The 124552-nt window shown below is 43.5% G+C and overlaps 2 protein-coding genes and 1 long non-coding RNA gene across 11 annotated transcripts; 1 reads left to right on the top strand and 2 right to left on the bottom strand.

Annotated features, from left to right (window-relative positions):
* Positions 1 to 20273: 20273 nt before the first annotated feature.
* LOC132523017 (alpha/beta hydrolase domain-containing protein 17B-like) lies at positions 20274 to 21231 on the bottom strand. The gene is given in 1 exon segment (XM_060153584.1): positions 20274 to 21231. A coding segment is annotated over 1 exon segment (915 nt). The 3' UTR covers positions 20274 to 20316.
* A 13486-nt stretch (positions 21232 to 34717) lies between these two features.
* LOC132523868 (uncharacterized) lies at positions 34718 to 65421 on the bottom strand. The gene is made up of 3 exons (XR_009541677.1): positions 64906 to 65421; positions 50588 to 50684; positions 34718 to 35496 (listed from the first exon to the last, which is right to left on the bottom strand). It is a non-coding gene; the product is annotated as an uncharacterized LOC132523868 (long non-coding RNA).
* On the top strand, positions 65113 to 121269 carry ENTPD4 (ectonucleoside triphosphate diphosphohydrolase 4). Of its 9 annotated transcripts, XM_060155672.1 has the most exons (16): positions 65113 to 65299; positions 66315 to 66388; positions 70001 to 70131; positions 70907 to 71002; positions 73684 to 73961; positions 75133 to 75330; positions 75843 to 76048; positions 81350 to 81500; positions 82247 to 82350; positions 90661 to 90720; positions 91003 to 91157; positions 92750 to 92916; positions 96196 to 96520; positions 98204 to 98289; positions 99205 to 99366; positions 100554 to 101059. In XM_060155672.1, the coding sequence occupies exons 5-16, from the start codon at positions 73954 to 73956 to the stop codon at positions 100780 to 100782; spliced, it is 1851 nt and encodes a 616-aa protein (XP_060011655.1). In that variant the 5' UTR covers positions 65113 to 65299; positions 66315 to 66388; positions 70001 to 70131; positions 70907 to 71002; positions 73684 to 73953; the 3' UTR covers positions 100783 to 101059. The 9 variants fall into 9 exon arrangements, with proteins under 9 accessions (XP_060011655.1, XP_060011660.1, XP_060011654.1 ...); XM_060155677.1 differs by lacking the exon at positions 70001 to 70131 and having other exon boundaries at positions 73871 to 73961; XM_060155671.1 differs by lacking the exon at positions 70001 to 70131.
* The last annotated feature ends 3283 nt before the right edge of the window (positions 121270 to 124552 follow it).

Raw genomic sequence — 124552 nt, 5'->3', positions numbered from 1 at the left:
AACCCAGTGCTTTGACCACACTGCCAACAAGGAGGCAGCACTGGAAGGACCCAGGAGCAGAACGGAGATCCTGCCCTGTGGGGTAAACCAGGAGACTCAGAATGACTTGCTGGTTCCAGCCAAGTCTTACATAAAGTTCCCAAATGTTGAAGTTCTGAAGACGTCATCATGCTGCTTTAGCCCAACTGGGAGTCAAGCTCCGCTTAGAAACGGGAAGTTACAGAGGGTGTAGGGGGAAGAGCACTTGAGTTGGAGTCATGGACCTGTTCAAGCCCAGATTCCACCATTTAGCAGCTATGTGGCTCTGGCCCTTTTGGTTGGCATGCTTCCTCACCTGCTTACCATGGGCACTGCCACTTAACACATGGTGAATGAAATACAGAAAAAAATAGAATAGAAGCTCGTGGTGAAGTATATATAATTTGGGGGTGTTGGGAGGAAAGAGGACAGAAAGGAGTTAAGAGTATAGAGTTAAGAGGTCCAGGCTTCCTCCAAAATCCTACCTTTTTCACAATAATTACTTAAACCCTGGCATCCACCTGCCCACCCATGCAACACACAGATATATTAACACCCTACCCAGAATTTAGCCAATGCTGTGTCTCCCCCTGGAGCCCCAGAATTCCTCTAACAGAAGAGAGGCCCGGACCATGGAGGGACTGCAGCTGGTGTGATGTCTCCTAGATCATCATGTGCTGGGTACCAGGTGGGGTGTGCATTTTGCCTTTGTTTATCACAATGTGAACTCTTCCACATCTCTGTTATCTTTTTTTTTTTGCAGTACGCGGGCCTCTCACTGTTGTGGTCTCTCCCATTGCAGAGCACAGGCTCAGCAGCCATGGCTCACGGGCCCAGCCGCTCCGCGGCATGTGGGATCTTCCCGGACCGGGGCACGAACCCATGTCCCCTGCATCGGCAGGCGGACTCTCAACTACTGCGCCACCAGGGAAGCAGCTCTGTTATCTTTAAGTCAAGTGTATACGTTGGAAGGGCTGCGCGGGTCTCTAGACATGCAGGGTGTCTCCCTCATTTACACATCTGACCCTATAATCCCAGAACCTCTTGCTTTCCTAAAGACAGCACTGTGTTCCCTAAAGGCTCTATCTGTGATTCATCCTTAGGGATGAGTCCCTCCTTGAGACAGAAGAAATGGAGGCCAAAAGCTAGCCTCCCTCCAGAGCCCCCCATCAAGTAAGGAAGGGATGGGGGGGTGGGCCACCAGGCACAGAGAAGGCAGAGCTGCCTCAGTTTACGGGGCTTCCTTTTATGAAAGGTGGTGGCAAGAGAGGGTCCGAGCTGGTAGTTTAATCAGCGGGTTGAGAGAGGAGTGTTGCCCAGCTCTGCCTCCCAGAAGCCTGCCGGGCTCGCACTGCTGCAGACTCTGCTGCTGAGTCCCTTGTGATAGGGCTGGGCCCCCCTGCTATGCGACAGCCACCCCCCACCCTGACTCCTGTCCTGTGGATACGTGTGCTATCCTCCATGGCAGCTGCCCCCTGCACTTTCACAGATGAGACCCAACGATGCCAGCCATACCCTCCTCACATCAGGGTCTCTGCACTGCGGTCATTCCCACTCTCACTCAAGAACCCATCACCTAGCAGATGTCTCAAAGCCCCAGAGGTGGACGGAATGGGTAGCAGAGGAGCCCTGAGGCCCCAGTGGAGGCCAAGCAGTGGCTGAATTGTGGGTAGGGTGTGCCACATCTGTGTGTTTGCACGGGTGGCCTTGGGCCATCCGTAGCCACCCACCAAAAGAGCTTGCATCTGTCATCTTTCCCTTTCCTCACCTTTTTCCACAAATATACTCAATCCTCCATAGCCTAATAAAATCCCTCTTCCCTGTTCCCCGCCTTAAGCTATTGCCCTATTTCTCTTCTCCATTCTGAAGCCCCAGAAAGAATGATCGCCCCTGGCCATCCCTCCTTACAAGGCATTCACTCCTGAAGCCTTCCGTGGTTTCTAACTCCTGCACTTTTTTTTTAGTAACATCTTTATTGGAGTATAATTGCTTTACAATGGTGTGTTAGTTTCTGCTTTATAACAAAGTGACTCAGCTATACATATACAAGTACCCCCATATCTCTTCCCTCTTGCGTCTCCCTCCCTCCCACCCTCCCTATCCCAGCCCTCTATGTGGTCACAAAGCACCGAGCTGATCTCCCTGTGCTATGCGGCTGCTTCCCACCAGCTATTTATTTTACATTTGGCAGTGTATATATGTCCATGCCACTCTCTCGCTTTGTCCCAGCTTACCCTTCCCCCTCCCCATGTCCTCAAGTCCATTCTCTAGTAGGTCTGTGTCTTTATTCCCGTCTTACCCCTAGGTTCTTCACTCCCGCACTTTTCGAAAGGAGCTCTTGAAAAGGTCACCAATGATCTCACTGCCGGATCAGCCCGCCTCTCCTGGCGGGAACCTCTGAAGCCCGCCTCCTCAGGAATTCCTCCCTCACTTCCACTCTCTTCCTGCCCTTCAGGCAGCACCCTCGGCCTCTCCTTCCTCCTGACAGTCTGTCCTCAGAGCTCCTTTCTTCTCTTCCCTTTGGTTCTCGCTTCCATTCCCACGTTCCCGTTCCCAGCCCAGGCTCTGTTTTCAATCCTGACCACTCCTCTGCACTCCAGCCCCATATGTTCTCATGCCTCTCAGCTCCATGTGAAGCTCAGATGGTAGATCAGTGTCCCAGGGCTGCTGTCACAAAACACCACAAACGGGCAGCTTGAAACAACAGCAGTATATTCTCTCACGGCTCTGGAGGCTAGAAGTTCAAGATCAAGGTGTTGGCAGGGCCATGCCCCCTCCAAAGGCTCTAAGGGAGGATCCTTCCTTGCCCCTTCCTAGCTTCTGGCGGCTCCCCTGCAATCCTCGACGTTCCTTGGCACCTGTCATTGGATTACGCCAGGATGACTTCATCTTAGCTTGATTATATTTGCAAAGATATTTCTAAGTAAGGGCACAGGTTCCGAGCAGACATGAATATTGGAGGAAAACTGTTGAGCTCAAGACGGGGGTGGGTGGTGGTGGTGAGAGGCTAGAGCTGCAGGCTGTCGCGGGAGAAGCCCGGGTTCCAGTCCTGACTCATATCCTTTGCCCGCGTCCCTTTATCTTCAAAAGGAAGAGTTGGACCCAGTGTTGTGCCAATCCCCTTCCAGCTCTATCTGTCCAATCTAAAACTGAATTCATAATCTTTCCTCCTAGTTGACAACTCCTTCTCAGGCTACTTTTTCCTGTATCTTACGTCTGTTTTACCAGGCAACCGACTGGCAAGTTTACAGTCATTCCTGGCTTCTCTCTTCTTCTCTCAGATCCTGTCAGCCATGGGGAGATTCAGGCCTCTGAGAGAGTGTCACTTATAGCTACGGCGACTGTGTAATTTATCTTCCAAACTGGGATGCTTTTTGAGAGTGACAAGGGACACTGGTGAGAATTACACCAGGACAGAGGTAGAAACTGAGACCGTCCTGGGGAAACTAGGATATGGTCGTCCTACTTATAGCCTACCCTTGCCTTCCATGCCCCACCTGTCACAGGTACTCATTTCTCAGCTCAGATGGTTCCCCTTCCAGGAAGTCTTCTCTGACCCTCAGGAAGTGAGCTGAACCCTGTCACTCTTTCACGCCTCCTTCCTGGCTCTCCCAACCTTCTATTTATTATTATAGTTATGTTGCCTCAAATTCTTTGAGGATGTAAATTGAGTAAATGATCAATATTTATTACAGTAGTAAGAGTTTCCTTCAAAGGAGCTCCATATTCCTATATAATAACATTAAAATGCTACAGACATTCATGAGCTCCAGGAAATTAAACCACGTTGCACCATAGCTCCTGAGGCTCTGAGCACAGACGGTGGAGAAGAGAGAAAAAAGGGACATTTTCTTTTCTTCCAAAGTATTGATACATGTCACAAACGCTAAAACAGGGTGCTACTTTTCTTGGGAGCATGGAGTTGCAAAGCCTGAGAAGTGGAAGAGACCTAGAATATGATATAGTCTATAATCCCATCTCACAGGTGACCAAAGAGGTCCAAGAGGTAAAGTAACTTGTCCACAGACACAGAAGTGGATAGTGGAAGAACTGGGATAAAAACCCAGGTGTTCCATTCAGTCCTTTTTCAATTCACCCACCTTTGAAATAACCCTAGAGGCTGATAAGACTCCTTTATTGCGGTCATTAGTCTTATCTCAGATGCCTTCTCGGTAAAAACCAATAGTCATCGATGCTCGCTCTGGTTCCCCTGACATAGCACATTAGCACACGCCCGCATTTGACAGATTCCGCAGGTGAGTTTCACCCTGAGCCTTACCATCATTAAGAACATGTTGATCACAATCCTCTAGGCAGCATAGCTGCCATATTTCCAACCATTCAATAGATTGCTGAGCATAGAAGATGCGCTCTTTAGGAGAATGGAGATGATATTCCCCCTGCCTGGAATGTCCAGTGCCCGCTCTTCCCATGGATAGATTCTTTTTTTTTTTTTTTAACATCTTTATTGGAGTATAATTGCTTTAAAATGGTGTGTTCGTTTCTGCTTTATAACAAAGTGAATCGCTATACATATACATATATCGCCGTATCTCCTCCCTCTTGTGTCTCCCTCCCACCCTCCCTATCCCACCCCTCTAGGAGGTCACACAGCACCGAGCTGATCTCCCTGTGCTATGCAGCTGCTTCCCACTAACTATCTACCTTACCTTTGGTAGTGTATATATGTCCATGGATAGATTCTTGTCTTTCAAGTACCAGCTTTAATGTCACTTCCTCAGAGAGAACAAATTAAACCAGTACCACAATCACTTTTTAAAAAAATGTATAGCACCCATTACTTTCTTAATTTATCTTTGTTTGTTTTTTTGTTTGTTTGTTCTTCCTCTTGCACTCTCTCTCTCTCTCTCTCTCTCTCTCTCTCTCTCTCTCTCTCTGTGTGTGTGTTTCTGACTATCACACAGAGTAAGTTTCAAGGAAACAGACATTGGGTGTCACATCTTCACAGCTCTGTCCCTGTGCCTAGAACCGTGCCTGGCACAGAGTAGGCTACGAATGAATAAATGCAAATGAATAAATAAAATGTGCCCTCCTCCAGGAAGCCTTCCCTGAACCAGACAGCCCACACACATCTTTCTCCACTGAACTTCTCTAGGATGTGTGTACTACCTCACCCACATGACATTTACCATTTACTTCCTTGTACTGTAGTTTGTTTCAGAACATACCTTGGTCCCCCATCTAGACCCTAAGCCCTGGAGAGCCAAATCTCTGGTTTATGCTCCTTTGTAGGCCCAGAACCTAGCACAGATTCCTGCACATAACAGGAGAGCAACAGGCATGTGTTTAATCGATTGAGGAGGAAGCAGAGCATAGCAGAAAAGATGAACTTTGAACTCAGACGTCCTGACTTACCACTCACTATCTAGCTGTGTGTCCTTTGAAAAATTACTTAGCATCTCTGAGTCTAGTTTCTCAATTATAAAACGGGCACATTAATTCCTACATTACAGGATTAAAAAAGAAAATATATATAGCACTCTATATATGTATATGTATTTATGTATTCAGAAATGTCATTTCCCCGTTAGTGTTTGACAAATGTTTTTAGCTCTTACAGTAGCCATGGACATTTTTCATAGCACACTGATGTTCACCAAAGATTTTCTGTCTCTTAATCAGCAGTTGATTCTGCTTTTTAAGTGTTCTTTTTATTTTTCAAAAATGCAAGTCTGTAACATTTTTATCAAAATGTTTTGATAAATGCAAGTATATAAAATCAGGACATGAACACTACTTGCTACAGTTAACAGATTTCCTTTCCATATTATCATAAAAAGGACCAATTCACATTCTCACCATTTGCTTCACATTCACAAAAGTCACTTCAAGAGCTATAGCCATCTCTCAAAACTGATCAGTTTGGTGCAAGTAAAGCATGTTTCTTTTAAAAGGCTGTGCACTTGCCCAGGTGTGAGGTTATTACAATGTAGCACATTTATACAGGTGGAAATACAGAGAGGCTGCTCTGTCCTTTAATCACCTGTCCTATGACAGCAGAGTCCTAACTTAATCTCCATATCTCTTCATTCCCAGAAGTTTGGTGGCCAAGTCATACTAAATAGTGGCAACTTGTAGAACTCTGGAAAGTTTTCGAGCACTTTCTCATATCTTATCTCATTTGATTCTTAGGGCTGTTATTACAGAGTTAGATGGAGAAATGCAGGCCATGTTATATTATTTTATGGTTGGATTGATTTGTAAGCTGTACTACCCAAGGAGGTTGATTAATGGGGCCAATACCAGCAAGGGAGGTGTCACACAGTACCCTGTCCTTGACCAAGTTCAATTCAACTATTTTTTTTAATCAACTACTGGAAAAAGTCATGGAATGCAAACTTATCAACCTCTTGGAAGACGCAATACTAGGAGTAGCTTTACAGAAGGCTAAAAGTCAAAGTTGTTTTTTTAAATCTCTAAAAACATATTGATAAAATTGTGCCCTTAAATCCTGAACCTTACGGACAAGCAAGGCAGGACAGGCCCTCTTGAACTGGTAAGACTTCGCATGATGCTGTAGTTGCCCATCAGCTTGGGACAAGCTCCAGCTCCCAGGACGTTTTTCCTGGCTCTCTTCACTTGGACGGCCACTGTTTGTCCTTCCAGTCCCCAGTTAGATGCCACTTCCTCTGGGAAGCATCCTGACTTCACGGGTTTGCTTCTAGTTTTTCAAGTCAAAACCCCTGGATTCATCCCAAAATGCTAATTGTCACTCACATAGAACATATGATCTATCAAGAATCATGCCAGCTCTGCCTCTAATAGACAGTAGAGTTGTAGTTATTAATGTACAATCTAATTTTTATTATTTATTTGTATTTATTATGTTTTTGTCCATCTCCCACCAGTAGAATGTAAGCTCCCCAGGAGAGAGATCTTTGTCTTGTTCACAGATACTTCCCAGAATCAACAATAGTACCTAACACTGGTAGGAACCCAGTAAGTATTTATTTTTGCTTTTTAAAAACAATTTTTATTTATTTATTTTTTGCGGTACACGAGCCTCTCACTGCTGTGGCCTCTCCCGTTGTGGAGCACAGGCTCCGGACGCGCAGGCTCAGCGGCCATGGCTCACGGGCCCAGCCACTCCGCGACATGTGGGATCTTTCCGGACCGGGGCACGAACCCGTGTCCCCTGCATCGGCAGGCGGACTCTCAACCACTGCACCACCAGGGAAGCCCGTCAATTTATTTTATTGATGTATAGTTGATTTACAATGCTGTAAATCAACAATGCTGTGTTAGTTCCTGGTGTACGGCAAAGTGGTTGTCATGCATATATACAATAGTTTGCGTCTGCTAATCCCAAACTCCCAATCCATCCCTCCCCCACTCTCCCTCCCCCTTGGCAACCACCAGTCTGTTCTCTATGTCTGTGAGTCTGTTTCTGTTTCATAAATAAGTTCATTTGTGTCATGTTTTAGATTCCACATATAAGTGGTATCATACCGTATTTGTCTTTCTCTTTCTGACTTACCTCACTTAGTATGATAATCTCTAGGTGCATCCACGTTGCTGCAAATGGCGTTATCTCATTCTTTTTCTATGGCTGAGTAGTATTCCGTTGTACGTATGTACTACGTCTTCTTTATCCATTCCTCTGTCAATGGACATTTAGGTTGCTTCCATGTCTGGGCTATTGTAAATAGTGCTGCTATGAACAGAGGGGTGCACGTATCTTTCCAAATTAGAGTTTTGTCCAGATAAATGCCCAGGAATGGGATTGCTGGATCATATGGCAACTCTATTTTTAGTTTTTTGAGGAGGCTCCACACTGTTCTCCATAGTGGCTGCACCAATACGAATTTATTTTTAATGAATGACTGAGTGAATAAGTGAGGGTAAGTTAGGTGTCTCCCTGCTGTGCCCCCATCTCACTCTGCAATCCTCTCCTCATAAGACTTTATACACTGTAGTGTAATTGGGGTTTCTTTCTACTTAAAAACATATCTTTTAATTACACGTTTGCCCATGAATAAATTCTGGTTGTCATGTAATGGTTTGCTTGTCCAACCATTTCGCTAGACTGGGAACCACAAAGAGCCCATAGCTGGTCTTCCTGGCTGCCTGCCTGCCCCCAGCACCTGGCACAGTGCCCTGCGCAGAGAAATAGCGCATTTGTTGATTGCCACGCCTTCTTCTCATGTTTGACGGGCACTAATTCATGTAACCTCCACAGCCATCCAATGAGGCAGGTTCTACCATTATTATTATTTTATAGATAAGGAAACAAGGCCCTGAGAATGGCACACAGTAAGGGATGGATCTCAGATTCTGACCTAGGAGGTCTGGCCCCCGAGCTCAAGCCCTAAACTGCTAACTGAATTGCCTCACCTTACAAGGCACCCAATAAAACGTGTTCAATAGAGGCATCAGTGAAATATGGCTGCCCCCCAAAAAAGGTAATGCATTCTTAGGCTGTGTGAGAAGGGTCAAGGTAAGGGAGGTTAGTTTCAGGGTCCAGTACAAATCAGCTCAGTTTAGGATGATTCCTTCTGAACAGGAGATCAGCAAGTTGAAGTGGGTCTAAAGATTTAAATCACGATGGCAAAGGGTCTGGAAATTATGAAATACTGCTTAGCCTTTGAGGAGTTGGTGGTTCACATCCAGGGATTCTTGTGGGAAGGAGGTCAGTCTGATGCTCTGGCCCAAGGGCAGAGCTGGGCAGATGGGTTTAAGTCACAGGAAGGCACAATTCAGCTCACTTGGTGGAGGAACTGATGGTTAGAGACATTCAAAACCATCCATCAGCGGATAAATGGATAAACAAAAGGTTGTGTGCATGTACAATAGAATATTATACAGCCTTTAAAAGGAAAGGAGCTCTGACACATGCTACCATGTGGATGACTCCTGAAGACATCATGCTAAATGAAATAAACCAGACACAAAAGGACAAATCCTGTAGGATTCCACTTACTTGAGATACCTAGAGTAGTCAAGTTCATAGAGACAGAAAGAACAGTGGTTACCAGGGTCTGGGGAGACAGGGAAATGGGGGGTTATTGTTTAATAGGTACAGTTTTTGTTTGGGATAATGAAAAAGTTCTGGAGCTGGGAAGTTTATGCAACAACAAGCGAATGTACTTAATGCCACAGAACTGTACACTTAAAAATGGTTAAAATGGTAACATTTATGCTATGTATATTTTATCACAATAAAATAAAATTTAAAAACAAACAAGCAAGTTCTGCCCTGTGAGACAGTGAGGTTCCCTCCATTGGCAGTGAACAAGGGGAGGCCAGATATCAGGGGAAATATAAGGGCATCCTTGAGTTTGGGTGGGAGTTGAACTGGGTGACCTTTAAGATCCCTTTCAGTTTTTAAGCTTTTATTTGTTCTTAACGTTTATTGGGCATCCACTAGGCATGGATTATCTCGTTGACTCTCCATCACCCTGTAAGACAGCACTGTCCTAGTCTCCATCTTACAAACAGTAAATGGAGGCTTAAAGATCTCCAGTCATTTCCTCAAGGCCTCCCCAGTTCTAAGTGTAAAACAGAAAGATGGGAACTCCAGAGAAAGCACTATGCTACAGCACAAAGATTGCACCAAGGAGGAAACCTAGAGTGTTGGTGACTTCTATGAGGTCATGCTGAGCTAGCATCTGGGCCCAGGTCTTCCACTAACTCCATGCTGACTCCGCACTCTTCCTCCTCCACCATGGGGCATCAAATGCCCCCCATGGGCATTCCTGTTAGGTCCCAGAAGGTGCTAAGCTGTCCTCAGGAAGGCACATCCTCAAACAGCTTCTGAGGATGTTAAGAAGGCCAGGATGTCCTATGAGAGGCATAAAGCCTGAACCAACATTAGCTGTATCATTACTATCCTTTCAGGGTCAAGTTCCCTGATTAACAAGCAGGTCACCACGTTAATTCCATCATGATTTCCCATGTCACACACAACCTCTGCATGTCCTCACTTAAAAGGTTATTGAAAATGATGGTTTGAGAACACAACCTCTTCCATAGACTCAACACCCGTTTTAATTTTATGAACATTGCACTTTGTGTTCGAGGTGGTCTTTAAATGCTTTGAAGCAGAGTCTAGACCAGCACTGCCCAATAGAAATACAACGCATGCCACAAATGTAATTTTAAATTTTCTGGTTGCCACATTAAAAATGTTGAAAGAAACGGGGAAAATTAATGTTAATAATATATTTTGTTTATTCCAACTTATTCAAAATAATTATGATGAGATATTTTACATTCTTCTTTCATACTGTCTTTGAAATCAGTGTATGCTTCATACTCACGGCGCATCTCAGTTTAGACCAGCCACGCTTCAAATGCTTCATGAAGCTAGTGACTACCACACTGGACGATGCACGTCTAGTTTCTTTTGTTTAAGGAGCTGGATGGTAAAAAGTAAAGAGAAACAAGGCCATGTTTTGAAGGGAGCTGGATCTAGTGAGGGTTTTATTTAGTATGGGATGCATACATGTCGACTCCAGGGGATATAGAGGGGAGAGCCTAAAGGTGGAAGCAGGAGGAAGTTAAAAGCGTCCAGGAAGACACTGGATGGAAGGGAGGAAGGAGGAAAGAGTGTGAAGGCAGGACAGGGGCAAGCTTTGAGGTTGATGCTGGTTGGGTTCTTCTTCCATAATTACAGGAATACTTTGGACATACTGCAGATTTGGTTCCAGATTACCGCAATAAAGCAAGTATTGCAATAAAGCGAGTCACATGAATTTTTTTGGTTTCCTAGTGCATATAAAAGTTACGTTCACAGGGGGAGGGATAAATTGGGAGATTGGGATTAACATATACACACTACTATATATAAGATAGATAACCAAGAAGGACCTACTGTATAGCACAGGGAACTCTACTCAATACTCTGTAATGGCCTATTTGGGAAAAGAATCTAAAAAAGAGTGGATATATGTATATGTATAACTGATTCACTTTGCTGTACACCTGAAACTAACGCATGTAAATCAACTATACTCCAATAAAAATTTAACAAAAATTAAAAAATAAAAGTTATGTTTACACTATGCTGTAGTCTATTAAGTACACAATAGCATTAGGCCAAAAAAAAGTACACATTTTCATCTAAAAATACTTTATTAGTGAAACATGCTAACCATCATCTGACAATGCAGGGTTGCCACAAACGTCCGATTCGTAAAAAACGCAGTTATCTGCGAAACCTAATAAAGCAAAGTTCAGCAAAGCGAGGTATGCCTGTATTTTAAATCATTTTACTCTTTTATGATTCCCTATTTCCTCCTCTCCACCCCAGCTCTCCTTGATTTACCCAGTTGCCATCATTGTGATAACACGAGCACAGAGCTGAGACTCAGATCCCCTATAAGCCCAGGTGCCATTGCTCAGCTGTATGACTCAGCAAATTAACCTCCCCTGTGGATTCAATTCTTCCTCTGTGTAATGAGGCGGTGGGATTATTTAGATATTCATTCAGTCTGTCAGGCCGTCAGTCAACGAACATCAAGTGCCCGCGAGCACTGACCATGGTCCTATATGCTCTCTGATCGTCACTTCCTTCTTTTTTTTTTTTTTTCTGTATGCGGGCTTCTCACTGTTGTGGCCTCTCCCGTTGTGGAGCACAGCCTCCGGAAGCACAGGCTCAGCGGCCGTGGCTCACGGGCCCAGCCGCTCCGCGGCATGTGGGATCTTCCCGGACCGGGGCACGAACCCGTGTCCCCTGCATCGGCAGGCGGACTCTCAACCAGAAAGTTGCTAAGAGATAGATCCTAAAAGTTCCCATCACGAGGAAAAGAAGTTTTGTAACCGTATGAGGTGATGGATGTTAACTAAACTTATCGTGGTAACCTTCTCACAACATATGTACCTCATTATGCGTACACCTTACACTCATACAGTGTTTATGTCAATTATATCTCCATAAAACTGGGGGATGGGGAAAAGAATGGGCTGGTCAGAAATGGTCTTGAAATCTGGAAGTAAAAGGAGAGTCACAGATGGAAACCTCAGCGACACCTGTCTGTGTAGAGATGAAGAAAGATGCAGCCTCTGCAAAGCCTCAGTGGCCCCTCCTATGACAGCCTGCCTGATGCCGGGACACACAGGGGCCGTGAGTGCTGATGGCAGGGCTGTATTTCTGTGCCTTTGGCTGAATGGCTGTATAAAGCCCTGTTACTTATCATGAAACGTCTGATTCTCCTAGTTCCCCTGGTTCTGGCTCTCTGCCCACCAGGTCACCATCTGGTCACCTGTGGTTTGCAGGAGGGTTGCCGCACAGAGAGGGGACATGTGAGGCCCCAGCACATTTATTTCTCTCTGTGATTCCTGGGTAACTTGGCATTCCAGTTCCACATATTAATCTTGGGAGTCTGATAAATACGAATCAGCCCCTGAGAAATCAAAATACTCTCAAGGCGCCAACAAAAGCGGGTTTCTGAGTCTAGAAGTCTACCCTGGACCATGCTTCAGTCACCATGGTGTCAATGGATGACACTCAGCAAGAAGTGGCCATACCGCCAGTGGTCACACCCAGATAGTGGCTTATTCATTTGACACATCATTTTTGAGCACCGTCTTAGCTGCTAGACGCTGAGCTGAGTTTGGGAGACACCTGGCTCCTGCTTCCTTGGAGCCTCTGGTTTTGTTTTCTAAAGCAAATTTCAGAGAAATTCAAATAACAGTCCTTTCCTACCTCTCCTTTTAAGCCTAAAAACTACCTTTTAAATATTTATTTATTTATTTTTGGCTGTGTCAGGTCTTTGTTGCTGCGCGCGGGCTTTCTCTAGTTGCGTCGAGCAGGGGCTACTCTTCGTTGCGGTGCGTGGGCTTCTCATTGTGGTGGCTTCTCTTGTTGCGGAGCACGGGTTCTAGGTGTGCAGGCTTCAGTAGTTGTGGAACGCAGGCTCAGTAGTTGTGGCGCATGGACTTAGTTGCTCTGAGGCATGTGGGATCTTCCTGGACCAGAGCTTGAACCCGTGTCCCCTGCATTGGCAAGTGGATTCTTAACCACTGCGCCACCAGGGAAGTCCCCAAAATACCTTTTTTAAAAAATAAATGCAGACCGAAGGAAAGCTCTGCAGTCCTCTTTTGCTCCACCTTGGGTTTTTGCTGACGTGAAGGTTGTCTTTTAATGAGTGGTTCTCCCTGATGGGGCCCCTCTTGAAATCTAGCTCCATCTTTGCTGGTGCTGCCTCGGCAGAGGAGGACGCTGCAAAGGCTCTAACCCCAGCAGAGCCGTCTGGAGCCAGGTGAGGACCTGTTGGGAGGCACACGGGGAGCAATCAGGTGCACGGGCACCCAAGAGACAAATCCTCCCTAAGCTTCAAGCCATTATGGAGTAACCAGGGATCCACCCGGGTTCAGAGGTTTTCCCTTTCAGATTAACTCTGCTTGGAAGTGCCCGGCACAGCTGATGTCTTTGTGCAAAGGGCCCTTTATGGGCATTAAGTGGAAGCTGCTAGCAATTCCATCACTTGTTCACACACCATATTTAACCTCCCAAGAGGTTCTTACAGGGAATACAGCTATATTTATCTCCCATGGACTTGCCAGAGCACTTCTGGTTGATTAAGGGAGGGGTGGGTTCAGCCCTGTATCAAAAACCATCTGCTTTCAGGCCAGAGACACGTGTATGAAGGGAGATGTCTCAGAGAGGTGGCGGGGACAGTAAGATAAAGTGGGAGTGACCTGCCGAGGAGAGCACACCCATTCCAGAACCCAGGGGAAGAGAGGCTCTTAAAGGGACTGGACCACATGAGTTGTGTTCGTTTCCCAAATGTTTTGATTGTTCAGAACATTCAAGGGTATGACCGTGGCCTACAGGACATGAGGCAGACTGTCACACATTGTCACTAATTGAGGGCATGGCATTGTCTGGTGGCAACTAATAGCATGTGTTCTTTCCATATTCTCTAGGAGACTGTCTATAAAGTGTCGCCACTCTACATAGGTCATTTAGAAGCAACACTTCAAGGTTTTGTTGAAATAGAGCAGGGCTGTGTAAGAGTAGCTTCATGCTAAAATACAGATTCTCAGGTACTGATCCCAAAGATTCTGATTCAGTAGGTCTGGGGTAGGACCCAGGAATCTGCATTTGAACAACTCTCCTCACCGCTACCGCCACCTCCCTGGCGCCCCTGTATACACATCAGGTGATTCTGCAGTCCTCTTTTGCTACATGCAATCTCAGAGGACCCCACTTTGAGAAGGTCTGTGAAAAGGGCTCTGGGCTTGTCAACTGAAGCCCTGGATTTGGGAGTAGCTATGTGACCTCGGAGAAGCCCCTTCACCTCTCTGGGCCTCTGGGCTTGTCAACTGAAGCCCTGGATTTGGGAGTAGCTGTGTGACCTCGGAGAAGCCCCTTCACCTCTCTGGGCCTTCATTTCTGTGTCTATAGAATGAGGGAAGTGATCTTCGGACCCTTTCCAGGACCAGTATTCTAGGAGCTCAGGCACATTCACAATGCCCTCCCAAGGCTGTGGGTGTTCCAAATCTCCTAGAATGGGAACCGACCCTCAGACTTAGCTTTACCCTAAGGAGGATCAGGTGACAAACCACAGAGCTTTGTCCTGTTCCCTTATGAGGATTAGGCCTCTCAGGAGAGACAATACCATACTTAATCTAACACAACCCGCTTCCTCCCCAAACAACTCTAAGCATTTCCATGGGCATCATTTCTTTTTGCCTTTTCTAAGGCTAGACTTTTCTAAGGCTGGACTTTTGTAAGGCAGGGGAAAGGGTGAGCCTCCCCATTTATTGAAGACAGACTGAGGCACACAGAGGTGGGGAAGCGAAGAGACAGCCCGTCTATCTCTGACTCCTATGCTTTGGGCGCCATCCTCTTCGCATCTTCATTGCAACAACATCGACTCACTGGGAGCCCTCATCTGCTCTGCATCTGCTAGAGATGAACATCGTAGCCCTGGCTGAGACTTATGAACAGGCCATCTCTCTCCTACAGTATTTCTGTGAGCTAATCTCACATAGACACATTGCAGGAGCAATTTACACAGGTCCTGCGATGCTTAGAGTGAGAGCACTCCTTCTGAAAGGAATTTAGAACTTTCGTCCTATGTGTTTTTATTAGATCTGGTCACCCCCCACCCCAGCTAACTGATAACATCAAATGAGCCATAACTTCCTGCACTCAGAGCCTTGGAATGTAGTTGTGAATCATCACCGCTCTGTGTTGCTGCCTGGTTATTGCAATAGGAAGAAAAATGAAGAACGCGACAGATGCATAAGAAAAGTCCTTATCTGTGATACTTGAGCTTCGTGGCTACGTTTGTTTTGTTTGTTTTGTTGTTTTTTTTTTTACATCTTTATTGGAGTATAATTGGTTTACAATGGTGTGTTAGTTTCTGCTTTATAACAAAGTGAATCAGTTATACATATACACATGTTCCCATATCTCTTCCCTCTTGCGTCTCCCTCCCTCCCACCCTCTCTATTCCATCCCTCTAGGTGGTCACAAAGCACCGAGCTGATCTCCCTGTGCTATGCGGCTGCTTCCCCCTAGCTATCTACCTTACGTTTGGTAGTGTATATATGTCATGCCTCTCTCGCTTTGTCACAGCTTACCCTTCCCCCTCCCCATATCCTCAAGTTCATTCTCTAGTAGGTCTGTGGATTTATTCCTGTCTTACCCCTAGGTTCTTCATGACATTTTTTTTTAATTCCATATATATGTGTTAGCATACGGTATTTGTCTTTCTCTTTCTGACTTACTTCACTCTGTATGACAGACTCTAGGTCCATCCACCTCATTACAAATAGCTCAATTTCGTTTCTTTTTATGGCCGAGTAATATTCCATTGTATATATGTGCCACATCTTCTTTATCCATTCATCCGATGATGGACACTTAGGTTGTTTCCATCTCCAGGCTACTGTAAATAGAGCTGCAATGAACATTTTGGTACATGTCTCTTTTTGAATTATGGTTTTCTCAGGGTATATGCCCAGTAGTGGGATTGCTGGGTCATATGGTAGTTCTATTTGTAGTTTTTTAAGGAATCTCCATACTGTTCTCCATAGTGGTTGTAACAATTCACATTCCCACCAGCAGTGCAAGAGGGTTCCATTTTCTCCACACCCTCTCCAGCATTTATTGTTTCTAGATTTTTTGATGATGGCCATTCTGACTGGCATGAGATGATATCTCATTGTAGTTTTGATTTGCATTTCTCTAATGATTAATGATGTTGAGCATTCTTTCATGTGTGTGTTGGCACTCTGTATATCTTCTTTGAAGAAATGTCTATTTAGGTCTTCTGCCCATTTTTGGATCGGGTTGTTTGTTTTTTTGTTATTGAGCTGCATGAGCTGCTTGTAAATTTTGGAGATTAATCCTTTGTCAGTTGCTTCATTTGCAAATATTTTCTCCCATTCTGAGGGTTGTCTTTTGGTCTTGTTTACAGTTTCCTTTGCTGTGCAAAAGCTTTGAAGTTTCATCAGGTCCCATTTGTTTACTTTTGTTTTTATTTCCATTTCTCTAGGAGGTGGGTCAAAAAGGATCTTGCTGTGATTTATGTCATAGAGTGTTCTGCCTATGTTTTCCTCTAAGAGTTTGATCGTTTCTGGCCTTACATTTAGGTCTTTAATCCATTTTGAGCCTACTTTTTTGTATGGTGTTAGGGAGTGATCTAATCTCATACTTTTACATGTACCTGTCCAGTTTTCCCAGCACCACTTATTGAAGAGGCTGTCCTTTCTCCACTGTACATTCCTGCCTCCTTTATCAAAGATAAGATGACCATATGTGTGTGGGTTTATCTCTGGGCTTTCTATCCTGTTCCATTGATCTATCTTTCTGTTTTTGTGCCAGTACCATACTGTCTTGATAACTGTAGCTTTGTAGTATAGTCTGAAGTCAGGGAGTCTGATTCCTCCAGCTCCGTTTTTTGTTCTCAAGATTGCTTTGGCTATTCGGGGTCTTTTGTGTTTCCATACAAATTGTGAAATTTTTTGTTCTAGTTCTGTGAAAAATGCCAGTGGTAGATTGATAGGGATTGCATTGAATCTGTAGATTGCTTTGGGTAGTAGAGTCATTTTCACAATGTTGATTCTTCCAATCCAAGAATATGGTATATCTGTCCATCTATTTGTATCATCTTTAATTTCTTTCATCAGTGTCTTATAATTTTCTGCATACAGGTCTTTTGTCTCCTTAGGTAGGTTTATTCCTAGATATTTTATTCTTTTTGTTGCAGTGGTAAACGGGAGTGTTTTCTTGATTTCACTTTCAGATATTTCATCATTAGTGTATAGGAATGCCAGAGTTTCCTGTGCATTAATTTTGTATCCTGCTACTTTATCAAATTCATTGATTAGCTCTCATAGTTTTCTGGTAGCATCTTTAGGATTCTCTATGTATAGTATAATGTCATCTGCAAACAGTGACAGCTTTACTTCTTTTCCGATTTGGATTCCTTTTATTTCCTTTTCTTCTCTGATTGCTGTGGCTAAAACTTCCAAAACTATCTTGAATAAGAGTGGTGAGAGTGGGCAACTTTGTCTTGTTCCTGATCTTAGTGGAAATGCTTTCAGTTTTTCACCATTGAGGATGATGTTGGCTGCGGGTTTGTCATATATGGCCTTTATCATGTTGAGGAAAGTTCCCTCTATGTGGCTACGTTGTATTCCCTCCCTTCCCTTCCCCCTTCTGGTTTTGCAAAGAGTAGGCCTGAGATTATAGACCCAGCTCTATACAAACCCTATTTTTCTCAGATGTATAAGGCTGTTACTTACAAGGCTTCATTAATAGTCACCTTCTGTATCTTGGGAAATTCTTGTGTAAAACCACAAAATCTTCTAGTAGATACTGTACAACTGCTATAAGGTTACGGTTTCTGTCTTAATTTAGGGTTATTCACACATTTCATCTATTGGCAACTCAGTTCTGTGGCAAGAGCTCTGTGCCAATAGCAAAAGCTTTGACATTGATAGAGATCACAGTTTTGCAATAAATAATGCTGCTCTTTCTTTTCTACCTGTACCACCTTCCAGAGGCCAGCACTTTAGAACATCACTGAAAACCAGAAAGTGGGGGGGGGAGTAAAAGGGGGTGTGTGAAACAGCCAAAATAGATGCCATAAAGTTTGTGTGTTCTTTTCTCTTAGGGAATCCTCTTAGTGTGAGCACCGCACACTGATTATTTTACAAACAATTCCAAGAAGTTAACTTCTACAGCCATTAGCAGGAAAGAGGGTGTTGCTATAGACAGATCCTGATAAGTGTGCCATGTGGCAACCTTTAGAAAGAGCAAAGTTGGGAAAACTGAAACTAGATACTCTGTGTTCTGTTTAAGAAGGCAGAAAAGTACGTAAAACATTCTAGAAATTTTTCTACTCCAAATCATTACAATGGAAAAATGGAAAAGAGATGAAAACTCTCAGCCAGCTGAGAAAACTCACTCCCAGAAAGTAGCTAAGTTTAACTGTAGTTAAATATTTATTGTCAGTAAATCTTAAGTCAAGTCCCTGGAGTGTCCTGGTTAATGGAACATCGGTGAGTAAAAAACAAGAGCCCTTTGCCTAGAACCCCCTGAACCAAGCTAAACGATTCCCAGAACCTTTTTCTATACTTCCAGACTTTGGGGAATTACCTAATTTTGCAATAAAACCTGCCACTCTTCCCAAACACAGTGCTATGTATTTAAATTGGGGGGTGGGACAGGGAGGGTATATTTAAAAGTGTATATTTAAAGAATATAAGGGTATATTCTTAACTTTTTAAGAATTTTTGAACTTCCAGCAATCCTTGATGAATAACTGGTTTCTTTTTTTTTTTTTTTGAGTGGCATATTATTGTTTTACTGTTAATTTGACACATCTGAACTAAAGCATTCACAATACTTGATATACTTTGAAGAGAATCATACACTATAGTCTTAGACATAACCACAGAACAAGCAGAACAATTAAAACTACATAAGGTCTTAAAATATATCCACAGTGTGCATTATTTCAATAATCATTCATTTACGAATTAGATTACATACCATTCATTTTATTTTTCTTTCATTGTTTTATTCAAGCAGGATTCATTCAAGGAAAGGCAACTTAGTTTTTGTGTGAGCTTTATTTTTTGCACTACATTCGTTAATATAAAAGTTATGAATTAAACGTTTTCTTATCTCCTGCATCCAGGAGTAAATCCAGGAAATTCTCAGGTGGTAATCCAAAACAACAGGTCCTATTCTTAAAAAGAGTCAAAGTGAAAAGGGATCAAATAGCCAGTCTGTGTGTGGTCTTAAAGAACATCTAATAGAATTTCAGGATTTCTAATAGTGACAGTATTGCATTTCTACGAGATTAGTCAGAATTTAAAACAACATTGCGTACAAAATTATTCTTGAAGCTCTAAATGCCTTTTAAATGACTAAAATGAAAAATTTAAGTTGTTGCCTCACAGTACCAAACTTTTAAATCAAAACTAGTTAAAGTTCAGTGCTATTGTGACTTCTCATTTACAAGGTAACTAGTGGGTAAATTAACAAATGGCATAAAAATTAAGACTTACATCATTTTTTTTAAAGGAGAAAATGTATGATAACCAGGGAATACAGAAAATTCAATGTATTTTACAATAAAATAACCTTTAAATCTCTATCCCTGTACAACAGGGTTTAGGTCATCTTTAGTGAACTTGCATATTTTCATACAGTTTATTCTGAGTGCTTGAATTGTTTTAGATATACAGCTTTTTATTAAAAGAATATTACATTTGTATACCAGGATAAGATTTAGTACATTGAGATGTTTTAAAAATATTTATAGGGCTTTCCTGGTGGCGCAGTGGTTGAGAGTATGCCTGCCGATGCAGGGGACACAGGTTCGTGCCCCGGTCCGGGAAGATCCCACATGCCGCGGAGCGGCTGGGCCTGTGAGCCATGGCTGCTGAGCCTGCGCATCCGGAGCCTGTGCTCCGCAACGGGAGAGGCCACAACAGTGAGAGGCCCACGTACCACCAAAAAAAAAAAAAAAAAAATTTATAAATTTGTTTCTGATATGCAAAAGCATTTGGCAATACTTTCATAGCATTTGATCTTATAGAATTAAAATTTCATACAGTACTCATCTTGATGTTTAAAAAAAAAGTCACAGAAAAAATATAAATTACACAGCCTGACTACGTGATACTGTTACTTGCAGTTTCTAGTTTGGTAATTAAAACCTTCATTAAGTCTGTTAACAAATCATTACCTGTAGTAATGAAGGCAACTGACATGATTTGCAAACAAAACCTTCAGGTTTTATGTTATTTACCAAAGAGTGCAGTTCAGCAAGAAAGAAACCCCAGTATGCAAATCTTCAGAATATTTTACAAATTTACCAGTTCCTGTGACACAAACTGTTTCAATCTTTCAAGATACTGTCCATAAAGTTCCACATCATTGTGACCTGCCCCTTCAACCCACAGAGGCTCCACAGGTCTTTGGCGACGCTCAAACAATGCGAGGTCATGTGAAAAGTCAATGACTTCATCTCCAGTCCCATGAATTATTAATACTGGAGAGGTAATCTTAGAGATTTTGTCGATGTTTGGGAATGCATCAAAACAGTAGGTCTTCTTGGTTTCAGGAAAAGCGACTGACATTCCTGAGGTCAAAGGAGAATGAAGAATAACAGCAGAGCTCTCATACCAAGCAGCGAGATCCACAGATGGTACTGTCCCTATACTTTGGCCATATATATATATATGGCCATATATAATCACATATATATATATATGGCCATATATAATCACATTTTCAGGGCGAATGCCATATCTTGTCCTAAGAGCAAGTCAAGAAGCTTCTATGTCTGCATAGAGGTTCTTCTCTGTTGGTTTCCCAGAACTTGCACCATATCCAGAATAATCATATGAGAATATATTACAATTAATCCGTGATCCCAGTCCTACGTAAAAGCCACTCATCTGACCAAGATCAACAGCATTTCCGTGTGAAAAGAGTGAAGTGTATTTGGCATTGGGTGAGCAACGCACAAACATGCAGGCAATTCTGTTGCCTTTACTGGTTCTAGTCGTGAAACACTCAATAGCATCTTTTTCTCTGGAAGAATATTGCCAGTCTGCTCGTTCTGATAGGCGTAACGTCCAGCGGCTTCCACTTTCATCACACATCAGTGTGTAAGTTGGGTCAGGTGGCAAAAATGCTAATTTTGAAGCAATTTTCCCTGGACAAGGTGGACAGCAGCAGAGGCAACATAGCTCACTAAATGAAAGATTATTCATCTTCTCTCCCCTTCACCGAACCAACAGAGAATCTTCTCAAAAACCCAGACGCTATCGGGAGTGGCTTCTCCCAATAATTGGTTTCTTATTACAAATGTGATGGGCAAACATTGTGGACATTTTAGGAAACACAGATAAGAAAAAAGAACAAGGTAAAATTTATAATTTCATTCCAAGAGTTATCACTGTGAACATACATCCTTCTTATCTTTTAAATTATTTTAATTGAACAAGAACTACATAAATGCATGCACCTTTTAAACAAAATTAGAGCATCATATATAAAACTAAATTTCTCATTGACCACCTCTCAAAAATCCCTGACCTTTCCTTCTGTCCAAGTGACCAACCACTCTTGGGACTTTGGTGTGCTTCCTTCCAGAATCTTATAATCGTAAAATATGTTGATGTATTTGTGTGTTGCATTTACATAAAAGGCATCATACTATAAGTATGAGTTTGCGATTTACCAGTGTTTTGGAAATCTAATCGTGTTAATATATTGATCAAGTGAATTTGTTTTAACTGCTGAATAGTATTCCATTGTATGGTTATACCGTATTTTACTTATTATCCTCTCCTTTCAGTGGATACTTAGGATTGTTAACAATTTTTCTCTAACTCCAACAACGTTGCAGTAAATGTCTTATGTGTCTTTTCCATATTTCAAGATTCTAAATTCCTACAAGAAGGAATTGTGGATCCAAGGTTATGGCCACGTTGCCTCTCAAGGGGCTGCATCATCTTGGAGTATGAAAATGGAATCAAGAAGTTCCCACTTCCCAGCAATCTCAGTGACCCTTCACCTACCAGACATTTCCAAGTGGTCAGTACATTAGGTGTAAAACAGCATCTCTTCAACTTTTTCATTAGTAGTTGCCTGATAAAAACTGTGTTTGAGCATCTTGTTACATGTTTTTCCTCTTTTATGAATTGCCTAGTCATATCCTTTGCTCATTTTTCTAAAGGGTGCTTGTTTTTTTTCCCCACATATATCTGTTATATTCATTCTTTGTTACATAAGTTGCAAATTTTTCTCCCAGTCTTAAGCTTGTCTTTCATGTTGTTTGGGGTATCTTTTTAAAAAATTTTTCGTATTTTTTTAAAAACTTTTATTGAAATATAGTTGATTTACAATGTTGTGTTAGTTTCAGGTGTACAGCAAAATGATTCAATTATACATATATATTTTTTTCCAGATTCTTTTCCGTTATAGGTTATTACAAGATATTGAATATAGTTCCCTGCACTGTACAGTAGGCCCTTGTTGGTTATCTATTTTATATACAGTAGCATGTACATTTTAATCCCAAACTCCTAATTTATCCCTTCCCCTGCCTTTCCTCTTTGGTAACCATAAGTTTATTTTCTATGTTAGGGTATTTTTTATTATATAGTTCCTTTTTTTACAACTTAGATGATATTTATTCAGGAATTTAATTTAAATTGTTCGGTCTTTTACTATATGAGTTTTGCTTTCCATGACTTATTTAGGGTTCCCCTTTCCATGGGATCATAATGATATTTCCTATACTTTTTTCCCTAATACTTTAAAATTTGTATTCTGAGGGTTCAGGTTTTTAATTCATCTAAATTATAATTTTGTGTATCATGTAAGTTAGAGATTTGCTTTTATTTATTTTGTCTACATATAGCCAATTCTCTCAATACAATTTATTAAGTAGTCCATTTTTGCCTGCTGCATTGAAATGCTGTCTATATCATATAGACCTAGTTCTATTCTAGTCTTACAACAAATGACACTTATTTACTTGCTCTGCAATGTGTGTGTGTGTGTGTGTGTGTGTGTGCGCACGTGCGCATTTACAACCTGCTTTTGTTTTATAATCTGCTGTTTTTACTGAAAAACTGCAGCAGGAGAGTAGATACATTCTGAGTCACGTGATGGAATATAGCAATTAAAAGAAACTAAAGTTATGCGTATCAATATGGATAAATTTCCCAAATGTAATGTTGAGTAAGAAAAACAATCTGTATAAAAATTTCATGGAGAATACCATTTACATAAATGGTATTTACATAAAGCTTAAAAATATGTAAAACAGGGTTTCCCTGGTGGCTCAGTGGTTGAGAGTCCGCCTGCCGATGCAGGGGACGCGGGTTCGTGCCCCAGTCCGGGAAGATTCCACATGCCGCAGAGCGGCTGGGCCCGTGAGCCACGGCCGCTGAGCCTGCGCGTCCGGAGCCTGTGCTCCGCAACGGGAGAGGCCACGACAGTGAGGGGCCCGCGTACCGCTAAAAAAAAAAAAAAAAATGTAAAACAATATTTAACGTAGTTTAGGAAAACATACATAATACAAGCTAAAAGGAAGTCCATGCAAACAATAAAAACCAGATTCAGGATTAAAGGTGGATTTACCATGAAGCCTATGAAGCTTAAGGTCAGGCCTCTCACTTAGACAGAACCCTTTCAAGGTCCTGTACTTGAATTTGATTTCATAATTGTGTACTTGTTTTCTTAAAGAGGTTCTCCTCTCCCAAATTGTATTAGCCTCAGGCCTATCCCTAAAGGAGGATATAGAAGGGGATGGGAAGGAAGGGGGAAGCGAGGGAGAAGAGGAAAGGGCTGAAGAGGGGAGGGGTGAGGAGGGAAGGGGAAGAGAGGGGAAAACAAAGAGACTCTCCTAAAAGATGCTGGCTCCCCAGTGCCTGCTCCGGCATCACTGTCCAGCTCTTGGGCACTTGTGCCTGAAGGCATGTTTACTATAAGCCAGAGGGTGAGACAGCTCTTGGATTTGACTTGATTAACCGTCCAGGGCCTTGCACAGCTCCAGGCTTGGAGGACATGGAACAGAAGCCACCTGACAGGGAGGAGTTCCCAAAAGGGCTGCCAGCTGCTCCACTTCACCCTTAGTCCATTCTTCCACCCCTGGTGCACAATGTAACACCAACACAGAGCTTGCAAAACACAGTGCGTGGCCAGAAGTTCTCCAGGCCAGAGGCTGAGTGCTTTGCGGTTGTATCCAGGAGGATGGTTTGAGACCCAAGGCACCCTGCAGCCACAATTCTGCTCCCGTCCTTTAAGCTTCCAGACTAAATTTCGCTTCTTTTACTCAAAGTGTACACCATTTTTTAAAAAACAAACCAACTTGAACAAAATAAATAAATGACAGTTATTTCAACAACAGCAACAGAAATATACAGAAACATACACTATGAACATCTTTCCATGTTCTTTTACAGCACTTTTTAAAAATTTTATTGAAGTATAGTTAATTTACAACGTTGTATTAATTTCTGCTCTACAGCAAAGTGATTCAGTTATACATATATATATATACATTCTTTTTCATATTATTTCCCATTATGACTTATCATAGTATATTGAATATAGTTCCCCGTGCTATACAATAGGACCTTGTTGTTTATCCATCCTATATATAATAGTTTGCATCTGCTAATCCCAAACTCCCACTCCATCCCTCCCCCAGCCGCCTCCCCCTTGACCACCACAAGTTTGTTGTCTACGTCTGTGTGTTTCTGTTTCATAGATAAATTCATTTGTGTTGTATTTTAGATTCTGCAGATAACTGATATCATATGATATTTGTCTTTCTCTTTCTGACTTACTTCACTTACTATGATAATCTCTAGGTCCATCCATGTTGCTGCGAATGGCATTATTTCATTCTTTTTTATGGCTGAGTAGTATTCCTTTGTGTATATATATACCACATCTTCTTTATCCATTCATCTGTCGTTGGACATTTAGGCTGTTTCCATATCTTGGCTATTGTGAATAGTGCCGCTATGAACATAAGGGTGCATGTAGTTTTTTGAATTATAGTTTTGTCAGGATATATGCCCAGGACTGGGATTGCTGGATCATAGGGCAACTCTAGTTTCAGTTTTTTGAGGAACCTCCATACCATTCTCCATAGTGGCTGCACCAATTTACACTCCCACCAACAGTGTAGGAGGGTTCCCTTTTCTCCACACCCTCTCCAGCACTTATTGTCTTCTACAACATTTTTAATGGCTACATAGGACATATCAACATTGATTAAATGGTCACTATTGGACCATTGGGCATTTAGATTGGTTCTAGTTTCTGCTCAATACAAACATTCCTACAGCTGACCCTTAGCATACAGCCCTAGTGATTTCTTTAGAAAAAAATTCTTCTAAGTGGACTTCCTTTGTCAAAGAGGACTGAATATTTTCAAGGTTTCTGAGATATATTGCCAAGTATGCTGCCCAAAAGGTTGCATCAATTCACACACATCAGTATATGAGAATGTCTTGTTTCCCAAACTGAAGTCAATATTAAATGTTTACATTAAACAAAAGTATGTTGTCCAATGGATAGATAAAAAAAAAAATAGCATCTCATAGCTTTAATTTGCCATCAGTTCAAGATTCAATTGCCACATGTTCATTGGACACTTGTGTTTCTTCTGAGTTGATTTATATTCTCATGCTTTGCTCTGTCCTCCATTGAGACAATGCTCCTAATCTTATTGATTAGTAAGAGCTTTTTATATATTATGACATTAACTTTTATTCATGTATGTTGTTAATACTTTCCTTTTTGTTTTGCTATTTGCCTATATGGCTTATTGTGGTTTTGAGGCACAGACATTTTAAAATTAAATGTATCAATATTTTTTATTTCAGGTACTTTCTTAGGTGTTTTTTTATTTTTAAGAGTCTTTTCCCCAAAGAATATATAAATGTTCACCTATACTTTTCCCCAGTACTTCCATGGTTTTATTATTTTTTATTATTTTTTAATTGAAGTATAGTTGATTTACAATGTTTCAGGTGTCTTCCATGGTTTTATTTATGAAATTTGGGGTGACCCTCTTCTTTTCCAAAGAGTTAATCATTTCATGAAAGTCACCTTTTTTCTTACAGATTTTAAATGGGACTTTCATTATATATTGATTTGAGTCTCTTTCTGAACTTTTCAGTTTTAATCGATGAGTGTCATTTTCCCAGCATTATGTCAACTATTGTAATTATGGTGTATGCAATTCTAGTTTTATGAAAAGTCCTTATTATTTCTTTCTTTTCTTTTTATTTTTTTTTTTTCAAGATTAGTTTGGTTGTACTTGCATGTGTATTCCTCCGGAATCATTCTGGCAATTCTACTTTCTTTTCCTTTACTTGTAATATTATGAGCACTAATGATTTTTCGTAAACACAAACGTGGTCTTGACCAAAAGATGTGGTTGGAGAAGAGAGAAAAAGTACAAAGAAACACTCACCAGGCTAGGTAAGATATTATAGATTTTTTACTCTAATCATTTCCAAATAACCAGACCTTAAATTCCTCCAATATGATCCAAAGACCTACCATCCATGGAATAAATGAAAATCTTCCGTGTAAAAGGAGAGATAGAGAGAATATAAGGACATATAGGTAGAAGTCAAAGAAAGAAAACAGGATCTGAAATTAAGAGGAACACAAACACACATGAAATCAAAATGCTGAAAGGAGCCTACAAAAATGACCCATGGTTTTCATTTTTTTTTTTTTTTTTTTGGTACGTGGGCCTCTCACTGTTGTGGCCTCTCCCGTTGCGGAGCACAGGCTCCAGACGCGCAGGCTCAGCGGCCATGGCTCACGGGCCCAGCCGCTCCGCGGCATGTGGGATCTTCCCGGACCGGGGCACGAACCCGCGTCCCCTGCATCGGCAGGCGGACTCTCAACCACTGTGCCACCAGGGAAGCCCCATGGTTTTCATTTTTTTACTTTCATTCATTCTTCATTTCTATAAACAAAACTCTAAATGTTTTTAAGAAGCCACTGAAATTTTGTAGTCTATCCCCTAATCTAATTTATGATGTATAGGACCTACATTTCAGAGAGTTATAAAATAACAGAATCTTAGAGCTCCTTTCCTGCCCAATGCAGGAGTCCCCCTGTAGCACTTCTCCTAGGAGTGGCTGTCCAGCCACTGCTTGGCTACTGTCTGACTAGGCCTTGACTCACTACCTCCCTGAGCCCTTCGCATGTTTAAATAGCCTAATTATTAGAAGGCTCTGGCTGCTATAAAGTCAAAATCTGTCTCCCAGCATATCCCTCCCCCACCCTTTGCCCTGCTTCTGCTTTTTTTTCACTGCTTTGGAGCTGGTTCTCCTGTCCCCTTCAGTTTTATCTTCCACAGACTTGTCATTCCTGAACAGTCCTTTTGGGACATAGTTCTTGATCTCTCCTCTGGAAGTATTATAAAATAGCCAACATTTCTCTTAAAGGTGAAATGCAGAAGTTAACATAATTCTCCAGGTTGCATCTGACCAGTGCAGTAAGTTGGGAGAACCTCATTCCTTACTTGGCATTTTTTTAAAATGAATGCACCTCAGGTTACATTCAGGTTTGAGATAACAGACTCAAGCTACAGCTATTTGGCCTTGTCATCAGGAAATAGTTTTGGTCCTTTTCACGTAAGCAAGAGAACAGATCTCACCGGTAAAAATGAACTCCTAGGGCTTCCCTGGTGGCGCAGTGGTTGAGAGTCCGCCTGCCGATGCAGGGGACATGGGTTCGTGCCCCGGTCCGGGAAGATCCCACATGCCGCGGAGCAGCCGGGCCCGTGAGCCATGGCCACTGAGCCTGCACATCCGGAGCCGGTGCTCCTCAACGGGAGAGGCCACAACAGTGAGAGGCCCGCGTACTGCAAAAAAAAAAAAAAAAAAACTCCTAGCAGACTGCTGAAATTTGGGAGGAGTCTTTAAAGCTAAGAATAAGAGGGGGAAAAGGCCTTTCCATGTAAAAACTGGAAGAATCCAGGTAGTGGAATTATGGGTGCCACGAAAACTTCTGTGCCCAGGAAAACTGAGTGCCTGCCCATCAGTGAAGAAACCCCAGGCTGCATCACTTTGGGGGGTGCCTTGTTCCAGGCATAGGTCTCTGCCCCGGTAGACAGCTTTTGAGAAATTGAGCTTTTGCCCCCTTTCAGTCTTGCTTCTTAGGATTGGTTGGGAGCAGTGACAGCTTAAATTTCTGTCTTGTCTATTCCAACGTGTGTGCCCGTCTGTGAAAGATGGAAATTAACTCAGGACCGCAGGACCCCAATTACTCTGCGCCTAGTACCCTTGGGCTCTGCCTCCAACGGGCCCTCCGGGCAGCTCCTCTAATCCACAGAGAGCCTGACTCCTGGCATGCCCTCCTCCCGGCTCACCTTTCCCTTTCCCTCCCCTACGGAGCAGTGCTGTCAGCACCCCAGGCCAACTGCGCAGGCGTGGGCAGGAGGCTGCGGTGACCCAGCTCTTGAGCTGTGGTCATATGCCACCACAGCGGGGGCAGATCAGGAAAACTGGGGGCCTCACTAGCCGCGTCTGATCAGCCCTCTCCTGCTGCCTCCAGACCGGAAAATTCAGGCATATTCACAGATCGGCCCTGCTTGAAATCCACGAGGAGGCCTAATTACAGAGCTCCGGATCTCAGTTTTCTGTTTTGCCCTAAATCCTGGCGTAGTCCATAGTGAGTTAATTCGGAAACTAAACATTCTCTTTCAAGGGAGGGAGAAGGCAGGACGAGGGAGTGGGGGAGGGTGGAACCTCATTGAGCTTTCATTGGTAGAAGATGAGCATGTGATCCTAAGAGACCTAGGATCTTCCGGAGCACACAGATGTTTCTTCCACCAGTTCATTGTCCGTAGGCCCGGCCCACCTCACCTTCTGGGGGGCTTTGTTCTCTATTAATCTATCTCTTATAATGTAAAATCCATTTTGGAGTAGATTACGTACATACCATACACTGCTAGCCCTCCTGGCAAATTAAGTCACTGAAAAAATACACAGCAGCCAGATTTGTCAGAAAGTTTGCCACCATATAAGGATAAGAGATGGTGTTGAAAGAGAGGTGCTTTCTTGCTTTGGTTGAGCCGGCTGAAAAGTTAAATCTCCCTTTGCAAAATGTAGAGTCCTGACCCCTTGTACAGTCCTGAGTCCTAGGGCACTCAGCTGGGAAGGATGGGAGTGAGGAAAAAGAGAGCTCTCCAGGCTCCGGGCTCAGCTGTCCCTCCCTCAGAAACTCTAAGCCCTGGGCAGGGGGACACAACCCACACCCTCCTCCCTTACCCCCTTAGCTTCTGCTAAGGTTTGAGACATTTGCTGAATGCTTACCTTGTGTGGTTAACATTTCCTTTGTGTATCTTTTCTCCCAAACTCAGCCATATCCCTCACAGCTCATCCCTGTGCTCAAGATGAAGATATAGTTCTTGAATGAATGAACAAACCTCTAACTCTCATTCCATACATTCTCAGTGAAGAGCTGGACCCTTTGGGGATGTTTCTGCAAACTGATCAATACTGGGGGAAAGAAAGAAAGAAAGAGAGAAAGAAAGACTTTACGCTGTGGGTTGGAATATCCCCTCAAATATCATTCATGAACTATCTAATGACTTGAGATGTTTTTAAAATGTTTTAGCATGGCAAATTTCCGGCAAATACAAGAGAAGAGAGAGCCCCCATAGACCCACCAGTCAGTCAGACCACTCAGCTTCAACAAATTCAACTCACAGCTGATTTTGCATTACTTACACTCCATCTGTTCATTATGCACCCCCCCACCCTGCCCCCAACCAGCGTTATTTCGAAGCAAACAAAACACATCACATCATTTTATTCCTACATATAGAGTGTCCCTTAAAAGATAACATCTCGTTTTGAATAATCACTTCTGTGCGGTTATCCAAGTGCTCTGATCTTTGAGGCAGAGCCTGAAGGCTGATGAGCTCCCTTAAGGTATGCTGGGTCAGGTGCCTATTACCATCACGTGGGACTCCATGGGTACACTAAAATCATGGTTCATACCTACCCTACCACTACCCCCCATTTCCCAGTTGCCCACGCTCAGGGGGACTGGCTTCTTAAGAGAGGGTTACATGCAGAGACTTGGAAGCCAGACTGGCTTAGAATCCCAGCTCCACCACTTCCTAGTTCTGTGACCTTGGGCAAGACACTCAACCTCTCTGTGCCTCAATTTCCTCATCTAAAAGCCAAGTTAATTAAGCTCATACAACTCAACAACAAAGAAACAAACAACCCAATTGAAAAATGGGCAGAAGGCCTAAATAGACATTTCTCCAAAGACATACAGAGGGCCAACAGGCACATGAAAAGATACTCAACATCTCCAATTATTAGAGATTTTGATTTTGAAAATTAAAACTATAATGAGGGACCACCCCACAGTGGTCAGAATGGCCATCATGAAAAAATACGAATAACAAATGCTAGGGAGAGTGTGGAGAAAAAGGAATCTTCCTACATTGTTGGTGGGAATGTAAATTTATGTAGCCACCGTGGAGAACAGTATGGAGTTTCCACAAAAACCTAAAAATAGAGTTGCCATGTGATCCAACAACCCCACTCCTGGGCATATATCCAGACAAAACTATAATTCAAAAAGATACATGAACCTCTATGTTCATAGCAGCACTGTTCACAATAGCCAAGATGTGGAAACAGCCTAAATGTCCATCAGCAGATGAATGGATAAAGAAGATGTGGTACATATATACAATGGAATATTACTCAGCCATAAAAAGAATGAAATAATGCCATTTGCAGCAACCTGGACGGACCTAGAGATTATCGTACTAAGTAAAGTAAGTCAGAAAGAGAAAGACAAATATCATATGATATCACTTATATGTGGAATCTAAAATATGACACGAATGAACTTATCTGTGAAACAGAAACAGACTCACGGACATAGAGAACAGACTTGTGGTTGCCAAGTGGGGGGTGGGGTGGGGGAGGGATGGAGTGGGAGTTTGGGATTAGCAGATGCAAACTATTATATATAGGATGGATAAACAACAAGGTCCTATTGTATAGCACAGGGAACTATATTCAATAGTTGTTTATCCTGTGATAAACCAGAATGGAAAAGAATATATCTATATATATCTGAATCGCTTTGCTGTACAGCAGAAATTAACACAGCCTTGTAAATCAACTATACTTCAGTAAAATAAATTAAAAAATTAAACGTAGGTCAATTAATAGTACTCACCTCACAGGGTTGTTTTAAGAATTAAGCACGTTAGGGCTTCCCTGGTGGCGCAGTGGTTGAGAATCCGCCTGCCAATGCAGGGGACACGGGTTCAAGCCCTGGTCTGGGAAGATCCCACATGCTGCGGAGCAGCTAAGCCCATACGCCACAACTACTGAGCCTGTGCTCTAGAGCCCGTGTGCCACAGCTACTGAAGCGCATGTGCCTAGAGCCCGTGCTCCGCAACAAGAGAGGCCATCGCAATGAGAAGACCGTGCACTGCAACGAAGAGTAGCCCCTGCTCACCGCAACTGGAGAAGGCCCGTGCACAGCAACAAAAGACCCAACACAGCCTAAATAAATAAATAAATAATAAAATAAATAAATTTATAAAAAAAAAAAATCAAGCACGTTAAAAATAATGTGAAGCTCTTGGAACAGTACCTGGCACACGGGAAGTACCATGTTAAGTGTCTGATTTTATGATTATTCTTTGCTTAATACATGCACCATTTCCACCAACACCACCTACTCCCTGAATTAACTGACAAACAATAACCCTTCACAGATGTGCAGCAATGTACATATTTCTCAAAGTAATTTCAGACTTGTTATCAGGCACGATCTCCCCATAATCTATGAGGGTGCCAGGCCTGGGGTATTCAGAGGTGTTAATACAGAACTGGGGGAAACATTTAGCTACAATTAGCCCAGTTATTGATGGGGAAAAATTGGAACCAAACCAAAGGACTAACAATAGAGATTGGTTAAATAAAATATAGCACGTCTGTATGTTCTGTCATCATAAATGAGGCAAAAGAACATATAATAATATAAAAATTATTCACGCTGAGTTAAGGGAAAAAGGAAAAGTTGCCCAAAAACATGGAAAGTGTGAATACTGTGCGTTATTTTTCCTTTTGGTATACCATGCTTATTAAAAAGACCAGAAAGACAACATCAAAACATTACTGTTTGTTATTTCTCGAGGGAGCAACAAAAAGTCATTTTCCTTCTTTGTGTTTGAATTTTCTGAATGTTCCGTAATGAACATGTATGACTTGTTCATTATGGAAAGGTTATTGTTTCAAAACAGGCTCCATCATTGCATAGGCAGGGTGATTCAGTTATATGAAAAAGATAGATGAAAACAGCAAGATATTAATGGCAGAATTGTGGGTGATTTTTTTCTTTAAATATTTCAGGTTCTTCCAATTTTTCTGCTCTGAGAGCAGTAAGTTGTTTTGGAGAAGATGGTTCAGATGGGGAAACTGAGGCACGGGAGGCGGACGGGAAGGGTCTTGGGCTCCACGACCACCTCCGCCTGCCCTGCCCAAACCACAGCAGGTGTGCTCAGTTCTCCCCAGCGATGCCTACTTTGGGGTTCATTCCTGACCCCTGACTTAGAGCTCGAGGATGTAAATGACTGTCGCATAATAACAGGGTGCAGCCTCGGGGTCTTTCCTCTCTTCTTGACCAAACAGCAGCAAGGAGAAACCACAGGAGGAGAGAAGAAATGGGCTGTGGGGCCCTGCGTGTGTTGGGGTGATGTGGGGGAGGCTTGGCACTCCAGAGGCGTCATCTCCACCCCCTGCAGGGGCGGGGAGCCAGCCCTCAGCTGGGCCGCTGCAGATTCCAAGCCGCAGCCATCTCCCGGTGGGCAGCTGCCAGCTGTGCGGGAGGAGCGAGCCCTGCAGGCAGATGTGTCGACCACAGATAGCAGTCCACCCAGCCCAGGTATCTGGGGCCTCCCTGGTCTACTTCCCCAACAAGGGTGCCTGGAACAAAATAAACAAGAAACAAACAAAAACAAATAGACCCAGGGAACAAAAAAAGAAAAGCGAGAATGAGAGAGAAGCACTTTCTAGATAGAGCAGTTGGAGCTGATGATAGCACAGGTGACAGGCAGTAGCGGGGTGGTGTGGCCCAATGGGCAAAGCTGTGGGTTAGAGCCACAGACCAAGAGTCCCCCACTGCCTGCGACTATATGATCTAAGGCATGTGCCCTTCCCAGGGCAGTGCCCCTTCTACGAGAGGCAAATGTCACCAAAGGGGTAAGAAGGTGTCCTTGCTTCTGGAAGGGGCGTCACTGCTGCACGTCTGCCCCAGTACTCACGGGAAGGGGCAGGTGTTTCGGTCTTCCCACCTGTGTTCATACCTGATTGTCAGGGCAGATTGCTGTCACTGTCAGACTCACTGCTTCCAGGTCTGCAAGGGAGGAAATAGCCCCCAGCTTGGCGATGCCACACAGGGAGGCTCAGGCTGGGTGGGCAGACCTGTCCTGGTCCTATGTGTGATGAGAGAGCCAGGCCTGGGCTGTCTTCCGTGCAGTCAGCTCTGAGACACTCAGTAGCCACGTCCTCCCTCCAACAGCCCACACTGACAGGTGGACCTTCGCATATCTGTCCATTGGCCTCAGAGTAAAGTGGGCTTGGGGGATTTTTCCCCAGGTGGAATGGAAGAAAAATGTATCAGTGGCCTGTTGCCATTCAAACTCTACATATGGTCCTGGCAGCTTTAGAGAGACCCCCTGGCTATTTGAAGGTGGTTACTTACCTGTTTTAGACAAGAAAGGTTTCTAGCAGTGATTTCAACACAAGAATATGGAAGGAAAGCAACTCTGACAATTTGAATAATAGGAAAGACTCATTCTCCCTTACTCTCTAGCTTCCCAAGTTCATAGATTGCTATTAAATCGCACCAAATCCTTCCACTGGCATCTGTTTGGCTTTGCAATTTGATTCAGGTTTAGGGTGCATCCCTCTGGGCCTGGCACCAGGCAAGGTGTGGAAGAGGATGTAGCAGAAGAGTGAGATGTGGTCCTGGGGTCCACAATCTAGAGGGGGAGACAAAAGTCACATCCTGGGCTGAAACTGACCAGGATAGGTCAGACAACAGGTTCTGAACCATATCATGTAAAACAGTCCATGAGGATACTCATCCCAAATTACCACAAACCCCAAACAAAACACAGAGACCAAATCCTAAAATGTATCCCCTGTAGGTTAGTACCAGTCTGGGCTGTAACAGAACACACTGTAGTGGTGCTTCTCTGCCTTGGAAAGCAGGAGTTGTGGGATGACAACTCAGCACCACACCCGGGCATTCTGTGTGCACATCAATGCCCACCTACAAGCAATAGAAGCTGGGCCTTTAAAAAAAAGTATCTGGCAGTGTTTATATATATTTTACCCTGAGGATAACATAAAGAAGATATTTAGGGCTTTCCTGGTGGCGCAGTGGTTAAGAATCCGCCTGCCAATGCAGTGGACAGGGATTCGAGCCCTGGTCCGGGAAGATCCCACATGCCGCGGAGCAACTGAGCCTGTGCACCACAACTACTGAGCCCATGCGCCACAACTACTGAAGCCTGCACACCTAGAGCCCGTGCTCCGCAACAAGAGAAGCCACCACCATGAGAAGCCCGCACACCGCAACGAAGAGTAGCCCCCGCTCACCGCAACTAGAGAAAGCCTGCGTGCAGCAACAAAGACCCAACGCAGCCAAAAATAAATAAAAATAAAAATAAATTTATAAAAAAAAGAAGATATTTAATGGGACCCCAAATTTACTTCAACAGCATGCAAGCTGTTTATGGCAGGATCCAACTGCAGGCCTCAGGTACATCCCACATGTCTACCTCTCATTTGATCATTTCTTTCTCTCTTTTAAGGTCTGGTTCAAGCCTCACATCTACTCTTCAGTGACGTCTCCAACTGCTCTTCCAATTCCATGTCAGAATTATTAGAACAGAAGTAGTTGATTTATATTCTATGTTTTATGTTTAGGTTGCTACGGTTGTTCTGGAAGGTAGAGCAGATGATACTTCTTTGAGCCCCACCATGGTGCCTCCACAAAGCTGGCAATCCTGTCACCAGGAAATAATGGTAAAGACCATTCTAAGTATCTAATGATTGTCCCTGTCCTTAACTCACTATTCAGTGAGCACCGGTAAATACTTACTAGCTGCTTTGGAAAGCAAGCGGGTTAATACCTCATGATAGCATCGTTACTGAGTCCAAGCTCGTGCTGTGCACCCCAGGATGGGATGATAAACTGAGAGACAAGTTGTTGAGGCAAGGAATAGCGACTTTACTAGGAAAGCCAGTAGACGGAGAAGATGGGGGACTAGTATCCCAAAGAACTACCTTCTCCGAATTAGAATTCAGGCTTCTTCTATACTAAAAGGGGAGGGGGTAAAGTCCTGGTTCCAGGCAGACTTTGGTGGGAATGTGCTAGTTTCTTCTTTCTTGTAGTCATTCACTGGTGGGTCTGGTCAGGATGTTTCCTGTGAGCTAAACAAAGGTATTTTAGCTTAATGCTCATTACCTGGGAGACAGAGTTCCCAGAGATGGACCATTATGCATAATGTAAGCTTATAGGCAACATTCCTTTACTGATTAACTTGTAATAGGATACAAAATTTCTTCCCTGTTACGGCATGACTTGCACCTTAGCCTGTGCTGATTAGGTTTTTGTATTTTTTGTTCAAGCCCATGTTCATCAGCAAAAGGATTACAATCAACACAGCCATTATTCCAGATAGTAATTTGTATAGTCGGTGATAATTCCAATCGGATAATATGTGTGCTAAACATCATCTTTGTGAATAACAATTACACAAAAGCACAAACACATCCAAGACATACTGAAAAGCTGAAATCCACATGCTACCTCCTTCTCGGAGGATAATATTAGCAAACCATGAATTTTCTTTTTAGTTACACGTCTGGTCCCAAAGCTAATGGTTTGTGCGTTTGCCTTGTTATAAGATCTAGAATTATCAGCTAGTTATATCATGCATATGATACACTACTGCCAAAAAGATACATATTTCTAAGTAGACACCTCCATTCCAGACAGAACTGAACAAATAATTCTTCACCAGGATGGAAGTGAACACATAAGTAAGGGCAATTAACTTGCTACTTCTTTCCTCCTTGCTTAGTATATTAGTCTTTGTGTCCTATACACTAAAGTATACTTCCTTCCTAGATGCACTGAGGGGAGGGCAGTCTGCATTAGTAGAAGTCTGATAGAGAGATTTTAAAACTTACTTTCAAATACGTAAACAAAAGTTGCATATCACCAATATAAAATTAGGCCTTGCCAGGTCTGGTAGGGTATAGTTTGGGCTTTAACCACTAACTTAAAATGATTTTTAATCCAAATATCCAAGAACCGGCCAAGAGAAACAATCATGGTTTCTGCTTACAATGAATTACCATAAATTATTTACATCTGAAGAGATACATTTGAAATGCTTTAGTTTATTCTCATCAGTGGGTAAATAGCATTTGTATAAGCTTCCTGTAGCTGCTCTAACAAATGACCACATATTGGTGACTGAAAACAACCCAGATTGATTCTCTTACTGGAGTTCTGGAGACCAGGAGTCTGAAGTCAGTTTCACTGGACCAAAATCAAAATGTTCACCTGGAGGAGTCCTGGAGGCTTTGGAATGTTTCCTCCAGGTGAGCTCCTGGAGGCTACCCATGTTCGTCTCCTGACCCCTTCCCCCCGCCACGCACACACCCTCTTGCTTCCATCCTCATATCTCCTGCTTCCCCTTTTACCTTCTTGCCTCTGTCCTTAAGGACCCTTGGGATTATATTTAGGGCCACCTGGATAATCCAGGCTAATCTCCCCATCTCAAGGTCCTTCACTGATCACACCTGCCAGTCCCTAGTCCCCTATGAAGTAGCATGCATAGGTTCCAGGGATCTCTTTGGGGAGCCATTGTTCAGCCTACCACAGTCCTTACCTCACTTTGTCTATACTGTGATTTATAGGGACCTTCTTTCAGAGGTGGAACAAAGATGGACTTCTGACTGTGGAGCCATAATTGCAGTCTGAGCGTCATGCCCTGGTATTGAAGATGGGGCTGGATTGGCAGTGAAAAGACGAGCTTGAATCTCGCTCTGCCACCGCTGCTGTAGGATGGCGGGGGATGCAACCACGCTGCGAGCTGCGTGTGTTCCTACCCAGATGCCCTGAAGGAAAGGCAGCCTCCAGTTCGGGTCAGTCCCCTCATCTCCAAACCTGGAGGTGCCTCATCCCGGTCAGTCCTCCACACTCAAACACCATTTCTTGCTCCTAAGAAAAAGGCTTAGAAATGCCTCATTTGGAGCCTTTCTGCTTTCCGGGCACCCTGCGGTACCCTGGAAATGAAAGGATCAGAAGCAACCGGCTTACTTTTCCTTGAGCGCCCAAGAACTAAGGGGAAATCCACACCAGGCTGACGCTCTCTCGGGCTTTGTCAGATACAAAAGGATGGAGCAGTAGACGCGCCCCCCCATCTACCCGCTCCGGGCCCTCGCTGGGATCATTCTTGAGTGTTAGTCCTATCCTTAATAACAAAGCCATTTTCTTCTAAGGGTCAAATCTTGTGATTTTCTTTTCTGACTTTGCTCCAGCTTTTTTCTGGGATGGCCCTAATCCCTGGGCCTCAGCGTCCCCACCTTCTAATTAAGTGGGGTGCACTCAGGTGATCAGAGATGAGTAGGATTGCGTACTTGCAGCCTTCCGGTGCAACCCGCTCATTTTGCAGGTAAGGAGACCGAGGCTCAGAGAAGGGAAGTGGCTTGGCAGGGGTCAGTCAGGGGTTGTGTGTGAATTTCTCTGTTTTTGTCCTGTCTCCTCAGTAACTCCAGGGCAGGGGCTATGGCTTTCCTGCCTTTTGAGCCCCTCCAGGGGCCCAGGCCTGGACTGGGGTTTGTAGACACTTGCTGATTGGGAGGACTGATGGATGGAACACAGGGCTGGCTGGGGCCACCCTAGGACACCGAATGCTTCCAACTCTTGGGGACCACTTCCTAGAGCCTCAGGCGTATAATTTGCACACAGACTCTGCAAAAGTGGCAGATAACACAATCCATTTCAGTCATTTAACAGCAAAATGTCCTTCTCTAAGAAATAGGCAGGGCACGTTTAGGCCTTGCTTCGGCCGTTCTCAGACCCCTGCTAGGAGTCTCGGGGAATTCACTTCCGACAACTCACCTTTATTGCGTATATCCTGTCTGCCAGGCAGTGTGATTGTTGGGTGCTAGAATACAGTCTATTCCCCATGCTTCAGAGCTCTCATTCTCATAGACGAGAATAAAATCATAATTGTTTTACAGATGAAGAAACTGAAGCCATATGTGCTGTCATTAAAACATCCATTTGTTGGGAATTCCTTGGAGGTCCAGTGGTTAGGATTCATCACTTCCACTGTAGGGGGCACAGGTTTTATCCCTGGTTGGGAAACTACGATCCCTCAAGCTGTGAAAAAAAATGGGAAACATTCATTTGTTCTCTCCTTCATTCATTTATTCAGAGAGCTTTTATTGCATCACATGAGGTGCCAGGCCCTGTACTGGGCACTGTAGGCTGATACAGAGAAAAGTCAGGCACATTCTTACCCACGATGTGACACCTACATAGGCAACCACAAATCTATGCAACTTCACGAGTTTATATTTTGGTTGTGCACTGAAGCCTTATGACTTTTATCTATACAGCTTCAATTTCATCATATAAATGCCACTGGGGGAGGGCACTAATGGGAACCTATGATACACACACACACAGGTTACTGAAATTGCTGCGTCACATCTCAGGAAGTTGGGGGAAGAAGGATGCTTGGAGAAGGACATAAAAAAAGAAAGCCAAAAGAAAAAAAAATCGGAGTAAAGGCAAATGTCATAAATGGTTGAAAAATTTCCTTTTAGAATCACTTATTTATGTGGTTTGGAAAACTTGTTTTTTAATAAGCACAATTTGGTTTTGCTTTGTAACTCCAAAAACTCAAAAAAGAATTGAGCGTCAGACAAAACAAACACACACAAAAAGGAAAGCCATCGCCAGCTGAAATAGTGGGGTGGCCCCTGCAGGAGGATGGGAGACAGTATGGCTTAGAGCACAGGCTGGGCGTTCAACCTACATCAAGACGGTGGGTAAGAGCACGAACTGGGAATAGTCAACACTAAGTGGATCTACCATTTAGTAGTTGTATGAGCTTGAGAAAACGGCTTAATCTCTCCAAATCTCCTGATCTGTAAAGTGAGGATAACTGTATGTATCTCTCAAGGTGGTACAGACCTCATTGCAAGGATTCACAGAAAGGCTCTACATAATAGGACTGGTGTGTCGGAGGGACTTGGTAAGATATTATCATCCACCAGCATCACCATCGTTACCAAAAGTGCCCCATGGAGTAGAAGTAGGAGAGGGTGACAGTGATGGAAGTGAGGATTTTTCTGGTTGGAGCAGGCCGGGTAATGAGTGATAGAAGGCCCCCTCCATATCTCTCTGAGCATTTCAAGCAGCCACAGGAGAGACCCACGTCCAGGGCTAGACCTTCAGGGCCCAGGCTGCGTCTGGCTGGGAGGGAGTGTGTTCCATCTGACAACCAGCGACTGGGGCCAGGGAGCCCCTGCTCTGGGGGTGGAGTCCTGGGGCCCTTGAATAAGGACAGCAGATTATCATTCTTGTCTCCACCCAACCCTGGGAGTCTCCCAGAAAGAGATAGGCTCAGCTCATCAGTCTCCCTGCCCTAGAGCAGCTACTTTTTACTTTAAAATAATTATACTTTTTTTCTTTTTTTTTTTTACTATTTACACAAATAATAAATGCTTCTATTTGGAAAGCGTATAAAAGTCAAAATAACATTTACAATTACCCTGAGTCTCACCACTGGCAACAATCACCTCCTGTAGTCTAGATAATTTGTGCATTATTTTTGGCCTTGTAAAAAATAATATAGTTGTAATAAGAATATAATTTTAGGGCTTCCCTGGTGGCGCAGTGGCTGAGAGTCCGCCTGCCGATGCAGAGGACACAGGTTTGTGCCCCGATCTGGGAAGATCCCACATGTCACGGAGCGGCTGGGCCCATGAGCCATGGCCGCTGAGCCTGCGCGTCCAGAGCCTGTGCTCCACAACAGGAGAGGCCACAACAGTGAGAGGCCTGCGTACAGCAAAAAAAAAAAAAAAAAAAGAACATAATTTTATTCTACCGTCTCGCTGAACATTACTTCATAATCTTTTGTTATTATAGACTTTATACACACAATTTAAAAAGTCTGCCTTTGATTTCAGTTAGATGATGTGTTCTTAACTAATCATTCCTATATTGTTAGACTGTTTCCAATTTTACACTATTATAAAAAACATCACGTTAACATCTTTGTATGCAGTATATTCTGTAATTTAAATTATTTCCTTAGACTGAATACCCAAAATGGAATTCATATCGTTAAAGGGCATAAACATTTATGACTTTTTATGCATATATTAGGTATCTCAAAACGCTTTCTAGTTTTATTCTTCCAGAATATGTAATGTATACTCATATAAAAATGTTAAAATGTAGAGCTAAGTAAAGTGAATGGAAAAAATAATTAATAATCCTAATGTCCAAAATAACCTCTTTTGACAATTTCATATGCTTCCTTCCACATTGTTCTGGGATCATTTTATACATATAAATAATATTTGTCACTTATTGTCACTTATTTCTTCACATCTTTAAGAATCCTTCTAAAACGTAATTTTTCATTACTACAAAATGGCTCATTTTTCAAAACAGCCTATTGTGTCTATATCATAGTCTATATTTTATTGGTGGCTATTGGGAATTTCCCCCCAATGCTTCACTGTTATAAATGACAATAAAGCAGATGCTAGAAGGCCGCTACATTCATGAGAAGGACCCCATCCCAGTGGGAGTCACAGAAGTATAGACTCGAGAGATCTATTGTACCTCAAGAGATTCACTCATCCGGCACCCTGTAACTAGATTCAAAATCACTTAATCCCCATTTTACAGATAAGGTACACTGCATTCAAGAGAATTTGACTGGGTAATACAAGTTCATAGATCTAGTAAGTACCAAAGATAAGAACTAAAACCTAAAAGCCTTGGGTCCAATGCTGCTTCCACATGTGAATCAACTGGACTGTTTTTTATTCTGAAACATTCTTGTTTTCTGCCTATTTGAGATCTAAGTGTACAAGAGATGATAATATGCTAAGGAATGCCTAAAGAGGATTGATCTTTTATTCATATCAGTCTGAGGGAAGGTCTCTACTGGTGTGTCACAGGTCTCTACCCTTGACTCTATGCTGCCCAATGTTTTGATGACGGTGGACAAAGCAGACTTATAAACATTTCAGGTAACATATAATTAATATGCTGAATGACAAAAGCAAGATTCCAAACTCAATGGATCTCAAGGATGGACTAAAACTCCTCCTACTAGGAAGAAGTATGAAGATGTCCTTTCTATCCAAGAAATTAAAAAAAAAAAAAGGACAGAAAAAACTATACCCAGAAAGGAGGAAAAATGACCTAATAGCATGTCTATGAAAAAAAAATTGAAAATGCAGTTAACTCCCCCCACTTAGTGCTGGTCAACAATGTAATAATACAGGGAACCACCATGTTGCACAATTCCAGGGGGCACTATTTACATGTCCTTCAATGGGACAGCCTTGGATATGGCTGCCCAAGACCTGCAGTGATTTTTGGCTGTATTAATAGAACTGTAGGGTTGTTATTTTTTTTTTTCATGATACGTGTTAAAGGTGATAAGGCAGACTTTATGTAATGGGGACTAATACAGTGGGGTTTTGTAGTGAGGGGGAGAGAGATTGGGCTCAACTCTGAACACAACAAGTGGAGATTTATAGCCAAGGAGCAGGGTCAGAGGATGGAAAATTACTAAGAAGGAACATCAGGGGTAAGGGGGATTCTGGCTAAACCAACTCCACAAAATTTTTGCTAAAGGCAGACCAGGGTGGTAAGATATTGAGTGTGGGGAGATAAGGAATTTGCTCAGAAACCAAGGATGGGGGACTGTCACTAAACTGACACGGCAGAATCCTTGCTAAAACTAGACTAAGCAGAGATGAACACGGAAGCCCACAGGTCAGGGCCTGGTTGAGAAGAGGGTTCAGAGGAGCCAGACTAGAATTAGATCAAGGAGTGAATCTTTGTCAGGGTCCAAAGTAATTATGCTCATATGGGCCTCCAAACGCGGCCATATTTTTAGAGGAATAGTGACCAACTTGAGGGCACTGGGAGAAAGGTGACCTGGATGATAAAAGGTCTGGGAAACATGTCATGATTATCTTTCAAAAGACATTTATTGAGTACATACTATGTGCCCATTGAACAGTACAGACAACAAAAACTAAATTCCTGTCTCAAAGAAATTTACATTGTTGTGAATGTTAAAAAAGACTGAAAATAAGCTAGTATATAAAAAAAATAAGCAAGATAATTATAGTATGATAAACATTGAAAGAAAGGGGGGAGGGTGAAGAGCTGGATATAATCTCAAGAGTAATTAGTGAGGTAGAGGAAAATCAAGAGTTTGGGGTGTCACAGAAACAGAGGGGAAAGGTTGACTTTGTGGAGGCCGCTGGGAGGAAAAGGAAGATGAGAACAGAGAAGTAACCACAAAATTCGGCAAGATGGATGTCATCTGTTACCAGAACACAAGAGCAGCTTTCACTGGAGTGCTGAAAATGGAAACCCACAAGTTTTGCCATGAACAGGGAGCAGAGAATGGAATGATATATACATAGAGTCAAGGAAGGATATGCAGTTGACCCTTGAACAACATGGGTTTGAACTGTGCGGGTCCAATTATACAGGTCACTTTTCAATAGTAAATATTTTCAACAATCCACAGTTGGTTGAATCCAACGTGCATGTGGAACCACAGATATGGAGGAACAGAGGATACCAAGCACGGATCTTAAGTTATACTCAGATTTTTTAATGCAAAGATGGTCCACACCCCTAACCCCCATGTTGTTCAAGGGTCAACTGTATTTTAAAAGATGGGAGGTATTAGGACACAATTATGTGCTGATGGGAAGGATCCAATAGAGGAAGGGAAAGTGATGGTCAGGAGAGAGGGAAGGTTGATAAACTCAGGCATATAATCTTTGAGATGGCCATGGAGATGGGTCCAGAGCACAGGTGGAGGACTTGACCTTTGATTGGAGCAGAGAGATTTAAAATGCTTATGAGGGCAGCATTGTGACTGGAAAGAAAACAGAAGATATGAGTTCAACTCCCGGTAGGTTTGTAGACTTGGTGATGGGAAGATGTCAAATGCTTCCACTTCCCTAACAAAGTATGAGACCAAAGTTGGGTGGAGCAGAACGCAGATTTGGGAAGAGGAAAGATATGGAATAACTGCCTTGGAAAGTGAGAATTCACGTTGTCTGGGGGAACGTAGCAGGATTGCTGGGCCGAGTAGAGTGCTCATCTGAGGTCTGTGCGAGCCTCAGCCATCAGCTCTGGCTACGTTAAGTAACAAATCTATTGGAAGAATGGAGAGAGTTCACATGTAGGAAAAGCTGAAGGACCAGAGTACCAGGGACTAGCTTAGCCCTGGGGATCTCTAGAGCAGGAATACATGGACGGCAGTTCTAGAATGCAGCTGTTGGAATGAATAAGTTCCATCCCCCCACGTTGAAATTCCAAGGAGAGAGCATCTGATTGGCCAGATGGAGGCAAAGAACGATGATTGAATTGAAAGTGTCACGAAGACCGTATTCCGTGAGGGATACTTCATCCAGCAAATCTGTGACGTTATTACCCAAAGAAGAGGGAAAGGATCCTGGACACACAAAAACCAGAGGACTACCATGTGGTCATGAATTCAAGTGAAACCAGTCAGTAGGACTGTGTGTTTTCTCTAGCAACATTCAGCCTCTTTGGGGCAAGCTCGAAGAAAGTGGGCCATTAGGACTGAGCTAAGTAAACATTGTGGGATAGGAGCTTATTATAGTAATTAGACCTTACACAATCATAGGAGGAGCTGGGAAAGAAAAGTCCAAATTTGGAGCTGAAAGATCAGAGAAAAGCCACTAACCAGCTCTGGCACTGGTGAACAAATAGGGATTTGCAGGAATGCTGTAAGCTAGTCACATCCAGCTGCTGCAACAGGATCACAAAGGGCGCTAGGACAGAAGTCCATGCACGGTTGGTGGTTCCCCATGGCTACTGCCTCTGTGAGTTCACACCAAAGTGTCCAGGGTGGGCTTGGGGTCACTGTTGGACAGCAGGGCCAGCAGTTGGGAAGAGAGACCCAGAGAGAACCTCCGGCACTTCTGTGTCTGACTCTAGACAACCACCTTCAGGGTGTTCTGACCGCTGTTCCCCTCTGCCTCCCAAATCTTACACGACTTTGCTTTTGGCCAACTCGAACCCTGGACTATTCAGAGAAAGGGATTCTGGGAAACACAGTTCCCAGTGTAAATGAATCATCAATATAAAAATACAGCATGATAAGGATAATAGAAAACAAGACCGATAAAGGGATTTAGGGGATTTTGAGGGGAGTGACTATCATGATGGTCCGTAAGACCCAGAATATGCAGATCACATGAACTGGCAGTGAGAAGGTCAAAGAATTTTTGACTGGAGGTACGAGAGGAAGCGAGCAGTAAGGATAAAAGATGATAGAAGGTGGGATATGAATCTGAGGTTTGGGATGTGTTCTGATTCCCGGTGATTAGGAGGTCTCAGGTGGCTGCGGTGCTGGAGACCCATGAGTTGGAAGAATCATTCACGTGGATGCTAAGGTTGCTGAGAGAATGATGGCCAGGAGGGGACCAAAGAGAAAGTCCACGAGCCTGTAGCTGAAGTCCCAGTGAGTGCGCGGCAGTGACCAGCAGGTTGTCAGGTACAGCAGTTAGGACAGGTGGAGACCGAGCTTCAAAGAACTGAAGAGTTTGAAGTAGAAGGAAGAGAAGCGGTTTTAAAACGGCAACAGAGAGCAAGGAGGGCTCCTAGTCACTTCATGCCCTGAGCTACCTGAAGGGGAGGGGGGGAAATCAACTGTCTTCTTTTTTTCTTTTTTAATTTATTTTTATTTTTGGCCATGTGTGTCTTCATTGCTGCGCGCAGGCCTTCTCTAGTTGTGGCGAGCGGGGGCTACTCTTAGTTGCGGTGAGTGGGTTTCTCATTGCGGTGGCTTCTCTTCTTGAGCAGCATGGGCTCTAGGCACGTGGGCCTCAGTAGTTGCAGCACACGGGCTTAGTTGCTCCGCAGCATGTGGGATCTTCCCGGACCAGGGCTCAAACCCGTGTCCCCTGCATTGGCAGGCAGATTCTTAACCACTTTGCCACGAAGGAAGCCCCTCACTGTCTTCTGAGAGCACTGTGGGTGTTTGGGGGGACCAGGGACCCGAGGGAGCACCAGATTTCACCCAATGAAAGGAGCTGGGAGGTGCATTCAGGGAAGAGGTGAGAATACAGGGGAATGTGCTGACCACTCAACATGTGTTCCTAAAGGGCGCAATGAAATGTCCCCCCAGAAAGGAGAGGTGGGAGGGTGAGTCAGGTTAGGGATTATATTACGACTTTTCAGCTGCAAATGTCAGAGATCCAACTCAAACCTGATTAAGCAGAAGTAAAGAGAATTTATTTGCTCATATACAGGCTTACCTCAGCGATATTACGGATTCCGTTCCAGACCACTTCAATAAAGTGAATATTGCAAGTCACATGAATTTTCTGGTTTCCAGGGTGTATAAAAGTTGTGTTGATACAGTATGTAAACTGTATAGTGTACAGTATTTATACACTACTGTAGTCTAAGTGTGCAACAATATTGTCTAAAAAAAAGGTACACACTTTAATTAAAAATACTTTATTACTGGGCTTCCCTGGTGGCACGGTGGTTGAGAGTCCGGCTGCCGATGCAGGGGACACGAGTTCATGCCCTGGTCTGGGAAGATCCCACATGCTGCAGAGCGGCTGCGCCCGTGAGCCGTGGCCGCTGAGCCTGCGCGTCTGGAGCCTGTGCTCCGCAACGGGAGAGGCCACAACAGTGAGAGGCCCACGTACCGCAAAAAAAAAAAAAAAGAAGAAGAAGAAGAAGAAGAAGAAGGAGAAGGAGAAGAAGGAGAAAAAGAAGAAGAAGAGGAAGAAGAAGAAGAAGGAGAAGAGGGAGAAGGAGAAGAAGAGGAAGAAGGAGAAGGAGAAGAAGGAGAAAAAGAAGAAGAAGAGGAAGAAGAAGAAGGAGAAGAGGGAGAAGAGAAGAAAGAGAGATGGGGGAACAGCCAGTCGGTGGAGCAGTCAAAACACACTCAGCATTTATTGACTAGGTTTGCTGTCTTAGGTGAGTGTGGGGCTCCCTTTCCATCTCTCTGCTCCTCTCTCCTCTCTCTTGGCTGTACTCTCAGGCAGCCTCTCCCCACCCAACATCAGATGGCTGCCCAACAGCTAGAGGTGGATATGGTCCTCAGTGCCTGCTTCTTCCCTTCCACCCCAGTGAAATCCCAACCTGACCCATCCACTGTGGTTAGTGTGGTGGTCTCTCTAAGTGGCCATGGTCCTGGGTGCACTGCCCACCCCTGGTGGACAGAACCTCACGTTGGCAAGTAATGGAATGGTTCTTCGGAGGAAAACTGTGATGCTGTCATCAAGAGCAGGAGGGCAGAGTACCGGCTGGGCAAACATACAATGTCCACGTTGGGTACATACAGAGCAGGATGGGGATGAGGGTCAAGGCGATGTTGAATAACTGCAGACGCTGGGATTTTGGATTCTGGTGGTCGCTGAGGAAAACAAGGATATGAGGCATGATGAGGTTGGCACTGATAACTCTTAGAGGAAGTGGGCAATCTTCATGTTCGTCCTGAATACCCAGAGCACCAGAGTGGGGCCTTGGCCATGGCGCCATCTAGTGCTGTGTCACGGCGTAGCGGGGGAAGCCAAGGCACAAGATGGTTTCCCCGTGACGGCTCACTCCTTCAGCACCATATAGTTTGTGGTCTAGGGGTCATTTGCAAACGTCTGAAGGATGTGGGCAAGTTGGGGGAGAAAAAGTTAAGGACCATGTGATTGACAGCGGCTCTTGGCAGTTTGAAGAACCGACCTCTGGAAGAGGGAGGAGACGTAATCTACGCGGCTCCAGAGCAGAATCAGCACCAACGTGTAAAAGCTGGAGGAAAGTTTTGAGCTAATAATTACAAGTAGAACTGTCTAATGAAGAAGTGGCTTTATAAAAGACACGTGCACCCCAATGTTTGCTGCAGCACTATTTACAATAGCCAGGTCACAGAAGCCACCTAAACGCCCATCGACAGACGAACGGATAAAGAAGATGTGGTACATATATACAGTGGAATATTACTCAGCCATAAAAAGGAACAAAACTGGGTCATTTGTAGAGATGTGGATGGACCTAGAGACTGTCATACAGAGTGAAGTAAGAAAGAGAAAAACAAATATCGTATATTAATACATATATGTGGAACCTAGAAAAATGGTACAGATGAACGGGTTTGCAAGGCAGAAATAGAGACACAGATGTAGAGAACAAACGTATGGACACCAAGGAGGGAAAGCGGGGCGGGGTGTGTGTGGAGGTGGGATAATTGGGAGATTGGGATTGACATATATACACTAATATGTATAAAATAGATAACTAACAAGAACCTGCTGTATAAAAAATAATTAAATTTTTTAAAAAAAGTTGTTTTCTTCCAAGGCAGTGAGTTCCCTGTCCCTAAAAGTGTTTAAGCGGTGATTTGAATGCTCCTAGTCAGAGAGATTTTATAAGGCCTCCTATTTTGGAGATCTAGCCAGAACATTTTTAAGGTAGCTTCCAGATTTAAACTTTATGACTTGATTCATACTCGGAAGGAAATCATCAAATAGTACAGTGGCTAAATGTTGCCTCTGATACCCTGCCACTTCCCTTTTCTTACTCCTTTTTTCTGTCTCCAGGCACCTCCATCCCATCCCCAGGAACCTGCCGCTCTCATGACACCTCCTGGATTCCCAGGCAGGTCTGCCTTCTAGACATAATGTCTCTGCTGCAGAATGAGGCCTCTTCTTTCCCAGCAAAATATCCGGGATCTGACAAACAACAATGCAGATGTAAACTGGCATGAACGCCAGAATTTGAGAAACGGAGCCCTGTTGGAGGAACTACAAATTTAATTATAGCCAGTCTGTATCATACATTTGGAATCATTTTTCATTTATTAGCTTCTGTGTCCTCTCTTAAATGTGTTTTGGTTAACCTTGTCTCCTTTAATCAGATTGCTAGAATCTGCAGGCGGGAGTTTTGCGATATAATCTTCTGAACCCTGGACAAAACTTCATATTTCAGTGATAGGAGGTTCGTGGAGTAAAATCAAGGTGAGTAAACCCTAATCGTGAGCTAGTTTTTTCACTTGCTCACAACGCCTACTGTCTACACCCCAGGCACTGAGATAGCTGAGGGGGTCTTAAGGTGAGTGGGGTTGGCCCCCTGCAAAGTGCCTACTAAGCATTGGGCGCTGTGCTAGACACACTGCATCCTCGTCGCATGTGACTCGTAGACACCCCCATCAGGCAGGGATGGCTATTTTCCTTTTACATGTAAGAAAACAGGCCCAGAAAGGACTGTCCAGAAAATGAGAGCCAAAACTTAAACCCAAGTCACTCTGGCTCAGTGTTGTCCATAAACAAATAAAATATGATTACTAAACAAACAGGTTTTCAATTTTCATTTTTCTCTCTGGAGCCCCAGGAACAAAAAGACCATTTTTCAATCTATGATGGGATCCACAGAATAGAGCAAAAACTGCCTAGGTTAGTCCTGGGGGATACTAAAGTGAAATTCAGCGATGCAGGGACAGGAGTGGCTGTGTCTTACCAGGTGGATCTCCGTGAGCGACCCTTTGCAGCCCAGTGATCACCCAGCTCCTCAGAGGAGCCTCAGACCCACCCGGTTCCGGCCCCTCTTCCCGCGCGGCGGCGGTGAGCCACAGCACGGGCGCCATCTAGTGGTGAGTCGGAAGCCTCACTCTAGGGCTCCGAAAAGGCTCTGGGACCAACCTAGCATTAGGATCCCTGTACAGCTCAGATTCCGAGTTCGCTCTAACAGGTGGGTCCAGGACCACCGTAGCATCCCCAAAGAAATTCATTTGCTGCCCGCTTGCCATCAGATGCATATCCCTGAACTCAGAGCCCTCTCTCAGCTCACACCTTCACCTTCCAGGCTTTCTGGAAATAAATTGGAATGCTCTTCTACACCCTCCCTTGTATTTCCATTCATGTTAGTTACAAACGGAGAAAAAAAAAAATCTCAGCTAATCCAGTCTTTCAGCTACACACACACACACCCCACCTGTTGGCAGGGTCATTCATCAGAGAGCCTCTCCAGGGGAACTCTTCCTAAACACAAGATCCAGGTGGGGAGAATGCAGCAGCTTGGGAAGGCAAAAGGATGACGACCACCAAGGAAGAAAATGCTGTTTTTGCGAAAGGAATCCCCATAAACAGAGCTTTGAAAACAGGGACATCCTCAGCAGGCTCTCAAGGCACTGGGCCACCTTCAGGGTCTCCCTCATGCTCCCCTGCCCCTTCACTTTGACTGGTATCCCACCCCTCAGCCCCAGCCCCCCGCCCCGCAACAGGACAGGCAGTTGTGCAGAGCCTGGATCTGGACAGGAAGGGAGACTGGCGGTTTCAGTGGTCCAGAGATGCGGGCTTAACCTTGGTGTCGGAGGTGAGGGAGAGGCATCCCAGAGGATTTTCTCTGAGTACCACTGGGTGATGAAGAGTTCTCCGAGCTCATACTTTTGTACTTGATTCACCCAATTTAATCATTCGTTATACAAGTGAATGAATAATGTATATGAGCATATGTAATGTGTATGTATTCTGAATTCATATTCAGAATAACGAATATGTTCTGTGAATGCATATATTTTTAATTTAAAAATATATGTCCATTTTAGATCTCGCGGTCAGCAGAATCATCCCTCCCTCCCCAAATGTCCACCTCTTAATCCCCAAAACCTGTGAATACGTTACCTTTCATCCTTGCATGGCCAAAGAGACTTCACAGATGTGATTAAGGTTAAGGACCTTGGGATTGGGGAGATTCTCCTGCATTATCCAGGCAGGCCCAGTCTAATCACATTAGCTCTTTAAAAGCAGATGGATAACCTGGAAATAATTTTGCCAGTGACATAAGTGTCACAATGGGGATAAGAGTCAAATTTACAGAGAGTGGCTTGTAGCAGAATAAAATCACTATCAACTCTTAAAAGAAAAATAAAAAGCAGAGAACCTTTCCAGCCTACGGTCAGAGAGAGAGAGAGATGACAAGGGGAGAAGGACCTGAGAGAGATGTGATGTTGCTGGCTTTAGAGATGGAGAAAGGAGGCCATGCCCGAACCAAGGAATGTGGGCAGCCTGTAGAAGGTGGCAAAGGCGAGGAAAAGGATTTTCCCGTAGAGTCTCCAGACAAGGAGGCAGCCCTGTGGATTTTAGCCCAGCAAGGACCATGTCAGACTTCTGCAGAGCTGTAAGATAATTTGCAGTGTTTTAAGCCACTAAATTTATGGGGACTTGTTAGAGGAGAAAGAAAAGCTCATACAGGCCTTTTTTGGGTTTTGAGATCTCAAAGTCTCACTCCGCGTCAAAGCAAGGGCCACCCGGAGCTGTGTTGCCTTTAGAGACTTTTGTTTCAGGACCTGTTGGAAAAGCACCATGTCTATTAATAATCTATTTTATTACTCAGAAACCGAAAGATCTACTCTGTCCCACCAAGTGAGCCTCCGATGAATGTCTTCAGACTCCTCAGCAGAGCTCTGAATTAAGGGGCTCTTGGGGATGGCTTCCGTGCCTCTCATCATTGACTAGGACACACTCTGGAAATAGATACATGAGTACGCACTGTTGAGAGGGCACCAATGGATTGTCTCTACCAGGAAGCATGGTCCCCTTAAGAAATTACTCATTGAATCATGAAGTTATCCAAACCTCCGTAATGCAATCATACTCTTCCTGGGAATTTTTTATTTGAAACTAATTCCAAAGAAGTTAAATAAAATATGCATGAAATTTTTTACAACACAATTGTAACAGTAAAAACAACAACGACAAAGCAAAGAGTCAAAATTCTAATGGAAGGAAACCTTGAATACATTACTATTCCATGCTATTAGGCAACCATTAAAAATTACAATGATTCATACTATGGAAAATAGGGAAATATCCTTCTTATGCTAAATGGAAGCAGCATATTATAGAATGGTGTTCATTCAATGATACTTTATTGACCACAGGCTACGTGTACCAAGCACCAAGTAATTAATGGGAGCCACAGTAGATGTACACTCACTGCTCTTATGGACCGAGGTGTGCCACGACTGCAAAAATGCAAAATGATCTATACACACGGAAGGAGATGTACCCAAAAATGAAGCAATGGTAGGGTGTGGTAAATATTCTCCTTAACCTTCTTAAATTATGTCTTCAATTATAATCATTATATTAAAGGATAGGCCAGGAAGAAACATAAACCTCTAGACCTAAGTCCCGAAGCAGAGGAAGAATTGCAGCAGGCTCCTGGTTGAGGAAGCAGGGTTGGAATATACTGTTTAGAAACATAACAAGCAACAGCCTGGCAGGTCAGGAGGCCAGGCTCTTCCCCAGCAGGGGAGCAGGAATCCAGCTGTACACACACGTCCTTTACAGTGAGGTTGGTTCCCGGGGGGCCACATTTGAGCCTGACCTGACACCCTCTGTGTATCTGGGAAATTTTCACTGCACTAGGCTGGGCCCTGAGGGTTGGCGACACCTGTCTCTACCTGTCTCCCCGGCCTCTGAGAGGTTAACTGGGGAAGCAGATGCCGCATTACTCATCATCTTTATGCCACCATCTGTGTCGGGCAAGCCACATCCCCTGGTTTCCCTGTGTGAACGAGGAAAGTCAGGGCTTGTTAATTTCTAAAGCGCCTCCTAAAGGCTGCAGCCGTGGGAGCTGTGCTGCACTCTAGGCCGAGCAATCTAAGTCCTAAGAAGGCACAGCCCCGACCACTAGTTTCCTATCCAAAGTCACTTTTATGATGGTACCGATATGAAGAAAATGATGATGACTGAACAACTACTGAGCACGTGACAAAAGTGAAGGTGAGACTAATTATCAATGAACATCAATTGTCCAACATGTATGTGTAGGGTAGGGTGTGGTTAGGAAAGGCATTTATAGAGATCTCATTTCTCTCTCGATTTACCTTCTCCTACCAAACAAGGAGTTCCTTTATAAAGCATGACTTTTATCAACTTATTACATGCCAGGCCCATGCTTAGCCCTTCCTCTGGATTATTTCATTTAATCCTCACAACGACCCAAATTAAGTGGGAATATGATCTCCATTTTGCCTTTGAGAAAAGAGGAACTTAAGCAAGTGAATGACTTGTCCAAGGTCTCATAACCCGTAAGTGGTCCAGGACTTGGGAATCCTGGTTGAGCCTTCTCACCTGTGGATTTTCACTGCCATTGGAATCTTGGGTCTGACTAATTCTACTCATTCTTCCAAATCCAGCCAATAAAACAGCCTTCTCTGGCCTCCCCGCTGTGCCACCTCCAACCAATCTCCCAGCCTCCTGGGCCTTGTGGCTCTACGGGCTGTGGTTGCTGCCCACCTGATGTCCCTGCCTTCTGTTTCCTCCTCTCAAGCTCTCAGTTTGAATGCACTTCTGTTCTACTCCTTCTCTTCTTCACTTTACCCTGTCTGACCCTCTACTAGGATATTATACTATATCTTGGGATATAGGATGCAAACTTGAGCATGTATCGAAATCACATGGAGGGCTTATTAAAACAGATTACTGGGCCTCAGCCCCAGAGTTTCTGATGCAGTGGGCCTGGGTGGGACAGAGAATTTGCATTTCTCCCAAGATTCCAGATGCAGCTGATGTTGTTGGTCCTGGCAGCATCACACTTTGATCATCCTTGCTCTGGGGAGCCTGCTTTCCACTATATTTTCCTGTGTTGCTGAACTTCTTTATTTTTTTTTTATAAATTTATTTATTTATTTATTTTTGTCTACGTTGGGTCTTGGTTGTTGCGCACGGGCTTTCTCTAGTTGCAGCGAGCGGGGGCTACTCTCCGTTGAGGTGCGTGGGCTTCTCACTGCGGTGGCTTCTCTCGCTTCGCAGCACGGGCTCTAAGCGCGTGGGCTTCAGGAGTTGTGGCATGTGGGCTCAGCAACTGTGGCTAGCGGGCTCTAGAGCGCAGGCTCAGTAGTGGTGGTGCACGGGCTTCGTTGGGCATGTGGGAACTTCCTGGACCAGGGCTCGAACCCGCATCCCCTGCACTGGCAGGCGGATTCTTAACCACTGCGCCACCAGGGAAGTCCCTGAACGTCTCCTTAAACAAACTCTTCCCAATGTCTTACATAAGGAAACCTGGCTTTCTGTGGAAGGCCCTCTACCCAGGTTTTGTTTTTTTTTCCCTAGATCCCTGATCACAAGACAAGGAAGCGTGGTTCTCACTGGCACTTCTAACACCCTCATCTCACAGTTTCTTTATTCTTCCAACTCCAATAGCCATTTCCACACCAAACACCCAAGGCAAGCATGGCTGCGTCTCCAGCTCCACCTCTCTGCCAGCCCACGCCCGCCCATCACAAACAAGAAGGGGATTTTCAGCCACCGGCCCAGGCAGCCCCACCAAGTCTGTTTGCACCTTCCCTTCTTCTGGGCTGCTGGAGACAGTCACAGGACTGGGATTGGGCCCGTTATGTATTCAAGCCTCCTGACCTCAGATGGAACCCCACAACTGCTCACTTTATCTTTATAATCATCGCCAGCTGACTCACCTGTCTCATCCCCACCACTGGCTCCTATTTTAACCCTGGCCAGTCCCCACCAGCCTTTACCTGGTCCACACCTTCCTCTCTCTCTCGCCACCAGGATGGTGGACCAAATGGAGATCAGCTATGGGCTACCTCAGCGTCCCTCTGATTTACTCCACCTTAGCTCTGCCTCTTCACTCATCCTGCCCTCCTTCCCTCCTATTTCAAAACAAGAGGAGTTTTCAAAACCACAGCGACATACCACCGCACACCCATCAAGATGGCTACTATCAAAACAAAACCAAAAACCCAGAAAATGACAAGTGTTGTTGAAGATTTGGAGAAAATGGAACCTTTGTGCATCGTTGACGGGAATGCGAAATGGTGCCGCCCTTATAAAAAACCAGTGTGGTGGTTCCTCAAAACGTTAAAAATAGAGCTACTGTATGATGCAACAATCCAACTTCTGAGCATATACCCCAAAGAATTGAAAGCAGAGCCTCAAAGAGATATCTGTACGCTTAGGCCCATTGCAGCCTTATTCCCGGAAGCTAAAACGTGGAAGCAACCCAAGTATCCATCAGCAGATGAATGCATAAACAAAATGTGGTATGTACAAACAAGGGAATATTGTTCAGCCTTAAAAAGGAAGGAAATTGTGACACAGGCTACAATATGGATGAACCTTGAAGACACTATGCTAAGTGAAAAAAAGCCAGTCACAAAAGATAAAATACTGTATGATTCCACTTATAGGTGGTACTTAGAGTGGTCACATTCACAGGAACAGAAAGTAGAAGGCTGGTTGAAGGAGGCTGAGGGGAGGGGAAATGGGAGATGGGTACCAAGCTTCAGTTTTGCAAAAAGAAAAAGTTCTGGAGATGGATGGCACAACAATGTGAAGACATTTAGCACTTTTGAACTACACACTTCAAAATGGTTAAGATGGTAAATTTCACATTTATGTCTACTTTTCCACAATAAAAAAAAAAAGTCTCGGCAAGGATATACAATGGAGAAAAGACAGTCTCTTCAATAAGTGGTGCTGGGAAAACTGGACAGCTGCATGTAAAAGAATGAAATGAGAACACTCCCTAACACCGTACACAAAAATAAACTCAAAATGGATTAGAGACATAAATGTAAGACCGGACACTATAAAACTCTTAGAGGAAAACATAGGAAGAACACTCTTTGACATAAATCACAGCAAGATCTTTTTTGATCCACCTCGTAGAGTAATGGAAATAAAAACAAAAATAAACAATTGGGACCTAATGAAACTTCAAAGCTTTTGCACAGCAAAGGAAACCATAAACAAGACGAAAAGATAGCCCTCAGAATGGGAAAAAATATTTGCTGATGAATCATTGGACAAAGGATTAATCTCCAAAATATATAAACAGCTCATGCAGCTCAATATTAAAAAAAACCAAACAACCCAATCCAAAAATGGGCAGAAGATCTAAACAGACATTTCTCCAAAGAAGACATACAGATGGTCAATAGGCACATGAAAAGCTGCTCAACGTCACTAATTATTAGAGAAATGCAAATCAAAACTACAATGAGGTATTACCTCACACCAGTTAGAATGGGCATCATCAGAAAATCTACAAACAACAAATGCTGGAGAGGGTGTGGAGAAAAGGCAACCCTCTTGCACGGTTGATGGGAATCTAAATTGATACAGCCACTATGGAGAACAGTATGAAGGTTCCTTAAAAAACTAAAAATAGAATTACCATATGACCCAGCAATCCCACTCCTGGGCATATACGCAAAGAAAACCATAATTCAAAAAGACACATGCACCCCATTGTTCATTGCAGCACTATTTACAACAGTCAGGTCATGGAAGCAACCTAAATGCTCATCAACAGACGAATGGATAAAGAAGACGTGGTACATATATACAATGGAACATTACTCAGCCATAAAAAGGAACGAAATTGGGTCATTTGTAGAGATGTGGATGGATCTAGAGACTGTCATACAGAATGAAGTAAGTCAGAAAGAGAAGAACAAATATCGTATATTAACGCATATATGTGGAACCTAGAAAAATGGTACAGATGAATCGGTTTGTAGGGCAGAAATAGAGACACAGATGTAGAGGACAAACGTATGGACACCAAGGGGGGAAAGTGGCGGAGGGGGGTGGTGGTGGGATGAATTGGGAGATTGGGATTGACATATATACACTGATATGTATAAAATAGATAATTAATAAGAACCTGCTGTATAAAAAACTAAATTAAATAAAGTTAAAAAAAAAAGTCTTTCCTCCGCCTCACACTAATTTGTCTCTTTGCATCTTCAGTCTTATCTCGTGTCGCCCTTTCCAGGGGGCTGGTCCTTCTCTTTTCTCCCCTCTGGAATCACCACAGACATTTGTAGGACTGGGGGTAAGAGTACATGTATTGTTTAGAGATGTTCAAGATTATAAATCCAGATAACACACGAGTAAATAGAATGTGGTATTGTTCTAACTTGAAAATATATCTTTGTGACAAGGGTATGAAGCTATGGGTTCTATAACAGTGAACATCGGTGAACTATCAAGACCTGGCTCTCTCCTTAAGCCACGCTCTCCCCACTCCACCAGCCCATTTCTGCACAGCAGCGGGGGCCCAGGCCAGTCCACACCCTCAGGCCACAGCAGCCGGCTTCCACAGATCCAGGCCAGCCCACACCTTCCGGCAAATTTCTTTGCCACCAGCAGGCTATGCATTCCTGCAAGTAGCCACAGAGCTGCACAATTCCGCAGTCAGCCGTGGGCCCTGGCACTCAGGAAAGCCCTGCGTTTGATTGATTTCATGTTCTGCTGCCACTGTGTTGAAATTCTTAATAACTTTGGAACAAAGAGCCTTGTATTTTCGTTTTGCCCTGAGTCTGCATATTATGTAGCAGTCCTAGGTAGCCACACCCTACTGGAAAAGTTCTGAACCACAGCCTTGGGATGGGGACAGAAAGGGGGCTGGGGGATGTCCCCCTGGGTCCTCAGTTCCTTCCTGTCCACTCCCTGCCCCAGCCCAGAGGTAGTGGCTGCTTTTCTGCACCTGTTTCTTCTGCATCCCTTCATGAAACCTCTTCTTTTACACCTTTTAGTCATTAACCACCTTCTACTAGATAACAGCTCTTTATGTTAAATTTTTCCTTTAAATAGCTTATATTCTTTCTACCTCCTGACTGATATAGGGAGACAAAGAGTAAACTAACAAAATCAGAAAATCTGTAGTACGTCAGATAGATATGAGCTACAGAGAAAAAGTAAAGCAGGGGATGTGTGTAGAGGGTGAGGAGTCCAAGGGGGACAGCTTGCCAGTGTAAATGGGGGTCAGAGGAGGCATCCCAGAGAAGGATGCCGGGCTGAAATTACACATCTGACTGCTCATCCCCAATTCCAACTAAAATGATGAGAAAATGTAAAAATAGGGCTCAACCTGCATCATACAAGTGGAAGAGTCACCATCCAAGTCCAGAAACCCTCCAGAATTTCCTGCTAGACACACAAGGCAAGTAGGATCAGAATATTGTAAGGAAAGATAAAGCTTATCTCTGGATCACCCACTGCTTTTTCTCCCTTTTCTGTCCCCTCTCTTCAGTGAATTTGAAAGGTGGTAAGCAGAGAAGAGACCTCTTTGGCCAAGCTCTATCTTCATCCACGTCTCCCTTTGATCAAGGAGGAAAGTAATATCATTCATTCATTCACTAATTACTGAGCAAACATGTTTTGAGCACCTCCTAAGTGCTCGCTCTGTACTAAGACAGTCCCTGTCTTCAAAGAGATCACAGTTTAATGGGAGAGGATATGGGAGGCGGGATGTGTCTAGGTAAATAAGTATTATTCAGTGCTAAGAAGGACAGGGACTTCCCTGGCAGTCCAGTGGTTAGGACTCCGCACTTCCACTGTAGGGGGCCTGGGTTTGATCCCTGGTTGGGGAAACTAAGAGCCCAAAAGTTGTGCAGCACGGCCAAATAAATAAGTAAATAAATTAATTAAAATAATATTTAAAAAGACATTCGTTAGGGAGGTGTCGGAAATGAAGGGAAAAAAAAAAGCTAAGAAGGACAATGAGTGAGTTGGATAACAAAATAGGAATTCCAACGTTTCTGGCAGATGAAGCTTAGCCTGACTTGACAAGATGAAATCTTCAATTCGGTTCCAGTAGACATTACTGAGCACCTCCCCTAAAAAATACAGCATGGATTTCAAACAGGGATGAATTTGGAGCTACTGCAAAAGTCCACTGCAGTAGGAGGGGGGTGAAATCTATCTCTTTCTACCGAAGGCAAGATAGCTAGAACCTTCTCAGTTCTGCAGGGAACGGGAGAGACACATGTGGGCACACAGCATGTGTTTTTGAATTGAATTCATGTTTGCTCCAGGCTAGGAATGCACAGAGGAATAACATGGCAGCAAAGACCAACAACAGTTACACCAAACAACAGTGCTGAGCGATAAAGGATAAAGACTTTCTTGCCTGGGGAGGTCACATGACAACACACAATTTCAAGGGGCCAATTGAAGGATGAGTAGGAGGGTTTTTTTCCAGGCAGTCAAGGAAGAAGAAAGTATTCCAGCCATAGGAAATGTGTATAAAGACCCAGAGGCATGAAAATAGGGAACAATTTAGGAGCAAGCAAGTAGTTAAGCATGTTAGAACACAGGGAATACATGACATGAGACTTAAAAAGCTGACAGCCTTGTGGTGTCATGCTAAGGAGATGGGTATTAGACCAACCTGTCAATAAAAATCTAATCACCCCACTGATTCCCAGAGTTGATTTGCTAGGAATTTCAACTGTAACCTAGAGGGGATGAGGAATTAACAAAGGATGCTGGGAAGGAGAAGGATATGTTAGCTGGGGTGAGGAAGGAACACAGAAATGTTGAGATTCAAGGGAGCCAATAAATAACCTGCTGCTTCCTGCCCAAGTCTGAACGATTTGAGAAATGAAACAAAAACTGTACAAAAATCAAAATATCATCTTTTTGCAGATGAAGCTGATATTGAAGAATGTAGCTTATATCTGATCAGAACAGCAGGACTCGTGTGCCAATCACAGGGTCAGGGAATGAAATGACTCTGCATAACCAGGCCAGGGTCATATGTCCTGACCCAAATGGACTGAGTGCGAGACAGGCATACTGCTTCAGAAATTCAAGGTACTGTTACCGAAAAGAGAAGGATGGTTGTAGGCAGCAAAAGCAACCATGTCCACTCCCTATTTTGTGTGTGTGTATGTTTAAGTATGTGTAATGATCCACATCCCACTAGACCCCTTTATGGTACAGTTGGTCACATGCTGTGATGGGAAAAGTTTGAAGGAAACCCTGTGAATTTTGATGCTGCTTTGACCAAGTCCCTTTCTCTTTCTGAATCTCAAGTGCTTTCACTCTGTAACAAAACTCCATAAAATAAGAATTCTCCTGGCCCATTCCCTGCCTTAGGAATGCTGGGCTCATAAATGAGGTCATGTCTGTAAAGTGCTATGGTCTTCTTGAAGACAAATGCTGTATAAATATATAGGATTATTAGCCAAGTCGCTCAAAAACCAGTCTGTGCACGCATGCACTGGAAGGCAAACAGGAACGGAGGAGGGCAATAGGACTCATTGTTTCCAAGGGTCACCTGATTCCTTTGTTTCCATGACATCCAGTGCCCCACAGTCACCTCCTCCCAACACTTACAGACTGCCAGGAGGGCCCGTTTGCCAATTTAGTCTCCCTGGAATGATGGGTTAAAACATTTGGAGAGCAAAGCCAACAGAATGCCAAGCTATGGCCATGTTGGAGGTTTTTCCAGAAAGATAACTAAAGGAAATGCTGTTTGGGTTCTAAATACTGATGGTTTTCACTGGCCCTAATCCATTCATTAAGATTCCTGCATGCACAGTTTTAAAAGAATCTGGAGTTCAATTTAAAAAGGAAAGAGCTCTTCTATCTTATCTTAGATTTCATAATGAGGAAGCAGAGGTGGAGAAGGAGGGAGAGAGGGGAAGGAGGAAGGGAGGACCTTGTTTCTGGTCTCTTTTGCCTCTTAGAAATCATGGATTTCAGACCTCAGAGGTCAACCTAGCCACCTCTCCACTCCCTTTTTAAAGTTACATATGGATGGTGAGAACCAGTGAGGTAAACTAAATTTTTCCAAGCTTATGCAGTCAATTAATAGCATAGCAGGGACTGGGATCCAGGTTTCCACCTTCCAGTTTAGTTAGCTTCACATTCAATCATCCTGCATCCCTTCCAGTTTTAGGAACTTGAACAAGTCATGTTGCCTCTGAGACCTAATGGCAAGTAATGGAATATCCAGCCAGAAGTAATTTAAATAAACAAAGACCTTGTTCTCCTCTCATAACAAGGAGTAAGATGTACATCAGTGGCTAGTATTATTTTAGTGATTTAGTGATGCCATGATGGACCTAGGCAACTCTCTCTTTCTATTTCAACATATTTAGTATTGGCTTCTTATCTGCATCACTGTTGCCTCATGGTTACAGGATGGCTTCTGCAGTCCAGACATCACATCCCTTTTTGAAACTCTGACTTAATACTTTTTTTTTTTTTTTTTTTTGTGGTACGCGGGCCTCTCACTGCTGTGGCCTCTCCCGTTGCAGAGCACAGGCACCAGACACGCAGGCTCAGCGGCCATGGCTCACGGGTCCAGCCGCTCCACGGCACGTGGGATCTTCCCAGGCCGGGGCACGAACCCGTGTCCCCTGCATCGGCAGGCGGACTCTCACCACTGCGCCTCCAGGGAAGCCCTATACTTTCTTTTTTTTAACAACTTTATTGGAGTATAATTGCTTTATAGTTTTAGTTTCTGTAGTGCTTTTAGTTTCTGTAGTTTCTGCTTTATAACAAAGTGAATCAGCTATACATATACATATATCCCCATATCTCTTCCCTCTTGCGTCTCCCTCCCACCCTCCCTATCCCACACCTCTAGGTGGTCACAAAGCCCCGAGCTGATCTCCCTGTGCTACCTGGCTGCTTCCCACCAGCTATCTATTTTACATTTGGTAGTGTATATATGCACATGCCACTCCCTTACTTCGTCCCAGCTTACCCTTCCCCCTCCCTGTGTCCTCAAGTCCATTCTCTACGTCTGCGTCTTTATTCCTGTCCTGCACCTAGGTTCTTCATAACCTTTTTTTTTTCTTTAGATTCCATATATATGTGTTAGCATACAGTATTTGTTTTTCCCTTTCTGACTTACTTCACTCTGTATAACAGACTCTAGGTCCATCCACCTCACTACAAATAACTCAGTTTTGTTTCATTTTCTGGCTAAGTAATATTCCATTGTATATATGTGCCACATCTTCTTTATCCATTCATCTGTCGATGGACATTTAGGTTGCTTCCATGTCCTGGCTATTGTGAATAGAGCTGCAATGAACATTGTGGTACATGACTCTTTTTGAATTATGGTTTTCTTAGGGTATATGCCCAGTAGTGGGATTGCTGGGTCGTATGGCAGTTCTATTTTTAGTTTTTTAAGGAACCTCCATACTGTTCTCCACAGTGGCTGTATCAATTTACCTTCCCACCAACAGTGCAAGAGGGTTCCCTTTTCTCCACACCCTCTCCAGCATTTGTTGTTTGTAGATTTTTTGATGATGGCCATTCTGAATGGTGTGAGGTGATACCTCATTGTAGTTTTGATCTGCATTTCTCTAATGATTTAATACTCTCAAAACACAGACTTGCAATAACGTACTTTGACCTTGCAACCATGTTAGCTGTAGCTCTTTTGTAAATATGCTAGCAAACTAAGGAAGGTCATTCCCTTTATAGTTGATGAAAGCTTTTTGGTTTAAATCATGAATGAGTGTTGAACTTTGTCAAATGTTTTTTCTACACTGATTGAGATCATATGAATTGTCTCCTTTATTCTGTTTATGTAGTGAATAATAGGGATTATTTTAAAATGTTGAACCAACCTTGCATTTCTTGAAAAAAATCTCATTTGGTGAAGCTATCTTACTCTCTTTAGATAGATATTGCTGGATTTTAATTGCCAATGTTTTGTTAGAATTTTTGTGTTTATGTTCATATAAAGGATATTGATGTGTATGTAATTTTCTTTCTTTTTTATCTCTTGGAATCAGGATTATTCTGACCTCGTGAGTCAGGAAATACTCCCTCCTTCTCTATTTCTTTGAAAGAGTTTATATAAGATTGGTATGATTTCTTTCTTAAACAGCTGATAAAATTTACTGGTGAAACCATCTGGGCCTGAAATTTTCTTCTGGGGACCATAAAAGATATAGGGCCATTCAGATGATTTTTCCTTCTGTCAATTTTGGGAAATTGTATTTTTCCAAGAATTTTTCCATTTCATCTAAATTGTTGAAACCAGCATACAGTTGTTCATTACGTTTTCTTATTATTTTTTTTAATTTTTGTAGGATCTGTAAGGATGTTCTTCCTTTAGTCTTGATTTTGATTATTTGTGTTTTCTTTCTTTTTTCCTGATCAATCTCACTACGAATTGATCAATTTTATTAATATTTTCAAAGAACCAACTTGTGGTTTTGTTAATTTTGTCCAACTTATTTTTAAAAATTACTTCCTTCCTTCTATTTGCTTTGGCTTTAACTTTCTTTTCTTATCCTAACTTCTTAAGGTGGAAACTTTGATTTCAAACTTTTATTTCTTTACAAAAATAAGCTTTTAAAGCTATAAATTTCTCAGTAAGTACCGCTTTGGCTGCATTCCATGAATTTTGACGTATTTTCATTACCATTCTATTTGAAATGTTTTTTAATGCTCTTAGAACTGTGTCTGGCATAAAGTATGCAGTAAGTGTTGTCTCCTATTAGCTTAGTTTTTTAATTTCTCCTGTTAATAAGGGAGAATAAGTTGATGGCTCACTCTGACAGTTGTGCTTCTACCCACTTCAGAGCCTCTTTGCTGTTTCCACTGCCTGAAGTGCTACTCCTTCATATAGTCCCAGACTTCATCCATCTTCTGGTTAATTCCTATTCATCTTGCGGGTGTGACCTCAAACATCACTTCCTCAGAGAAGCCTTCCCTGATGACCAAAACCGGGCTGGTCCTCTCATGTACTGGGTTGAATAGTGTCCCCCCCAAAATTCATGTCCACCCAGAACCTGTGAATGTGACCTTATTAGGAAACAGGGTCTTTACAGATATAATCATGTTAAGAAGAAATCATATTGTATTGGTTGGGAGGGGAGAGGGTGTGGCTAAATCCAATATGCTGCTGTCCTTTTAAGAAGAGGTGAATTTGGACACAGAGACACACAGAAGAACATCATGTGACAACAAGGCAGAGATTGGAGTGATGCAAGAAATGCCAAAGAAATGCCAAAGATTGCCGGCAACAACCAGAAACTGACAGGCAAGGAAGGATCATCTCCTAGACTCTTCGGAGAGAGCATGGCCCTGCCAACACCTTGATTTCAGACTTTGAGCCTCCCATACTATGAAAGAATAAATTTCTGTGGATTTAAGCCACCCAGTTTGGAGTAATTGGTTATGGCAGTTCTAGGAAACTAATGCAGCATATTCCAAGTTTTCATACTTTATACTTTTTTTTCCTAGCTCTTATCAGAAAATTGTTGTATATGAATTATCAGGAAATACTGATGGTGTGAAAATTCTAGTGTGGCATTTTGGTAGAGGCCTCCTTGAGAGAGAGACTACCATAATATGAACCAGTAACACAGATGGGAAGGACTTTGAAACACACGTAATTTTGAGGGGTCCTGGCCCTAAAATCACAGCATGTCGGTGGCCAACTACTTCAGCTTCTCAAAGCTAACCTTAGGTATAAGTCACAGAGCTTTCTAATGAGTAAGCTATCCAAACTGGTCATTTTTTAAAAATAGCAACAGATTGCCATAAAAGGGCACTCAAGTAGGAGTCAGAACCAGAGGTTCTGCTTCCCCTTCTGCCTCTAGGGCATGTGGGCAAGACATTCAGTCTCTCTGGGTTCCAGGTTCCTTAACAGTAAAAGGAGATGGTTTGGTCTAGATAGTAACTATGGTCTCTTTGTTCGAACTTTCTATGGCTTTATGATTCTAGTATGGAGCAATAGTTAAAAGACAGTATTTACTTCTAAAGCACAAGACTCCTTGGTCACTGCTAGCCTTCTTCCATGAACAGTATCTGAATCCAAGGATGAAATGCTACCACAAGGAGATTTAACCCGAGCTGGCGCTGGACCGAGGATTCTGCTTAAAATTTATAACTACTTGTTGTGTCCAAGCTTGTTTTACTTGACACAAGTCATGGAGTAGACGTTTCCAGGACTCTCATTTTTAAAAATATTTTAAACTGGCTAGGCTGGCTGGTCACTTTCTATCTCTGGGAAGCAGTGTATTCACCTGTTTAGAAAAAAAAGAAAAGAAAAAAGGATAAAAAGCTGTGTTTCTCAAGGTCTCTTCCAGCTCTGTGACTTCAAGGCACTTTTTTTTGTCTAGAGTGGGGCCTTGAGCTAAGTCCAGGTCTTGGGGTTACTCTCTGGAACTAGTGCTGTTCACCTCACTATTTCTTCTCATAACCATTGCCTGTGTTGGAGGTGCTCTAACCCAGAGTAGGCTCTGAAATATGCAACTTTTGGTAAGGATGAAATCCTGGCTTTTACTAATTATGTGGACCTTAAGAGAGTCACTGAATGAGTTTGAGCTTCGTTTCCCCGCTTATAAAATAGGGATAGCTACTGGCAAAGTTGCAGAACGAAATGTCGAGTCGAGCAAAAATGCCTAGTTCTTCTTAAGTTTTCAAGTGTTGTTTTCCATAATACTAATAGAACACAAATAAAACAACTGCGGGGCTTCCCTGGTGGCGCAGTGGTTGAGAATCTGCCTGCCAATGCAGGGAACACGGGTTCGAGCCCTGGTCTGGGAATACCCCCACATGCCGCGGAGCAACTAGGCCCGTGAGCCACAACTACTGAGCCTGCGCGTCTGGAGCCTGTGCTCCGCAACAAAAGAGGCCGCGATAGTGAGGGGCCCGCGCACCGCGATGAAGAGTGGCCCCCGCTCGCCGCAACTAGAGAAAGCCCTCGCACAGAAACGAAGACCCAACACAGCCAAAAATAAATAAATTAATTAATTTTAAAAAAAAGACCTTTGGTGTCATAAGCGCGCTGTAGGATCGGCGGTAACCAAGCCACAGTACTGGTTATTTCCGTGATGCCACTTTCACTTTCGGCAGTCCCTGAGCTCAGCTGCACCCGCGTGGTTCCGCGGAAGAGCGCTGCGCTCGGATGCCAGTCATGGCGGCGCAGGCCCCGCCCCGCGGCGTGCGCGCTCCCGCCGCTCCCGGTGACGCGACGCGGGTGGCTACGGGGTGGTGTTTTGGCGGTCCGGCTGCGGGAAAGGAGCGGAGCTGCTGGGAAGCTGCTGCCGGGAAGCCGCGACTGCATTGCCGGCGCCGCCTCGCCGCGGTGGCCGTGATGCGCTCCGCTCGCGGGTCCCCGCTCCCGGGAACCCCGACCGCCGAGTCGGACGCTGCCGAGCAGGTGAGGCGGCCTTTCCGGCGCGGACGAGGGGAGGGTGGGCGGCCGAAGCGGGGACGGTTGGAGCGGGGTCCGATGGGGCCCGACGGGGCAGCGAGGCCGCGGACGAGCCACTCTGCCCCGGGGGCCCTTCCCGCGCCGTTGCCTCCCCGCCGCCCGGGTCGCGCGACCACATCTGGGTGCCAGCCGTCAGCACCCGTGACCCCGGGCGGCAGGTGCTGTCCCCCAGCCCCTGGCGGGAGAAAGCTGGCAGTCGTGCTGTCGGCGCCCGCTCAGGTGACCGCGCTGGATTTCCCCTCTGACACGTAGTGGGCGCGGGTCTGGGCCGCATGGGGAGGGACCTGGCCGGGGAGAAGGATGCTGCACCGAGGACCCTGCGGGTCTTACCTGCCACCTTGTCATGACATTTACAAGTCAGCATCGTTTTTCCTTTACTCTGCTTTTACCAAGTTTCATGCTTTAGGTTTCTCTAAAATCTAAATCTGATTAGCTCCATTGGAAAAATAGAGCTAGTTGGGCAATAAAGTGATGGTAAGAGCAGTGTTTCACAAACTCGAGTAATGCGTGACACCTCTTAAAGGGACAGTTCGCTCATTCCTCTGGAATTTGACTCAGAACCGCAGGGGTTCTCAGACCCCAGTGAGACGAACGCAGGTGTAGACTGTTTAGGAAAGAAACGAGATGCTTCCATGCTGAAAGATAAACTAGGTTATTAAAGAATTCTAAATTAGAGACTCAGATCCCTAGTTTAATTTCACATTACAGCCTTTAATGTGTACTGCTTTGTGTAATGAAAATAATTTTCCAGCCTTGGAGAGGCCTAAAAGAATTATATTCTTTGTATTATGTTATATTTGATGTTATTGTGTCTTTGTATCAGGTCTGTTCATTCTGTTTGACACATTAGCAGAATTATAAAATGGAGTATTAATTTGTGTAAGTAGTTTGTTTATTCCATTGTTAACCTTAACATTGATTTATTTGTTGCATATTGAATCTGTGGTTTACATCCTTCCAGGCCTAATAGGAATGCATGATGTCAACCCTTACGTATACAGTCTAGAAAGAAGAAACAAAATGAAAGTTATCTAGGTATTTATATTCTCTACATATTTATTCAGCATGTTTATTTTAAATCAACTACACATGAATAAAGAGAAGATTCAGAGTGTGGAGAAACATTGGGAAATATAACTGGTTAAATCTTGGCAAAGAAGAATATTGACCTGTACCTTGAAAGAAGTGTAATATTGTGAACAGGACATATTACTTAGTAGGAAGTGACTTAAGTAATGGCCCAAGGCAAGAACGAGGACTGCTTGTGTGGGAGAGGAGAGACCCACCTCACTAGAGCAGAGAGATGTTATGTAGGGCTGAGCAGAGAACAGTTTAGTAAAATAAGATGGGACCGTTTGACGGATGGAAGCTCTCAGATGCCACACAGGGACGCTGTTGTTGACCTGTAGGCTCTGGAAGGTTCTTTTTTTTTTTTTTTCTAATTTTTTGGCTGTGTTGGGTCTTCGTTGCTGCACACGGGTTTTCTCTAGTTGTGGCAAGTGGAGGCTACTCTTCGTTGCGGTGCGCGGGCTTCTCATTGCGGTGGCTTCTCTTGTTGCGGAGCATGGGCTCTAGGCATGCAGGCTTCAGTAGTTGCGGCACACGGGCTCAGTAGTTGTGGCTCACGTGCTTTAGAGCGCAGGCTCAGTAGTTGTGGCGCATAGGCTTAGTTGCTCTGCGGCATGTGGGATCTTTCCGGACCAGGGCTTGAACCCGTGTCCCCTGCGTTGGCAGGCGGATTCCTAACCACTGTGCCACCAGGGAAGTCCCAATAGATCTTTATTGGAGTATAATTGATTCACAATACTGTGTTAGTTTTTGTTGAATCAGCCATATGCATACATATGTCCCCATATCCCCTCCCTGTAGAGCCTTCCTCCCATCCTCCCTATCCCCTCCTCTAGGTCAATGCAAAGCACTGAGCTGACCTCCCTGTGCTGTGCTGCTGCTTCCCACTAGCTGTCTATTTTACATTCCGTAGTGTATATCTGTCAGTGCTACTCTCACTTGGACCCAGCTTCCACCTCCCACCCTGTGTCCTCAAGTCCATCCTCTATGTCTACAACTTTATTCCTGCCCTGCAACTAGGTTCATCAGTACCATTTTTTTTTTTTTAGCTTCCATATATATGCATTAGCATACGGTATTTGTTTTTCTCTTTCTGACTTACTTCACTCTGTATGGCAGACTCTAGGTCCATCCACGTTACTACAAATAACTCAATTTCATTTCTTTTTATGGCTGAGTAATATTCCATTGTATATATGTGCCACATCTTCTTTGTCCATTCATCTGTCGATGGACACCTAGGTTGCTTCAATATCCGGGCTATTGTAGTTAGAGCTGCAATGAACATTGTGGTACATGACTCTTTTTGAATTATGGTTTCTCAGGGTATATGCCCAGTAGTGGGATTGCTGGGTCGTATGGTAGTTCTATTTTTAGTTTTTTAAGGAACCTCCATACTGTTCTCCATAGTGGCTGTATCAATTTACATTCCCACCAACAGTGCAGGAGGGTTTCCTTTTCTCCACACCCTGTCCAGCATTTATTGTTTCTAGATTTTTTTCTTGAGCTGGTTGTATTGTGAAGGTAACGTTTTACAAAGAAATGTTTCCAAAGAACAGTGTTCACGGTGAAGGCAGAAGGTTAGTGACCCGCCTAGAGACCTGTCCTGAGGTAGGGATGTCTGCTGTGGTCATTTTAGATGTGTGGACTGTTTGAAGAAGAATTGACAGGACCTGATAAATGACACAGAGTAGCAACACACAGATAATTGGGAATCAAGGTTAAGAATCAGGTGACCCCAGTCCACAGTGATACTCCTCTTAGACCTGGGGAATTTGGAAGGTGGTATTAGTTTGTGTCAAAAGATTTGGGAGCACAATCTTAGACTAAATGAGTTTGTGGTAACTGGGTAAGCTCAGGATGTGGGACTGAAACTTGAGGGAAGTCAGAGTTGCAGATCTGCCAAACTACAGAGGAGATGCAGGGAAAAGTATGACCAGAAAAAGATCATTTAAAATGGGGACCAGAAGTTTGCAAATGAACAGTGAGAGGTAGGGAAGAGGTTTGATTAGGACTTGCTATGGAAAAATAAAATTTAAAGACTTCCCTGGTGGCGCAGTGGTTAAAAATCCGCTGCCAATGCAGGAGACACGGGTTCGAGCCCTGGTCCGGGAAGATCCCATATGCTGCGGAGCATCTAAGCCCTCGTGCCACAACTGCTGAGCCCGCGAGCCACAGCTACTGAAGCCCACGTGCCTAGAGCCCGTGCTCCGCAACAAGAGAAGCCACCGCAACAAAGAGTAGCCCCCACTCGCCGCAACTAGAGAAAGCCCGCACAAAGCAATGAAGACCCAACGCAGCCAAAAAATTAATAAAAAATAAATTTATTAAAATAAATAAATAAAATTTAAATATTAAGAAAATGTCGATCATAAATGCAACTACGTGCATTCTTCTTTTTTCTCTTATTTTAAAAAATTGAAGCATAATTGACCTACAACACTATGTTAGTTCCAGGTGCACAGCATAGGGATTCGATAATCCTGTACATTACGAAAAAGATCACCACCGTAAGTCTAGTTACCATCTGTCAGCATACAAAGTTATTACCATATTGACTATATTCCCTATGTAAATTTCATCCCTGTGACTCATTTATTTTGTAACTGGAATTTTGTACCTCTTAATCTCTCTCACCTGTTTCTCTCCTCCCATCTCCTACCCCACTGGCAACCACCAGTTTGTTCTCTGTATGTTTGTGTCTGTTTCTGTTTTGTTATGTTTGCTCATTTGTTTTTTAGACTTCACATATAAGTGAAATCAGACAGTATTTGTCTTTCTCTGTCAGACTTATTCCACTTAGCATAATGCCCTCCAGGCCCATCCATGTTGTCACAAATGTCAAGACTGCATTCTTTTTTTGTGGCTGAGTAATATTTCATTGTATACATACACCACAATTTTTTTGTCCATCTGTTGTTGGGCACTTTACTTGCTTCCATATCTTGGCTGTTGCAAATAATCCTGCTATGAACACAGGGGTGCATATATCTCTTCAAATTAATGTTTTTGTTTTCTTCAGAAAAATACCCAGAAATGGAATTGCTGGATCGTATGGTAGATCCATTTTTAATTTTTTGAGGAACCTCCATAATGTCTTCCTTAGTGGCTGCACCAGTTTACATTCCCACCAACAATGCTCAAGGTTCCTCTTTTTCCACATCGTTGCCAACACGTGTTACTGTGCATTCTTCTTTAAACAACAGACGAATCAAGTTGCTTTGATGTATTTTTCCCACAGCTGAGTGCCACACAGCATCCTTCACTTCACTTTGGCCTCTCACTCCCACCAAGACGGTCATTTCTTACAGAATTCTGCCTGTTTGTGGGCTTCTTTTGATTTTTCCAGCTTCTCTTGTCATCTTTTGATATTCATGTTGTTCTTTTTTGAAGCACCCTTCGTGGCATCTTACCTGTTCTTACTCAGGTTTAGCTCTTCCAGAGTCTCATTTGTCTGTGATTTTGTTTGCCTGTAATTTCAGAATTTGCTAATGTCTGTGTCACTGCATCCTGCATTTTTCACCGTGGGAGCCATTTCACTTTGCAGTTGACTTGTATTGTTTTCACTGTTTTCCTTAGGACTGTCAATGAGAAACTAACTGACTGAAAAGACTTTAGCTCAGGACCCAGCGGACCTCACTCTGCTAAAGAATGTTCAGCTGAGGGGGGGCCCCACGAGCTGAAAGAATTCGAGTTAATGCATCTCTCTGGTGATGGGCCTGACACAACTTAGGCCTTTTAAAAACATGGCAGTTTTATGTAATACTGCTACGAGTTTGCCACCCTAAACCCTGGTGCCAAGACTCTTAGCTGCAAATACAGCTGGAGTTTACATTTTAAGATCAAATTACCGTATTGTTGTCTGCTGGGTGATATTCAGCCATACTTTTGTCCTAAATGAAAGTAATTACTTTAGCAATTTACAAGCTGTCCTATTTTCTGTCTGTCTTTAAACACAAATTTTGTAACTTACAAAAATATCTGTTCATCCTCATTGTCAAAGTCATCTCATATCTCAAAAAAAAAAAAAAAGGCCTAAGACAAACACCGCATTAAATAACATTTACTAAGTTTGCCATGGTGCATCCTAACAGGGCCTCTTCTTTGAAAGGTACTCTCTTTTCTCCTCCCCCATCCAAAGCCTACTTCCCACCTGCAGGAATCTTTCTGTTAACATGTAGCCTTCACTGTGCTCTTTGAACTGGTACAGCAGGAGTCCAGATAATTTAACATTGCCTTCTGTTACTCTCTTGATTATTTCTTGGGTATTGGTATTTTCTCCATTACCAATCTGCAGAAGCCTTGAGATTGGAGTCAGTCGTATTACTCCTCTCTGCCCTTCATGTCACTTCATAATACAAATCGTTGAATCATGAAAGGCCTTTGTTCCCCCAAGGACCTTGACTTTAAGCTGTTAATTAAACATTCTTTTCTTTTGTTCGTAGTTCAGCTATCACATAATTATCGATTTTTTAAAATGTTCAGACTGGAATTCCTGTGCCATGAAGAGTTTTGAAGACGGGCTTTCTTGATATATCCAGAAGAGGATTGGATGCCGGAAACTGGAGATATCAGTCAAAGGTAGCTTGTTAAAGACAGTTCTGTTGTTTCTTCTGATGATAAAATTAATATATGCCCTTTAAGCAACCTAGGCAAGCCTAGGGAAGAGAATAGAGATGATCCATTATCTCACTACTCAGAAATAACTAACCACTGTTAACATTTTGGTTTTTCTCCTTCCATTTTCTCCTCTCTATGCATGATGTTAGTTTTTTCACTTAACCTGTCATGAGTATCTTTCCATGTCAATAAATGTAGATCTGTGTCAGCACCTCTAACAGTCACATTGTAGTCCATTGCATACATGGACCATGTTTAATTTAACCCACCCCCCTGTAAGGCACATTAGTTTAGAACAGTGTTTTGCTATTATACATAATACTGTGATGAACATCTTTAACCCCCTACCCCTCACTTGCCCCTCCCTCCTTTCCTCTCCCCACTGGTAGCCACTTAGTTTGTTCTCTGTATCTGTGAGTCTGGAGAAACTGAATTTTTAATTTAAATTACTTTAGCCACATGTGGCAATGGCTACTGTATGGAATAGCGCAAGACTAGATCAAGAAGGACCTCCTTTACCATCCTAAGGAGTTAGGACTTTTTCCTGAGTGAGAGAGAAAAATTGGGAGGTGGGGAGGTGTCATGATTACTGTTTGTTTTGGAAAGATTACCCTAGTGTATAAGTTTGTAACCCTTTTCGGTCCCAGAACTCTGAAACTTGACTTCTTGCCAGGCCCTTTCCTAGGGGCTGCCACGCCGGGAATGCAGCCAAGCAGACCTAAATCTGGCCCCTTGTGGGGCTGGCGTTCTGGAGGAGGAGACACATGAGCAAGAGAAATGCAAACACACACACACACACACAAACACAGTGTGTAAGAGGACAGGATAGGAGTATGGATTCACATGCTTGAATCCCAGCTCTTTTATTTATATTCACCTTTTATTAGCTGTGTGACCTCAGGCACATTACTCAGCCTCCCTGCTTCATCTGTAAAATATTATGCAAATAGTACCTACCTTGGTGGTCGATAGGAGGAATAGATTAGTATTTGCAAAACATTTCAGCAGGGCCTGGCACATAATAAGCACTATATAAGAAGTTCATAAAGGGACTTCTCTGGTGGTCCAGCGGTTAAGACTCCGAGCTTGCACTGCAGAGGGATGGGTTCGATCCCTGGTTGGGGAACTGGGAACCTGCATGCATGTGGTGTGGCAAAAAAAAAAAAAAGTTAATAAATACGTAAATGCTAAGGAGGAGAAATAACCCAGGGAAGGGAGCTGGATGGAGGGGAGAGCTTGCAGTTATAGACTGGGTGGCCAGGGCGTGCCTCCCTGAGAAGGTGACATTGAGTAAAGAGCTGAAGGGAGTGAAAAAATAAGCCATATGGATTATTTCCAAGCAGAGGGAGCAGCACATTCAGAGGCTCTGAAACCAGACAGTGCCTGGCGTGTGTGAAGACAGTGTGGACACCAGTGTGGCTGGAGTGAAGTGAGAAAGGGAGAGGGACGGTGAGGTCAGAGCAGTAACAGATGTCCGGATCCCGTAGGACGGGGAGTCAGGGTACAGCCTTTGGCCTTTATTTACTTGCAAGGGGAGCCGTTGGAGGATTTCCAGCACAAGATTAACAGGATCCTGGACCCGAGCAGTTATGGGGTGGATGTCAGTTTCTGTTGAAGAATCTGCCTGAAGCTATGGGGTGAGGAACTGGAGAGCCGCTGGGTTGAGACTGCAGGTGGGAGACTGACAAGTTAGGCTGCTGTCCTGATAGGCCACGTAAGAGTAAGAGATTGCTAAGAAAAGGGACAGGCTTTAGAGGAACGGAGGTTAGAGAAATGGAAGGACTCCGTAAGAAGTCGGCTCGGGAGGATGAGGAGGAGGGAGGGGTCAGGCACGACTCCCTAGTTTCTGCTTGAGCAGTCGGTGGGGTTGAGACTGAGAGGAGGAGCGTGGGAGGAGAGGATGAGGGCTACAGTGGAAGGGTTCAGCTTTAGAAATGTTTCTCATGGGCCCGTGCGATGTTCAGATGGAGGTGTTGGTAGGTGCTTGAAGATACGTATCTGTAGCTCAGAGGAGAAGCCTGGGGTGGAGGAAGAAAGTTCTGAGCTGCCGGATCATTGAAGCAGTAAGTGAAGTTGACCAGGAACAGAGATTAGAGTTAGAAGAGATTGGAGCCAAGACAGAGAACCTGGGGAACAGCAGACAGGATGTGCAGAAACGCCGAGACGTGGAGGGTCCTGAGAAGGAATCATTCAAGAGCTAAGAAGCAGACTAGGGGAGACAGCTGTCCTGAGAGGCCTGGAAGAGGTACATCGGTGCCACAAGACCAAGAAGGAGACCCAGGATCACGCGTCCTTCGGATCCGGCAGGTTGGAAGGAGGCCCCGGCCTCCTGTTCTGTGATTTGAGATCTGGGAGCTGAAGGAGTGGCAGCCACGGTGAAGGTGTCAGAGCTCCCTCGGAACATGGTGCCTTGCATGGTACTTTGTACATAAAAGAGCGATCTAGTAGGTATTTATCAGCTGAATGGAGAGTTCAGACTCCCATTCGGTTATTCATTCTGCCTGCCTCCTACTCCCACCCCTAATCTTCCTTAACATTCAGCACCATAAGGTGGTTAAGACCTGTTCGGTGACCTGTATTTTGGCATCACTGATTCGCATTTAGGTAAAAATGCCAGACTGTTATTATCTCTTTTGATTTAGGCCTATGTCTCTGATAGCATGAAATTAACTTCGAAGTGTGTTGCTCAAAATAAACCGAGCTAAGAGCTCCGCTGCAAGGATCACAGACCAGATTACGTGTGCTCGGGCTTAGGCAGGCACTTGATAAAGAACACAGCGTCTCCTTGGCTTGTGCTGTCTTTGTGACTTTTGTCGCTTCCTGGAACAGGAGGGCTCTGGCACCAGGAGGCCTCCTGTAATGGTGTGTGAGGACTGACTCCCAGGGCCTCGCCTGACCTCTGACCTGCCAGCATGGGGAGGTGAGTGATGGTGCCGAATCGCCGGCACTGTAAAACCCAAGATTTGGTGCCACAGAAGCAGGTCTCGAGAGGGGGGAAGAATCTAAATCCCAAGTGGGAAGTGTTCAGAGCCGTGCTACACTTCTGTTTAACACCTTTGTTCTTCCAGGGCCCCAGGGGGGCGCCTGTCACGGAAGGAAAGTGGGGTTCATGTAGTTTACTGTACAGGGCACACATGTTGGAATCTGGGAGGAGTTGTATTAAGCACAGGATGACCGCCTGTAAGCCTCGGAGGTATGGGAGGGGTGATAAACTCCATGGCGTGGCCCAAGAACCCACATGGAGACCAGAAACTACAAATAGAAAATTCCATTGGGTTAGCGGGATCCCTCCCCCTTCTGTGAGAGATTTTAGTCCATGAAGCACTCTTTAAAGGGAAGAGTGTAGAAATTAACAGTAAACAGTAGAATTTATCCCAAAGGCAGCAAGGTTTGTTTTGTTTTGTTTTTTAAGCCTAATAATAGTCTCTCATTCCTGACAAACTGAGAAGAAAGTTTATTTGCAAAAATGTCTCAGGAATATTTCTAAAAACACAGGGTATACAAAACGTATTTATTGACTGTTGCAGGGATGTTGTTAAAGATACTGTTTTTTCCCTTTTTCTCATGCAATCAGCACGGGAGAGATTGGCCTCGGGATTCAGTGTTAGAAAATCTTATTCCTCCCGGGCTGTTTATATGTTTCTGCTGTAACAGACAGGGGTTTTGGTCGCTATCATGCTCAGCCACCTTTGCAGGCTTTCCTTATTACATGTGTTTCTGGGCTCTAAACTCAGCCTCCTTAAATCTGGTTTAATTATAGATTTACTTATTTATCTTATTGAACTTATCCTTATAAGCTGTCTATAATTCTATTTTTGGAACAAAGCCGGGCACAAATAAAACTCCTTAATACTCTCCAGAAAGGGGGAACACAGAAGTGTCATCAGGGCTGAATTCTCATTCATGTAATTTTATAATAACGAGTTAACATAGCAAAATAGCAACGTGGAAGATGCAGGTATACCGATAGCCTACCAGCAGGGAAGTAGGGGCAGCTCAAGCTGAATGTCTTAACTTTCAGATCAGTGGAAGTGAGGGGAGGCCTCTCTGGAGCAGACTGCTTTAGCTAAACCTGCCTTTTGAAATTTCAGGATCGGCATCTCCTGTCTTCTTCCGGCTTCCTGGCATTTCAGCATCTCTCCAGTGGGGTGTCCCCGAATTCTGAACACCAACTTACGCCAGATTCTCGTCATTAGCGTTCTGGCTGCTGCTGTCTCACTTTTATACTTTTCCGTTGTCATAATCCGAAATAAGTATGGGCGGCTCTCCAGAGATAAGAAGTTTCAAAGGTAGGAGGAGAAAACATTTGTTTTCTAGATGGGATGCCATACCTTCATGTGATGACTTCCAGACTTTGGGGGCTTGGATGGAATTTAAGGAGCAGGTGGCTGGAGGAAACAGATTTTGTACCGAATACAGCATAGCATGAAAAATTAAACTGTTTGAAATGGTTTAGTCATTTACCACCAAATCCACATCATAAGAGGATTTAAGCATAAGCTTCTCCTGTGATACCTTTTAAGCTGATTTTTCAGTTAATGTTGATAGTTTGGAAATAGAGTTTTGCTTTTCAGAGCTTATTTGAACTTAGTTAAGGGAATGATGAGTCTGTATCTGCTCTAGATGACTTTTATCACTATCACTTTTTTTGTTTTCTTTTGACTTTTTAATCATTCAGCAGTTGTGAAAGTGTTACGGTGGTGCTACCACACAGCTTAGAGATCACTGATTTGGTGTTTGTTTCTTGCATCATTGATAGTCTCTGTCTCATTAAAAGTATGTGTTTGTTTCTCTAAACAAGGTACTTGGCGCGAGTTACTGACATTGAAGCTACGGACACCAATAACCCCAATGTGAACTATGGCATCGTGGTGGACTGTGGGAGCAGCGGGTCTCGGATATTCGTTTATTGCTGGCCAAGGCATAACGGCAATCCTCATGATCTGTTGGATATCAGGCAAATGCGGGATAAAAACCGAAAGCCTGTGGTTATGAAAATAAAACCCGGTATGTGAATGATAAATACCTGACTGGTAACCAGGCTCTGCCTTTTCATTCTCTGTGCTGGCTTTCACGTCTTTCCCTTTCTCTCCTTGCAGTCATCACCCTCATTCAGAGCTCACACCAGGACCCAGTTGATCTCCTTGTTTCACTCTGTTTCCCCTTTTCTGTTCATCTTGCATAAGGTGACTGATACCTTCATAAAATAGCCTAAACCCTTGTCTGTCTTTTTTGTCTGCTGCAGCATTTACCATAGTGCCTTTACTTATGGTGTCTGCTCAAATGTTGGCTAGTTGACATTAATTATGGAGGGATTGTTTTCTAGTTGGTAGCCGTTGGTCTCTATCCTTAATGACAAGGTAATTTCAGATAACTCATGGATATCTGTACTTGAATACATTGGTATGTATTTGTTATTTTTAAAAATTGCTACCCCAGTGCATTTCTAATCATCTAGGTTATTTAAGAAGAGTGACAATAGAACTTAGAAGAGCTGATATCACTATGTCTAGTTTTAAAGATACTGTAATTTCTAAGTCAGTGTGTTATGTAAAAATTGGGATTTGCCTTCCTCGTTAGACAATTTAAATCAGTGGTTCTCAGCCTTTTTCTGTATCTGTATCATTTCCACGGGCAGCACCCTTCTGTCAGGAGTGTTAGGAATGGAGGATCTCAGGAGTACCTTGAAATAGGCACCTTACGTCTTGATGGTTGATAATCACTGATGTGATTGGACCATAGATCTTAATAGAGTTTCAGCACTTCTGTTTCATTTAGTTAATGTGTTGAATAGTAAAATATTAAATAAAAAATTCTGAAGAATTTATCTTTGAATATATTAGAGAATGTTGACAAAAAATAGCTGTCATAGCTTACTATCTCCCATTTCAAAAATGTAAGTGAAAAAGAGATTAGTTTTAACTGATAAGAAAACCTGTCCTCATAAAACAGTCTACCAGGACTGTAGACCTTTTGCATCCTACTCATTCTTCAGTGAATAAGTCAGTCCCACTTCTTTCTTCAGGCAACACTCGACAGGTTGACTGTTCTTTGAGGTTTGGGCAGCTTGGCACCAGCATATAGCTCAGAAAATTCAAAGTCCCTACCTCATTTTTCAGGTTAAAGAGAGGGAACTTACTCTGAGCATCTTGTATAAGCATTATTTTGATACCAGAGTACATTTCCATGAACATTTTTTTAAATTTATTTATTTATTTTTGGCTGAGTTGGGTCTTTGTTGATGCGCGCGGGCTTTCTCTAGTTGTGGCGAGCGGGGGCTTCTCTTCGTTGTGGTGCGCAGGCTTCTGATTGCGGTGGCTTCTCGTTGCGGAGCATGGGCTCTAGGGTGCGCAGACTTCAGTAGTTGTGGCGCGCAGGCTTACTAGTTGTGACGCACAGGCTTAGTTGCTCCATGGCATGTGGGATCTTCCGGGACCAGGGCTTGAACCTGTGTCCCCTGCATTGGCAGGCGGATTCTTAACCACTGCGCCACCAGGGAAGCCCCCGTGAACATTTTTTTAAAGTTATTCATAGAAGATCATTTTCTCTGTAAGTCTTAGTGAATGACTTTCAGTTTTCTGTTTTCCCATTTCTTACATTTTTATGTGTCTCTAAATCTAGAAACACTTTCAGGGTTAAAGTATTATTGACCAAATAAATTCACCAGAAAATTAAAAACTTAAACTCTGTAAAGCACTTTGCATTTCGTCTGGCTTCACATCCCAGGTTCCATCAGTGATTACCTGCTCTCATGGAATAAGATGAAAACTTTCATGCCTTGGAGCTGTCCCCTGAGAACAAGGGGCAGCTACCAGGGTACACACCAGAATCTCATTAAAATCAGTCTGAATATGATTCTCTTTGATGCTACAGGAAATGTTTGAAGTGGAAATTCAGGTACCTTTTTATAGTACTTCTCTGTCCTGAAGCATGGGCTCTTGTGTATAGCATTATAGGAAAACTCTAGAAATTTCCTTACTTAATAGATTCTAGATAGCTTTGGGCTTGGTGTCCATTGAAATGGCAAGGTATGTGGAGTCCAAAAAATCTGGCTTTTAGATTGCTTGGTGCTGATTGCTTTGACAGATCGCTTAATCTTTCTGAGTCCACAGTTTCCTAATCTGTGAAATAAATTTTGGACTTCTAAAATCCCCCTCAGGTTTAATGTTGTAGGCTACATGACAGCTGGAAATAGTCACTCACTTATGTACTCATTCAACAAATATTTGCTGAGCACCTGCTGTTTGCCAAGAGACTGTGTCAGGTGCTGAGAATAAATTTGAACAAGACAGTTTGTGCCCTCAAGAAACTTCCAGTTGAAATGAGACAGGCAAGTAAATAGGTAGTTTCGATGAGGTGGAATGAGTGCTCCACCGAGAGGTAGGGGTAAGCATGGAATGTAATGAGAGCTCGCCTTCAGGGTCCTGTTAGGGAGGACTTCCAGAGAGGGCATAGCTCGGTGAGTGAGCGGGAGTCAGCCAGGTGAAAGGGGTGGGGGGAGGGAGGCAGTCAAAGAGAAACCTCTTCCTGGTGGAGCTGCAGGGGCCCTAAGGCCAGAGTATGATGCATTACAGAAATTTTATGCAGTCTAGTTGAAGCCAAATGGAAAGAATGTGGCAAGAGATGGGATAGGTGAGTGCTCAGGGCACGTTATGCTGTTCTAGAGCTGAGCTTTATCTGGAGGGCATTGAGGAGCCACCAGAGGATCTCAGACCAGGAAGATCTCAGACCATGGAGAGTGGTTGGGGATTGCCAGGACTTGAGAGTAGGATGTGCTGCAGCAGGCTGGCAGAGGCTGGTGGTGTCCAGCAGAGATGAGAAGTGAAATAGTGTGAGCAGAGCCAAGGATAGGCGATCAGTGAAACCCAGAACACACGTTGAGGTGAGGGAGAGGCATTTTATCCAGGATACTGGCTGGGGTTGCTAAGGTAGGTCACGAGCAGTAAGAGCCAGGTTTACAGTGGAAGTTGAGTTTGGGTTTACATATGTTGCTGTGAGGACAAGCACATGGCTGTGTCCAGTGGACAGTTACTACATACTGATCTGGAGGTTGGGGAAGAGAGCTGGATGGCTGCGATTAAGATTCGGAGATCTGAGGCATAGATGGTGATGGCCGCCATGGGAGTGAGTGAACCTGCTGAGGACAGTGGGGGCGTGTTTCTCAAGGGCAGGGGCGAGCTCATGTGCAGCTGATCCCAAGTGTCTGACACACAATAGTGGCTCAATTAGGTCTGTGATGACTGAGAAGAGAGCATAGGACTGAACAGGTAGCACCACCGTCACTTAACAGCCGAGACGCTGTGGAGGGAGTTGCCAGAGGGATAGGGAAAAACTAAGAGTGTATGGTGTGTAGTGTGAATTGCTCTCAAATTAGCCTCGTTAAAGAAGCATAACTTTTTTTTCTTTTGTACCTCTTAATCCCCTACCCTTATCTTGCCCCTCCTCCTCCCCTCTCCCCACTGGTAACCACTAGTTTGTTCTCTATATCTGTGAGTCTGTTTCTTTTTTTTTATATTCACTAGTTTGTTGTATTTTTTAGATTCCACATATAAGTGATAATAAACAGTATTTGTCTTTCTCTGTCTGACTTATTTCACTAAGCATGATACCCTACAGGTGCACCCGTGTTGTTGCAAATGGCAAAATTTTATTCTTTTTTCTGGCTGAGTAGTATTCCATTGCATACACATACCACATCTTTATCTGTTGATGGACACTTAGGTTGCTTCCATATCTTGGCAATTGTAAATAATGCTGCTGTGAAAATTGGGGTGCATGTATCTTTTCTAATAGTGCTTTTGTTTCCTTCAGCTATATACCCAGGAGTGGAATTGCTGGATCACATGGTAGTTCTGTTTCTAGTTTTTTGAGGAACCTCCATACTGTTTTCCACAGTGGCGACACCAATTTACATTCCCACCAGCAGTGTACAAGTGTTCTCTTATCTCTAAATCCTTGCCGGTATTTTTTGTTTATGGTCTTTTTGATGATATCCATTCTGACAGGTGTGAGGTGATAATCTCATTGTGGTTTTGATTTGCATTTCCCTGATGATTAGGGATGTTGATCATCTTTTCATGTGCCATCTATCTGTATGTCTTCTTTGGAAAAATGTCTCTTCAGGTCTTCTGACCATTTGTTAATCGGGTTGTTTGCTTTTTTTGATATTGAGTTGTATGAGCTGTTTATATATGTTGGATATTAACTCTATTGGTCATATCACTTGCAAATATTTTCTCCCATTCAGTAGGTTGTCTTTTTTGTTTTGTCGATGGTTTCCTTTTCTGTGCAGGAGCTTTTACGTTTAATTAGGTTGCATTTGTTTATTTTTGCTTTCCTTTCCTCTGCCTTAGGAGACAGATCCAAAAAAAATATTGCTACTTTTTATGCCAAAGAGTGTTCTGCCTATGTTTTCTCTAGGAGTTTTATGGCTTCTGATCTGACATTTAGGTCTTTAATCAATTTTGAGTTTATTTTTGTATATGGTATGAGAAAATGTTCTAATTTCATTCTTTTACATGTAGCTGTCCAGTTTTCCCAGCACCATTCACTGACGAGACTGTCTTTTCTCCATTGTATATTCTTGCCTCCTTTGTTGTAGATTAGGTGACTCTAAGTGCGTGGGTTTATTTCTGAGCTCTCTATTCTGTTCCATTGATCTATATGTCTGTTTTTGTGCCGGTACCATGCTGTTTTGATTACTGTAGTTTTGTAATACAGTCTGAAGTCAGGGAGTGTGATACCACCAGTTCTTTTCTTTCTCAGGTTTGTTTTGGCTGTTCAGAGTCTTTTGTGTTTCCATACAAATTTTTAAATTACTTGTTCTAGTTCTGTGAAAAATGATAGGGATTGCATTGAATCTGTAGATTGCCTTAAGTAGTGTGGTCATTTTAACAGTATTAATTCTTCCAGTCCAAGAACACAGTATATCCTTCCACCTGTTTGTGTTGTCTTCAGTTTCTTTTATCAGTGTCTTATAGTTTTCAGAATACAGGTCTTTTACCTCCTTAAGTAGGTTTATTCCTAGGTATTTTGTTCTTTTTGATGTGATGGTAAACGGGATTATTTCCTTAATTTCTCTTCCTGATAGTTCGTTGTTAGTGTATAGATGCAACAGATTTCTGTATGTTTATTTTGTATCCGGCAGCTTTATCAAATTCATTGATGAGCTCTAGTAGTTTTTTGGTGGTGTCTTTAGGATTTTCTGTGTGTAGTATCATGTCATCTGCAAACAGTGACAGTTTATGAAGAAGCATACCTTATAAGCTAAAGGATCAACTTGTTAACATGAGTGTCCTTTTTCTGTAGGCATTTCAGAGTTCGCTACCTCTCCAGAGAAAGTCAGTGATTACATTTCTCCGCTCTTGAACTTCGCTGCAGAGCATGTACCACGGGCAAAACACAAAGAGACCCCTCTCTACATTCTCTGCACAGCTGGAATGAGAATCCTCCCTGAAAGGTGATCCTTCCCACGAGGGCAGGGCCAGCCAGCCTGGTGGTGGTATTGGCTGTGGTGGGTTTTCTCCCTCTTCATCCCCCTCATCTCCCTCCTCCTTGTCTTCCTCTTCCATCATCATCATCAAAAGGAAGACATTAAAAATTCTTTTTTCAAATCTGGAGTAGTCCCAGACCTATTCCCTTAGTCAGAACTCACCAAATATCTTTTAATGTACTTATTTATGACTATAAATAGTAAACAGTAAAGTTGTCATAAAAAAACTGATTTTCTATTTTATTAGTTTAAGGATTGTTTGCAGTTGTAGTTTTACATTTCGGAATCACATAATTTACACAACTTCTGAAAATTCCTTCTCTCTTTTTTTAACATCTTTATTGGAGTATAATTGCTTTACAATGTTGTGTTAGTTTCTGCTGTATAAGAAAATGAATCAGCTATATGTATACATATATCCCCATATCTCCTCCCTCTTGAGCCTCCCTTCCACCCTCCCTATCCCACCCCTCTAGGTGGTCACAAAGCACCGAGCTGATCTCCCTGTGCTATGCAGCTGCTTCCCACTAGCTGTCTATTTTACATGAAAATTCCTTCTTAAAATAAACAGTCTTTTCAATGAACTGCTTTGGTTTAAAAAAATTTTTTCACATAAGATATACCAGAGCCATAGGGTTTTTTTTTTTTCTTTCTAAAACAGAAAAATTCAGGATATAATATATTGATATGTAAATTTCTGGATTGTCTTACAGTCAACAGAAAGCCATTCTAGAAGACCTTCTGACCGACATCCCCGTGCACTTCGACTTTCTGTTTTCTGACTCTCATGCAGAAGTAATTTCAGGGAAACAAGAAGGTCGGTATGTTAGTCTTCAACTTGAAATTTGGGAAGCTATTCCTTTAAGTCCTCCCAGTCTTCCTCACGTACACTTTATTAAATTACCCTTAACATCTTAAAATTTGGGAAACCATGCCTTCAAATATTATAATTTTTAAATGGAAAAATCAGTTTCTTACATGACTGGTCTTTATAATCCAAACATTAAGTGATTAAAAAATAACTTGGTTTGTCCTCATCACATTTAGGAAGGATATTTTGGACTTGTTTTGATAGAAAAGCTTTGTGTTCCTTGCCTAAGTTGTACAACTTTCTGGAATTACGATAATTACTGGACTGTTGGAACCTTCTACTGATTTACTTGTTAGGAAGGGGAAATTATTCTTGACTTCGATACACTGAGGAAATGTTCTGTTTTCAAAGAAATAATTCTACTTGAGAACGAAAGGGCAAATCACTGAAATTATTTGGGGAATAGCTTGCTAGAAATGGAGGCCAAAAAGCATTTATTTCAAAATCACCTATCATTTCGCCAATAATTGGGCGAAATTCACATATTGCCGTCAAGCTGTTTATAGACAAGTAAGGTACACAGTTAGCTGCTTATATAAGGCAGAGTTTTAGATGCCATAAGGAAGATAAGGAAAAACTATCATGGAAATTTGAAAGAAGGAGACTTTTTTTTTTCCTAACTAGGAGCATCATGGAGAAAGTGACGTTTGAACTAGGCCTCAAGGGATAATTAATAAACACAGCATGCCAAATCATGGTAAGGCTAGGACTCTGAGAGAGGGATAGGAAGCTCATTCTAGGCAGAAGAAATGATTTGAGTCAACACAGGTCGGAAAAGCTGCACTACGGACAGAGGAATAAAAATATTTTAATTTGGTGGGATGATGGCCCTTTCAAAAGGTTGTGGTAATATTAAAAGTTGGATAGGTCTTGGTGATGTCAGTATCATGGTGGCGTGCATGGTTCCTTTTCTCTCTCCCCTTTGATTTACAACTAATTGGACATCCATAACGAAAAAAAAGTGCCTCTGCACAGCACACTAGGACACCCAAGAGATCAACTCATCAGTGCCCAAGAAAGTGAGTGGATTGGACCTCAGAGGAAGCTACAGAGCCAGGCCAGGAGCAGCAGGGGTGGCAGTGGGCCAGCACGACCTGTGGCAGAGGTGGAGGGTGAAGGTGGTAAGCTGGGGTGGGGAGCTTACCTGGCTGAGTACTGCAGCTGGAGGGACTCTGTGAGGAGAGACCACAGCAACTTGTGGCAGAGAAAGAAGAGAGAAGAAGGCAGAGGGAGCTGAAAGAATGAGTTTCTTGCTGTCTGCCCTGGTATTCTAGCAAGAGGACAGCCCACAGACCTCTGGGACTCCCCCACCTCCACTCAAGGACCCTCTTCTGGGCTATGGCACACTCAAAGCCCCAGGTACTAAGCACACATCTCCCCACCTCTGTCACCATCCATTTTTTTCCCCTTTCCACTGGCTTTTTTTATGTTCATACTCCCAACCTTAGTGATGAGTCAGCTCAGGTAAGAAAAACCAAAAACTTGTGCTGTAGCGCCACCTTCTAGAAAACGAAACAAAGGCTTCTAGTGACCAGTGTGTTGAATTGTTAGAATGATAGTAAACAAAGCTTTACTTAAATGGGAAAGTCATTTGCTACTTCAAATGCAGTGACAGAGGCACTTTTCATCAAACACTATGAAAAATCAAAGCAGTGTGGTATCACAAAAAGAAGAAAAACACTTTTCTAGCAACAGAACTTAAAGACATGGAATATTGCAGTCTAACTGGTAAAGAATTCAAAATAGCTATTAGGAAGAAATTCAACGAGGTACGAGAAAACTCAGAAAGGCAGTACAGTGATCTCAGGAATAAAATTATCAAGCAGAATAATTTAGCAAAGAGATTGAAATTCTAAAAAAGAACCAAACAGAAATTCTAGAGCTGAAGAACTCAATAAATGAGATGAAGAATGCATTAAAAAGCATTGAAAGTAGAGCACATCAGATGAAGAGAGAATAAGTGAGCTCAAGGGTAGGAATATAGAAACGTTTCAGGTGGAAGAGGAGAGAGAACTAAGATTTTTAAATAGTGGAGAAACCCTGTGAAAACTATCAGGCTTCATTAGAAAAACCAACGTAAGATGAATGGATATCCTAGAAGGAGAAGAGAGAGAGAAGGGAGCAGAGAGAATTCAGAGATATAATAGCTGAGAACTTCCCAAACCTGAGAAAGGAACTGGATATACAAGTCCAAAGGCTGATGGAACACTTCATTATTTCAACATGAAAGACCTTATCCAAGACACATTATACTAAAACTGTCCAAAGTCAGTGATGAAAAAATTTTAGATGCAGCCAGGGAAAAAAAGACAGTAACCTACAAAAAAAAACCCATTAGGCTATCACCAGAGTTCTCTGGAGAAATGCTATAGGCCAGGAGTGGAATGACATATTCAAAGTATTGAAAGATAAAAATTGCCAACCAAGAATACTCTATCCAGTAAAGTTATCCTTCAGATATGAAGGAGAAGTAAAGGCTTTTCCAGATAAACAAAAGCTGAGGGAGTTCACCACCACTAGACTACAAAAAATGTGGAAAGGAGCTCTTCAAGCTGAAGTGAAAAGATGAAAGTACACAAAACTCTGATTAAGGTGATAAATGGAATTAGAAAACTAAATCTTTTTTAGAACAGTATATTAAACAATTATAGCATAAAGGTTAAAGGAAAAGAGCATTAAGAATAACTATAGGTACTACAACTTGGTAACAAAATTGCAGCATTAAAAGAGAGAATTTGTGACATGAAAAATATAAAAGGGGAAAAGTAAAAGGATGGGACCTTTATAGGCGAATGAAGATAAATTGTTATCAGCAGAAAAAGGACTATTTGTGAGACATTTTATGTAAACCTCTTGGTAACCACAGAGTAAAAATCCGAACAGAGATAAGTAACATAAAAAAGGGGGAAACTAAGCAAATCACCATGGAAAACCACGAACTTTCAAAGGTAGACAGAAACAGAAGGAAAAAGAAACAATGGAGAGACAACCAGAAGGCAAAAGATTAAATGGCAGTAGTAAATCCTTACACATAAATAATTAAATGTAAATAGATTGGGCTCACCGATCAAAAGGCACAGAATGACTGGATGGATCAAAAAAAAAAAAAATGACCCAACTATACACTATCTACAGGAGACTCATTTCATCTCTACAGACACACATAGGCTCAAAGTGGAAGGATAAAAGATGATATTCCAAGCAAATAGAAACCAAAAGAAAGCTGGCATAGTTATATCAGACAAAATAGACTTCTAGACAAAAAGCATAACAAGTATCAAAGAAGATGCTTATATAATGACAAAGAGGTCAATACATCAAGGAGATATAACAATTGTAAATGTATATGCTCCCAACACCTGAGCACCGAAATATATTAAGCAAATACTGACAGGTCTTAGGGGAGAAGTCGACAAAAATACAACAGTAGTAAGGGCTTCAGTACCTCGCTATCATCAATGGATAGATTGTCCACACAGAAAATCAACAAGGAAACACTGGAATTGAACCAGGACAAGCAAACTTAACAGACATACACAAAACAATTCATCCAAAAGCAACCAAATACACATTCTTCTCAAGTGCACATGGAACGTTCTCCAGGATAGATCATGTGATAGGACACAAAACAAATGTTAGCAAACTTAAGAAGATTGAAATCATACCAACTATCTTTTCTGACCACAATGGTATGAAACAAAAAATCGGCAACATGAAGAAAGCTGGAAAATCTACAAGTACGTGAAGACTAAACAGCATACTTCTCAACAACCAGTGTGTCAAAGAAAAAATCAAAAGAGAAATTTAAAAATTACAATAAGTCCCCTACATATGAACGAGTTCCATTCCGAGAGCGTGTTCGTAAGTCCAGTTTGTTCATAAGTCCAACAAAGTTAGCACAGGTACCCAACTAACACAATCAGCTATATAGTACTGTACTGTAATAGGTTTATAATACTTTTCACACAAATAATACATAAGAAACAACAAACACAAAAAATAAAGAACATTTTTAATCTTACAATATAGTACCTTGAAAAGCAGTAGTATGGTACAACAGCTGGCATACAGGGGCTGACGTGGTGCGAACAGGCAAGAAGAGTTACTGACTGGAGGAGGGAGAGGAGGTGGGAGATGGCAGAGCTGAAGGATCGTCAGCAATAGGAGATGGAGGGCAAGCTGCAATGTCACTCACATCTGACATTGATGGCACAGGTTCTGGGCTTGAAATAAAGATACTGTACTGCTGTATTCCATACAGTACTGTACAGTAAAGTGCACAAAAGCACAGCTACTTGTAAAGGATGCACACACATGGCAGTGTACGCCAGACATGGGAATTAACTCATGTGATTGCACATGCGAATGCATGCTCACATCTTTGAAAGTTCGCAACTTGAAGGTTTGTAGGTAGGGGACTTACTGTATCTCAAAACAAATGAAAATGGAAATACAACATATCAAATATTGTGAGATGCAGCAAAGGCAGTTCTAAGAGGAGAATTTATAGCAATAAATGCATATATTAAGAAATTAGAGTTCAAACAACCTAACTTTGCACCTTAAGGAACTAGAAAATGAAGACCAAATTAAGCCAGAAGTTAGCAGAAGGAAAGAAATAATAAAGGTTAGAGCAGAAATAAATGAAACAGAGACCAGAAGAACAATAGAAAGGATTAACAAAACTAAGAGCTGGTTCTTTGAAAAGATAAACAAAATTGACAAACCTTTAGCCAGACTAAGAAAAAAAAAGACTCCAAGTTAGAAATGAAAGAGGAGACATTACAACTGATATTACAGAAATACATAGAATCATGAGACTACTATGAACAATTATATGCCAACCAATTACATAAGCCAGAAGTGGATACATTTCTAGAAACACACAACCTTCCAAGACTGAATCAGGAAATAGAAAATCTGACCAGACTGGTAATCAGTGAAGAGATTGAATTGGTAATCAAAAAACTTCAACACAGAAAATTCCAGGACCAGATGGCTTCACTGGAGAATTCTACCAAGCATTTAAAGAAAACATCAATCCTCCTCAAACTCTTCCAGAAAGGAGCAGGGAACACTCCAAACTCATTCTACAAAGCCAGCATTACCTTGACACCAAAACCACATAAAGATACCACAAGAAAAGAAAACTATAGACAAACATCCTGATAAATATAGCTGCAAAAATTCTCGACAAATCAACACAATATTAGCAAACTGGATTCAAGAACACCTTAAAAGGATTATACACCATGACCAAGTGGGATTTATCCCTGGGATACAAGAACAATTCAACATATGTAAATCAATAAATGTTAATACATCAATAAAATGAAAGATAAAAATCACTTCATCTCAACAGATGCAGAAAAAGCATTTGACAAAACACAGCATCCTTTCATGGTAAAACAAACAAGCAAAAACCCTTAATAAATTGGGTGTAGAAGGAACATACCTCAACATTTAATAAGGGCCACATATGACAGACTCACAGCTAACATTATACTCAATGGAGAAAAACCAAAAGTATTTCCTCCAAGATCAGGAATAAGACAAAGATGCCCACTCTCATTACTCCTATCCAATATAATATTGGAAGTCCTAGCTACAGCAGTTAGGCAAAGCAAAGAAATACATCTAAATTAGAAAAGAAGTAAAATCGTCACTAGTTGCTGATGATATGTTCATATATAAAGAAAATGCTAAAAACTCAGTCCAAAATATTGATTAATTGTTGCATTAATCAACTATTTCAGTAAAGTGGCAGGATGCAAGATCAACATAGAGAAATTAGTTGCATTCCTTTATGCTAATGATGAGGCATCTAAAAAAGAAATCTAGAAGATGATCACACTCACAGAAGCACTCAAAATGTGAAATACTTAGGAATAAATTTAGCCAAGGAAGTGAAAGATCTGTACAATAAAACTAAAAGACGTTGCTGAAAGACATCAAAGCCATAAACAAATGGAAAGATGTGCCGTGTTGATGGATCAGAAGAATTGATATCGTTAAAACGGCCATACTACTCAAAGCCGTCTATAGATTGAGCGCAATCCCCATGAAAATACCAAAGACATTCTTCACAGAAATAGAAGAAACAATCCTAAAATTTGTGTGGAACCACAAAGGACCCTGAAGAGCCAAAGCAATCCTGAGAAAAAAGAAGGCGGCCAATCAGGCATCTGGGTTTCAAACTGTACTACAAAGCCATCGTAATAAAAACAGTGTGGTGCTGGCACAAAAATAGACATAGCAACCAATGGACCAGTACAGAGCCTGGAATTAAATTTGGGCATATATGGTCAACTAATATTAGACAAGGGAGCCAAGAAAGCTCAATGGATAAGAGACAGTCTCTTCAACAGATGATGCTGGGAAAACTGGAGAAACACATGCAGAGCAATGAAATTGGACCCCTGTCTCACACCATTCACAAAAATTAACTCAAAATGGATCAAAGACTTAAACGGAAGACTCAATACCGTACAACTTCAATAAGAAAGGAGGAAGCTCATCAATTGGTCATGGCAGTGTTTTTTTGGATATGACACCAAAAGCACAAGCAACAAAAGCAGAAATGAACAAATGGGCTACATCAAACTCAGAAACTTCTGTACAGCAAAAGAAATAATTAACAAAATGAAAAGACAACCTACAGAATAGGAGAAACTTTTTGCAAACCATCTATCATGTAAGTGGCTAATATCCAAAATATATAGAGAACTTATCCAATTTAATAACAACAACCCAAAAAATCTGATTTCAAAATGGGCAGAAGAACTAAGACATTTTCAAAAGAGGATGTCAGAATGGCCAACGGGCACATGAAAAGATGCTCGACGTCACTAATCATCAGGGAAACACAAATCAAAACCACCGTGAGCTGTCACCTCACACCTGTTAGAATGGCTATCCTTAAGAAGATAAGAGACAACAGGTGCTGGTGAGAATGTGATGGAAAGGGAACCCTTATACATTGTTGGTGGGAATGAAAATTTGTCCAACACTATGGAAAACAGTATGGAGGTTCCTCAATAAAATAAGTTCCCAATAAAAATAGGGCTACCATACGATCCAGCAATTCCATTTCTGGGTATATGCCCAAAGGGAATGAAAATAGAATTTTGACAAGATGCACGTACTCCCGTGATTTTTGAAGCATTATTCACAATAGCCAAGATACGGAAACAACCCAAGTGTTCATCAACAGACAGATGGATAAAAAAAGATGTGGTAGATATATACAGTGGAATCTTATTCAACCATGAGAAAGGAGGAAGGATATCCTGCTATTTTTGACAACATGGATGGACCTTGAGCGCATTATGCTGAGCGAGTTAAGTCAGAGAAGGACGAGTGCTGTATGATATCACTTATTTGTGGAATCTGTAAAAGTCCAACGTGTAAAAAGACAGTAAAATGTTGGTTACTAGGGGATGGGGTCAGGAGATAAGACTGATGGTGTTCAAGGGTAGAAACTTATAACAGTGGGTAAATAAGCCATAGACAGTTAATGCACAGCGTAGTGAATATAGACAATAATACTGTACTATAATGATGTAATGTGATAATAATATCGCTACAAGGGCAATCATATTACGATATATAAACGTATCAAAGTAACACGCTGTACCCCTTAATTTACACATTGTTACATGCCAAATTTATTCGATTAAAAATAAGTTGGACAGGTCTTGAACTGTTGGGCTGTGGAGTTTGGCTTTGTTCTGTAGATCAGCCCAGCAGAGGATAGCATGGGTTGGAGTGGGAGAGTAGGGGCAGGAAAGTCAATTAGATCTCTGTACCAGCTTAAATCAAGGCAGTAATGAAAATGGGTGAAGGTCCGATGTAGAAAATGTTATAAAAAGAGAATCAGACTTGGGAACTGAGTGGAAGTGTGAGATAAAAGAATGGAAGGGTTAGAGTTCACTTGTCTTAAAACCTTGTACTTGATAGGTTTAACCTCATAAAAAGTGAAAACTCCGGTATTTCCAAACAACCTATAAATTTCAAAGGAACAGGAGTGTCTAGGGAATTATATTTTCAACCCATGCAAATGGTATGAAACTACAAAATTAAAAGCTGAGAGTTCTTGGAAAACGACTAGGAAAAGGTAATACATCAACAGAAATGTATTTTTTCAGATAATGTTTTCACAGCTTATCGGGGAATGAAATAAATGTTTGCACTGACTGCAATGATCAGGATTATATAAAATATTTTTAAACTTTACTCTTCTTATAACGTCTCTAGGTGTGTATGCTTGGATTGGCATTAATTTTGTCCTTGGACGATTCGAGCATATTGAAGATGGTAAGTATCGTGTTTCCAGCAAATGTATCTAACTGGAAATTACGGCTTTTTCTATTTCATGCAAAGCATAAAAAAGGAGCTGAGTGTTGTGACACAGCTGGGTGTGTAGGAGCAGAGTGGGAGGTGCTGCTGTGTCACACAGTAAACTTGATCTTAGTCGGGAGGAGCAAGCTGGGTCTGCCTAGATACACTTGAACCCACCATCAAAGCAGGATGACTCTTCACAAGATCCCGCTTCTCTGCATTTGTTCCATTCCAGTGGATGTTTCTTGTTCTTTCCAGATGATGAGGCAGTTGTGGAAGTTAACATCCCTGGTAGCGAAAGCAGCAAAGCCATTCTCCGTAAAAGAACAGCCGGTATTCTCGACATGGGAGGCGTCTCAACCCAGATAGCATACGAAGTCCCCAAAACTGTAAGCTTTGCCTCCTCACAGCAGGTTATTATCTGTACAAATTTCCTTCTGTTTGGTTTGATTTTCATTTAACATGTCTCCATCCATTTGTGTTTTGTTTTCTGAGTCTGAACACATCTTTACTGTACTTGCTGAGGGTACCACCTTCACAGCCCAGGAGAAAGGAGACAGGAGGAAACCAAGGCAAACCTCCACTAAGCCGTTTGTGTTTGTTCATTGAAGTCAGCTGGTTTGTTTTCTGAACTTACCAAGAATTTTCCTTTGGTGTGTATGTCAGCCACACACTTGAGTTTTTGTTTCTATTTCAGTCACTTCTTTTCTCAACAGGTATTGTAAAACTCAATATAATAGTATCAGATTTCTTAAGTTATAATTGGGAGAAATACTCTTGTGTGTGGCTCAGACAGCTTTTGATTTTTCTGGAAAGGATAGAGGTTTGTATCCACCGCTTCCACGTTTCTGAACTCATGGTTTACTCTGTGATTTCTGCATATCCCCTTCGGTACTGTAGTTTCCCAGTAGGCTGGGTGGCCTTCTGTAGAGGGTGTCCAGATGCTTTCCTGAATTGCTCTATGTCTTTATTACTGTTTCCATTCAGCTCTAGATTAATACCTAGCAGAGTGAGTGGTTAGAAAAGAGTGGAGCTGGACAAGCCTGAGCTGCATCGTCATCCTGTCCTCACTAGTTCTGGGACCTTATGCAAGTCACTTAGCTTTTTCGAGCGAGCCTCTTCAGCTATAAATGTGATTGCAAGTGCCTCTAACAGAGGGTTATCATAAGGCTGATTGAGGTAGTGCATATAGTATATCTAACGGCCTGCTAGGCACCTCGTATCAGCTCAGTAAACATTATTGAAGTATTTATTAAGCTCCTTAGAAAATGCGTTGTAAATTCAAGTATTACAATTTGTGTTTCCTGCTTCCCATCCAGACACGCCTCTAGAAACTATTACACTCTTTGTACAAAGTCATGTTTTCTCCTCAAATAAAGTAAGAAACTCATAGAAAAGTAAGTTTGGAAAAAAATTTCCCATGGATGCATCATCCAAAAACATTATTGTTAGCATTTTGGCATATTTCTCTTTATTCTTTTTTGTCTGTTTATAGTGTTTAAAAATATGGTTGTTATAATCTTTACTGTTTGTACAATTTTTGTCCTTTATTTAGCAGTGCATAAGCATATTCCTCCATAAACTTTATTACCATTATTAACTAACCCCTACTTGAAATTACATATAGAGATGACTTCCAGTTTTTTCTGTCACAGAATTGCAAAGGACATCTTTGTGTATAGAGACTTTTCAATGTTTAGGATTATTTTCAAAGCACAGGATTCCATAAGTAGATTTACTAGATCAGAGGATATGAAACCACATTGCCAATGTCCCTTTTCAAAAAGTCCTATCAGCATCACAAACGTGCAGCGCATCTGAAATTTCTTAAGTCAGGATTGTCGGATTGAATTAGGAGGGATGCTTAGAAGGACCCTTGGGAAATGCAGATGCAGAAATTTTTGCTCCTTTTTGACGAGAATTTTTGTAGATCCCTCTTTTTGACAGGAGGTAATTGTTTTTGTATTGCTTAAAATACTAACGTTTGTGATCCTTACGTCTGTAGGAAGAAGTAGCTAAGAACTTATTGGCCGAATTTAACTTGGGATGTGACGTTCACCAAACTGAGCACGTGTACCGCGTCTACGTGGCCACGTTTCTTGGGTTTGGTGGCAATGCTGCTCGACAGAGATATGAGGACAGAATATTTACCAGCACAGTTCAAAAGAACAGGTAAAGCACCTTCCATTGCTCGGTCGTCACCTTGAAACCGCGGTTTGTCCTCACAGAAGACATATCCAGGCCAAGCAGGGAGGCCTCAGTCAGCAGAAGCATATGAGCACGGTTAGCTGTTTATTGCCCCGCCCGCTGAGCTGGAGAAGAAATGAAAGGGCAGCCTTTGGCCCCAGCTCACCCACCTCCAAAGAAGGCTCTCGTTCTCTCAGACCCATGGCTCCCCTGCTGGATTAGAGGTTTCACTTTCAGGATATTAAAATACTTTCGAACCCTGGGTGATGCTATTCCAGATTGCAAAGTCCTGCGGAAACTCAGCACCTGGGCCACTCAGGTGTCCTGGAGGCCCCCAGGAAACGATGATAGTGTTGAGTTACGGGATGTCCTGGCGGTGTCGTGGGAAACCAGCCTGGCGGTTATTTAGTGAATCAGACCGTAGTGAAGGAAGTTACTCACGAGAAAGAAACGATCTAGAAGTCAAAGTTAGTGATTGTAAACCTCTTTAGCAATGAAACTTCAAAAAATGAGTTCATGAAGAATTCTGGGATAGAAAATATGCAAAAACACTTTAACAGTTTAAGTTTATTTTATAAGTTTAAGTGTATACCAATTACTTATTTGAAATTAGTCCATAAGAACAGAAAAGCCATATGGATGAATAAAAAAATCTGAAATCTGGGGTTTTGTAAAATGGTATTAATTACTGTGCTTTGTTTTTTGTTTTGTTTTGTTTTTGACTGCGCTGGGTCTTCGTTGCTGCACGTGGGCTTTCTCTAGTTGTGGCGAGCAGGGGCCGCTCTTCATTGCGGTGCACGGTCTTCTCATTGCAGTGGCTTCTCTTGCTTCAGAGCACGGGCTCTAGGCGCCCAGGCTTCAGTAGTTGTGGCTCGCGAGCTCAGTAGCTGTGGCACGCGGGCTCTAGAGCGCAGGCTCAGCAGCTGCGGCGCACAGGCCCAGTTGCTCTGCAGCACGTGGGATCCTCCCGGACCAGGGCTCGAACCCCTGTCCCCTGCGTTGGCAGGCGGACTCCCAACCACTGTGCCACCGGGGAAGCTCCTTTGTTTTGTTTTGACGAAACGATTTTGAGGAGAAAAATCCTGATTCATAGAAATAAATGATAGTGTATTTCCTTGATCTATTTTAATCTTTTTTGTTGTTGTTGAGGTATAGTTGACGTACAATATTATATAAGTCTCAGGTGTACAACATAGTGATTCAGAATTTTTAAAGGCTATATTTCATTTATAGTTATTATAAAATAATGGCTACAATTTAATCTTAATAAACTTGTGGAGGCCTGAACTTTAAGAAAGGCCAAGTCAGAGCCATTCATTACCTCATTTTCCAGAAATTCACATGTGTGAATAGAAGCAATAAAAACTGGTTCTTTGTCTGCTCCAGACGTTAACTGAATAGCGTTAGTTAAGAGAGATTAACTAGTCCCCGTTTCTTTTTAAAAATAGTATTTTACATAGCGCACTTTAGTATAATTATTTTTAGTAATAGTCTTAAAATAGAAATATTTTATAAGTGATGTTTAAATTAGAATTTTGGAGAAACACCTTCTTCTGCAACCCTAATTTTTACTAATTGGTTTTAATGTCAAGAAGGTTATATAACGGACATTGCAGTGGTACTTTTTAATTTAGTTGTAGAGCAACTAAAAACTGTAACATGAAGTATACATTTGACTCATCTTGGACTTTTGTAATAATTATAAATGTCAGTCATCACTTTTTACATATGTCATGAATTGAGCCTTGAATTGCATATTCATCCCTTGGCCATTAGTAGTGATGATGGATTTTTTTAAATCACTTAAACATTTTTAGTGCATTCTGAGTTGCCCTGATCTTAGGAATAAACAACTTGTCAGTTGAGCGGCAGGTAAAAAGTTGACTTAATGTCAGTGACTGAATATCAAATTCAGGCGCCTTCCTAATAGTTAAACACCTTTTAGGCCGGATTTCCTGGTGTCAAACAGTAACATAACTCCAGCTGTTGTATGCTCTTTTCTACTTCTCAGTTGCTTAATGGTGGGGACACATAGTAGGATGACAGATGTGGACATTTCATCGGCAGGTGGTAAGCATAGGGCATTTCAGTGAACAAGTTAAGATTTCTACAGGACTTCTCAGAGCCTGTAGTACAATGGAAACTGTTATTTGCTGCAGTTGGGATCAATAGTTGGTTAACTTAAACATTCAGTTAAAACAGAGAATCATAAAAATAGAATCAACCCCAAGCACTTTGTTTTAATTTACATATTCATTTGCCAATCTTTTGCTCTGGACTAAAGGCTTTTCTTAGGCTATTTCTCTGGCAGGCACTGCACCCACTCATCTTGATGTCATTTTGGCTTTCTTTAAAGGATACCAGGGCCTTAAAGACATCTGTGAAGCAATTTGATACCAATTTCGTCTAGATTTTTATTAATTTTTCCCAACTTGTTTTTCTTTTAATCTTGCTAACACCTAATTTGACGATCTGCCTTTATTATATTTTTCTAAGCCATCTAACCTTAGCTTTAACAGCACCAGCGACTTCTTGTCACGGTCACATTTCTCTGTATATAATTAAAATCACAAGCACTAGTGGCAGAAACGGGGCTGGGAACAGCACAGTGGTGGGCGTTGGACTGCAGTGAGCAGGACGCTGGGAGGAGCTTCTTAACCGCGGACCCTCAGCAGCCGTGGACACCAGCCTGCGTCACAGGGCACGGAAAGCGTCAGTAATCTGACCAAGTCATAGTTTCACTGGACCCCGTTCAGCTGTCTGCTGTACGCACATGTGTATCATCGGTATCCAGGAGGGGCTTGAGTCCGTGTTTTCCCAACTTAATTTTTCCGGAACCCTTTTTTTTTTTTTTTTTTAAGAAGATGTTGGGGGTAGGAATTTATTAATTTATTAATTTATTTTTGGCTGTGTTGGGTCTTCCTTTCTGTGCAAGGGCTTTCTCTAGTTGTGGCAAATGGGGGCCACTCCTCATCACGGTGTGCGGGCCTCTCACTATCGCAGCCTCTCTTGTGGCGGAGCACAGGCTCCAGACGCGCAGGCTCAGTAGTTGTGGCTCACGGGCCTAGTTGCTCCGCGGCATGTGGGATCCTCCCAGACCATGGCTCGAACCCGTGTCCCCTGCATTAGCAGGCAGATTCTCAACCACTGCGCCACCCTTTTGTGTTCCATAGGGCAGAGTTTGAGAAACACTGACTTGCAGCCACTTTCTTCTTCACACAGTTTTCTGTTGGTCTCGTGATGAAGTTTCTCTTTGCCCTGTAGGCTCCTGGGGAAACAGACTGGGCTGACTCCTGATACTCCGTACCTGGACCCCTGCCTACCCCTGGACATTAAAGATGAAATCCAGCAGAATGGACAGACACTGTACCTGCGGGGGACGGGAGCCTTTGACCTGTGCCGAGAGACCATCCAGCCTTTCATGAACAAAACAAACGAGACGCAGACCTCCCTCAATGGGGTCTACCAGCCCCCGATTCACTTCCAGAACAGTGAATTCTACGGCTTTTCCGAATTCTACTACTGCACTGAGGATGTGCTACGGATGGGGGGAGACTACAGCGCTGCCGCGTTTACGAGAGCTGCGAAGGTAACCACCCAGGAAGCCAGGGTAGATGGCGACGGGCCCAAGTCCAGAGCAGGGCGAGGGGGAGGGCGAAGGCTGTGTGCAGCACCTCGGCAGCCCTGCTCCCTTGGTTGGGCCGGAGGAATCGTCACAGCAGAAGCAGAAAGTCCCCTGTGAGACTGCACTGGCCATCAGTGGCTTCCAGATGACAGTCTTTTATGTGTAATAGTGTAATTCTGATCTGACAGTTCCTCGCAGCTTCCGACCCTTTGTTTTCAGGACCCCTTCTCTCTTGTTCTCCCTGCCTCCCTGACCCTTTCCTAGGCTCTCGGCCTTGGTGATCCCATACTTCCTCCCTTGGTCCTCTGACCTTCAGGCTCTTGGATGGTCTCATCCGTGTTCGTGGTTTGCTGCTGCCTCCCAGGAGGAGGCTCTGCATCTGCCTGCCTAGCGCCTGCTAGATTTCACGACGGCAGACAACCCCCCTTTCTCTCCATTCTGTTCTGCTATGTTGTCTCGGTCATGGCATCACTAAACCATCTAGTTCCCCTCCCCCAAACCCAGGAGGTACAGACTTCTCCCTGTCACTCCTCCATCCCTCGCTGTACACCCCATAATAGCAGTCATCGAGCGTGTCATTGTATGTCATACATTTTCTCAGAGCCCTGCTCTCCCTACTATCTGTCCTACCCTCGCCGTCCCAGCCCTGGCCGCTCTCTGTCACCTGCACTATGCAGGGGCCTCCCCGTGGTCCTTCTGCATCTGGCCCCCCTCTGTGGTTCATCCTCCACACCACTCCCAAGTGTTCTGTCTGAAACCCAAGTGCAGCCACCTGCTCTCCTATTGAAAGTCTTCAGTGGCTTTCTCTTGCTTCCAGGATGAATTTCAAATGCTTTAGTGTGTCCTTCCCACGCTGTTGCCTCATCTCCCCACCTAGCACTTGATACTCTAATCGTATCAGACATCTGTTCATTTCCCTCCCATCTGTGCTCCCTCCCATCTTGTCTTCGTCCGTCGTGTTTCCTCTGCCTGACATGCATCCTCGCCCTCTCACCCCAGGCTGAGTGCCATTCTCTGTATCCCCTGTTGTGAGTTTCACTGCCCCTGTGAGCCTCAATGTCTTCATCCTTTAAATAGAGGTTGGAATAGCAGCTGTGTCAAGGAGTTGTTTGAAGCATTACATTTAGAGAAGGTGCCAACACAGGGTTCAGTAAATGTTAGCTGTTAATGTAAACATTACAGATAACTTCAGGAAAAGGTGGCACCTCTTTCCCTTCTCTTGAAGACAAAGCCTCTCGTAATCATCTTTGTGTTCCCAGAACCTTGCACCATATAGCCACAGACACAGGTGTTCAGTCTGAACTGGCTGAAGGACCGCTTCACTTTTCCAAAAGTCTGTGCCTGTCACATGCAGTCATTGCGGGGAGAAACTTAGCAGCTTTGAGGAGGTCGGTTGTGGGCAGCGAGATTCTCTTTAACAATAACTTTGGCTGAATCTTAAGACAAAGAACAAGCATTGTCTCAGCTCATCAGTAAGCATTCACAAAGTGTTTGTGTGTCTCGTCCTCATGGGTCACAGACACAAGCTTGTGTCTCCTAATTGGAAGGATATGTTTGTTATGAATATGAATTTGGTAAAAACTTTTAAAGTGAAAAAACTTTAATAAACCTTTCCTAGTGATTTCTTTGGGGTGAAATTTCTTTCAGGATTATTGCGCAACGAAGTGGTCAATCTTGCGGGAACGCTTTGACCGAGGACTGTATGCCTCTCACGCCGACCTCCACAGGCTCAAGTAAGTCATAGACAGCTGAGCCCAGGGTGTGTTGAAGAAACTGTGTGTCCATTCTTGGCCATACCATGGTCCCAATCTACCTTTCTGTCCTCATCAGTCCCTACTCCTCCTCATCTCCTCCAGGCTCCTTTCAGACCAATGGCAAATACTCGTGCTCAAACGTATCTTGCAGTTTGGGGCTCAGTTTTGCTCTTCCTTCCACCTGGAATTCCCCTGGGCATGCTCTCCTCGTTGATGTCCTGCCCAGACCTCAGAGGTCAGGTGCTGTCCCTTCCGAGTCTTCCTCTGTCCACTTGGCTAGGCTCCGTCCCTCTCTGCGAGTCTCCAGAGCGCTCATTACATCCCTCTTGTGGCGTTTATCATATTCTGTGTTTATAGTTACTTGTAGCTTTTAAAAAATCCTCTTTCATTATAAGTCATTTAAGCACACTGGCTATCTTATTATTTATTATGATGTCTTATTACTTGCTTAGCCCAGTGCTTTGCAAAAAGCAACCCTCTGATAAATATTTAGAATCATAGATTATCAGAGCTGAAAAGGACCCGCCTATCTTCTCATTTTATAATAAAGAAACTGAGGTCCAGAGAAGGTGGAACTTGCTCAGTATTTATTGAGAACTGAATTGAGTAAGTGATGGAAGGCCTGAGGGGAAAAATCTCCCGCGGCCACGTATTAAATTACACGGAGACCACGCTTCATGAGCAGATTGATTTTAACAGGTGAATGGTGTGGGACAGAGGGCGTAAAGCAAGCACGTCAGCTGGAGATGCGTACGGATGGTTTCGCCCTCAGAGCACAGGCCTCGTGAAGCCTGTGCAGCCCCGTTGTTCACAGAGGGCAAGGCCGACTCCACGAACGTGCTTTTGGACCCACCCGGTGACTCAGTGGCACTCACACGTCTGTGCTGTTTGTAGGTATCAGTGCTTCAAATCCGCCTGGATGTTTGAGGTGTTCCACAGGGGCTTCTCATTTCCCGTCAACTACAAAAATTTGAAGACAGCTTTGCAAGTGTACGACAAGGAGGTTCAGTGGACCCTTGGAGCAATCCTCTACAGGACCCGCTTTTTACCCTTAAGGTATGGCTGCGAATTTGGTCACGAGAATCCAACAGAAGATGCTTCCCTGCATCCGGGCGTCGTGGGCAGTGGGTGTGGCTGTTTGGGGTGTTGTTGGCGCTGGCTGTGGGCAGCATGGGAGAGTCAGGGAGGTCTGACTTGGTCTTCCCCACCGGAGCCTCCTCCCTTCCCAGCCCACCATCCCAGCAAAGGCGCCACAAAAGTGCTTATTCTCAGCTGCCTGTTCCCTAGCCCCTGCACGGAAGGGTCCATTCCAGGGTCCTTAACCTTTATGGCCTTGGACCCCTTGTCAAAATCTTGTTTTTAATGCCTAATATAAATACATAGGCTATAGAGGAAACCATTGTATTGCAGTACCTTTATCAAAGTATTACAGAAGACAAATTTGTGATACAGTGGTATACGTTCTTCTTTATTAAATAGCAAGACCTGGCAGCAGAATTCGTACTTCCTGTCAGTTCAGTGTAATGATGCCTGTTGATGATATTTTGAGGCACCTGCAAAACCCCACAGTGTGATGTAAAAGATCTGTGAGTTCCTCTAGGAACAGAGTCACTGTTCTGCTGATACTACAGTAGCGATAGTTTTTTGTCTGCATTCATGTTCAGTGAAAATACTGCATTACAACCAGAGATGGGTAAAATAAAGGTGCGCCTTTTTCCCACTCGAGTTCACAGACTTAGCTGTCAGTTGACCGCCCCCCATAAGAACCCTGGTTCACTAACAAATGAGGTGTTAGCTGTTTTTGTTTTTGTTTTTTCCCTTCATTTAATTAAGCATCTCCCAGCAGCACGTTTAGCTGGGTTAACTGCAAAACGTGTGAGTAGTGGGTGTTGCTGATCATAGACGTGTGGTTTGATTCCACATTAGCTTCTGTGTGTTAGTGAAACACTCACAGTTCTAACTTTCTCTGATTTTTGTTACCCAAAGTATAATGCTGGTAACAGCTACAGACTTAAGAATACCCTTTCACAGGTTATCGTGTTCATACTTACAGCTACCCTCTGCTGGGCCACAGTATCCTACATTTTAGAGGAGGGGAAACTGAGTCTGGGAGACGGAGGTTCCAGCTTCCGTCTGCAGAGCTGAGTCCTAAACCAGGCCCCTCCCACCCCACCCTGCGCATCATTACGTCACACTTCCCGCCTGCCTCGTTCTCACGTTTGTTCTTGTTCCCGTGTGGGCAGAGATATCCAGCAGGAGACCTTCCGGGCCAGCCACGCGCACTGGCGGGGCTTCTCCTTTGTGTACAATCACTACCTGTTCTCGGGCTGCTTCCTGGTGGTCCTGCTCGCCATCCTCCTCTACCTGCTGCGGCTGCGGCGCATTCACAGGCGGGCCCCGCGCAGTGGCTCGGCCGCCACCGTCTGGCTGGAGGACGGCCTTCCGTCCCAGAAGATCGCCAGCACCTTATGAACCAGAGTTCGAGCCCCAGAAAGACTCTAACGGAAAAGCCATTTTCGCCTCAGGGTTTCTCCTCTTCATTCTCATTTGTTTTGTTTTTCCTTTCCCTTTTCGTTCCTTGAAACAAAACCAAAACCCACTGTTCGTAAACTCTGCTGTCCTAGAAGCATTGCATTTAGCCGTTCTGTGTCCAGCTTTAAGTTGCGGAATAGGGAAAAGGGAACATCACTTCATTTTTGCTGCACAGGATATCTGCCAAAAATTACTAAGATTTTTGGTTGTTCTCTAAGGTATATTTGATTTTAAACAGATGCACTTTAATATTGGAGGGAAACGGCAGGCTTTTCTCTGTCAGGGGAGGTGGGACCGAGGGGTGACGCGTTCACAGAACCAGAACACATACCGACTGGACTGATCATCCCCTTTTCCTCTCTGTCTTGAAAGCGCTAACCTAAAGAGGGAGATGTTTAGTTTTATTTATTGTTCAGGGCTGTTGCTGTGTGTTTTCTTTGCAGGTTAAAAAAATCAGAACTGTTTCTATCCAAAATAGAGAGGTATAGGCACCAAGAGGTAACAGTTTTTAAAATTGATAGTGAAGAGACCTGAAAAATGTGAAATGATAACCAGAGCGCTGTGTGTGTGTGAGGGTGAGAGTGTGTGTGTGTGTGAGGGTGAGGGTGGTGTGTCTGAGAGTGAGAGTGTGTGCGCGTGTCTGTGTATGAAACCCACTGATGGGAGAGAGTGAGGGAGTGCAGTGCTCTCACTTTTAAAAGCACACACTTCAGAATGCACTGTTTCATTTCATTTAGAAGAATCATTCCCCGTTACTGTTACTTCTTCTGACCACAGGTAGTTACTTTCTTCATGCCATCTTTCGGCGGCCTTAGAACACTACGTTTCTGAGTTGGAAAATTCATAGTTCACTGGTTTCGGTGTTGTTAGAACTGGAGCTGGTGCTTGTCAACAGGCACGTCCTTATTTCTCAGTAGCTCGTTTGTGCTTGTTTAATTGTGCTCCGGTTTCTTCCATCTTCAAGTCGGTATCCCCCTGCCCTCGTAGTTCAGAGACCTAGCTTACTGTCGCGGTTGAGGCTGTGCTGGCAGGGCCACTGTAAATCCAAATGAAGAGAAGAACTGAACACGAGAAATCAACTCACATTTTGAAGAAAACACGTTTGACATTTTAAACAAAAACCTAAAAAGGACAACTGGATTGGCGTGTATGAGATCAGTGGGTTTTCACCTATTTGTTTAGTTTAGAAGCTTTGGGAATTCTCATACATAGTTTTTTAGGCGATGGTGTGTGTGTGTGTGTGTGTGTGTGTGTGTGTGTGTGTGTGTGTGTGTGTGTGTGTGTGTGTGTGTGTGTGTGTGTGTGTGTGTGTGTGTGTGTGTGTGTGTGTGTGCGCACAAGCTATTTCTTAACTCCAGAACAGCTAGATTCGTCTAGTTGGTAACAAATGTATATTTCGAGAATCATCAACTGCTTTTTGTAAAAAATCAATGATGAGAGAAAGAATTCAGGTACTGAAGCCCTTATTTAATTCAGAAAAAAATTTTAGATTTTCATCTCGTCCATTAATTACTTAAAAATGTGGCATACAAGTATATTGATGACTTAAAAGATTACAGATTTATGAAAGAAAAGCAAATCCTGTGATTCTGCTCTTCAAAGTGAATATTCTAACAACGGACAAATTATTGGTAGAAAGTTTGCCTCTCAAATATAAAGAAGGTTAGGGGAGCTGTATGGTGGTATAGCATCTGATGTGTAGAGAGACTTGTTTCAGAGAGGGTGGAGACAGATGTCTCTCGAAAAATCCAGCTTCTGAAATGCTGGTCTCCAGCTATTTAAATGCTTGGTCCCTGGTAAACACTGTTCCTTTTCAAGACGCAGCCACACACGAGCTGTGTCATGGGTACCCCAGGGGCATAGTGAACTGGCGTGCTCCTCCTGCCTCGTGCCTCTTAAAGGAGGCTTGCCCTGCGGACTGTGGGTGGCATTAGTGGTGAAGAAGTAAGTTTACATGTTAGCTTTTCTGCCGCCAGCCATTTGGAGTAGTAAGGCCCTGACCTGCAGAATGCCTAGAATAGGTGATTTGGCCTTTCAAATCAAGGCAAGGATAAGCTAGCATAGGCACAGATCTAAACAGGCCTAAATTAAGACCTCCTACGATAAATAGCCACTTTTTAAATAAAGGATGCTAACGTGGTCCAGCTCTGTACCATTTGGGGAGCACAGTAGAGACCAGCATGGAGGATCCAAGCCTGAGCATCCAACTGCAAGGACCTAACTCACTCTCCAAAAGAAGTCCCCAGATTGGGGTTCCAAGGCCCAGCGGCCTCGTACTTTGCACCATTCGGTGCCGTGTCCCGTGCCAAAGAACTCCCGGAGCAGGCCTGGCAAACTTGTCCACAGGGAAAATCTAGGAGACCCTTGAGCTAAGAATGGTTTTTCAATTTTGAAAGGGTCATTAAAGAAAAAAAAAGTGACGGATACACAACAGAGACTGCACGTGGCCTGTAGAGCCTCAGATATTTACTAAGTGTCCCTTTACAGAAGACATCTGCTGACCCTGCGTGGAGAGTCCCGTTCAAGAACAGATATACAGCCGTGTCCTCTTCATTCAGGAAGGTAGTTACCACCCGTGAGCACAAAAAGAGGGGCAAGAGAAGTGACCAAACTTCAATCTCAAAATAGTTGTTTATGCACCAGAATTTCACTTACCTTTTCCTCTAGATTCTTTTCAAGATCGGTTTTCTAATAAACCAAGTAGCATACTCCTCCTTCCCCCCGCCCAAATTTAAAACATGCTGTTCAGGAGGGCTCACAGTGTTGTGTTGAGATGTCTGCAGTCATGAGAAGGGCTCAGTAGCTTCTCTCCACCCAGCACCAGGGACGAGAAGACGGCCAGGAACTCTCAGCGATGCAGGCGCAGGCAGGGGTGAGAGGCAAGCACCGGAGGGGCTTAACTCAGGAAGCAAAGAATATCAATTAAGGGCTGGCCAAGAAGGCCGTAAACTCTGAGCACTTTTAGCAACAGAAAGCAAGAGAAATTGGACTGGTGGGAACTTGCTAAAAGCCTCGCAAAGAGCAAAGTTCTGTGTTAACTCTTGGTGGAAAGAATCCTCCAGTAAACACTTCTGTTCCATCGTCATATCTGTGCTGCTCCTTTCTGAACCTCCAGAGGATGGTCTCGAAGATTTTACAATCCATTTAAAAGTACAGACTGATTTGTACCTGTGGTTTCTGCCCATTTTCACCCTAAACTGCTGGCTTTCTGCAGCACTCCCCACCTCGGGGGCTGGGGAGACGCTTGCTCTCCCATCATCACAGCTGTGCACCCAGGAGGGCAAGCTCTAGATTACCCAGTGTTTAAATTTGAAACTCAGGCCTACATAGAATACTTTTCCTTCTGAGAAGCATGCACCACTTAGCAAGAAACTCCAAGAGGCAAATGTGTTTTCCAAGCTTTTAAGAAAAATCAGCTTTAGAATTTTGTGTGGTAACGTGCAATGCAGCAAAACTACCTATGAGTAAATTATTTATTTATTTCTATTTCAGGGTTTTGTTTTTTTATGATTTTTATTGATTTTCCCCTTCCGTAATGAATGATGTGACCAACCAAGGCGAGTTCTTTGTTCTGTTACTAAGATGATATTTTACGTTTAGGAATTATACAAACTAAGGGAGCATCTTTAAATGTTTTTTATTTAAGTGATGTTTTCCATTCAAAGAATAATTATCTTCGGGAGATGGTTGTGGTGTCTATCACTTTCTATATTTGGCAACCTCACATGGCCACACTCCACACGGATGAGTGTCGAGAATAAAAAGTTCATTCGATGGCCCGCAGACTGTGTGTGAACTTGCTTTCTTAGGATTTAAAGAGATTTCTCTCTGATGTTTGAATCATGTTACCTGTTAGAATGCTTAGTTGAACTTGAACCTACATTCAGTAAAATAAATTGTCTGAGTCTGACTGTGCACTCCATGCCTTTGCTGTATCTGGCGTGCGTGTAGTGAAGCTCTGCTGTGTGCGGGTTTCCCTGTGTGCAGGGAAACCAAGCATTTCACAAGGAGAAATATATACCATGGCGTAATAGCAACCCCTTCATCAACAATAAAGGCCATCCCGAGACTATGGTTTTTAAGGTTATCATTTAAAAGTACCCGTTAACTATATATACACCTACAAGGAAAAGAAAAGAAATTATCCAACCTTACGTATTTTGTCTTATAAATAGTAAAATCATTGCTGCCAGTTTTGCAATTAGATCTAAGCTTAAAGCCGTTGGTTTATTTCTAGAGAAACATGAATCCCGTTGTTCATGTTGCTAACAACTGTTAGACGCTGCCCCTCTTCTTCAGCTATTTGAGAATATATAAATAGAGCTTTTCCTGCAGGAGGAGGGGCCTGAGCCATAACCTGAAAATAGATGATAGAGACAGATGGAAAGGGAAGGGGACTGGCTGTTAAGAACAACAAAAATAGGGGCTTCCCTGGTGGCGCAGTGGTTGAGAGTCCGCCTGGCAACGCAGGGGACACGGGTTCGTGCCCTGGTTCGGGAAGATCCCACATGCCGCAGAGCGGCTGGGCCCATGAACCATGGCCGAGGCCACAACAGTGAGAGGCCCGCGTGCTGCAAAAAAAAAAAAAAAAACAAAAAAACGGGAATGTGGGCGTATGGTGAGCGCAGGAGTGCAGAGCCCCAGCCTGTGACCACGGAAAGGAAAGAAGAATAATGTTAAAACCTGCTTAAATAATTTTTGAGGCAGTGCAATAAATATAGGCCTCTGTGTCTAAGGGTAAATACATTAAAATATACCAAAGGCATCTAAAGATGTCTACATTTTATTCCACATCTTAGGGAAGACGTGAAGTACCTGCTTCCAGTGGTTGCCCCTGTTAACATCTGCAAGGCAGCAGTTCTGGGTTTTGGTTTGTTTTTCATCTGTTTCCATTTGCCCCATGAGTCTGGAATGCACAAGTGGATCTTTTTTTTCCTGAGATCCCGAAATGCTAATAGTTTGCACAGAGGGGTTTGCGGTGCTCTCACTGGCCTGGGAGCAGGGAAGTGAACGTCATCTCTGTCCCAGACAGACTGTCTTCTTATGGAAAGTCATCAAAGGCACAGGAGCACCCTTTGCAACGTGCAGATTGGGGATTTGCCTGGAGCTGAGCGTCCCACCAAGGAAACGCTACACCCTGAAGGGTCCTCCCAGCCCCATCTCGTCTGGGAGCCTGATGGCCTCAGCCTGTGATCTGCTGCCTCTTAACAAAGGAGAGTTGATTGATCTGTTGCGTTTTCCTTTGTCCTCAGCAAGCTTAGCTCCCCCTCCTGCTTTCTGTTAACACTTCCATTGAGGCTGAAGAGCTGGCTTGGCCTTCCATCTCCGCCATCACCCTTGATCCCGTTTGGCAGGTGGATTGCATCTGGGCTCCAGACTTCACGGCCACTTAACCATTTCTGTCAACAGCCCCGTTGTGTGTCAGAGACCCAAACAAGAAGCCCAAACAAGAAAGGCCGGCCTTAAGATTTCCACCCTGAGAAAACTGCTGAAAGCTTCTCACAGAACGTGGTGGTGATGAACACAGAAGACGGGCTTCTTGTATAAACACAGAAACTCGAGGGAAAAGGAGATTTTTTTTTTTTTCTCCTGAAAAAAGGAGAAGGGGGAAAAGTTGGTCTGTGGCCAGGTCACCAGAAGACAGAGTGCATTCCTAATTCCCAGGGTGGGACGTACTCTTTCACTGTATTATTTCTGTAAGAGTCCCAGGCTGGCTCTTCTCGCTGTCCCTCCAGGTTTATAACTGGTAATTTTGATACCACCTTCCACCCTTTTCGTGATAATCAGAGTTTGAAGTGGGCCATTTTGGAAGGACTAATCATCCTCTTCTTGCCTGTGATTGCACATGACTTAAACTCCAGGAACCAGACTCAGCACTTTCTCCTAAGAGTCCATCTTCTCCACGTGGCACAAGCTTGTTTTATTACCTAGATTTTAAATTCAAAAAGATTGAGACACTTCAACGTTCAATGGGCTCCACCCAGCCTTGTAAAATTCTTTATTTGGGTCATGGCAGCAAAACAGAATTTTCTGGAAGTTCCTGGCCATTCTCCGTAACGTTCAAATTACATTTTAAAATCCTCTTCAGCTTTCTGTGGCCCTGTTGTCCATCGGTCTGTCTGTTCCATCCCTGAATCCCTTTGAACATGGATCATGACATTTATAACTAATCCAACAAAGAAAACACCACATAGCGCCCAGTGTTTCATAAATATCTGTAGTCTAATAAAAAAAAAAGCTAGTTGCTTTGTCAAGTTACTAACTCTTTAGGTCCCGAGGGTTTGGGAAACACATATTTTACAAATCTTTTATTCTCAATCTTCTCTCTTCTTTCCAGATGGCAGAGTTTTGTGCAGATTTAAAACCATGTGCAGTGTGGTGTGAAGGGTGGGTGGAATCCCAGGCCTCTCTCTCTCTTCCCTTTCACCATAAAGTTTGTCAAGGGAGTGAAGCATTTTAAAGCTTTATGTAGAAAAACTTAGGAGAACCAAATTTACTTCAAGTGGTTTCCTTACTTCTTAACCATTTAGTCTGGGGAAAAAAAAGGAAAAAGAACGCCCCCAATTAGGTATTGATGTGTAGAGGCAAAACAAGATGGGGATTTTCTCCAAGCCCAGCTTGGAGGAAATAATCTCTGTATATGATCTTATTCTAAGCATAGCTTCAGAATTTTTTTTCCTTCTAAATCGTCCTAAAGTTAGTCACCTTTTAAACCCCACCCCCAAAAGCACCAAATGCAGGGAGAGGGGAAGGATGGATTTAGCTGCATCAAAAGTAACAGTTTCTGTTAACAGCCATCACAGTCAAAGCTAACAGGTGGCAGACCAAGATGGTATTTGCAGTGACTAAAATTGAAAAGGGATTAATATATGTTATGCAAGGTTTCTTGTAAATCAGCCAGAAAGAGGAAATCCAAAAGAAAAATGGGCTATGGGAGGAGTTCCCTGGCGGTCCAGTGGTTACGACTAGGCTCTTTCACTGCCGGGGCCCCAGGTTCAATCAGTCCCTGGTCAGGGAACTAAGATCCTGCAAGCCAAGCAGTGCAGCCAAAAAAGAAAAACAGAAAAATGGATTGTGGGTGATCCACAGAAGGGTGAGCCTGAATGACTAACAAGAAGGAAGAAACTGAAGGAGCCAGAGATGTGCAAATGGAAATAAAGAGCTGCCACCTCGCACCCTGGAACTGACAAACTTCAAGTGTCGGCAGTGACGTGGGGACAGTCGCCTCAGTATTGCTGGTCGTGGCGGAAACTACTTCAGGTGCTCTGGGAAGCAAGCTGGCAGCACTTTAAAGTTAGCTGTGCACACTTCCAAGACCTAGCATTCCCCAGAGACATTTCTACCTGGGCCCACGAGGGAACTCCAGGAGGATGCTCTCAGCAGTGTTATTTAAGTAAAAGGTGGCAGGTGTGTGCTGTGAGCACTGTGCAGCCGTTAGAAACAACGCGAGGCAAGTACAGCAGGGTGGGTGGGTCTTAAAGACAGTGCTGAATACTGAAGAAAGATATGAGATTGGTAGCATAATGCCATTTATGGAAATGGGAGGCCCACAACACTGTATGTCTTAACGAGGGTGTGCATGTTTCGACTATTATACACTGAAGTGGATGTGATGGGGGACACAGATGGGCTATGAAAGGAGGACAACAGAAAAAACTGGTCTCCTTGCGAGGCAAGACTCTACAATGGAGGAAAGACTGTCTCTTCACTAAATGGTGCTGGGAAAACTGGACAGCTACATGTAAAAAAAAATGAAATTAGAACATTCTTAAACACCATACACAAAAATAAAATCAAGATGGATTAAAGACCTAAATGTAAGACCAGATGCTATAAAAACTCTTAGAGGAAAACATAGGCAGAACACTCTGACATAAATTGCAGCAATATCTTTTTTGATCCATCTCCTAGAGTAATGGAAATTAAAACAAAAATAAACAAATCGTATCTAATTAAACTCAAAAACTTTTGCACAGCAAAGGAAACCATAAAACTAAAAGACAACCCACAGAATGGGAGAAAATATTTGCAAATGATGAGACTGACGAGGGATTAATCCCCCAAATTTACAAACAGCTCATGTGGCTCATTATCAAAAAAAAACAACCCAATCAATAAATGATTACCAGGGGGAAGGGTGGAGGGGAGGGATAGTTAGGGAGTTTGGGGTTGACATGTACACACTTCTGTATTTAAAATGGATAAACAACAGGGACCTACTGTAGAGCACAGGGAACTCTGCTCAATATTCTGTAACAACCTAAATGGGAAAAGAATTTGAAAAAGAACAGATACATGTATATGTATAACTGAATCACTTTGCTATGCATCTGAAACTAACACAACATTTTAATCAACAGTACTCCAATATAAAATAAAAAGTTAAAAAAATAATAACGGGCAGAAGACCTAAATAGACATTTTTCCAAAGAAGACATACAAATGGCCAAGAGGCACATGAAAAGACGCTCAACATCACTAATTATTAGAGAAATGGAAATCAAAACTACAATGAGGTATCACCTCACACCAGTCAGAATGGCCATCATCAAAAAGTCTGCAAATAATAAATGCTGGAGAGGGTGTGGAGGAAAGGGAACCCTCCTACACTGTTGGTGGGAATGTAAGTTCGTGCAGCCACTATGGAGAACAGTATGGAGGTCCTTAAAAAACTAAAAATAGAGCTACCATATGATCCAGCAATCCCTCTCCTGGGCATATAGCTGGAGAAAAACATGGTTTGAAAGGATATATGCACCTCAGTGTTCATTGCCCCACTCTTTACAATAGCCAAGACATGGAAGCAACCTAAATGTCCATCGACAGATGAATGGATGAAGATGTGGTATATATACACAATGGAATATTACCCAGCTAATTAAAAAGAATGAAATAATGCCATTTACACCAACATGGATGGACCTGGAGACTATCATACTAAGGGAAGTAAGTCAGACAAAGACAAATATCATACGATATTGCTTATATGTGGAATCTTAAAAAAGGTGATACAAATGAACTTGTTTACAAAACAGAAACAGACTCACAGACCTAGAGAATGAACTTACGGTTAGCAGGGGAGAAGCGGAGGGAGGGATAGATTGGGAGTTTGGGATTGACACACACCGCTATATTTAAAACAGAAAACCAACGAGGACCTACTGTAGAGCACAGGGAACTCTGCTCAATATTCTGTAACAACCTAAATGGGACAAGAATTTGAAAAAGAATAGATACAGGTATAGGTATAACTGAATCACTTTGCTGTACACCCGAAACTAACACCACACTGCTAATCAGCTGCGTTCCAATCGAAAATAAAAATTAAAAAAAGAAAAACTGGGCTTCTGGTTTTAGGCTGGCCAACCACACCCACTTGCCCAGGTCTGCCCTGGTTCTCACATCCCAGTGAAGCCTCAGTTCCGGCCCGCACGGATCGTTCTTGCCCCATCCCTACCCAGTCTCTTCAACGTGACAGCTGTGAAAAACGCAATTCCTATCATGACCTTTGTTTGGCAAAACCCATCCAGTTGGCTATTTCACTCCAAGAAAGAACCAAAGTGTTTAAAATGGCCCGGAAGGCCCTACGCAATATGCCTCCGCCGACTCCACACCTCTCTCACCACATCTATTTCTCTCCCCACTCACTGCTCCAGCCCCACTGGCCTCAGGACCTTCCCTGACTTCCTGTCCCATGGATGCCCACCTGGCCACCTACTTAAAGCTGACACTTCTACCCCTCCTCAGCACTCTCCGTGCCCCTTACCCTGCTCTAATTTCTCCCCAAGGTACTACCTCCTAGCTTATTCTTTATTCATTATATTCTTTGGGAGGTCTTTACCGGAATGTAATCCACAGGGGCAGGAGGGTCTCGTGTGTTTCTTTCGGTGTTGGATCCCCAGTGTCCGGCACAGGGTCTGATACACAAAAAAAGGCTCAATAAACATTTGTGGGATGAAGGAAAAGAAGATCCCTGCAGGAAGGGGTAACAATGGGCTAAGAACTGAGGGGTGTGTATGCTTAACTCTACCCTCTGTCCCTGGGGCATGGGGGAGGGAAACCAGGCTCAAAGGACTTCCTTTACTGGACAGAATCATCCTAATAGCATCAGATTATGATATGCCAGACAGGCTGCACTTCATCACCTCACGTAATCCTGAAGACAACATCTTGAGGAGATGCATTTATTATTCTCACTTTATAGGGTGCGGAAGCACACATGGAGAGGTGATATCACTTGCCCACAGCTACACAGCGAGCCAGTGGTGGGGCTGGGCCTTGGCGTCGAGCAGCCTGGCTCCAGTCTACTCCAGAGCTGGCTGTCCGGTACGGCAGCTGCCGGCCGCAGGAAATGTGGCCAGTCCTAAGTGAGATGGGCTGCAAAGTACACACCAGATTTCAAAGACTTTGTATCCCCCGCAAAATAAAGAAAATATCTCAATCTGTATTGGTTACATAAGACATAATATATTTGGGCTATACTGAGTTAAATAAAATAGTAGATTAATGTCACATGTTTCTTTTTACCTCTTTGATGTGGACACTAGAAACTTGCAAATTACTTGCGTGCTCACGTTTTATTTCCATTGGACAGCGCTGCTCTAAGTCCTTGCTTCTCAAAGCATGGTCCCCGGACCAGCAGCATCAGTAGGACCGGGGCCCGATAGAAGCTCTGAATCTCAGGACTGGTCTCAGACCTCCTGAAGCGGACTCTTCATCTCACACCATCTCCAGGTCAGTCCGAATTCACACTGAAAGTTAAGCAGTGCTGCTCTAGACCAGGAATCAGCAGAATTGTTCTCCAAAGGGCCAGACAGGAAATATTTTAGCTTCACAGCCCATATGACTTCTGTCCAAAACTGACTTCACTCTGCTTTTGTAGTGTGAAATGTGTCATAGACAACACGTAAATGCATAGGTGTGGTTTTGTTCCGATAAAACAATTTTTCTTTACAGAAGGTGGGTGGCAGGCCAATCCCATGGGCAGTGTCTTCCAACCCCTCCTCTAGACCACTACACTATGCTGGGCCTCATATTAGGGAGGGTCATCCGACCTCCAGATACCATCCTCCGCCTTTCATTTCCTTCTGCTCGAGAGTTACCACTATTTCTGCTTCCTAGCAGCTGTTACTTAGATGCCGCCTAGCATCCTTCCCAGACCTCCTTCCTCTGAGCACTACCTGGTAACTCAGACCAGAAACCTGCATGTCATTCTAGACTTCTTTCTTATCACCCTCTCTCTCCATATAATAATCACCAATCAAGTATCAGACTCATCGTTTTTCTTGGATATAAGTTTCCAGGCGCAGCCTCGGTCATCCTATCTCGATAGCTTCCCCTGAGAGCTCGATAAGGGGCCCCATGGGCAGGTCTGGGGCATCCCTCCAGCGCAGGAACTGAAGTCCACCTGCTGTCCAGCTGCAGAAAGAGATGTCGCCACCTGGTGGCTGCTCTAACCCTCATTTCTCTCCTCGCTCTCGCTCTCTGTTGCTCTCTCAGGACCTGAACTGCCCGTCTGAAGAAGCAACGTATCCTTTGCAACAGAATCACAAGCTAAAACTACTCATTTTATCAGTGTAAGTCCAGAAAGGTCACGTGAATTGTACAAAGTGAGAGAGATCTAAGTCCACTGTTAGTGGGAAACCAGAGGTGCTCCCTGGATAACACACCTGTGTCTCCCCGGGTCCCACCTCTGGGAGTTTCCACTGCTCGCTCACCAGAGCAGAGGGTGGCCTGAGGCCTGGAGAGCTGAGGTCTAGCAGGACAGACTCACCCCTCACCCTCACACATGGGTCCTAAGCTGGGGTGGTGAGGCGTGAGTGGCAGGTAGTGAGAAATCCACTTCAAACCAACACATTGGAATCACAGGTAGATTAGTTTCCTGTGGCTGCCATGGCAAATTACCACACATTTGGGTAGCTTAAAACAACAGACATTTTTTTGTTGGCCTCAGTGTTCTGGAAGCCAGAAATCCAAAGGAGTCGGCAGGGCCAGGCTCCTCACTAAGGCTGTAGAGAAGAGCCTCAGTGAGAAGGAGGCCTGCCTGACCATCTGGGTCCCTGGATCCATCCGGGCTTCAATTCACTCTACGCTTGGACTCCCCCCATTTCATGAGCCGTGGTACTTCCTTTTGTGCTTAAGAGAGCTCGAGTGGATGAGCTTGCAATTTCCACTTGCAATTAAAAGAGCACTGATGACTAAAGAGTTTCCCCCTTGCAATGCAATTCTATGTAATTAAAAAAAAAATTGTTTTGTTTTCGTTTTTGGCCACGCCACTTGGTATGCGGGATCTTAGTTACCCGACCAGGGATCGAACCCATGCCCCCCGCAGTGGAAGTGTGGAGTCCTAACCACTGGACCGCCAGGGAAGTCCCTGCAATGCAATTCTGATTCTCCCTCCCCAGAATTAGGCCACACGTCACAGGTTGAGGGCACAGTCCCCCTCACAAGACGACCCTCACTTCAAACACCAGCTGCAAGTTCTGAAGTCCCCAGGCCCTTGCATTTCTGACCAACTGGCTACAAATTCTGGGCTTCTCACAATACCCTCAGGTTCAATAATTCTCTGGAATGACTCAAAGAACTAAGGAAAGCACAATACTTACAGTTACAGTTTTATTATAAAGGATACAAATCAGGACCAGACAAATGAAGAAACATATAAGGCAATGTCTGGGAAGGTCCTAAACAAGCAGCTTTCCTGTCCTCAGTACACACCACCCTCCAGGCAACTAGATGTGCATCACTAACCAGGAAGTACCACCAAGTCTTGGTGTCCAGAGGTTTTATCGGGGTTTCATTACATCAGCATGATTGGTTGAATCCTTGGCTACATAATCGGATTCAATCTCTAGCCCCTTCCTCCAGAGGTTGGGAAGTCAGACTGATATCGTGTAGCCCCAAGCCCCAATCTTCTAATCACATAACTGGTCTTTCTGGCATGGCCAGCCGCCATCCTGAAACTAGCCAGGGGCAAACCATGAGTCATTTTATTAGCATAAACTCAGGTGTGGCCGAGGGACCGACATAAACAACAAAGACACTCCTATCACTGGGGAGATTCCAAGGGTTTAGAGGCTTCCTGTCCAGAGCCAGGGACAAAGACCAGACAAATTCTTTATTAAACAATCCCTGACACACAGACTCTGAAAAAAAAAAAAAAATCTGCAGTTACCGCAATACAGCCAATCCCTGCCTAGCATCTGTACTCTCTCTCTACTCTCTCTGCTCCTCAATTAAACGGACAGAACTTTCCCTGACTTTGTAGGGAACAAGTGAATGTGTTTGTAAAAATATGAAAACTGAGAGAGGTATGAACTTCTGATTTTCCAAAAGGAGAGAAGTCAGGAACTGATGGTGAGAGAGAATGCTGGGTTGGGGAGCCATGCAGGGCAGCAGGGTCAGCTTTGTGTCTGCTCTCAGGACTCCCTGGCCTCGGAGAAATCCAGCCATTCATTCCACAAATATTGATTAAACAAATGTATTGAAATAGCAGTGGAAAGAAAACAAGGAAAATAAAAAAGCAAGCTCTGCTGCTGTGGAGCTTACATTCCAATGGAGAAGAAAACAAATGAATAACGTACCACAGTATGCTCCAAGGTTTAAAGGCTAAATGTAGAAATAAAACATGGAGAAGGTGTATAGGAAATGCCAGAGGGGTGGGGGATGGAAGTGAAAATATTACAGTCAAGAAAGTTCTCCCAGAGAAGATGGCATTGGAGCAAAGTCTAAAAGGAGGCAAGGAGACCCAGGGAAAGACAGTTCTAGCACAAGGAAACCTGTGCAAAGGCCCTGGGGCAGGAGCAGGCCTGGGGCATTTGAGGAACAGCAGTGGGACTGGAGCAGAGAGATCAAAGGGGAGACAAGGTCAGAGAGGCATGGGGTTGGTGGGCAGAGGGTCTGTTTTTATGCCAGTACCATACTGTTTTGATTCTTATAGATTTGTGGTTTTAAATTAGGGAACATGATGACTCCAGCTTTGTTATTCTTTCTCAAGATTGCTTTGGCTATTGGGGGTTTGTTGTGGTTCAACACAAATTTTAGGATTGTCCTGTCTCTGTGAAAAATTCCATTGGAATTTCAATAGGGATTGCATTGAATCTGTAGATTGCTTTGGGTAGTATGGAAATCTTAACAATATTAATTCTTCAATTCATGACCATGGAATATCTTTCCATTTATTTGTGTCATTTTCAGTTTCTTTCATCAATGTCTTAGAGTTGTCACCCTAGTATTTTCTGTTTCATTCTACTGGATTTCTTTTTTTTTAATGATAGTTATGACACACTAAATTGATTTTATGACCAATTAACATATGGTAACCTAAGAAGGAGCCTGCTCTGCTACTATGTAATGATGATGATAATGATATCATCTCATGTTTCTCAAGTGCTCACCAGAGGGCGGAAGAGTGGTAAAGACCCCAGGCTCCGGACTTAAACCACCAGGTTTATTCTGACTCAGCCATTTCTGAGCTATTTGACTTTGAATAGGTTCCTTGTATCAGCAATGACCCAATACAGCTACCACTAACAGACACCCCCCAAATCTTTGCTTAAACAAAATCGAAGTGTTTTTCCTCTCACATTTAAAAGCAGTTTAGAGGTGAGCAGCCTAGGTTGCTTCCTTCAGGTTCTCTCCTCCACCATTCCTAGAGTGTGGCCCTCATCTCTATGATCCAAAATGGTTGCTAGAGCTCCAGCCTTCACATCCAGATCCCAAGCTGCAGAATGGAGAAAATGAAGAGGGACACTCTCCTTTCCCTTTAAGGAGACTTCCAAAGGAAATGCCTTGCAAACTTCTGCTTTCATCTCATTGGCCAGAACTTAGTTGTGTGGCTGTGCTTATCTGCAAAGGAAGGTGGGAAATGTAGTATTTTCACCAGGTAGCATTCTACCACTTAAAAAGGATGGTTTCTGTTCATTTGAGAAAGGGAGTATGGATGTTTAAGTCTCTGCCAAATAAGCTCTGTGTGCCTCAGCTCCTGGGCTGTGGTAAGAACTTTGGCTTTCACCCTCGAGGCGACGGGAAGCCAGCGCAAGATGCTGAACAGAGGAGTGACAGGATCTGAATGATATTTTAAAAGCATTACTTGGCCTGTGGGCTCAAAAACTGACTGTTGGGGCCAAGCCAGCAGCAAAGGGATCAGCTGGGCTATTTCAATCGTCTAAATGAGAGGTGACAAGTAGAGGAGGTGAAGAGTGATCAGTTTCTGGAGATCCAGAGAAGGCAAGCAGGACTTGGAGTGAATTTGGGGGTTAAAAGGAAAAGAGACATGGGCAGATTTGGGGAGACGATCAGGAGCATAGTTTGGGACACAACCCAGTTGAGGTGTCACTTGGATACCCAGTGGTGAGGTGTACACAGGAGTCTGATGAGTTTTGGAGAGGGCCAGGCTACTGATATACATTCTAGAATGGGCAGCATATAGAAGTAGTTAAGGCGAGGAGCCTGGATGGGATCCCCCAAATCTGAGCCCTGGAGCCCTCCAAGGACATTAAGCATTAAGAGGTTGGAGAGAGACAGGCAGGCAAGTCATTACCATTAAAAAAAAGGGTGGGGGAGGGTTTCCCTGGTGGCGCAGTGGTTGAGAGTCCGCCTGCCGATGCAGGGGACACGGGTTTGTGCCCCGGTCCGGGAGGATCCCACACGCTGCGGAGCGGCTGGGCCCGTGAGCCATGGCCGCTGAGCCTGCGCGTCCGAAGCCATGGCCGCTGAGCCTGCGCGTCCGAAGCCATGGCCGCTGAGCCTGCGCGTCCGAAGCCTGTGCTCCACAACGGGAGAGGCTGCAACAGTGAGAGGCCCGCGTACCGCAAACAAACAAAAGGGTGGGGGGGGGGTAGTGTTTACGTTCAGCGCAGGGAGGCAGTTTGGGGAAGGAGCCTGTGGGTTGTGGGGATGTTTCTGGGATGCCAGTAATATTCCAGTTCTTGAGTTGGATGGTAATTATATGGGTGTTTGCTTTGTATTAGTTATTATGTTCATATTTATATTTTATGTACTTTTGTGTATAAAATATAAATTCTTAACTAGGTTATATTCCATAATTTGAAAAGTTTTCAGATGATAGATAGATAAATAGATATATAGGTAGGCAGATAGATATTGGACTAATAAGGAAAAACTAGGAGAATGAGACTGAATGGCCATCAATTATTTATATTGAGCCATAGGGAGCTGCATTTTCTTTTTTATCTTTCTTTTTTTTTTTTTGTTTCTTTTCTTCCAACAGCTCAGGAGCTCGAGGGATCCTTTAAAGGAAAATAATTCCAATTCCCAAGGTAGAAACTGCAAGGAGTGAGGGGCCATGTTCAAAGACTGGTGCTGCGCTGGCTTAAGCATCTCTGCTATGGTCTCTTAGCAACCAAGGAGGGCAGTAGCAGGAGACGGGCCTCTGACTTCACTGATTTTCCTTGTGTTGCTCCTCCACCAAGATTCAGAGAAAGAAGAACAAGTAGCCTTTGTTATCTAATTCAACCCCTCGTTTCCTGAGGAGAAAACCTGAGGCTGGGGTCCCGGAGCTCTCCGCCGTACACGTCCATCAGCCTGGAGGAAGTGCTTTGGCTGCTGCTGGCACATCGCCAGCTCCAGAGAATACAAACAAAAAGGAAAATAAGACCTTAGTTTGATTATGAAAATAGTTTGACCTCGTGAACCCCCGAAAGGGTCTTGGGAACCCCCAGGGGTCCCCAGCCCACACTCTGAGAAACACAGCTAGCCTAGAGCACTAGTGGCCAGTTGGGGGATGGGTGTCACCTGGAGGAAAGGTAGGGCAGTGACCTGGGGAAGGTGGTGTTGGGGAGACACAACACTCTTCCCACATCTTTAGGGTGCCTCGATTTACTGGGCAGATCCCTTTGGTGGGAGGGCAGCGGGGGCTCAGAGTAACCCGCGGAATGTAACTGTGCGTCAGAGAAGATGGAGACAAGACCCCCAGGGTCACGGTGTTACCAAAGCCAGCTGCGGCCAGGAGGCTGTCTTAGTCATCTCGGGCTTCTGTAACAAAATACCACAGACTGGGGTCTTAAACGACAGGTATTTACCTCTCAGAGTTCTGGAGGCTGAAAGTCCAAGCTCAAGGTGCTGGCAGATTCAGTTCCTGGTGAGAACCCCCTTCCTGGCGAGCAGACGGCAGCCTTCTTGCTGTCCTTAACTCGGTGGCAGGAGAAAAAGGGAGGGCTTTGGTCTTCCTTTTCTCATCAAGCCATGAACCCCACCCTGAGGGCTCCGCCCCTGTGACCTCATTGAACCCTCATCACCTCCCAAAGCCCGTCTCCAAATACCATCACACTGGGGGTTAGGCTTCAACATATGAATTTAGGGGGATGTAGTTCAGTCTGCAGCAGTGTTCCTGCCATCGTGGTGACAAGCTAGCCCTTGGGGTTTGGGCCTTTTTTCTGAACCATGTCTTCCCACCCTCCCCAGATATCTCAAACACGCAACTGCCCTTGCGGGCTCTTGGGGACCTTCTCCCCAGGGGTAGGGGCTGGCGACAGCAGGATTCTCACCTCCTCTCCCTCCCCTGGGGTGCTGAACTGGGTCTGGACACGCAGGAGCCTTATAAATGCCAGTGGCTGGAATGGAACGGAGTCAGGCTGTGTCCTCAGCCAACCCTGAGCAACCTGGGCAGGCCACTCTGAGCTCTCCAGGAGCCAGCAGGGCTTTGCTGGGCTGTGGCCGGAGGAGGGGCCCTGCCAGATGCCAGCCCATCGTGGGGCAGAAGAGCTCCCATTTCTGTCTGGCCCTTCCCCTCCCTGTTTTAGCTGCATTATTTTATTTTATTTTTTTATTTTTTTTAGCTGCATTTTTGAGACAAAGTGGTCTGAGCTGGCAGAAGCCAGGTGTCTGGGAATGAGATTTGGACCAATTTTTTTTTTTTACTTTTTTTTTCCTCTAAATGACTGTGTGAGGTGAAAGTCTCCATCTTCTCTCAGTAGGAGACTTTCGGGTGGAGGGGGCATGTGGGAAGTGAGGGGGGGAGCAAAATTATAACGTGGGAGAAGCTGGTCTTCAGAACCTGTCACCCCATATTCTGTGGCTTTGCCAAATTCCCAGGATCCAGTCTATGCGCAGCCCTACCCCACCTGTTCCCAGGTGTCCCGGGCTCCTCCCTGAACAAGGATTAAGCTGGTTTCCCAGGTCTGTGTCTTTCTCTTGCCACTTCCACCTGGACAAAGAATGATTATTCATCCTAGAAAATAGATTATATGAATGAAATTATACTTTAAAAATATAAAACCAGTATATGGATAGAAAACTATGGATGTCTGGATCTGAGAAAGCCAGGACAGGAGGGCCTGATAGATATCCAGCCAACACAGAACCACCAGAATATGTGAATATGTGCACCCTGGAGAAAAGGCAGAGTTATCCCAGCCACTCCTGACAATTGTGCTTTCTGAGCAGATGTGTGACTCCAGGGCTCAGAAGACCTCAATCTGGATCCCGTTTCAGCGCTGCTGCTAACCTGCCGAGGGGTGGTGATCCCATTGACAGCTCTCTGGGTTTTTGGTTCCATGTCTGAAATCAAGATGCTTGGGCCAGATGTTCTCTAAAACCCTTTGGGTTTACAACTTGGCGCTGGAGAGTGCAAATGCTCAAGGCGGTGCGAGATGTGAACCACTAGGGGGCGCTGCCTCCTAAGAGGAAGCAGAAGGTGTTCCCTACCTTCTTGCCTATAAAGTGTCCACATTCGTTAAAAGTGGTGGTGATGCACAGATCAGTGGAACAGAATAGACAGCCTAGAAATAAACCCATGCACTTATGGTCAATTAATCTATGACAAAGGAGGCAAGAATATACAACGGATAAAAGACAGTCTCTTCAACAAATGATGCTGGGAAAACTGGACAACTACATGTAAAAGAATGAAATTCGAACATTTTCTCATACCATATACAAAAATAAACTCAAAATTGATTAAAGACCTTAATGTGAGACCATAAACCATTAAACTCCTAGAAGACAACATACGTGGAACCCTCTCTGACATAAATAGTAGCAATATTTCTTTGGATCTCTCTCCTAAGGCAAAGGAAACAAAGGCAAAAAAAATAAATAAATGGGACGTAATTAAACTTAAAATCTTTTGTAGAGCAAAGGAAACCACCCAAAAACTGAAAGACAACCTACTGAATGGGAGAAAATATTTGCAAATAATATGGCTGATAAAGAATGAATATCCAAAACATATAAACAGCTCATACAAAATCAAACAAACAAACAACCCGATTAAAAAATGATCAGAAGACCTGAAGAGTCTTCTTTGTTCCAAAGAAGACATACAGATGGCCAACAGGCACATGAAAAGATACTCAACATCCCTAATCATCAGGGAAATGCAAATCAAAACCACAATGAGATATCACCTGTCAGAATGGCTATCATAAAAAAAAAACACAAATAACAAATACCGGCTAGGATGCGGAGAAAAGGGAGCCCTTGTACGCTGTGGATGGGAATGTAAATTGGTACAACCACTGTGGAAAACAGTATGGAGGTTCCTCCAAAAACTAAAAATAGAACTACTGTATGATCCAGCAATTTCACTCCTGGGTATATATCTGAAGAAAACAAAAACACTAATTTAAAAAGACACATGCACCCCAATGTTCATAGCAGCATTATTTACAATTGCCAAGATACGGAAGCAACCTAAGTGCCATCAGCAGATGAATGGATAGAGAAGATGTGGCATATATAAATAAATCTCTCCCTCCCTCTCTCTGTCTCTCTCTCTGTCTCTCTCTGTCTCTCTGTCTCTCTGTCTCTCTGTCTCTCTCTCTCTCTCTCTCTCTCTCTCTCTCCATATATATATATATATGGAATGGAATACTACTACATATAATGGAATACTACTCAACCAAAATATAGAACAAAATTTTGCGATTTGCAACAACAAGGATAAACTTGGAAGGTATTATGCTTAGTGAAATAAGTCAGACAGAGAAAAACAAATACTGTGTGATATCACTTATATGTGGAATCTAAAAAATAAAACAAACTAGTGAATATAACAAAACAGAAGCAGACTCACAGATACAGAGAGCAAACTAGTGGTTACCAGTGGGGAGAGGAAAGGGGGGAGGGGCAAGATAGGGGTAAGGGGTTAAGAGGTACAAACCGCTACGTATAAAATAAATAAGCTACAAGGATATATTGTACCACACAGGGAATATAGCCAGTCTTTTATACTAACTATAGGTGGAGTATAATCTTTAAAAATTGTGAGTCACTATGTTGTACACCTGAAACCTATATAATATTGTAAATCAACCATACCTTAATTAATTAACTAATTTATTTACATATTTTTCAGCCATGCCGTGGGGGCTTGTGGGGATCTTAGTTCGCCGACCAGGGATCAAACCTGTGCCCTTGGCAGTGAAAGTGCAGAGTCCTAACCACTGGACCACCAGGGAATTTCCTATACCACATCTTAATTTTAAAAAATAAAATAAAACAAATGTGGTTGTGATGGAACACTGCAGATTTCCGAACGTGAGAAAGCCAGATAGTAGGGCCTGATAGATAGCTGGCCAAGATAGGACCACTGGAATACGTGAAATATTTGACCAACCTGACTGCTTTAGCCACGATCTCCTCCTGAAGGGCCAGGTCCAGACCCATTGACACACATTCCAAATCACTTTCCCAAATGGCTGGACCAGTGTTTGCCTGATTGATCGCTGGTTTCCCTTTTGACTTAACACACAGGCAAGGTGGAGCCTCTGCAGTTCTATAGATTTAAACTACTGGTTTCTCCATTCTTCCTAGTATGGGTAATCATGAATAATATCCACTAAAATGATTTCTACTTTAATCATACCTTACAGGCTTTCAAGTGGTTTCGGTTCAATCTGATTCACTTTAACAGAGAGTGATGGCCCGTGATATGCGCTGCTGACCACAGAGGTTAAGGACCTCTGTGGAGATGGTTAAGGACCCGTGGTATCCGTGCACAAGGTATCTGTACTTGTAATAGTTTTCTAAGAGAGAGAAATGGAATATACAAATAACTATAACACAAATAGGAAGTGATGCATAGTGCAGGAATGATGCAAGTTAAGTGCTATTGAGCCCAGAGGAATGCGAGTTTTCCACCCCACAGGGCTCCTCGTTCCCTCCTCTGAACCTCTGCCTGTGCCACCTCGCAGGGCGGGGTCTTCCTGGGGCCCCCCGGCCCCCCTCCCCCCCGCCCCCGTTCTTCCCTCACATTCTCTCCTCCTTACTCAGCTTCGGTTTTCTCCGGAGCGTTTGCCACCTCCTGACTCCCATATTTCATTGTTTCTATGTATCGGTGTGTGTCTTGCCAGCCTCCCCGCACTGACCAGCACAGCAGCCGGGCCTCCACTGAGTCTCAGGCTGTGCTTCCGGGATTGGACACGCCCAGACAGTTAGGAAGGTGATTTGGCAACAAAACTCGAGAGCCAAGAATAAAAGAGAAAACAGTCCACGCCCTTGGACTCATCATCGCGCCCTGGGAACGTGATTCCCGTGGCACCTGTGGGGTGTGGTCGGGCAGGAGGGCGCTGCCTCCCAGCTTGGCTCAGGCAGGGAGTCTTCGCAGTGCGGTGCCCTCCCGCCCGCAGCCTTGCAGCGGGGCAGGAGTGCACAGCGACATGTGGTGCAGCGTCACGCGGCAGGGACTGTTCTGCACCCACTGTGCATCCAGCCCTTTCATTCCTCTAGGAGGTTTTGAGTGAAGTGTTTCCTACAGATGAGGTAAGTGAGGCAAAGGAGTCACCCGTCCAGGGCAGGAAGTGGCGGAGTCAGGACTGGAACCCAGGTCCTCTGACTGCAGAAACGCACTCAGAATCTGTTGGGTGGCCCTGCCTGTGGGGCAGCACAGAGCCTGGGACATGAGGGTGGCACATACAGACTTAGAGCCATAAAGCATATAGTCTTCATATTTCATCTAGAGCCAGGGTCTACTACCTTCCTGAAGTGGCCTCCCAGGTCTCTGGTCCAATTCAACAGAAGTGCATCAGTGAGCTACTCTGTGCAAGATTCAAATACTCACTTTCTCTTGGGAATGTGTGTTGGTGAGTGAAGCACAAGTGGACTTGTTGAAGCCTCCAGTGTGCAGCCACTTAAACTTGCAAGAGGGGTCATGTACCCTTTGGTGATCCCAGCCTGACCACTTATCAGCTCTGTGACTCTGGGGAAATCACCTAGCCTCTCTGAGCCTCGGCTTTCTCATTCGTAACAATTAGCAGGAACCGCATAGTAGCTGCTCAATATTGTCTTGGTGTAATTTACGCTAGTAACAATCGTAAACACCTTGATGTCTAAGAGTAGAGAAATGACACTATGGAACATGGTCGCTTTAGAGACTGAAATAGTCTAAAGCCATTTAGAAGGACATTGAAAAATGTGCACAAAACAATATCGTTTAAAAAAAAAAAGCTGGACACAAAAATTCTGTGCACAATTTGGTTTTAAAAGATATGATGAAAGAAATAGTCCAAAATGTTAAACGTTTCTCTGTGGGTGAGAGGACACCAGGGTGAAAGTTTTTTCATTATACTTTCTCATATTTTCTGAATGTTCCACAGGGAGGTTGCATTATTTTCATAATCAGGCCAAACAGCATTTATAAAGTGTTTCATTTTATACCTTATTGGTTAATTCTTTACAGGAAGGGTAGGATTAGAAGAAGAGGGATCAGAGAAAGTGTGGGGGGAAGAGGAGAGAGCTCAGTTCCACTGGTATTTATTGAGCATCTGCTGTGTGCAGGCACTGCGTAGGGTGCTCACTGCGATAGCTAAGTGAGATCTCAAAGAACTAGGTGTTGCTGAGCAGACAGGCAAGAGAATGGCATGTGCAAAGGCCCTGGGGTGTGAAACAGTCATGGAGAACAGTTAGTAAGGTCTATGGGGGTGAGGGGAGAGTGTGGCTGGGAGATGGGCAGGCTGGAAATGCCCTTGAGGGGGGCCCTGTCAGCTGTATCAAGCGGTTCAGGCCGCATCCTGAGGGCCCTGGAGTTACTTTGAGCTCTTATTTTCAGTTGAAATTTTTATTGAGGTAACTGTAGGTTCACATGTCATTGTAAATACTAATACAGAGAGAGCCCTCATTCACTTTGCACAGTTTCCCACAACATTTTGCAAAACTCTAGGACAGTATCACAAGGAGACATTGATGCAATCCTCTGATCTTATTCAGATTTCCTCAGTTTTACTGTGTGTGTGTAGTGTGAGTGTGTTTGTGTATATTAAGTTCTATACAATTGTACCACCTGTGTAGCTTCTTGTATCCACCATCACAGTCAAGATACTGAACAGTTCCACACCACAGGGGTCCCTCCTGTTGCCCTTTTAGAATCACACCCACCTCCCTCCTGGCCCTTCCCTCCACTGCCCACCAGACCAGGGGATTGATTCAGTGTGGACGGTAGGGAAGAGGGCTGAAGAGGGGTCCCAGGGGTTGGGGTGCCAAGTTTGGGGCTCGCTAGGTTAGCTGTGGCTATGGGAATGTCCTAGAGACCAATGGATTTACAAGCCCACGGATTTGGAGACGAGTCTGAGCTGGAGGCTGAGACTGGGAGTCCCCACCTATCAGGGCTGGAGCTGCTGGTTTGTTGGAAGGGAGCAGAGTGGGAGGAGGGCTCTGAGGACGGACCCCGAGGAGGATCTCCATCCTGCCCAGCCAAACCTTGCTCTTGCTTAGGAAGCCCTGGGAATCTCCTTAGAGGGCTCCCCCAGCCCGC

This window comes from Lagenorhynchus albirostris, chromosome 7 (genome assembly GCF_949774975.1).
Source record: "Lagenorhynchus albirostris chromosome 7, mLagAlb1.1, whole genome shotgun sequence".
Taxonomy (NCBI): Eukaryota; Metazoa; Chordata; class Mammalia; order Artiodactyla; family Delphinidae; genus Lagenorhynchus; species Lagenorhynchus albirostris.
This window is presented reverse-complemented; position numbering and strand designations above follow the sequence as displayed.

What these genes read in the sequence shown, in the direction of transcription:
- ENTPD4 (XM_060155676.1), top strand. An exon ending in ATGAGAATCCTCCCTGAAAG is followed by an intron (nt 81,501 to 82,246) that starts GTGATCCTTCCC and finishes ATTGTCTTACAG; the next exon opens with TCAACAGAAAGCCATTCTAG. An exon ending in ATTCGAGCATATTGAAGATG is followed by an intron (nt 90,721 to 91,002) that starts GTAAGTATCGTG and finishes TGTTCTTTCCAG; the next exon opens with ATGATGAGGCAGTTGTGGAA.